This window comes from Typha angustifolia, chromosome 9, assembly GCF_048772165.1.
Source record: "Typha angustifolia cultivar Huaian chromosome 9, ASM4877216v1, whole genome shotgun sequence".
Lineage (NCBI taxonomy): Eukaryota > Viridiplantae > Streptophyta > Magnoliopsida > Poales > Typhaceae > Typha > Typha angustifolia.
The window spans coordinates 6,584,943-6,727,740 of record NC_133247.1 but is presented as its reverse complement, the minus strand read 5'-3'; the positions used below and the strand labels follow the sequence as shown (position 1 = coordinate 6,727,740).

At 36.0% G+C, this 142,798-nt stretch overlaps 4 protein-coding genes across 8 annotated transcripts; 2 read left to right on the top strand and 2 right to left on the bottom strand.

Annotated features, from left to right (window-relative positions):
• Positions 1 to 37,271: 37,271 nt before the first annotated feature.
• On the bottom strand, positions 37,272 to 40,757 carry LOC140767293 (uncharacterized). 2 transcript variants are annotated; one of them, XM_073107144.1, is made up of 3 exons: positions 40,436 to 40,757; positions 39,442 to 39,509; positions 37,272 to 39,347 (listed from the first exon to the last, which is right to left on the bottom strand). In XM_073107144.1, the coding sequence occupies exons 1-3, from the start codon at positions 40,542 to 40,544 to the stop codon at positions 37,755 to 37,757; spliced, it is 1,770 nt and encodes a 589-aa protein (XP_072963245.1). In that variant the 5' UTR covers positions 40,545 to 40,757; the 3' UTR covers positions 37,272 to 37,754. The 2 variants fall into 2 exon arrangements, with proteins under 2 accessions (XP_072963245.1, XP_072963247.1); XM_073107146.1 differs by having other exon boundaries at positions 37,272 to 39,274; positions 40,436 to 40,505.
• Positions 40,758 to 51,664: 10,907 nt separating this feature from the next.
• Positions 51,665 to 52,500, bottom strand: LOC140766861 (early nodulin-like protein 21). The gene is made up of 2 exons (XM_073106523.1): positions 52,296 to 52,500; positions 51,665 to 52,064 (listed from the first exon to the last, which is right to left on the bottom strand). Exons 1-2 carry the CDS (start codon positions 52,498 to 52,500, stop codon positions 51,670 to 51,672), a joined length of 600 nt encoding a protein of 199 aa, XP_072962624.1. The 3' UTR covers positions 51,665 to 51,669.
• A 9,143-nt stretch (positions 52,501 to 61,643) lies between these two features.
• Positions 61,644 to 95,028, top strand: LOC140767536 (acetyl-CoA acetyltransferase 2-like). 3 transcript variants are annotated; one of them, XM_073107486.1, is made up of 15 exons: positions 61,644 to 61,731; positions 62,214 to 62,284; positions 62,924 to 63,022; positions 63,157 to 63,330; positions 63,413 to 63,518; positions 71,034 to 71,172; positions 72,262 to 72,339; positions 72,423 to 72,488; positions 78,144 to 78,229; positions 83,489 to 83,588; positions 83,749 to 83,859; positions 83,961 to 84,002; positions 84,180 to 84,266; positions 92,219 to 92,304; positions 94,729 to 95,028. In XM_073107486.1, the coding sequence occupies exons 2-15, from the start codon at positions 62,245 to 62,247 to the stop codon at positions 94,760 to 94,762; spliced, it is 1,248 nt and encodes a 415-aa protein (XP_072963587.1). In that variant the 5' UTR covers positions 61,644 to 61,731; positions 62,214 to 62,244; the 3' UTR covers positions 94,763 to 95,028. The 3 variants fall into 3 exon arrangements, with proteins under 3 accessions (XP_072963587.1, XP_072963590.1, XP_072963588.1); XM_073107489.1 differs by having other exon boundaries at positions 92,219 to 92,322; XM_073107487.1 differs by having other exon boundaries at positions 61,717 to 61,807.
• Positions 95,029 to 111,462: 16,434 nt separating this feature from the next.
• LOC140767908 (E3 ubiquitin-protein ligase UPL1-like) lies at positions 111,463 to 135,454 on the top strand. Of its 2 annotated transcripts, none has more exons than XM_073107994.1 (16): positions 111,463 to 111,801; positions 118,886 to 118,981; positions 119,062 to 119,268; positions 119,443 to 127,425; positions 127,494 to 127,808; positions 128,940 to 129,138; positions 129,231 to 129,523; positions 129,605 to 129,891; positions 130,493 to 131,591; positions 131,690 to 131,836; positions 131,922 to 132,002; positions 132,246 to 132,471; positions 132,553 to 132,692; positions 134,146 to 134,252; positions 134,378 to 134,542; positions 135,073 to 135,454. In XM_073107994.1, exons 1-15 carry the CDS (start codon positions 111,769 to 111,771, stop codon positions 134,478 to 134,480), a joined length of 11,316 nt encoding a protein of 3,771 aa, XP_072964095.1. In that variant the 5' UTR covers positions 111,463 to 111,768; the 3' UTR covers positions 134,481 to 134,542; positions 135,073 to 135,454. The 2 variants fall into 2 exon arrangements, with proteins under 2 accessions (XP_072964095.1, XP_072964094.1); XM_073107993.1 differs by having other exon boundaries at positions 119,440 to 127,425.
• Positions 135,455 to 142,798: the final 7,344 nt, after the last annotated feature.

Here is a 142,798-nt window from a genome sequence, read left to right as displayed (position 1 = left end):
GTAATGTAATTTCGATGCGTTTAATTAAAAAATTATTAATTAAAAATTACTTCTAAAACTATTAAATATTAGTCTTATTTTAAAGATCTCGATGAGAGTTTTCTAACCTTATATTTTTTAATAAAAAATAATAGCACTAAGATGATTTATTAAGTAATTTAAAATAACTAATATAATAATATATATTATATTATTATTTTAATATATATGGAGCCCGGTGGATTGGAGTGTAACGGGCTCTTGCTCCATTTTTGACACCATATAGAGCAAGCATTGGAGATGCTAAAGGTTTCATTTAACTTTCGTCAATTGAAGTGCATTTTGGCAAGAACTTCTTCTGCTAGGGTTTTGGCTTCCAAGTAGGGGTGAAAAATGGGTCTGATATTTGCTGCAAGACTTTTGGCTTCAAAGTAGGGGGTGAAAACCGGATCAGATATTTATTGCTAGGCTTTTGACTTCAAAGTTATATGAATTTCATTTGTATAGTAGATATGTAAATTTCATTTGGATATATACAAGCATATAACTTGAATTCATTATTTAATTCATAGATTTTTAAACTTTCTAGCTCTCCTAACGAGTTTAGGTATAATGTAGGGTTTAAGATTTATTCAAATACCATAATGCAGTAATGTTAAATATGGATTATTAAAATATTTGATCATTACTATAATATATAATAAATAAAATTATTAATATATTGCATATCCTCCAACTTTCTAGCTCTGACAATCCTCAAAATGCGGATATATTTAAATTCATTTTATTTTCATATCTATCTAAATCCCTATAATATTAGTATTTTTATTATTTAAGGTCTCGTTGATATATATTCAACTTGTATTGAAATAGATGTTCACCTAGTGTCCTCTAGATTCCTCCCTCCCCCAGGTTTATTCCACCTCCTCCCTCTCCTAGCCTTCTCCCTCCTCTAGGCTTCTTCTGCCTAAACATTTCTCCTAGCTAGCTCTCTTCCCTCTTCTCTTTTTGTTATCAACAGTTGTTATGTTCCTTCTTTGGTCATCTCTTCGCTCGTGCTCTTGCCTCATCTGCTTGACCATGGTGGATGAAGATTTTAAACTAAGTTTTTATTTCCTCTTTGTCAAATAACGAGATGGAAGAAATAATCCTTCTTGCAGAAGACTACTCCATCCCTAAAATAAACCCTAACCTCTGCCTTACAAGGAAGATGCTCACCAATAAATCCTTCAATCAAGTTGGTCTAAAGAATGCCCTTTCAAAAGCCTAGTACCTGAAGGGATCTTTAGAATTGTTGGAGGTTGGGAAGAACAATTTTCTACTCTCCTTTGAGCTCGAGCACGACAAGTGGAATGTGTGGTTTGGAGCTCCTTGGTCCTTTAATAGAGACCTATTCATTCTCGCTCCAGTCTCTCCCAACAGCACTGTGAATTCATTGAAGTTTACTAACTCTGAACTTTGGATACAATTCTATGTCATCCCTCTAGAATACATGTCAATAAAAGCTGCTCTAGTTCTGGGAAGGTTGCTAAGGCTTTTGAATCGAGCGTAACTGACCTGTCCAAATGGTCAAAATTTATTAGAATGAGTATCCTTCTTAACATCGCTAAGCCCCTACCAAGTAATCTCTCTATCTCCCTCCCTAATGGAGGATGCTTTGATGTTAATGTGAAATATGAGAGGTTTCCTAAATACCATCACTTCTGGGCTCGAATCAGTCACGAGGTCACTGCTTGTATACAAAGACGTTCCCTGGAAGAGAAGTCGAACTCGGTCCAATCCAACATCGCGAGTCTATCGTAGGCATGCAAGACGGGGAGAGTGCGCCCATTAGCCGCCTGAAAGGGGTTCATGTCGGAGCTAGAGTGATGTGTCGTATTGTAAGACCACTAGGCCTATTTGGGGTGTAAACGAGCCGAGCCTGAGCGAGCTGGCTTTGGCTCAGGCTCGGCTCGAAATTAGTTTCGAGCCTCATAATGTTGCTCAGGCTCGGCTCAGCTCAACCCGAGCCGAGCTCGAGCTGAGCCTAACTGAGCTTGAGCCGAGCCCGAGCAAAGCTCGAGCTCGATTAGAGGCGGTGGCGACGTGGGCGGTGGCGACGTGGGCGGTGGCGACATGGACAGCGGCTTGCCGAAGGAGTCGGAGACGGATGGAGGAGGCCAACGACGGAGGAGGAGGAGACGGATGGAGGAGGCCGACGGTGAAGGAGGAGGAGGAGGAGGCCGACAGAGAGGAAGGCGTGGCGCCGTGGTGGTGGCTTGCCGTCGTTGCCGATGGAGGCCGACGGGGAGGGAAGAGTGAAGGTGATCAGGTGGATGAGGGTGAGAGTGAAGATAAGGGTGGGGTGGGGGAATTGAGGATGGGGAAGGTGGTGATGGGAAAGGTGAAGTAATTAATGAGGGTAGGGTAGGTAAGGGTAGGTGAGGGTGACGAATATTGTGTTACGGGTGAGAATGAGTTAGTGAGGGACACGTGGCAATATTTCTTTATGCCACGTGTCCTTAGTCATATGGAGTCAGGCTATCGAGCCTATCGAGCCGAGCCTGAGCGAGCCGGCTCCAGCTCAGGCTCGGCTCGATATTAATTTCTAGCCTATTATGATGGCTCGGGCTTGGGTTAGCTCTGATCGAGCCGAGCCGGACTCGAGCTTCACCCGAGCCAAGCCCGAGCCGAGCCCGAGCCGAGCCCGAGCTGCTCGTCAAGCCTGACAGCCCTAAGGCCTATGGGAGGAATTTGACCCAATCCCTTGGTCGGTCCACCACAAAGCAATGCAAATATTGCTCGAGTCCATGGTTCACCACCTCGATTTGGCCATCCGTCTCGGGGTGATAAGTTGAATTGAGGTTGACTCGAGTCCCTTGCAATATGGAAAACTCAGACCAAAACTCGCTGGTGAAGATGCGATCCTGGTCTGACACGATCATCCTAGGCATCCCATGTAAGCGCGTTATTTCTCAAACAAAAATTGTAGCAACTTTCTTTGTTGAAAACGGGTGCATTAATGCTATAAAATGAGCATATTTGCCTCGAACCTTCGACAACCCCTCCATGAAGTTCATGGAGATGTCCTCCCAAATATGCTCCGGTATAGGCAGCGGTTGCAACAGCTTGCTTGGTTTGAGCGTCTCTAATTTGACTCATTGGTAGATTTTGCATTCGTGGACATATTTCTTCACATCCGACTTCATCGTTGTCTACGTACAGCTTTGGGCCAGCCACCTGTAGGTGCGTAAGACACCTTCGTGGCCTACTGTAGGGATATCATGGAAGTGTGCCACCAATAGTCTCCGCAGCCTCTCGTCCATGAGTACCTTGATCCGCCTGTGCTCGAGCACCAACCCATCGCGCTCCTCATGCTCAAGGTGGCTTGATGGGTTCTCTCTCATCTCCTCCATGAGTTGGACTAGATCTCAATCATCTACACTGGCTCTCTACAGATCTGAAAAGAAAAGGAAGGTTGGTACTGAAAAAGAAGCGAGCTTGCTTGCATCCGGTTGGTGTAAAAGGGCATTGGCAGCTCGGTTCTTGATCCCCTTTTTGTAGACTAGCTCGTAATCATACCCAAGGAGCTTTGTGACCTATCGTTATTGTGCCAGGGTGTGCACATGTTGCTTTATGAAGAAGGGTAAGCTTTGTTGGTTCGTGTAGATAGTAAACCATCAGCCAATCAAATAGGGTCGCCATTTAGTGACGGCGTGTAGAATTGCAAGCATTTCATGCTCGTAGGTAGATAATTGTTGCAACTAGTCCGACAATGCCTTGCTCATATATGCCACGGGCCTGCCATCCTGTATTAAAACAGCTCCAATACCTGCACCCGAGGTGTCGCATTCCACCATGAAAGGTTTGCTGAAATCCGACAAAGCCAAAATCGGTGCGGTAGACATGGCTGCCTCAATGTTTCAAAAGTCTCCATCGCTTTGCTCGTCTATTGAAACCCTCCTTTTCTGAGTAAGGCGGTCAGCAGGGCCGTGATCTTGCCATAATGAGCAACGAATCGCCAATAGTACCTTGTCAACCCAAGGAATCCCCTCAATTCTCATGGGTTAGTAGGGAACATCCAGCCCACCATGTGTTTGATCTTGCTTGGATCGGCCTCCACTCCTCTCGCCGAGATGATGTGCCCCAAGTACTCCACCCGTGGCTCACCCCAAAGGCACTTGTTTATCTTGACTTTCTACTGGTTTAGTCGTAAGATATTCAATACCTCTCGCATATGCTACAAGTGTTTGCTCCAACTCCTACTGTACACAAGAATATCATCAAAGAAGACGAGCATATATCGAGGCAAGAGTGGACAAAAAGGTCATTCATTAGCCCTTGGAAGGTCGTCGGTGCGTTAATGAGCCCAAACGGCATGACTCAGAACTTGTAGTGACCATCGTGAGTCTAGAACACTATTTTTTATACATCTTCCAAGTCGACGCAGATTTGATGGTACCCCGCTCTTAAGTCAAGCTTGCTGAAGTAAGCTGACCCTATGAGTTCATCCAACAGCTCCTTGATCACTAGTATTGGGTATTGGTCTTTGACGGTAATCGCATTCAAGGCTCGGTAGTTGACGTAAAATCGCTAACTCCCGTCTTTCTTTTGAATCAGCAGCACTGGTGATGAGTAGGCGCTCCTACTTGGCTGGATGATCCATTGCTTTAGCATTCGACTACCAATTTGCTGATCTCCTCCTTCTAGACATATGGGTATCAATACGATAGAATATTTGCTGGTTCAACCCCTGGGATGACTTCCTGCAGCAACTCCTTCATGTCAGTGGGTATTCCATTGGGTGGTGGATATTTTGGTTCAGCAATAGCCATTTGCACGAGTAGAGCTCGGTCCCCTACACATGGAATCCAAACAGCAGCTGCAATGCTGGTCCTTGCCAAGGCTGGTTTCCATCCAGCAACACTCGCCAACCATTCTTCTGAAATATTAGCGTGAGATTTGTAAAATTGAATGTCACGGGCCCCAAGCTTTAAAGCCATTGAGTCCCCAAGACGATGTCGGCACCTCGCAAGGCCAACGGATAAAGATCCAAGGTGAAGGTTTGGCTTTGCACCTTCAATTCCACGCCTTCGCAAATAAAATTAGCCTATAATGTGGTGCCATATCTAATTGTCACATCGAACCCGTCCGTGGGTTTCGACTTGAGCCCAATCTTCCGAATGAGCCTCTCGTTGATGAAGTTGTGAGTGGACCCAGTGTCGATTAGGATTCTTACCGTGGTCTTCTTGACTACACCTTTCCCATAGGGTCTTTAGTGCGGTTATTCCGGAATAGGCATGGAGGAGATCTCAGCCATAATTTCTTCCATAGGCTGCTCCTCCACTACTTCCTCTTGCTGCTTAGCCACACCCTCATCTTCAGCTGCAATCTTATCCTTAGCTTCCTCCAATCCATCTATTAGCATCACCGATCCCATCGGTTTGGTGCAGCAATGTCCAAGTATGAACTTCTCATCACAATGAAAGCAAAGGCCTTTGGCTTTTTGCTCCTCCACTTGAGTAGGTGTAAATGCTCGACCCAGACCTCTAAGTGCATACTTCACATCATGGGAGGGCCTTAGGGGTGCTTGAGGAGGCACCATTACAACAGCAACCCTTGGTACGCCAGCTGCATTTCCTACCACTATGGTAGGCCGAGCCAGGTAGCGACTATCCTGGCTTGTCCAATTTTGATGTGCATCCTCATTGCTTGATGGTTGTCTTCCATTAGCACCGTATCCTCGAAGGCCTCCTTTAAGGTTCTAGGCCTTAAAGCCCTCATATTGGCTTGTATGTCTCCTCGTAGTCCTGAGATGAAAGTGCTGCGAAATTGTTGATCGGTTTAAGGAGGTTGGCATCAACTACTTATCCTATCAAATTCTTTTTGGTATACTCTAACTATGGTCTTTTGTATAGTCTTTGAGAGGAGAGAATCAAAATCTTCATACCCCGACACTCCAAATTGCTGAGTGATATCGGTGCAGAAACCAATGAAGTGTCATATCTTCAAGGTAGAAATTCGCAAGCGTCACCTTATGCACTTCTGCTGTACCTTGGTACATGAAAAGTTGTTCCGCTCTATACAGCCAATCGACCCGGTCGCCACCTTTGAACTTCGAAAAGTCGAGATGCACGGTTCACCCGCGAATACCGTTATCCCGGTCTGGATCATATATAAGCCCTTATCTAACTTGAGGAGGATGCATCATAAATGGTTGATGATCACTCCTTCAGTTTATGTCAACCCGACGTTGTTCTAGTTTGTCTTGCTCCACCCAAGGGTCTAGACCCCCAAGATGATCGCTGTTTAGGTTGCCTGACAAACGAGCCCACTCGCAAGTTGTCTTGGCGGAACCACCCTTGCTGGTCTCTGCCCAAAGGGTTGTGGCAATAGAGGTTCTTGCTGGTGAAGGTTCTGAACCGATGGCGGCAGGTTCATGGTAGTAGACTCGCGTCGGAGGGTCGTCGGTGCATTTCTGATCGCCATGGCTTATCTCATCGCCCGTATCTCCTACATCATCTTTATCATCATCTGATTATTGATGGCCATCTGATCTGAACATGGCTTGAATGCTAGGCTCTTACATGTTCAGATTCGGTCAGGCGATTCCGCGGGTGGAGATTCCTATAGCCGCTTCCCCCTCCTCCATTGTAGAAATCTCGTCCTCCTCATTTCACCGTGTAGCCATAACTCTGGTTGTCATCATAGGAAGCGCATGTCCGAGCAACGGTAGCTCTGATACCACTTTGATACGATTTACCCTGGATTAGGTTTGATCTATCTCATTATCAAATTTGTGCGGGACCTTGCATGGAATTTTTGAAGGAGATTCTTGAAGATATAACTATTAGATTAACGTGAAATTTTGATAGGTCGTAGCCCTAGAAAAGTGCTTTCTAACGAGTCTAATTTTGGACGATTCGGACTGCGGGATCCGAATATTTCTTTGGATAAGTGGGCGAATGTCGAGGAGTCCAATCTGTAAGATTCAGATCAGAATGTGATTTTGGATCCGTGGATGGCGATATGGAATCCTAGGTAGAATATGGAGGTGGTAGGCTGGCGGTAATGGGTGGCACCGGTAAAGAAGGTGGTGGGGGAAGATTATGGATGGTGAAAAGAGTTAGGGTGAAGGTAGAGAGATATTTGAAGAAGAGGGAGGAGTGGGCCGCCCCTAAGAGACTAGGGTAAGTGGCCAATAGAGGGAGGCTAGAGGTAGCGGTGTTGTGGTGGTGGTTGCTACTGTGGGAGGAGGGAACGAGAGGGAAGGAGAGGAAGAGATTAGGGCAAGAAACTTAATTCATTGATAACTGACCACGGTGCTCACCACAATGCTTTATAGGTAGCTACCGTCTAGCCGGTTCGGCTAACCCAACCGGATTAAACTCATAATTACTTAACCAAATAGTACTAATTTAGGGGCTAATTTACAATAAGCAAATATCAACAAATAAATAATTTACGAGAAGAAATAGGGATCCAACCCCTTATTGTTCGGCTCGAGGCGGTTTGGTCTAACCCAAGTCGTATTATAGATTATGTGACCACAGGGTGTGAAAAAATAAATCCCTGACACATGTATGTATCTAGAATGATATTTCTCGATGTAGATGCGAAGGGCCTTGTTTGTTGAAGAAGTTACCGATGTAGCCTCCAAAAGAACCCACGTCTCCTTGTGAAAGTAATCTTCTTTTCCCTAGATCACCCTAGACGAAAGATTTAGGGAAGGGCAACACCTATCTCCTTATATATGATCTCCAAGATAGAGCCAAATCCAAGTCATATTCGTACTCACGAAAATCCAATAACTTGCAAACTTCACATGTGCGTTCGAACGTGGCCCGAGTGCGTTCGAACAGCCTAACTTAATCTCAGGTGCGTTCGAACGGGCCCAAGTGCGTTCGAACGCGACAGCTTGAATTCTTTAGGTTGCGTTCGAACGCGTTTGTGAACGCTGCTCTCGGTCTGTGTGAACGCAGTACCCGCGTTCGAACGCGTTTGTGAACGCGGCTCTCTGTCTGTGTAAACGCAGTGCCCGCGTTCGAACGCGTTTGTGAACGCGGCTCTCTATCTGTGTGAACGCAGTGCCCGCGTTCGAACGCGCTTGTGAACGTGGCTCTCTGTCTGTGTGAACGCAGTGCCCGCGTTCGAACGCGCTTGTGAACGCGGCTCTCTGTCTGTGTGAACGCAGTGCCCGCGTTCGAACGCGTTTGTGAACGCGGTGAGAACGCGAGGCTTTTCTCCAATGATCTTGCAATTCTTCACACCAGAGATATTCTAGACTTGTGTAAAGCTCAAATACATGAAAGAATACACTTAGAATATTTTGTACAAAATTGCCAATAAATAAAAAACCTAACAATCTCCCCCTTTGGCAATATGTGACAAAACACTTAGGTTACAAGATATTACAATGACTTCAAACTGAGCAATCAACAAGTCTAGAATATTTTGCACATCAATCCCTGCAAGGAAACATATACCAATCCAAGATCAAGTGAAAATAACTTGAAATAAAAAAAATCAGAACACAAGTTATCACAAGAGCAAAAATTTAAACAGACAAAGATTAAACACACGTTATCACAATTACTTCAAGTTAAGTTAAGTTTCAAATACCAAGTTCAACCATCAAGTAAACTCCACTAAACTCCCCCTATGCCTATACTCCCCCTACACACCTAGACACTCTCCCCCTTTTTGGCACAAATGCCAAAGACTAGGAACTCGGAGGAAACTGACGATGAAGAATCGTCAACACGGAATCAAGTACAGTTCCCTGACGGACTTGCTCAGTACGTAGATCATTCACCGCGGAATAGAGATCCTGCACTTGAGTACTAAGTTGATCGAACCGGTTCGAGTACTGTGGTAACTCCCCCTCAGTGGGAGATGAGTCATCGGCAGAGCTATCATCAGAACTGTCGAGATGCGATGACCGACCAGCGGCGGAAGAGGACGGTTTGAGAGGAGACGTCTGGTCGTGAGCTTGACTCCGCTTTAGAGTAATCCGATCCAATGGTTTCTGCGAAGTAAGAGAAGGTTCCGAAGCATCTACTCGCACCCCACTCTGAGTGCACAAAGTGGTAAGAAAAATGCCAAACGGTAATCCCTCACGAGGTGCTTCTTTCTGTGCAGCTGAGAGAATGGAATCATAGATCACGGCAGCTAAGTCAATAGAGACTCCCGATAACATGGCATGAAGAAGGAACGCACGATCCAAACTAATGCTGGAATGGTGAGTCTTGGGGGTGACATTGTACAGATAAAAGAGGTGAAGCATGCGAGCCACAGATGTCAGCCTTGCATGCGGCATCATGTTACCTTTCCAACATTCCCCTTTGATCAGGACTGTACCGGCATAGTCATTTATATCAGGGAGTGGAGCAGACGTCGGATACTGAAACTCACCATCAGGCAAACTCAGTTCAGCACGAATAATATCGGAATCCAGGTATATAGATACACCACGAACAGTAGAACGTATACAGTGATCAGAAATCGTGGCATTACTAAAGAATTCTCGAACAACTTCCACATAAGCAGTCCCGCTCATCCGACACACTGATAACCATCCACGTTCAGTAAAGATCTGTTCAATCCCCAACTCAGAAAAATCAGATATAACTACGGGTCTTTCACAGATAACAGGACGGGTGCCAAAATTATGCTTGTAATGACCCTCAGCCGTTGATGAAGCAAACTTGGGAGCCGAGGATGGCGAGGAAGGCGGCCTTGGTTTCTTGGTCACCGTCGTTTTCTTAGGCATTCTTGAAAAGAAAACACGTTTCAATATTCAATACATCTCCGAAAGCAACCAAAAAAAAAATAGCAAGAAATCCAAAGAAAAATGGGAAAAACCATGAAGCCCCAAAAGGAAAAACATCTTGCACTTGAAAAATGCAAAGATATCACGTTCAATCTCACAAGAATCATCAAGAGTTGAACATTAACGTGATCAAAAGTTGAGAACGCACAAATCACTCAAAATCAAACAAGTTTATTGAAAAAGAATAATGGATGATCATACCTTGCAAATGTGGGGAGAAACTCAAAATTTTGGTTGAAAGACACTAGATCCGGAGGAGATCGACCCCCAAAAAGGATTTGAAGTGAAAAATTCGATGAAAAACACCAAGATCTTGAAGATTTGAGAAGGGGAAAATGAAGGGTTTTTAGGGTTTGGAGAATGGAAGATGAAACCCTTGGGTTCGGACGCAATATTTAAAGAACCCACGCGTGCGTTCGAACGCACCAGTCCGCGCGTTCGAACGCGCCGCGTTCGAACTCAACAATCCTCGTTCGAACGCCCTTTTTTTTTTTTTTTTAAACTAAAAACAAGGTAAAAATATTTTTGGAGATGCACTTCTAGAATTCCAAAATATAATCAAGACATAGAATATGACAATCAAATGAAATAAGTCATACAAGATCAATCAAATCATCAAAAGCATATTATAATCAATTCGAATGCATCACTCAAAATTACATTAATCTTGATTGATCATAACGATATACATATGCAAGATAAGCATAGATAACATGAACCAATCTTCTTAAACAAACTTTACTATATAAACAATGATGCAACACAGTAGTCAAACCGACTTAGTATAGAAAGTTTGCACTTTTCGACTTATTCTCCATGATGAGTAGGTAGCCCTTTTCTTGTAGTACAAATCAAATGATGTGCAAGAAGAAATTCACATATATCATTTTTTTTTAAATTTGCAAATAATATACGGAGTCAAACTAGACTCGAAACAAGACGGCTTTCACACTAACTCATTGTAGCCCTTTTCATTGATCTTTTATAAAAATATATTTAATAACTAAGCATGAGGTCAAACCGTGCAAATCAAAGTTAATAGAGAGCTATTTAAAAAAATATTCATGATATCATGCTCACTCAAGAATACACATACGTTATGAGGCATTAAAAATTTATTATTATAGAAGTTGAGGGAGTGACAAATTCAAAATTGAAACAATATACTACAAGATGACAAAATTGACTATAATAACTCATAATCAAGAGAAAAATCATATTTGTATGTCAAGAGGATATTATTGAATCTAGGAGTGCATCAATTTTTTTAGTTTTTTATTTTTTTTTATTTTTATTATTTATAACAAAAACTCTCGATAAATCTGAAACTAAAACCAAAGAAAATTTCAGAGTAAATGAAAACCAAAAAAAATGAAACAAAAGAAACTCGCAAACTAAAAAGAACACACATCCCAATAAAATCAGTCCAAAGCACAAATCCCTAAAGAAGTACGAAGATACTCAAATCTCTGTAAATCCAAAGGTTTTGTAAACAAGTCACCCAACTGTTTCTCCGTCTCAACATGTTCTAGTGCTATCGTTTTGTCTTCAACTATCTCGTGTATAAAATGATGTCGGATATCAATATGTTTTGTACGCGAGTGTTGAACAGGATTTTTCGATATATTAATAATACTCATGTTGTCACAATAAAGCACCATAGTATCTTGTTCAATGCCATAATCCTTGACCATCTGTTTCATCCATAGTAACTGAGAACAACAACTTCCTACTGCAATGTACTCGGCCTCTGCAGTAGATAAAGATATCGAGTTTTGTTTCTTACTGTGCCAAGCAACCAGATTGTTTCCAATATAAAAGCATCCACCTGAAGTACTTTTTCTATCATCACATGAACCTGCCCAGTCAGAATCCGTGTATGCCGATATGATAGCACCCGAGTCATAAGTAAACTAGATACCTAAATCAACTGTGCCACTGACATATTTTATGATACGTTTCACAGCAAACAAATGTGACTCCTTGGGTTCAGACTGAAACCTAGCACACACACCGACACTAAATGCAATGTCAAGTCTACTAGCCGTTAAGTACAAAAGGCTACCGATCATGCTCCTATACACTGTCTGATCAACACTTTTTCCTGACATGTCCTTACCTAGTTTGGTAGTTGTACTCATAGGAGTTCTAGCATGTTTTGCATTTTCTAAACCAAATTTAGTCACAAGATCCTTAGCATACTTGGTTTGAGCGATAAACATCCCTCTCTCCAATTGAGTAATTTGAAGCTCTAAAAAGAACTTCAACTCACCCATCATACTCATCTCAAAATGACTGTGCATGAGATCAGCAAACTCCTTAGCTAATAATTGACTCGTCGCCCCGAAGACAATGTCATCTACATATATTTGTGCCACGACTAAACTCTTGTTTTCACGTCTGATGAATAATGTCTTGTCTACTCCCCCTCGAGTGAACCCCGCATTCACTAAAAAGGTGGTCAACTTCTCATACCAAGCTCTTGGAGCTTGTTTTAGCCCGTAAAGAGCCTTTTTCAATTTAAAAACATGAGAAGGAAATTTTTGATCTTCGAAACCTTTAGGTTGTTCCACATAAACATCTTCATTCAGGATACCATTTAAGAAAGCACTTTTAACATCCATTTGAAACAATTTAAATTTTAAATGACAAGCAATGGCAAGCAGTATACGAATAGACTCTAATCTAGCAACATGAGCAAATGTCTCATCAAAATCTATACCCTCAACCTGAGTGTATCCCTGTGCTACTAGTCTGGCTTTATTTCGAACTATATTGCCATGTTCATCACTTTTATTTTTGTAGATCCATTTTGTTCCAATAACGTTCACATTCTTAGGTCTAGGAACTAAATACCAAACATCATTCCTAGAAAATTGCTCTAATTCCTCATGCATAGCATTTACCCAAGAATCGTCTAACAATGCTTCCTTCACATTTTTAGGTTCAAAAGAAGATGTATAACAAGTAAATGATACCTCACTTTGGATTTGTCGTCTTGTCTTAATTGGTCCATTCAAGTCTCCTATCACTTGTGACAGTGGATGATTTGATTTCACTCTAGCAGATGGTTCCGGTACGTTGCAGTCATTTTTGTTCATTTCAACTTTGTCCTCGTCCTGATTCTCCATTTCCAGATCAAGCTCCTTTCCTATTTCTTCGTAATATGTATCTGCAGAAACAGAAATAGAAGTAGCTTTAGTTAAGTCAGTCGAGGATTCATCTATCATAACATTAGCAGATTCCATAACAGTAGAAGTTTCAAGGTTAAATACTCTGTAGGCTCTACTATTATTCGAGTACCCCAAGAAGATGCCTTCGCTACTTCTAGTGTCAAATTTAGTCAAATATTCTCGATCACACAAGATATAACATTTACTACCAAAAACTCGAAAATACTTAACACTAGGTTTCTTACCTTTCCAGATTTCATAAGCAGTCATATTTGTACCTGGTCTTAGATAAACACGATTTATCACATGTACCGCTGTATTGACCGCCTCTGCCCAAAACCTTTGAGTAACCTTTTAACCTTTTTAGCGTGAAGCATAACCCTAGCCATTTCCTGCACAACTCGATTTTTTCTTTCAACAATCCCGTTCTGTTGTGGAGTTATAGGAGCTGAAAACTCATGTTGAATACCAAGAGAATCGCAAAATATAGAAAAATTTTCATTTTCAAATTCTCTACCATGATCAGAACGAATCCTAACTAGGGTTGTAGATTTTTCATTCTGCAATTTTAAGCATAGTGATTTAAAAACTTCAAAGATTTCAGACTTCTCACGTAGAAAGGCAACCCAGGTATATCTGGAGTAATCATCGACCATTAAGAATATATAGTGTTTACCTCCAAGACTTTCAGTTTTTGTTGGTCCCATCAAGTCCATGTGAACTAACTGTAGCACACGGTCAGTAGTAGCTGTATTTACCTTCTTGTGTGAGATACGAATTTGTTTTCCAATTTGACATGAACCGCACACTCTTTTTGAAATTTCTTTTATCTTAGGTATTCCTCTTACCACTTCATGTTTGGACAGAGTAAATAATTCCTTGTGATTCACATGTCCAAGACGTTGATGCCAAAGATCTGCAATGTCGAAAGACGCACTGTTACATTTCAGTTTATGTGAAGTTCCAACGACATAGCAATTATCAGATGTTCTAGATCCATAACATATAACATTACCATCATAATCTAGAACAGTACAATCATTTTTGGAGAATTTTACCTCATAATCTTCATCACAAAATTGACTGATGCTTAGTAGATTTGCTTTCAAGCCCTTAACATAAAGAACATTTTCGAGACGAGGAATCCCTAGAGTATTTACCTTTCCTTTACCTATTACCTTTGATGAATTACCATCTCCGAATGTCACAACTCCCCCTTCATGTTTTTCAAGATTAGAAAATAACGACTTGTCACCCGACATATGTCTTGAATAACCACTGTCTAAATACCATAAATCAGAATTTAAAGCTTTCAAGGCTGTATGCACAACATAACATTTCAAATCACTTTTCTTGACCCATATGGTTTTTGTTTTCATCCCATAAATGAAAGCAGTTCTAGGTTTTTGCAAAAATTTACAATGAGGTCGAATATGCCCTAGAATGCCGCAATGATAGCATGTCGGAACAAACCCTTTTCTACTCACCTTTTGTTGAGGAGTGTGACTAAAGTTTACCTTTGGTGCCATCAAAGATTCACCAGTTTGTATATTCAACTTCAATTTTGAAGGATTCATCTAGGATTGCTTTGAACATACGATTGATGGCTTCAGGTATTCTTCCTTTTGTTTACCTGCAGAAACAAAAACAGTTTTATTATTATTTGAATTACCAGTATATCCAACACCATACTGTCTTTTCCAGATATCTGAGCTTTTAGAATCTCGTCCAGTTTGTTCTTCCCTTTTAGAAAAGTAACTTCCTTATGCAATCGCTCTAGTTCAATTTCATCAGCCTTCATTTTATTTTTCGCATTGTCAAGTTGTTCAGAAAGGTCTTTGACACGTTCAAGCTCCAATTTGTACTTCTCCTCAAATTGAATTTTTTCTGGTTCAATTTCCTTGAGTCGTTGAAGTAGTCTAAGATTGCTTTTCTTGAGTTTAAACGACTCCAGGTACAAGTCATTATATGCCTTTTGAATTTCAGATTCATCTTCCTCAGTCGGTAGCATATCAAGATCATCTGTACTATCAGTATCATCAACAGAGTCAGTATTAAGCAGAGAAGAGGCAAAGGCTACAAAGTTTTCTTCGTCTTTATCAGAATCATCATTAGATTCATCTGAATCATCCCAAGTAACTTTCATAGCTTTGCCCTTTCTCTTAAGACGATTAGGGCATTCTTGTGCGATGTGTCCAAAACCAGAACATTCAAAACATTGAACTATATTTTAAGAATTCTTATTTTTCTGTTTGATATTATTGTTGCTACCACCTGTATTCGAAGTCACAGTATTCTTCTTTTTCACAAAAGTTTTGTTTTTTTCAAACTTTTCAGTATTCAACTTGTTTGGCTTCCGAAAGAATTTATTGAACTTTTTGACAAACATAGCCAACATCTCAACATCTAAATCACCTTCATCTTCAGACTCCTCTAAATTTTGTTCAACAGTGGATAGAGCTATCCCTTTGGACTTCCTCGGTTTTGAAAGACTAGACTCAAATGTTTGTAGATTTCCTACCAATTGTTCAACTTTCATAGAGTCAATGTCCTTACTTTCCTCAATAGCTGTAACTTTCGCCTGAAACCTTTCTGGAAGAGACCTAAGGATCTTACGGACAATTCTATCTTTAGGAATTTTCTCTCCTAGGTTGAAACTGGAGTTGACTATATCACTTAACTTTGCATAGAACTCATCAAATGTTTCATTCTCCTCCATACGTAGGGTTTCAAAATTAGTAGTCAACCTCTGAAGTTTCGAAAGTTTTACAGCCATAGTACCTTCATGAGTTGTTTCTAAGATCATCCAGGCTTGTTTTGCTATTTCACAAGTAGATATTCTTCTAAATTCTTCCGAGGAAACACAACTAAAAATTGCATTTATTGCTTTGCTATTCCAGCCAACTTTTTCATAATCTGTTTTATCCCATGACTCTATCGGTTTCTCAACTAACTCATCATTCACCATGTACATTGGTGGACTCCAACCGTTCATAATGGCCATCCAAACTCTCTCATCTATAGACTTCAAATAAGCTCTCATCCTAGCTTTCCAATATCCATAATTTGATCCATCTAGAATAGGAGGTCTAATAGATGAGGGTCCATCTCTATGAAAATCCATGCCTATTTGATCTCTCTCAAAGAGTGAGAGAACCTGCTCTGATACCAATTGAAAAAATAAATCCCTAGACACACGTATGTATCTAATCTCTAGGCAATGATATTTCTCGTTCGCTTAAGTAAAAGTCAGAAGAAATATTAAAAACGAAAGTAGAGATGAACGCCAAGATTTTAACGTGGAAAACCCAAACGGGAAAAAAACCACGGATCCAAACTCGGATCAAAACAATCACTATGACAGTAGCAGTTACAAGACTGACTCATAAAACAACCCGTCGATCCAAACGATTTTGTTCCTCTCAGTCTTGATCGCTAGAACCCACGATTCACTGCTTCTTGTGATTGAAGTCCAATCTCAGTAACCCTCGAGATTGATCTTTCGTCTAGATCACCCTTAAAACGAAAGATTAAGATTTGTAGATGTGAAGGGCAAGAACCGATGTAGCCTCCAAAAAGTCCCTTGAATATCTTCTTTTCCCCACCCTAGGTTAGGGCAACACTATCCTTATATATGATCTCCAAGATAGAGCCAAATCCAAGTCATATTCGTACTCACGAAAATCCAATAACTTGCAAACTTCACATGTGCGTTCGAACACGGCCCGAGTGCGTTCGAACGGCCTAACTTAATCTCAGGTGCGTTCGAACGGGCCCAAGTGCGTTCGAACGCGATAGCTTGAATTCTTCAGGTTGCGTTCGAACGCGTTTGTGAACGCTGCTCTCGGTCCGTGTGAACGCAGTACCCGCATTCGAACGCGTTTGTGAACGCGGCTCTCTGTCTGTGTGAACGCAGTGCCCGCGTTCGAATGCGTTTGTGAACGCGGCTCTCTGTCTTTGTGAACGCAGTGCCCGCGTTCGAACGCGCTTGTGAACGCGGCTCTCTGTCTGTGTGAACGCAGTGCCCGCGTTCGAACGCGCTTGTGAACGCGGCTCTCTGTTTGTGTGAACGCAGTGCCCGCGTTCGAACGCGTTTGTGAACGCGAGGCTTTTCTCCAATGATCTTGCAATTCTTCACACCAGAGATATTCTAGACTTGTGTAAAGCTCAAATACATGAAAGAATACACTTAGAATATTTTGTACAAAATTGCTAATAAATAAAAAACCTAACAGGGTGTATCTGTGCGTGATGAGCCTCGCCCTTCTTATCGCATGACCCGCGCGTATCGTGTGGACGCGTGGGCATGCATGTGCCTATGCTGGGCAGGGGCGTTAAACTTTAAACCTCTATCAATAAGTGGAGAAATCAACCCGACAAAGCTTACAAGAGGTCGCTGGTGCAAAACTAGCACGCGGCGGCAATCTCTGCTCACCACCCTCCTCTCCTCTTAGATCCACCCAACCCCAGGCAGAACAGCCTAGCTCTATCTGTCCCATCAGTAGTGACTAATGTGTTGATAGGCGAGACGTCTTTCAAGAAAGCAAGTAAAACCCTAGCCTAGCTGTCAATTAGGCATTGCACACTTCCTCTCCCACTCCTGCTACCAATCTTTCAGCCATCAGTATCAGCCCTGCGATACAAGATTAAACAACTTGGCAAATGGAATGGTAAACATTCTAATAACTATCGATCGGGCCCTCTCTAGCCTTTGCTTACTACATGGCTTCCCTAACAACTTTCTTGGAAAGCAGCCAAAAGCAAACCATACTGGACGCATCAGTCCCTTTTGATGGTAATATTACTTCCACTCTTCTCTCTAGTGTGCATATCTCCCTTCTTCCTTAAACCAAGGACGGGACTTGAGCTCATCTCTCCTTCCCCCATACTTCCCATGCAAACCCTACCCTTTACTCTCATGCCACAACCCCTACGTCCTCTACTCCTACTGAGAATGACAACACTCATTCCACCTCTCATAACAAAATCACCCCTAACAAAACCCACCCTCCTAGCAATAGAAAGACAGTTCCCTCCAAGCTTAAGCAACCCCCACCAAAATGCCCTCACATTACTAAAGACATTTCTCCTTCCACTTCACATATCCTTCCCCTCTCTAGCACTGGATACCCTCTTGATGATACCAATGCATCAACAACTCTTACCATGACTAACTTGAACTTGCCGCGGCACTCATTATGAAGATCATAGCTTGGAATTGTCGAGGGAGTGTAGGACCCTCAATAGTTTGAAACCTAAAAGCTATCCTCCTCAGCATTAAAGTAGCTATTGCCTTTCTCTCTGAAACAAATGGAAGAGGAGAAGGAAGAAAAGATAATCACCTCTCTTCAGCTTAGCAACCATCACGTGGTTGGATCTATTGGCCAGTCTGGTGGCCTTTGGCTTATTTGAGACTCTAATACTACCTTGGAGATTTTGGACTCTTCTACAAAATTTATCTTTGTGGTCATCAAAGACTCCATGAATAACCACAGGTAGATCCTTGGGTGCATCTACAGTAACTCCCACAACAAAAATGACCACATCCTTTGGTCAAAAGTTGATTTTTCGCTAGAGAAAACTTACCCTTTTATTGCATTGGTGACTTTAACTACATCGCTAGCCCTCAGGAAAAGGAAGGTGACAACTTAGTCCTCCACTCCGACTCAAGGAAATTTGATTCTTACATCAGCTCAACTGGGCTTCTAGACATCAGCTTCTCTGGGCTTACTTACACTTGGACGAATAAGAGACTGAGTCACCTTCTTATTTGTGAATGCTTGGATAGAGCATTAGCCTCCCCTTCTTGGTGCAGCCTCTACCATGACCTTTCACTTACTAGCAATCTCGTCCAACCACAACCTGATCCTTCTCAAAACTCCCCCTTAAGCCTGCCTCTAAATACTTCAAAATTGAAAATTGTTTGATTAAAATAGTGTCCTACTCCGCATTCGACAATAATTCTTGGGCTAAAGTATACGAATTCCAACAAAACACCATCTAGCAATCTTTCTACCTTGGCCAACCTGATCAAAGGTTGGGCAAAATATGATGCTACCTTTCAGAGCAGATCAAATGTCTAGATATCAAGCTAGCCAACATTCAAACATTAGACTCTACTAATATAGAGTGGAACAAGGGAAAAAAGCTTTAAGAAGTGTGCTGGAATATCTTGATCTTAAATAAGAAATTTTCTAAAAACAACGTTCAAGGATGGAGTTGTTGAACCATGGTGATCATAACACAAAATATTTTCATGCATCTGCTTCTGATTGAAAAAGGAGAAACTCAATTTTTGGTCTAAAATAGACTTGGGGGTTTGGTCCAATAACTAGGCTGAGATTTGTAAGGTTTCTGTCGCCCATTTTTAGCATATTTCTAAGACCTCCAATCCCCTTTCCTAACAAATTTAACTAATTTTCTTCCTAGTGCATTTCCTCATATTCCCAAAGAAAGTGATGACAGTATACTGGCTTGTCCAACGGATTTGGAGATAGAAGCAACTGTCAAAAGCATGGGCCTTGATATAGCTCCAAGAGCTAATGTTTTTTCTCAAAACATCAACCAGTATGGTTGGCTTATTTATTTTAAAAGCCTTTGATAAGATGGAATAGAATTTTATCAAAAAGTGATAGTTTAAAAGTTCATGGCTTCCTCGACTCTTTCATCAAATTAATCCACAACTGCATCTCCAAAGTCTCCTTTGAAGTTCTGGTCAATGGCAGTAAAAATGAGGCATTTCACCCATTAGGGCTCGCTGCCAAGGATGCCCACTCTCCTTTCTTCTTTATTATCAGATGAAATGTGCTCTCCTTAATGTTCGAAGAAGCTACAAGTCAAGCAATATGGTGGCATTTGTCCAGCCAAAAGCGTGCTAGCTCTATCTGACATTCTATTTGTAGATGATTTATTAATTTTTGGTAAGACTGTGGCCACCGAAGCTATCTACTTGCAAAAAATTCTAAGCTCTTATAGATGTGTTTTTGGCCAAAATATCAACATAGAAAAACTGGCACCGGAATTTAGCAACAAATCATCAATCTCAAATTGTAGAGAAGTCACTGAAACCCTCCAAGTGTAGCACCTGAATATCAGAGATAAATGTTTTGGCAACCCTTTATCGGCCTAGCAATAAAAAATCAAGCCTTTCTCAATTTGTGGTTGACAAGGTTAAAGCAAGCTTGCAGGTTGGAAATCAAAGACTCTCTCGCAAGCTGGCCCTCTTGAAATTTGTCTTAAGTTTGATTTTGTCCATTTTATGGCAATTATAACCTATCCTAATGTTCTTCTCAAGAGGTTATCTGCAGTTATGAGGGACTTATGCTGGTCTAGTAGATCTTGTTGTGCAAAACTACCAAATGGGTGAAGGAAGCAGAAGCAAGACCTTCACCCCTAAATAGCTCAAATGGGAATAGTGGAAGAAAACACAATGCAATGCTTGGAAAACTCCAAAGAGATGTTAATGGTGATAGAAAAGCCCTAAGCAAGTTCTAATCACGGATTAACACCCTAAAGTAAGCAAACACCAACAAAGACAACAATGGAGACAATAGAGAGAGCAATTTTCTTCACTATGCAAATCCCTCACTTACAAAGAGTTCAACAACTCTAATCACTCTTAATACAATGGTGGCTCAACCCTCATTAATGTTTTTTTAACAACCAAACCTAAAAAACCCACTTTAGTATTTATAGTCACGTTCAGATTTGGGGATTTTCAGTGTTGCATCCGAATGCCCTCGGCTGCGCGTTCGAATGCACCTAATGTCAATACAATGAAACCAAAGGGGCGTTCGAACGCATAAGAGGGGCCGTTCAAACGCCTATAGAAACAACTGCTCTCGAGTTGGTCTGCGTTCGAACTCGGTTAGGGCCATTCGAACGCCTGTAGAAAGTCTGCTCTCGAGTTGGCTCACGTTCGAACTCAGCTGGGGCTCGTTCAAACGCCTGCAGAAAGTCTGCTCTCGGGTTGGCTCGCGTTCGAACTCGGCTAGGGGCCGTTCGAACGCCTGCATCACAGACTGCTCTCTCTCTGGAGCTCGCGTTTGAACGCCCTTTAGGGCCCATTCGAACGCGCGGCACAGAAATGCTGATATATGCTGAATTTTTGCTGAAACTGAATTTGAGGCAATTTTTAACAATTTTCCACCTTGGCAAAGAACTCAAAACTTCAGCAAGTCACTCTCTACTATCCCAAAGTGACTTAATCATCCAAAAGGTGCTTCGCCTACAAATTTGCATCCTAAGATGCCAAACCAAACTTGGTCAACAGTGAGTGACATTAATCAAATCCAAACAATGTTGGAATTTGATTTTGGTCACTATTTTTGTCAACATATCAGCCAGATTATTAGCAGTTCCAATCTTGCAAAATGAAATATCATTTTCTTCCAAAATTTCTCTCACAAAATAGAAACGGACATCAATGTGCTTTGTCCTTGTGTGATAAACTTGATTCTTAGACAAACAAATTGCACTTTGGCTATCACAATGTACCTCCATCTTCTCCTGGTATACACCCAAGTCATCCGTCAAACCAAGCAACCAAATAGCCTCCTTTATAGCCTCTGTCACTGCCATATACTCAGCCTCTGTGGTAGATAAAGTAACAGTCAACTATAAGGTCGACATCTAACTCACCGGCCCTTGAGCAAGTGTAAAAACATATCTCGTAGTGGATCTATGCTTATCCAAATCACCTGCATAGTCCGAATCCACATATCCAATAAGATGTAGACCAAGTCTATCATCTTTTACAAATTTTAGTTCAACACCCATAGTACCATGAATATATCTCAGAATCCATTTCACAGCCTGCCAATGCCTTTTTCCTGGAGCATGCATATATCTACTAACAATGCTAATAGCTTGTGAAATATTTGGCCTAGTGCACACCATAGCATACATTAAGCTTCCAACTGCACTTGCATATGGTACCTTAGACATAGACTCTCTCTCAGCATCTGAAATGGGTGACATAGCCGCACTGAGCCTAAAATGAGGTGCCAATGGTGTACTCACTGATTTTGTTTTGCTATCAAATCCAAACCGCTACAATACATTTTTCAAATACTGCTCCTGAATTAAGCATATTATCCCCAATTTCCTGTCTCTCCTAATCTCGATGCCAAGTATTTTCCTTGCTTCTCCTAGATTCTTTCATCTCAAACTCCTTATTCAATTGGAGCTTCAATTTATCAATCTCCACATTGCTCTTAGATGCTATCAACATATCATCAACATATAAAAGCAAATAGATAAAGGATCCATCTTGAAGCTTCCTAAAGTATACGCAATGATCATAGTGGCTTCGCTTGTACTTGTGCCTCCATATAAACTGGTCAAATCATTTATACCACTGCTTAGGAGACTGCTTTAGGCCATATAAGGATTTCTTCAATTTACAAACCAAGTCTTCTTTTTCACTTATTTTGAACCTCCGGCTATGTCATATAGATATCTTCCTCCAAATCACCATGCAAGAAGACGGTTTTCACATCCATCTGGGCTAGCTCAAGATCAAACTGAGCTATTAAGGCTAGCAAAATTTGAATAGAGGAGTGTTTCACCACTGGAGAAAACACTTCATTATAATCAATCCCCTCATTTTGAACATACCATTTTGCCACCAATCTAGCCTTGAATCTAACCCCGCCTTTTGATTGAGGATCATCCTTCTTGGCATATATCCACTTGCACCTAATATCCTTCTTCCCCTTAGGGAGCACCAAATCCCAAGTTTTATTTTTCTCAAGAGCCATCATTTCATCATTCATCGCCTCTTTCCAATTTGCTCTTTCGGTGTTCTTCATAGCTTCTTTGAAGGAAGCGGGAAAGTCTTCATCAATCACTGGAAGAGCATAGGCCAACATATCAGAATAGCGTGCCATTCTTCTGATTTCTCTCCTTGACCTTCTAACTGCTATGGAGTCTTGATCATCAATTTTTGGCTCCACACTATCATCTTCTTGCAAATTCGAATCTTCCTCTTCATTTGCCCCTTCTGAAGATGTATCTTGTGGTGGACTTGAATCTGCCTCAAATTCTACCTGTCATGGAACATCTTCAGCACTGTCATTAACTGGGCTATCTGATGCTTGACTTTGCTTCAGCATGGATGATTCATCAAATGTAACATCCTTGCTGATTATCAATTGCCTCAATTCTGGCCTCCAAACCTGAAATCCCTTCACCCCAGTGCTAAAGCCCAAGAAGATCCCCTTCTTGGCTCTGGATCCAATTTGCTTTCCCTGGCATGATAATATGCAGGACAATCAAAGATGTGTAAGGAATTATAATCTGAAATGGGTTTGTTTGCCAGACCATACCTCCAATGGGCTCTTCCCATTGTTTACAGATGAAGGTAGCCGGTTGATGAGATGACATGCATAGTTGACTGTCTCAGTCTAAAACTTCTTACCAAATCCAGCATTGGACAACATACACTGAACCTTCTCCAATAAGGTCCGAATTAGACGTTCTGCCACGCCATTTTATTGAGGTGTCTCTCTAACGGTGAAATGTCTTTCAATCCCTTCTTCTTTGCATAACCTCATGAATGGATCTGAAGTGTACTCTCTACCGTTATCTGATCTGAGCTTCTTGATCTTCTTGCCAGTCTGATTCCCAATCATCTTCTTCCAATTCTGAAAAATTTCAAGCACTTAATTCTTATGGTGCATGGTGTACACCCAAGACCTTCTAGAATAGTCATCTACAAAGGTAACGAACTAGTGCTTTCCTCCCAATGAGGCCTTCTGGGTAGGCCCCCAAACATCTGTGTGAATGTAATCCAAGATCCCCTTGGTCCGGTGTACCGTAGTGGCAAATTTAAATCTAGTTTGTTTGCCCAAAACACAATGTTTGCAAAATTCCGGTTTGAGGCTCTTCACACCCTTTAGCAAACCTTGACTTGACAGACTTTGCAAAGCTTTCTGTCCTGGGTGCCCCAACCTCATGTGCCATAGTCTGGAAGAGTCAACCTCACTAATAGTGTTATTTGAGGTGGCCGCTACTCTTCCCTAATCCGTAGAGCCTTGTAAGAAGTACAAATTGTTTCTTCTTATGCCCTTCATCACCACCAATGCCCCCAAAGTCACCTTCAACGCTCCACCCTTTAAAGTAACGGTGAAGCCCTTTGATTCCAAAACCCCAAGAGAGATGAGGTTCTTCTTCAAATCTGGTATGTACCGGACTTCTGTTAGCTCTTTGACGGACCCATCTTGGAGCTTTAGGCGAATAGTGCCAATGCCTTCAGCTCTACAAGGGCTATCATTGCCCATATACACCACTCCACCGAAGATCTTCTCAAAAGTGGAGAACCAACTCCGGTTTGGACACATATGGTATGTGCAACCGGAGTCCAAGATCCATTCATCCATGCTACATGCAAGAGCTGAGCCTACAAAGGCACATTTGCCTTTCTGAGTCCTCATCATCCGAATATGCCACATTTGCCTTTTGGGGTTTCTTGTCCTTGCTCTTCAAAATAGGGCAATACTTCTTCCAATGCCCTTTATTGCGGCAATATGAATATTAGTCTTTGGCAATTGACTTCCTATATGAGGATGCACCCCTTGACTTTGAGAAGGATTTGCCTCTTTTTCTAAATTTTCTATTTTCAGATCTAACCCTCACCATCAATGCATCTGAAGATGACTCGTGAGTAGCTTGCTTGTCCAATTTTCGGTACTCATTGTTAATCAATGCTTTTGCAACATCTTTATAATGGATTGAATCCTTTCCATACAGTAGGGTAGTAGTGAGGTGGTCATAAGTGTTCGGCAAGAAATTCAACAATACTAATGCCTTGTCCTCATCCGAGATTTCAATTGCAAGTTTACAAGTGAAAAAACCCCTAGACACACGTATGTATCTAAACACTAGGCAATGATCTCGCTCGTTCGCTTAAGTAAAAATCGGAAGAAATATTAAAAACGAAAGCAGAGATGAACACCAAGATTTTAACGTGGAAAACCCAAACGGGAAAAAAACCACGGATCCAAACTCGGATCAAAACCAATCACTAGAATATTAGCAGTTACAAGACTGACTCACTAAATAACCCGTCGATCCAAACGACTTTGTTCCTCTCAGTCTTGCTCGCTAGAACCCACGATTCACTGCTTCTCGTGATTGAAGTCCAATCTCAGTAGCCCTCGAGATTGATCTTTCGTCTAGATAGCCCTTAAGACGAAAGATTAAATTCTTATAGATGAGTGGAACCTTGTTAGTTGAAGAACCAATGTAGCCTCAAGAAATCTCCTTCAATAATCTTCTTCCGCCACCCTAGAGTTAGGGCAACACAATACTTATATATGATCTCCAAGATAGAGCCAAATCCAAGTCTTATCCGTACTCATGATCTTCAAGATAGAGCCAAATCCAAGTCTTATCCGTACTCATGATCTTCAAGATAGAGCCAAATCCGAGTCTTATCCGTACTCATGATCTTTAAGATAGAGCCAAATCCGAGTCTTATCCTTACTCACGAAAGTCCAAGATTTTCAAACTTCGTTAGTATGACTTGATCTCAGGTGCGTTCGAACGGGCCCAAGTGCGTTCGAACGTGATAGCTTAAATTCTTCAGGTTGCGTTCGAATGTGTTTGTAAACGCTGCTCTCGGTCTGTGTGAACTCAGTACCCGTGTTCGAACTCGTTTGTGAACGCTGCTCTCGGTCTGTGTGAACGCAGATTTCGCGTTCGAACTCGTTTGTGAACGCACCGCGTTCGAACTCGTTTGTGAACGCACCACGTTTGAACGCGAAAACAGCTTTGTTAGGTTTTTTATTTATTGGCAATTTTGTACAAAATATTCTAAGTGTATTCTTTCATGTATTTGAGCTTTACACAAGTCTAGAATATCACTGGTGTGAAGAGCCATTGGAGAAAAGCGTTCACACAAATGCGTTCGTTCGTTCACACGACAGAGAGCACTATGTTCACACAGACAGAGAGCCGCGTTCACAAACGCGTTCGAACGCGGGCACTGCGTTCACACAGACAGAGAGCCGCGTTCACAAACGCGTTCGAACGCGGGCACTGCGTTCACACAGACAGAGAGAGCCGCGTTCACAAACGCGTTCGAACGCGGGCACTGCGTTCACACAGACAGAGAGCCGCGTTCACAAGCGCGTTCGAACGCGGGCACTACGTTCACACAGACAGAGAGCCGCGTTCACAAACGCGTTCAAACGCGGGTACTGCGTTCACACAGACCGAGAGCAGCGTTCACAAACGCGTTCGAACGCAACCTGAAGAATTCAAGCTGTCGCGTTCGAACGCACTTGGGCCCGTTCGAACGCACCTAAGATTAAGTTAGGCCGTTCGAATGCACTCGGGCCGCGTTCGAACGCACATATGAAGTTTGCAATTTATTGGATTTTCGTGAGTACGAATATGACTTGGATTTGGCTCTATCTTGGAGATCATATATAAGGATAGTATTGCCCTAACCTAGGGGGGTTGAAGAAGATTATTCAAGGAGACTTTTTGGAGGCTACATCGGTTCTTCAACAAACAAGGCCCTTCGCATCTACAAATCTTAATCTTTCGTCTTAAGGGCTATCTAGACGAAAGATCAATCTCGAGGGCTACTGAGATTGGACTTCAATCACAAGAAGCAGTGAATCGTGGGTTCTAGCGATCAAGACTGAGAGGAACAAAGTCGTTTGGATCGACGGATTATTTTGTAAGTCAGTCCTGTAACTGCTACTGTCATAGTGATTGGTTTTGATCCGAGTTTGGATCCGTGGTTTTTTCCCGTTTGGGTTTTCCACGTTAAAATCTTGGCGTTCATCTCTACTTTCGTTTTTTAATATTTCTTCCGACTTTTACTTAAGCGAACGAGAAATATCATTGCCTAGAGGTTAGATACATACGTGTGTCTAGGGGTTTTTCAAGCTTTTCTCCAATAATCTTGTAATTCTTCAAATGAGAGATATTCTAGACTTGTGTAAAGCTCATATACATGAAAAAATACACTTAGAATATTTTGTACACAATTGCCAACAAATAAAAACCTAACAGCAAGTAACTTGTTGAAGGCATTCAAATGCTCCGCCATCGACGTTCCCATCTTGTATTGAAATCTGAAAAACTTCTTCTTCAAATAGAGTCAGTTCTCAATGCTCTTGGCCATGTATTTGTCCTCCAGTTTCTTCCACAAGCTCTTTGCCGAATTATCCCTCATCACAAAGTACTTTTGGTCCTTTCCTAGACAAAGCCGAATGAAACTGCAAGCTTGCTGGTTCATTTTCTCCCAATCCTTCTTGGATATATCTTCGGATTTCTCCTCTAAGATGATGTCTAATTCTTGTTGGAACAACACATCTATAACTTCACATTGCCACATTCCAAAGTTGTTGGTGCCATCAAACTTCTCAACTTCAAATTTTGCATTTGAGATAAGTTTGCCCGATTTGGATGATTCCCCCATTTTGCTAAAATTTCTTCAAATTCTCACTATTCCCAAATTCAATAGCCTAGGTTTGAAACCAATGGCTCTGATACCAATTTGTTGTGCAAAACTACCAAATGGGTGAAGGAAAAGGAAGCAAGACCTTCACCCCCAAATAGCTTAAATGGGAATAGTGGAAGAAAACACAATGCAATGCTTGGAAAACTTCAAAGAGATGTTAATGGTGATAGAAAAGTCCTAAGCAAGTTCTAATCATGGATTAACACCATAATGTAAGCAAACACTAACAAAGACAACAATGGAGACAATAGAGAGAGAGAGAGACAAGATTTACGTGGCTCGGTGATGTGCTTACGTCCATGGGCGGAGCAATCTTCTTCACTATGCAAATCCCTCACTTACAAAGAGTTTAACTATCACTCTCAATTCAATGGTGGCTCAACCCTCATTAATGTTTTTCCAACAACCAACCCTAAAAAACCTACTTTATTATTTATAGTTAGGTTTAAATTTGGAGATTTTTAATGTCGCATTCGAACACCCTCGGGGGCGCGTTCGAACGTGCCCAATGTCAATACAGCAGAATCAAATGGGCGTTTGAACGCAGGAGGGGGGCCGTTCGAATGCCTGCAGAAACAGCTGCTCTCGGGTTGGTCCGCTTTCGAACTCGGCTAGGGGCCGTTCGAATGCTTGTAGAAAGTTTGCTCTCAGGTTGGCTCGCGTTTGAACTCTGCTGGGGCCATTCGAACGCCTGTAGAAAGTCTGCTCTCGGGTTGGCTCGCGTTTGAACTCGGCTAGGGGCCGTTCGAACGCCTACATCACAGATTGCTCTCTATCTGGAGCCCACATTCGAACGCCCTCCAAGGCCTGTTCGAACGCGCGGCATAGAAATGCTGATACATGCTGAATTTTTGTTGAAACTAAATTTGAGGCAATTTTTAACGGATCTAAGAAAAAAAACCTTTATACTTAAGGAAATTAGAGCTTCTATGTAGACCAACGGAAAACAGCAATGTGGGCATTAGACAAATGGGATTAGTAAACAAAAATTTAATACTAAAGCTTGCATGGTGCCTGCAAGCTGAGCCTCACAGTTCTTAGACCCAACTATTAAAGGCTAGATCCTACCATCACACTTCTTTCTGGGAAGCTAAGAAACCTCATCATTCCTCCTAGGCTTGGTCGACCATCCTTAGTGTCAGAAGCTTGCTTAGACAAAATATCATCTAAGAGATTGGCAATGGCAGTCATATTCACCCAAGATTTGATCCTTGGCTACCGTTACCCTCTCATCCCATCCTTACTTCTATTCCGCCAAGTAGCACTACACTCTTAAAGATCTCACACTACATAGCAAGAGTGGAATTGGGAGCTCATAACCTCCCTCTTCCCTCCTGAAGTTGTCGCTCTAATCAAAAGAGCTACTACTCCTCTCTCTCTCGCAGTGAGAAAATGGACCTGTTGATATGGAAACCTAAACCTAATGACTTTTTCTCTACAAACTCAGCATATTCTGCTCTCTCTAATGGTTGCAAGCTCAACCTCTTCTACATCTACTAAATACTTATGGAAGATCCTATGGAACTATACTGAACAACCTCCTAGAATAAAGCCTTTTATCTGGAAGTGTATTGTCGGAGCTCTACCAGCAATGACTATGCTCCACCAAAGAATCAGGCATATTGATCTCGTCTACATGTTCTACCACAATGAGGAAGAAACAGTTGATCATGTCTTCCTTCGTTATAGTTTCGCTAAAGCTGCTTCGTTCCAAAACAAGCTCAGTTTGAAGACAAAGACTGAATTCCTCAGATTAGATGAATGGTTATTACACCTCCACTCTAATCTCCCTGATATAGAGTTATTCTCCTACAGCTTCGTCATCCTTTGGTCAATCTAGAGGTGCAGAAATAAGTTTTTCTTTGAGGGTGAAACCTTGGCCTCTAGGTGTTCTTTGCATGGCAGACACAATCTTCGAGGGCTTCAAGATGCCCCCCTTAACTGAAGTCACCAATCCTCCAACCTCAGTCAGTTTTGCCTCACTCTTAGATATTCCCACCACGAGTGAAAGGGACATAGTTGGCTAGACTGATGTATCATGGGGCGGCTCTACTATTGGTGGAGTTGGTTTCGTTCTAGCCGTGCACCCTTCTCCCATTTGCATGAGAAAAGCCCTCTTCCTTGACTATTGCCGGAATGCTATCCACAGAGAAACCTTAGCTCTCCTCTCATTGATCAAAGAGGCCATCAAGTTGGCAAAAAGCAAGAGGATATGGGTCTTTTGTGACCGTTAAACTCTTGTCATAGCTATCAATAGCCCATCACTAGATAGATTGGACTGGACAATTGCCCCTTTAATTTCAGAATGTCACTAATGGATATTTAAATCTCCCTTTTTAAGGTCATGTTTCACTAGTAGAAACAACAACCAGCCAATAGTCTAGCAAAGTTTGCTTTCAAATATGACTATTTTTCACACAAAAAAAAAAAATACTTGTATCGAAAGCCATTTAATATTTAGTTTCTATTCGGATTCGTTTAAGATCAAGTTTGTATATGTATTCGTTTAAAATCTGATCCATATCCAACTAATATATGTATTTATTTTATCTGGATATGATTTTGTAATTTGTTATCTGTCTAATATTCATATCAACATAAAAAAAAAAGGATCTGAATATGGATTGACTAATATTCGGTCCGTATCTAATCTATTTTCACCTCTACTTCTAAGGTTTAGAATAGAATTTGAGTATTTAATGGTTTTTGATTGCTCCCTACACCATATCAATCCACATACCTCCACCCCGAGGAGGACGATTGCTAAATTCGAACAACAATAACTATTGTACTTTTTATAATTATTTTGACATATATCTTATGTTAAAACATAAAGTATAAAAACCTTCGTTCTCTAATAACTTAATTTTTTAGAATGATTTGCGCTACACAATTATTTAGATTTAATGTGTATTCAAGAGCCCAAGCAAGAGTTGATCGATGACAAATTGTTGATTAGTAAGGGAGGTGGTAGGCTAATGGAATGGTTAGTGCTTCCTGCTAGGATATGCCTGATAGGATGAGTGGGGTATAATGAATATTTATTCAGTCTCGTGGTAGATAAAATTGACTAATTCTCTCTCTCTGTAAGATAAAAAGGTAAACAAAATAGTATGATTTGGGTCTGTCTACAGTTTATGGTCTTATTGACTGAGCGGAGATATTCTATTGACCTCGAACCTGGTGAGATGTTAGCTAGCTTGTAAATGGAAATTTTAATTCTACTAAATTTTTGTCTAATCGAATAGGAAGGTCTAGTAATGACAAAGAAGGAGAAAGTTTAACAATTACATCAATAGTCTGGAAGTCTTGGAGCTGAGGATGTCTGACAGAAGATTTTCTTGGTCAAATCTAACCCATTTTGGAATACTTCTGTGGATTGAGAGCATGTATTCCTTTTAATAGTTGTAAAGGCTGTTAACAAGATATGGGTCTAATCATGTTCTTTTGTTATTATATGAGGGGAGGCAATGGTTTTGTCAAGCCAATCTTTAGATTGGAGAATGTCTGGTTTTGTACAAAAAAAAGGGTTTTGATAAGCAAGTTGGCAAGTGGATAAATAGGGCTGGGAGTTTGGGGAACAAACTAGGAGGGAGGAGCAGAAATAATAAGGAAGAGAGATGCCAAAACTCAGTTTGAAAATAATATTTTAAAAAATTAATTAGACTCGGATACATTCTTTTGACATCCACTTAAAACAACTAGATGTTAAAAGACTACATCTAGCCATTTCAACCTAAGAAATTGTTTGGTTGAGAACTTTTATAGATGTTGTATTAAAAGATATAGTATCTTATCCGAAATCTATTATTTGGTTTCATACACCAAATATAATAAATAGTATTTTAAAAAATTAATTAGACCGGAATGCAATCTTTTAGCATCCACTTGGAATAAATGGATGCTAAAAAACTATATTTAGCTATCCCAACCTAGCTCATCTTTCTCCTCTAATTTCGATCTCAATCCCAACCCTAACCCATCTCCCTCTTTTCATTTCGATCCCAACTCATCTCTCTCCTCTCTTCTTATTTTTATCCTCAACCCCAACTTATCTTTCATCACGTCTCTTCTATTCTCCTTTAATTAAATATTTATTTATTAAATATGTTATTATGAAATTTAATTGTATTTAACAAATATAATATTATAAAATGCAACCAATAAATAAGTCATTTATTTTTCTAGATACAATATCTACAAAAACATATATTTCTTAATATATATATATATATATATATATTAAACTACTTCTAAATAGCTTGATGTGATCTAAATACTGTATTCTTTTACAAGGTGATAAATTGTAGGAGGAAAAATAAAATTTCTACCTTGCTTATTGGCAATTAAAGGTGATTGAGGAGATAAGAGAGGATTATAAACTGGACGAGTTGGATGCCAATTGGTTGGTTGTTTTCTTTACCACTTTAGAGGTAAAAGATATTAGTTTTTAAACTTGCTAGTATATTTTGGTGTGATGTAGGCTGAAATGCCTTTGATGGTAGATAGACACTGGTTTAGCAGTATATCTTTTTTTTTCTTGTGTTGTAAATAATCCTTGTGGGGGAGATCTTTGGATGCTTTTGTTAAGTTTCTGTTTCATAGGGGGTCTGCCATTTCTGCTGGGATTTCAAGCTTGATGGGCTTAAACACATGCGATCTGTCAATCTCTAGTTTGGAGTTGTTAAATTTCAATAAAACTAGACTGAGACCTTTCCATAAAATAAAATTAAAAAAAAAAATAATAATAATAATAATAATAATAATAAAATCCAATCCCTGATGGGCTGAAATTGAATTTCTATTAACATTTTGGGAGATGATTGAAGATGATGGTACAGAGATATTTGAGAATTTTTTTTTTTTTGAGGATCTTGTTTGGAGGTTAAATTATGCTATGATTTATCTGATTCTTAAGAAAACAATGTGCTGAAATAGTGGAGGAGTTTTAAGCATATCAATCTCCTAAGCTGTAGCTATAAGTTGATGTGCTAGATGATTGTGAAACACTTAGTTAGGATTTTATCTAATTAGCTAAATCCAGCTCTGCGCAGTTTTGAAAAAATATTTGTAGAATATTCGATACATATCCAAATAATATAAAACATCTAGATCTACAACTTTGATATTCATGACTTCTCCAGATTCAGAATATATCTATGATAAAATGAAAGCTTAATCCAAAAGATATTCGAAGAAGATAAGGAATACTGGTTTAGTTGGTTTGTTAGGGTTTCATATTGTTTTAGAACTTGTTGGCTAGCCTCTATAAATATGTGGATAGCACCCAACTTTACATTGCTATTGGATTCTTGATTTCTTACCTCCTATCTTCTCTCTAGACTCCTCCCTCCTCTCTCTTCACTATCCTTCCACCTCTACCATTGGCAAGATTTCTCCTCGCTTCTAATCTCCCTCGACTGTCGAGCCACTCATCTTCTTTGGGATCTTGACCACTTCGTTATCTTCGTCTACTTTTCTTAATCACTTCCATAATCTAATACAGTTCGAATCTGCGAAGGATGTAAATACAAAAGTTGTAGATTAGGAAGATACGGATCCAACTTAATTGGATTTGTAATTTTCTAACTACCGGAAAATATCTGACGAATATTTTTCCATAGTTACGTGGACTACTTCCTGTAATAAATTCAGATCTTAAGGAATTGTTCCGTAGCCGATCTTTTGGTTCTAGATCCCATCAATTTGGTATCCGAGCTTTAACAAATTAATACCAGAGCCTATCAATTGGTATCAGAGCCTATCAGATTGGCAATTAAATTGAAGGATTCTAGATTTCATTTATTAAAAAAATGCATTGTGGACAATAGTTTGTATGCATAAAATGTTATGCAACATAAAAAAGAATGGTGAAGAAAGATTATTGTTGAAGTTAGATTATGGAAAAAGCTTATGACAAGTGAGATTGGATTGTTTGAAAAGATTTTTTTTTTTAGGGATTTTTATAAATCACACCCTACATTTTGCCTATTTTGTGATTCGCACCCCGTCTTTGGGGATTTTATAACGCGACCCTTCCTTTTTATAGTAATGTTCATTTAACACCCTGAGTTAACTTAACCTAACTATTATCAAACAGAACGATACCAGAAAGAGAATATTCTGTTATAATCTATTATATAATTTATAATATTCCTAAATTACCCTTGTACTCATCTCTAATTTTATTCATAACTTAAACCTTTATAATTTATTATCTCATAGCTCCCCAAACTATGAAGAACATCCCTAAATGCCAAGCTGCCCTCAAAGCTTCCAAACCCCAAGCAGTAGCTCCCCAAACACCAAGCCATTGGAGTTGAAGGAGCTTGTAGTCGGAAGGTTGCAGCTTGGAATTAGAGCTTCCCAAAGCCTACATCACCAAAACATCAAGCAGTTGAAGGTTGAAGGAGGTTGCCTTCCGAAGTTGCCCAAACGACAAGAGCTTCTCCAAGTCTACATCACTCCTCCTAAGTTGGGATTTTAGGGTTAGTTTCTGTAATCATTTTTGGTTGAATGCCATTTTGGGGTTTTAGGGTTTAAAGACAACTCAACCCTATTTTAGGATTTTAGGGTTTAAAGATGATTCCTTAAGGGTATTTTAGTAATTTTTGAACTAGAGTCACATAAACCATATAACATGGTTAATGTCAGTTAGCTAAAGTAACGTTAGGGTGTTAAATGAATATTATAGGAAAAATGAGGGGTCGCGTTATAAAATCCCCAAAGACGGGGTGCGAATCATAAAATAGGTAAAATGTAGGGTGTGATTTGTAAAAATCCCTTTTTTTTAAGTTAAAGAGCATTTCATCATAGATGTATAACCTGGGTAATAAGCATTCTTACTTATGGCTTCCATGTTGTTCTATTTCATGTTGAACTAGGGGAGCATTTTCAATGCAAGGGTTAAGATAGGGAGTCCCATTACCTCCTTTCTTTTTTATGTTGATAATAGATAGTTTACACAGGTTACTAAAGAATGTCAAACTGTTATTAAATTACAATATGTTGATGATACCCTAATCTTTATTAAGGCATTTGTGGAACAATTTGAGCTGCTCATATTTCTAGTGTACTATTTTGAAAATATATTTGGGTTAAAGATCAACTATAATAAGAGTTTCTTTGGAGCAAATTCCTTTTGAGAAGTGTGGGAATGGAAAAAAAAAAAAGGGTTATGCTATGATGAATTGGAGGAAAAATGAACCTAGAGGTATGTGAGTGATAGATCAAAAAGATATGGACTTGGCATTGCTTATAAAATGGCAATAGAGTTTGCTGAATGTTAATAGAAGGTTTCTGGCCAAAAGTTATATTGAAAAGTTCAATCAGGCTTTCCCCTTTTTGGAGAGATATTGTGAGCACTGCTGCTTGTTTTAAGTTGGGTTTCAGCTGGAATAGAAATGATGAGAGAGCACTGGAAGGATCTACAGATTAAAAATTTGGGAGAGATAAGATTTTTAACTTGACTAGATTTAGCTACATATGAAATAAAAGACCAAGTCAAACATCAAAGTCCAAATCCAAATTGATTTAAGAAAGCTAAATGTGTTTAGAAAATAATTAAGAACCAAAATTTAAAAAATAGAGTAAGAAATGAAATTCTGAATACTACTCTAACTATAAAAATCAAACTCAAGTCAGTAAGTAAAATCCTAATAAGAAAAAATTGAATATGAATAGAAAATATAAACATTGATAATGTTAACTCATCAAACTATTCTAAAAGCTTAAAGCTGTTAGAAAACGGTAATTTTTTTCTATTTTATATTCTAACACTCTCTCACACTTTTATGTTGAAATATTTTGAGATGTGCCCAGTAATTTAATTTAATTTAAATCGGTGAAATTTTATTTTTTTCAAGTAAAAATGGTATGATAGAATTTTAACTCTGTCCAAATAACATCTTGAATTCTGCATGCTAATTTTACTTTTCTTCTCATGATCCACAAATATTTAGTGTACATCAAAAATATTTAATATTTTGTGTCCACTTTATCATTACAAAATTTGCATTAACAATCTCTAATTTGGCAATTTTGTGACAAAATACTAAATCTAAACAATGATCTACCTATTACAATCTTTTTAAAAGATCAAGACAACACATTTACTTTAGAATAATAAAGCTATTACAAAGAAAAAACAAACACTAAAAACCCCGTAAAAAAATATGTGTAATATGAAAACAATTAGATACACAATTCTCAAATCAATTTTCATAATTAAATTTTAGCAAATCAACGCGCCAAAAATAAATTTTTATGGCTAAATCGAAAATATACAATAAGATCCTAGTGCACATAAGGCATATTAAATTCTGCAAAAAGAAGGAAATAAGATCCAATGTCAATGTCAAACATAAGATTCTCCTCTTCAAATAAATTCTTCTCATTTTTATTTCAGATGAAAACAAAAATTCTGCAAGATTGTTTGGGTGATATTTAAAAACTTGCAAGCTAATCCAAGAAAATCCACAAGTTGAATTGAAAAAACTATATTTTTCTAATAGTTTTCAATCAAATCCGAACATACTAAATCTGAACAAAATCACAAAATTTTTAGCATGATAATACCGTTTACCATTGTTATTTTAGTGCGAACTTATAATTCCGCAATGCCTCTTTATTTAGTGCATGATTATTTTATACAAAGAGTGCAAGATTATTTCTACAATGTGAACTTATAAACCTGTATTACCCCGCAGTGCATGCTTACTTATTCATAATGCAATATAGGATATTTTCGTCATTGGGTTTAAAACATCACAAATTCACAATACAATTACCTTATTTTAATACCAACTTTATATTACATCAAATATAATTATACACCTTATACTAGTATTGAACTAAACATTATAATAGCTTATACTAGTGTTAGTCCTCTTCTTCAGCTATTAAAAATTAGAATACTTATGCTTATTTCATCCTTATTTTACGAGTGAACTAAGAGAATAGTTATATTTATTTGGATAGAGAGAATAAGAGAGAAGAGGAGAAAAAGTTAGGAGAGAAAATCTTGTTTGGATTGAATTTTTAGAAGAGAAAGGGAAAGAAAAAAAATATAGCCCATAAAAGAAAGAAAAAAGAGAAAACATTCTTTTTGTATTTTAACATTCCAAATATACCCCTATTCTATTATACTATTTACTTAATTTTTTGAGATTCTATTTATAATTTTAAAGGAGACTAATTAAATATTAAATATTATAACTTGTTTGTTATTTTTATTTATTTTAAAGAGTAATTTATGTATATTATATTTTGTGCTAGTTTATACATAGAGTATAATAGTAAACATGTTCTCTTATGATCTTCTCTTTCAATAACTCCAACAAGAGTAAATTTATTTTTCTCTACTCTTCTCTTAGATACAACCAAACAAAATGTCACTCTACGATTGCCAGCCGAATCAATTCTCCATCTGATGCTCTGCTCATAAAATAAGGCACTTCCTTACAAGTTTCTCTAACAACCAAAGAGGCAAAGATATAGAAAATGCTTAATAAGAAATCATCTTGCATTAGAACCTTTAATAATTTAATCTCGCTATTGGAAGATTAAGACAGAATTGTAGGTTATGTTCAAATAGCAAGGAGATTGTCATTTTGACATCCATGGAGCTGCAAATCAAATTCAGCTCTATATCTGAACTCTCACTATATGGAACAGATATATCAGATCCAAAATGGTTCAAAAGAAAACATATAAGAAAACTACTATTTCATTTTAGCGGTACTACTCTTTGCTAATCAGAAAAGAGAAGGATAAGAAATGAAGAGCAAGAAAGAAGAAATTTAGTAACCTAAATAGATCCACATGCATATGTACAATAAACATATATATAGTATAAATGTTTGTAGACTTACTAACCAATGAGAACTAAGAAGACATATTCTTCACTGTTGCACCAACACAAATCCATTCTGTGATTCTACAAAATTATGCATTTACCTTACCTCCAGCTATCACGAGCAAAAAATAGGCTACCAGTAGTCCCAGAGGTACTATTTCAGGTAAGGCGCCTTTTATGTTACATTTCTATAAACAAACAGCCACTTCCTGTAGTCATGCATATGGTTGTTTATTCTACGTATGGAACCCCCAGGAGTATACTTACTCAATCTAGAAGTTATGCTCACAGATGCTTGGTTCATCATATATGTAGAATCCAGGACAACCATTTTACAAATTTTGTTGGGTGGTTGGGGTTAACTAAACCTTTTGTTTCCCAAAATATTCAAAAGAAACTTTTCCCATTAACCCCCTCCCTCCTTCCTTTCTCTCTCTCTCTCTCTCCTGTTCCTTTTCATTTCGAACATGTCTCAGAATCAATCTCAAATGAGAAGTTCTTCATAGGAATAGTTCCCTCAGGTTTTAACGGACATTGATTCCTAGATATGAACATTGATTTTGATGATTTTTTCCTGCTAGAAGAACACCAGATACTCTTTGCAGCTTGGAGGAGGCATTTCCCAACTTCAGTTTTGATGCACTTACTACTTGAAGCTTCCATATGCTTGTTTACAGATGATGGAGTGGATATCTTCCTTGACCTACAAGGTACTGTACCATACAGTACTTTTCTGCTCCTAGCTTCCATATGCTTGTTTACAGATGATGGAGTGGACAGCTTCCTTGATCTAGAAGATATTGTATCATACAGTAATTTTCTTCTGACTTTCCTTTTAGATCTACTAGCTCTTTCCCCATATAATGTCTCTGTGTCAACTTGGCAAATACTGTTCTCATCACTTACAAGAAAATTAGTAGATGTATCGGTCTTACTATCAGTGCCCAAGACATCATTGTCACAAGAAAAAGAAACGACTTCATTGTTGCCACTTTGTAGATTGTTCACATTTAAGAGATTATTATCTCCAGACAGCCTTTTCCCAGAAGATTTCACATTGAAGGAACAATCATTATGAGAACCTGTAACTGCTATCCTCTTTGAAGATCCCTGAAGAGCCGAGATGCCAATATCTCGGATTTCTTCACAGTTTAGTACATTGAAATGATTAGTAAACATCCCACACTCCTCGATATCTTTGGGAAAGATATAGGATGAATCTACCTCTTCATAGTCAGCAAAGTATCTTGTAATTAAACCTGTTACAGATACTTTACCAGATAAACTCATGCTTGAATTTGCATACCTGGACATGTGCTTCAGTTTCTTACTCTTTAATGTGTTTTCTGGCAAAAGATTATCATCGTGTTGATTCATGTTGGTGGGCACATCCATGACGGTACTTAAGTTTGTTTGTATTTTTATCTCCAGAATTGAAGTTGAAGTCACTTCAGCTACATGTTTATTTTTTGAACTAGCAGGATTATCCTCCATGAGATCATTTAGAGATCCAGAACTAGTATTCTTTGTACGAACTTGTTTTCCTATCGTCTTTTTGCTGTTCTCTTTTCTGCTGAAACTAGGCAAGGAAAGGACATTCAGTTTCTCTGCATTGCATGTAAAATGATTTCTTCTACTGCTAGCAGCTTTGCACTTAGCATTCAGATCTCCAGATCTGATGTTACTCGCTGATTTTGAACAATTTGTAATATCACTAATATCTGAGACAGAGTCTTCAGTCTCCTGATTTAGATTACATTGCATAGTAGTATCATGTTCATGTCTATCAATGAACCATTTTGGTCTCCTTGATGATTTTAACTTCTGCGATGCAACTGAAGTACTGGGGTTTGATGTGCCAGTTCTATGATTGCTAGATATTTGCATTGATGAAAGTTTTTCCATTGAATGTACAGTTGTTTCTTCCCTGTGCATGTTCATCAATGGAAAAGCATCCATATGAAGAAACCAAGTATCTGCTGACCCCACAAAGACAACCTTTAGAGGCATTACGTCTGAAAGATGATAAAATAAAGATCTTCGTTTTACCTACAGTAGCCAACAGAAAGAAAAAATTATGAAAGTTTAAATTAGCAGATGAGGATGGAGAATGCATTACTTAGCAGAAGAAAAAATGGCGTACCATTAAAGACGTGACCTTGATTTCACCAAGTTCTGGAAAACAAGAGAAATGATCTCTCGCAAGTATAGCTGCAGAAAACAGAAATTACTCAACCTTGATGTATCAAAGCTACGGCAGAGACATAGTCGATGATGTTTACAGTTAGAAACATCATGTATGAAAATGCTCTTAGATACCAAAATGAATGCTTCCATCACTTTCTAAGAACCGCATAGATGTATTCCAATCGAGTAACATTAGATTGACAGCATGAGAAGAAGAACTATATTTCTAAGAGAGTCGTAGCTATATAGCCTGAATGACAGAATGAAAAAAAAGGGCAGGGTGTTTATATACTCTTTTATTAACTTATAAAGCAATGAATCTTCTCTAGGACCTACAATTGCCTAGCACTCTTTGGAAAAAAATGAGGTGTCATAAAGTAAGAAAAAGGAAGAAAAATACCTAAAATTTGAAGGATACAAATCATTTTATACTAAAAAAAGGTTATTTTGTAAATCAAATCCCTAGAATCAACGTTACGACCACAAACAACGGCCTCTCTAATCAAATACTTCAGAAAATCGAGCTGGTAACTTCAAAGATGAAGAACGCTTTTCGTACCCCCCAGTTAGGTAAAACTTAAAATTTGTCATGTTTATGAAGACTTGAAGGAAATACTATACCAAATTGGCTATAAGAACTGTACGTGCTTCTTGGTGTAGATTCTTTTCTTTCCTAATGGCAGTTTTTGGAAGATGGTTCTCTCTACATTGGAGCTATGGTTAGCTATCATCTTGATCTTGCAAAATTTCAAAATTCCTATTGCGTTGTCTTTTTCCCCTACTCTCTTCCTCTTTTGCTATTTCCATTAAGTTGATTCCTATTGGTGAAGTGGAAAAAAGTAAATAGGATACGCCCAACATGCCCAACTCCAGTATTGGGATAATTTACTCATTTGAGCATTTCAACAAACAGAAGAACGACACTAAGCTTTAGTTTGAGCAATGCTTACACTTGAGCTCGCCGACCGTGATGTTAGGAGGAACGGGCACGGCGAGATGGGTGGCAAGGTTGGTGTCGACGAAGACCGGGATCGAAGCGGGCGAAGTGGGCGAACCCATGGAGTGGAAAGCTACAGGAGATCAACCTATTTTTCATGAGCTTATGCACATGGCACTATGGTTAAGCTCCAACATGAGCATGCCTACGAGACACATGAGTTTTGTTTACTGAACTAGGTTTCCCTGCAAAATAAATAATATTTTTAGTGCTTTTACCGTAAATATTACAAAAAATTTGAAAAGAATATTCATTTTCAGCCCATCTCATCTCTCTTGCCCAAACAGTCTTTATTGTTACTCTTAACTCTTTTCCATTTTATTTCTTGCATTAACTGCCTCCATTTTTTTTTCTTGTTGTTAAACCCTAGTGAAATGAAACTCTCTCTCCAATCTTTCCTCCACTTGGTGAACCCATATTGTTAGAGAACTAGGGGTGTAAACGAGCCGAGCTTGATCGAGCTTGGCTCTAATTAAGCTTAGATTGAAATTAATTTTGAGCCGGTCTTTGTAATCAAACTTGAATTAAAATAATTTCAATACGAGCCAATTTTAAAATCGAGTCAATTTCGAGCTTAAACGAACTGCTCAATTAGTAATTTCAAGCCTTATCAATTTTAAACCATTTTCGAGCCTGGGCAAGCTTGAATTAATTTAGACTTGAATCAAGCTTGAAATAAAACATAATTCAACTATAAAGATATAAATATTATCAAAATATAAATTACAAGCAATAAAGATAAATGGATTAGAAAACTACAAGGAACCAAAATATAAATTATAAGTAACAAAGATAATTGTGTCAAAAAACTATAAGTAACCAAAATATAAATTACAAACAATAAAGATAATTGTGTCAGAAAATAATTACTGAAATTCTGAATGGGTAAAAGGGTTTTGATCTGATGGTTTATATTAGTTTGATATTACTCATATTATATATATATATATATATATATATATATATATATATATATATATATATATATATATATATATATATATATATATATATTCGAGCCTTATCGAGTCGATTCGATCGAGCCGGCTTGGGATCAAGCTTAGCTCAAATTTAATTTCAAGCCTAACTTTAATGATCAAGCTCGGCTCAGCCTATTTTTGAGCCGAGCTTGATTGAGCATTATCGAGCCGAACTTGAGCCAAGCTCTCGAGTCGGCTCGATTATTTTGCAGCCCTATAGAGAACTAATTAAATCCTAGGTTGAATCATTCGTGTCTCTCATCCTTAGACAAATCATTCACCACTACTAAGAGTAATAAGGTAATTTATGTAACTTATTATTAATTTTTGTTAGTTTATTTACGAATCATGTAATCAATTAATCTATTTAACTAGAATATATATTTTTGTAGGTTTTTTATAATCTATCTTTGCATTCTATTACTACTTACACATATATGACCTATTGACTTATGTAAGTTTTGCCCGTTTATATATAGATTCAATTGTTAGTTCCTTGTAATTATGATTTATAATTATGTAGATTTTAATCAGTTGTTATGTACAATCTTGATTATTCCTAAAATTTGGTATTAGTAAGTATGGATTCCTCAGATTTAGTATTGATAAAATCCAGAGTTACTATCAGTAGAATCCGTAGACACTTTCTGAAATTAATATTCAATTTAATATTCATTAAATCAAATTTTAGTTACTCTTATTCACAATATATATTTCGACGTACAATATTATGTATATTGACATTTAGACGTATAATTTAATAGCCAAATTCTTTTATATAATATTCTTATTGACAATGTGTTCACAATTTGTGCGTTGACACCTTACTCTAATTTGTCTACACAATAGGTTTTTTACATAAACAATAAATATATTTACGAAATCTATAGATGTATTTTGGGACTCCATGTATCTAGAGAATCCAAAAATAATATTCTTGTAAGTATATCTAGTGGAATGCTAGTTTGATCATTAACGGATTACATAATTATATCTATGCAATATATATTTATTTTTGTAAAATTCATAGATGTTATTTGAATTATTTGGAGGTATCATGCAAGATCTTACATTGTGCCATATATATTTATATTTTAAGCATCTCATCATTCTTATCTCTCCAATCTGTCTTTGGACATTTTTTTTCCATTTTCATCTAGATCTAACACTCACTAGTGTAGTTAACAGCTTAATACGTGGGGAAAAAATATCAATAAAATCTAAAAGTATATCAATAAAATCTAAAAGTACATCAACAAAATATTACCTCGGTCTATCTCCATGGTTGTATATTCTAATGTCAAATAAATAAATAACTTTTTGATATAATGTGTAAATTTCAAACATTAAGAAGATAAATCCATCCTTAATAATGCCAACTTTGAATCTATTATGATAGAGTTCTTTCTAATGCACATCTAATATTATAGCATCTTCTATATGAAAAATGATTGAAGCATACTAGTATAGAGGTTTGAAAATATTATTGATGTAGAATAACGTCTTGATTGTAGAGTTGAGAAGAAAAATAGGGAGAAATAATCAAACCCGTGGAATCCACTAATCGGCGTGTCGGAATCCACCAACAAACACTCAATAAAAAAAAGCTCTCAAAATATTTATTTACCTATAAAAAATGATTACAAGCCTTTATATAGGCCAAATAAAGTAAAAGACAAAAGACGAAAAATAGCCCTAGAAGGTAACTAAAAGATAAAAGATGAAAAATAGCCCTAGAAAGTGACTAGTCACAACCCTCGTTAAGCCAAAGGGCCACGGGTGCAGCCCTTTTGTGCTTACGAGAATAAACGTGATAAAAAGTGGTGTCCCCACCAACTCTTCCGAGGTGAAAGAAACTCGACCCAGTCAAGTAGCTCTGATAGTACTCCAAAATGTCAGGGTCAAGTTGCTGTAACTCCTTGCGAGTGATCCATGTACAATCAAACTTTGGTCGCTCGTGACATCGAACGAGAAAATGGTGAACCCCTCCTTCTGTAGTAGATGTTATTTGATCATCTAAAATAGCGTCTATCTTTTCTTGTAATGTGGATGGGAAAGGAGAAGCGGTAGGTGGCATAGTAGGGATGTCTTGAAGGGTAGTAGATGTAGCATAGGGTTTGATGGGGATGTGCATAGGTAGATGGTAGGTTGCTAGATCCTCAATATTAAAAGTACAACTAATGCCATAATCAAGGGGAATATCAATGACATAAGCATTAGCACCGACACGTTTCAGAACTTGGAAAGGTCCTGCACTACGAGCATGAAACTTCCGAAAAGCTCCCGAAGGGAATTATTCGGGTTTGAGACGAATCATAACATGATCTCCAACATCGAACTCCTTGGCACGTTTGTGCAAGTCGGCATGTATTTTATATTGGTGATTACTCGCCTCAATTCGCTTAGTGATCTCTTGATGCAAAGAATAACATGATGTGCAAATGCTTCGGTAGACTCAGACTCTAGAATGAGATGACATAGGCAACAGATCTAGAGGTTTGCGTGCTTTAAAACCATGAACAACTTCATATGGGCTCATGCCAATAGACCTATTAATGGAGTTATTATATGTAAATTGGGTTATAGGAAGAATGGCATCCCAATTTTTGTTATGATTACCAACGAGACAGTGCAAAAGATTTCTAAGACTACGATTAACAACCTCAGTTTGACCATCGGTTTGAGGATAATAGGCAGTGGAAAATTTTAATTTTGTGCCAACTATGTGCCATAAGGTTTTTCAAAAATAGCTCATAAAGCGAACATCCCAGTCGGAAACAATAGTTTTTGGAAGACCATATAACTTGACGATATGGACAAAGTACAATTTGGCCACTTGTGACGCATTAGAGGCCTTAGCACAAGGAATAAAATGCGCCATCTTAGAGAAGCGATCCACAACCACGAGAATTGAATCATGTTTTCTAAATGTGCGAGACAATCCCAGGACAAAATCCATACTAACGTCCTGCCACGGGTGATCAGGCACAGGTAACAAAGTGTAAAGTCTAGTGTTTTGTTTTCTGTGCTTTGCTAACTGACAAGTCCTATATTGACCAACTAATTTTGCGACGTCACATTTGAGACTTGGCCAGTAGAATTGGCGCTCCACTTCCTCAATGGTCTTATCACGTCTAAAATGACCCGATAGGCCACCGACATGGATCTCCCAAACAAAGTCGTGGAATGGAAAAACGATATTTGACCGTTATTCTATTGATGGCTCGACTATCAACACACATACGCGAAGACCCATCCTTCTTTGGCGTGAGCAAGACAGGCACAACACAAGGACTTAGGCTCTCACGAATGAAACCCTACATAAGAAGTTCATTTACCTGATGTTGCAATTCAGCATGTTCTTTGGGGCTCATTCGATAGTGTGGCAAGTTTGGGAGAGACGCTCCAGGGACAAAGTCAATTGTATGTTGGATATCACGTAAAGGAGGCAATTGGTCCGGCAGATCATCTGGAAACACATCTTGAAACTTATTTAGTATAGGAGCAGATTCGTCGGATGATAGAGTGAGGGTAGTGCTCCCAACTTCACAAGTCACCAAGGCAAACACAATAGAGCCTTGGTTTGCTTCCTTTTCAAATTCTTTAGAATTTATTATGTCCAAACCCTTTTTACTTGGAGTATTTTTCTTGTTATCTTTATTAATTATTTTAGAGCGCATAGGATTTATCTTAATCTTTTTGCCTTCAAAATTGAAAGAGCACGAGTTAGAACGCCCAAAAATAGTTACATTATGATCAAATAACCAAGGGCGGCCGAAAATGATATGCCCTACATCCATCGGCACAATGTCACACCACACATCTTCCTTATAAGAAAGGAAAGTGATAGGAACAAGGCATCTCTCATTTATAGCAATGGAAGAATCATTTACCCAAGATACCTTATAAGGATTCGGATGAGGTGTAGACTTTAAGTCCAGATAAGATATAACATTAGAAGAGACGGCGTTAATATAACTCCCACTATCGATGATGACTTTACAATCTTTAGTCCCATATTTAATGTAAGTGTGGAATATTGCATTCCTTCGCCAATCATTGATCTCCCGAGGTTGCGTTAAAGCGTAACGAACGACACCAACAGTATGGTCTCCATAATCACGATCTTCGTCACTATCTTGGACATTATCGGGGTTAGGTTCATAAACTTATTCATCGAGCTCATTTTCCCTGATAATGTCATCCTGTTCCTCAAGATAAAGGGCCTTTCGAGGACAGTTTGAGGCTACATGACCAACTTGTCTGTATTTGTAATTGGGAGGGGTGAGTCTAATTGGTCGCCTAGGCAATTGTTGCCTATTAACCATCTCGTAGTTCAACGCAAGAGTGTAAGCTTGGTCCAAGGAGGTAACCTCTCAGAAAACTCTCTTTGAATGTCATCGTTAAGGCCACACCTAAAATGACTCAATGTTATCCTTTCATCCTCCACAACATTACACCTCAGCATATTTGAGGTCAAATGATCACACGATAAGTCCTATACAAGATCAGAAGATGTGAGACCATTGTAATTATGACCCTATACAACAACCTCTCCTAAGAAGGCAACTAGGCAGGCCTAAAAAAGTGAGAAGGAAAGGTATAGATGAGCAAAAAAAACTCATTCAGAGTCAAGAAATATTTTACAACATTAAGGTGTAAGAAATGCAATCAACATAGACATAATGTAAGGACTTGTGAACAGTTAGACAATCACCAATGAGATAGGTAATCACTTTTACTTTTTCTCTATACTATAATTACTTTTTTCTGTACTATCATATTTTTTTACTTATGTACATGCTATAATTGGATTATGCTCAGGAATTTAGTAGTCCACTAGTTGGTGCATCATCCAATAGTGGACTAGCTAGAGTTCCAACAACCAGTGGTGGATCAGCTAATGTTCCAGCAGCCAGTGGTGGACCCGGTAGTGTTCCAGTAGCTAGTGGTCCACCAAGTAGTGTTTCAGCAGTTAGTGGTTCACCAGATAGTGTTCCTATATCTACAAATGTGCCGAAGTAAAGAGAAAGATGGTTCTTCATCTAGTAAGATTTGCTACTCTTTAATTTTTAGTAAAACTATTACTAGTGCAACTTTTTTAGTAAATTATTACTGGTTCAACTTTTTTAGGAGGGCAGAAAAATTAGAAGAATTAGATATGGAGTATTATCACAGCCAGATAGAACTTTTTCAGCTTCTATTGCTTCAAGAGTTCCTCCCACACAAAGTAGTATAGTTCCCCCCACACAAAGCAGCCAAACAGGAGTTCCTCCCACACAAAGCATCCAGATAGGAGTTTAGGAATTTTCTATGCAATTTTGTCTAAGTTTGAGACTGGACTTATATCTACTATATTAACTATGTGAGACTATATACTTGTTTGTATTAAGTTAACTTAGCAAATTGTTTGTACTAAGTTAACTCAGCAACTTGTTTGTACTAAATTAATTCATGAGGTATTTTGGTCAATCATGAACATTTTTTATTGCAACATGTGTTTAGAGCCTTATTATATGAATTTGTTTGGTGGTTTAATTGGATTATGCACTTGTTTATCAATGACTGTATTGGTTGTTCATGGATTGGTTGTGGTCTATTGGTTGTGCAATGCTTTAGACTATACTGATGTATTGGTTATATGAAGCTTGTTTATGATAGCTATGCTTTAGACATTTGCTTATTGGTAGCAATGCTTTAGACATTTGCTTATTAGTTGTAATGCTAGTGTATTGGTAGTTATAGTAATACTTCTGGCAACTATATAATTATAATACTTCAGAGGAAATTCATCAAGAAAGTTATACAGCAAGTTATATACAATGTAACTACTATTTTTACTTCAAGAAAGTTACACAACAAGCTTCACATAAAATTCATTCATTAAGATTTTAATAATAGAGTTATCAAGAAAGCTTTACAATGTAACTACTATTCTTACTTAACAAACATTATTAATACTAATGTAACCAAAATAGCACGCAAATATTTTAATTTTATCTCTCTTCTTTCCACCCTCTATTTTCTTTAACAAAATATTATTTTTCTTGCAGATCTTCTCATATCCCTCTTCTGCGTGCACAAGCATTCTCTCTAGATCCACTTTGTAGATCTGTCTGTATTAACTCAGCATTCTCAATGTCTTTGCCCCTAGAAGAAGTAGGAGGATCAATTCAACAAAAAAAAAGACACGTAGAAGAGCTTTGCAAAAAGAAACAAAAGAAAAAAAAACAACAAATCAAAAACAGAAAAAAAAAATGGACTGTAGCAATTGGTAATGGTTTGGCTAACAAAATGTAAAAGAAAATGTATAAGAGAAGAGAAAAGTTAGCTTGAAATTAACACAACCCATAAATCTTCGTCTAGGATTATGCTCTGTAAATGAGATCATAATCGCTAACCTTAAGCCACAATAGCATGTAATCGACCCATTGTTTATGGTATGGTGGTTGCTGCTATTGCTACTACTGAAGGATGTCATAATTGCAGAGGAGGGAGAAAACAAAATGGAGGCAAGGAGGGAGGGAGAGAATGGGAAGGGGGAAGGTTTAGCTTAGATTGACAATAATGGTAGGAAGAAGGGTTTAGGGGAATATATTGGAGGAAAGTGGACTGGTAAAATGGTCCATTACTATTGGACCAAGATGAAATTTAGTTCTTTTTCCTCCAATGAGGGCATCTAGGTCATTTCATAGCTGATATATTCTAACATAACTACCACGTAAGCCGATTCACCCAATTTTTTTGAAAGCAAACTAACGGAATGGTGACATTATAATTCTTGAAAAATTTAGGGGTGACATTGTAACCTAAAAAGGTTTATGGGGTCTCCGTGAAAACCAATTATAATTTAGGGGGTGTCCGTGTAATTGACCCTTTTAATAATTATAAAGTTACTCATATTTTTAGGCAAGCTAATCATACTGCAAATTGGCTTGCTTGTAAGGGTAGGAGCTTAGGCTTTCGGTGTACTTGGGATGGGGATTATCTTTTTGCACTAATGCAGATTTTGGTCTCTGATGCCAGAGGAGACTTTTGTACTCGCCAAAATTAGTTCTTAATTTAGTTTTCCTTTTAAAAAAAAACTTATCTATTGAGGTTTCCATTTGAGAGGTAAAGCAGAAATTAGAGAACAATGTAAAAGGAGAAGTTAGTTTAGAGTTTTATTGCTAGAAAGAAGAAAAAAATTAGGGGTTGTTATGTTGCTGAATGGAGAAGAATGCAGAGTAGATGTCATTTTGTAAATTTATATACTTGCACTATCTTACCTCCAGAAAGAAGATGTCTTATTTACCAGAAAAATATACATTAGAAAGGACAGAACCAAAATAAGAGGTGCAATTAGGTGTACATTTGTGTTCTTATGAGTATATTTAAGGGTACTTTGGTTATTTTGTATCTAGAATGGGTGAAACCCTAAAAAATAGCTAAAATGTTTAGGAGTGCAAAGAGAAATGATATTGGTTTTTAGTGCAAATCGCCCAAATAAAGTAACTAAGTCGACTTTTTTCGTTGTAAAACGCAAATATTATCTCAAAACTAGGTATAGTTAATGCTCAAAATTAGGTACAGACAATTATATCCTTATGTATACTTTGAGTGTCCATATACGAAAAGGGTGGAAGCCCAACTAGGGAAGCGCCTTGTAAGTGCAAATTCATATAATGGCATATTTTTAGTATTAGATTAAGGCATGACTTGTGGAAAGTACTTTTGCGAAAGAACAACAATAAATAAAGTCATAGAGCTTACTTTTAATTTTTGACACAAGTTTTACATGTTGTCTATGTGTAATTCAGAATTGGACGCGCACAAGATAGGCTAATAGCAAATAGAAAGTTCTAAATATGTTTCAAACTTAATGTTTCTTTTGGGTTTCTCTAGTATGAATTGTAGAGGTTCCTCCACAATTATTTAAACAATCTAGAGACGGAGAAAACATCCATCCCCTTCCAAGGACCTCTCAATTGAAGCTTTCATCTCCTTATCATTGTGTGAGAAATAATTTGAGTTGGAGCGCTAGTCAAGCATCATATGCAACTTGTAGCACATCGGTGGAGCTAAATCAAAGGTTAGAAGGAGGATCTGTGCAAAGAGAACTCAAGGGTTTTAAGTTTAGTATCTACGAATTCTTAGTTCTCTTGTAGAGCATACTTTCTACCAAAGTGTGAGTGGAACTATTACATATGTCTGGGTGCTAAACTACATAGAAATTGATCATTATGCATTGGAGGATCTGAACCAAAGTTGTCTACATTGACACCTACACTAATATAAGAAATTTGAAAGTTATTACGAACCAGATCTAGACCAATATAGACGTAAGAAAATTATAAAAATTTATTTGGTGGTAGCCTCATAAGTTAGGGTTCTAATATTTCACGTGAATCCAGTATCAAGATGAAAAATTATAAATAAAAGAGTGGAGGAAGATCAAAACGGGTTAAAATAAATATCCGACGTTGCGGCGATCGTTAAAGGGTAGCAAACGACCAAAGGTGATAGTGGTAAGCCGTAAGGTAGGGTGGCTACTAAAGGAAGGTGGTAGCTAGGGTTTAATGCTTGAAGGTGGATCTAGGGTTATGATATACTCCTATGAAAATAAAGTCAATCTAACGACTATAATAAAAGATAAAGACTAAAGAATAATATTAGCTAAAGTTAGATTCATTTCTTGATTCTAATCAACACATGTCTACTCCTATTTATAGGAGTAAAAACTCCTATTGAATCGGATCCACATGTGGATTATCCAATTTATTTAAAATTTAAAGTAATAAGATAAATCTAACTAACTAACTTGACTCGACTCAATTGACTGGATTTAACCCACGTAGTCAAATTATAATAATCCACCACATTTCCAATACCTTGTCTTTAAGGTGACTAGTTCCTCGTATCTTTGCCTTTCTTTGTTAAACAGCTCATATATCCAATACATAAGCATAAGCATTTTTACTATCATATACATAAAATTGACCACATAAAAAAAAGAGAAATTTGTATATAGCACTCTATCTTTTAATAAAATTATGATTTACACCTTACATTTTTACTATTTACAAATCAAGCCATGCCGTTAGATCAGTTAGTTAATTTTAACCAAATCTTTGAGTTAAGTTAACTATACTAAAAAAAATTATAAAAATATTCACAACCAAGTCATACTAAGAGCATTTTAGTTATTTTATAAATAATATATATCTATTTAACGAAATATTCTTACGGTGTTAGTTGCACATATTTCTTAAATCATATGTCTCGATTTGCAAATAGTAAAAATTACCATATATAAGCTAGATATTAGTTTTTAATAATTACTACACGAATAATGGTTTTCATTTGTTACTAAACCAAATAATTACCGTATATAAGCTAGATATTGCATCTATAGATGCCGTGTTTTCAGATACAATTAACTAAATGACCCCTTAATTAAGTGTTTTCAAGGGTTAGTGGTTTAAGAGTTAATTAGTAAGCATGCATGCTCAAGATAGCTAGGGAATGTATGGTTAATCCTCAGAATGAGTAATTTAAGATATCTCTGTACAAACTATGCAATCAGTTGTTTATAAAGCTCGATTTATAAACAGTAAAAATATTGGGTATAAATTATAATTATATTATAAAAGCAGAGTATTATATACACATTTTCTTAAAAAAATCTAAAGTTATAATCTCGGTAGAGTAGCTATGAATCCTATGACATTGGTCCAATTTCTCCTTACAATAAATGTGTTGAGAAATTAATATAGAAACTACATAATGGTGCAAAATGTGTAGCGACGTGATGCAAACAATGGAGCTCATTTAGGCTTTGTATAATCAAAGTATGCTGACTTCATATTATTAAGCCTGTACAGATTACCTTTTCTTTTCTTTTTTTCTTTTTGAGAAAAAGATTCGGAATTAGACCCTAATTAAACTTAGAGCTGTAGAAATCATATATGGTTCCATGTTGCTACTGGCAGCTGACATGCTCCTCACTTAAAATGTATCGCAATTAGGTCAACTAGTTACCAGTTGGCTAAGAACAATGATTAACATAACCAATTAACAAACACAACATCTCTATCTGATATTCATAAATGACAAACTACTTAGGCTAACCAAATATATAAATAAATCGAGAGGAAAGGAAAGGAAAAGAGAATAACAAATCTAAGCCCCTGAGAGAAACAAACACAAACACAAACCCTAAACCTAGCTAATAAAAGAACACAACGCTCAGCACACCCCCTAACACTGCCATGATAGCGGTGGAGTATCCAGCTACAGCCAAAGAGGCACCAGAGCTCTCCTGGTGACCAGATGGCCCTTCCCATGAGCCTTGCCCGGACCCTCCGCTGCCACCCGGCTGCAACCCCGGCGCTGGTCCGGGGCTGCCGACGGCGACCTCGGGATGCACCATTACGCGTATGATGATCCTCTGGCCGGCCTCGCAGTGCCCGGCCGTCCCGCTGATGAAGTAGAAGAAGCCGTACCGGTCGAAGCGGAACGTCGTGTTCCCATCGGCGAATTCGAGGAGAGGAGCCGTCGTGTTGCATTCGCTGTAAGCTTTGCGGTCCACGAGGAGCACCGAGTCGTTCACGTACTTGAAATCTGCATGCATGATTGATTGTTGATTGGTTTACCCGTGATGCAGGTATCATTTGTTATATATGCAGGTCAAAATGTTCTGATTAATGCTTCGTGATCACAAGTATTCTGCTAGCTAACTCTCTCCTCAAATAAAAAGAGAAGCGTAGTCAAGGAATCAGATTCTTTTTAATTCTTGTTTCGTTGTTGTGTTTCAAAAGTATAGAAGAAACAAATTAAGAGCTAGTAACTTACAAACGTAGTCGCCGACATGAAATCGGCTCCTCATGGCCCAATGGTTGTAACTCTCGGTGTCGTCAGCAGCCGGAACTTTCCAACCCTTCGATCCGCCCACGTGGAACTCCAAAGCCGATTGCACCGGCGACATCAGAAGAGAAACAAAGATGAAGAAGAAGAAGAAGAAGCGGTTAAGACCATTAGATGGTGCAAAAGAAGCCATTGTTGTGTGTCGAGAGAGAGAGAGAGAGAGAGAGAGAGAGAGAGAGAGAGAGCGATTGTTAGAGCTTCTCCTTTCTGTGGATGAGTACTATGAAAGATTTTGATTGTTTGAGAGAGAGAAGAAAGGGAAAGAGAGTAGTTATATGGACTGTGATCTCTCTGCCTCCGCAGTATTAGGTTGGAGAGGGGAAGAGAGTGGATGGGTGTGTGAAGACTGGGGTAGTTACCACGTCCACGTTTCAGCATATCATAAGGTACATGGAGGGAGTATGGTCTACGTGTGGAAGTTATGGATTTGAAAAGGTCAACTTCGTTGGAACGTGGCTCTCATCATCGATATATTTTGGATCTTTACGAGATTAATATGTAATCCAACTATGGACAGGGTAGTCAAAAGTAATCGAGCTTGGTTTGATACTAGAGTCGATCAAACTTGGCTCCAAAGCCTTCCAAGGCTCAGAAAGTAGGGTTGAATAGAGTTCGGCTTGAGAAGGTTAATTAATACATTCATCCATACATATTTAACCACGCTGAGACGCACGTATTCACATATCTAAACGAAGTTCATGTGTATAGATACGTACATGCGTAGATACATACATACATACATACACATGTACATACATACATACATACATGTACCGTGCATAAATTACATGCATGCATACCGGGTGACAAGTTAATTCGACTCAATAATATAACATGGTAACATAATTTTTAAATAAATTTGAATTTAGCTTAATCTGGTCAGGAATAATACTCGTTTAGTCTAATTATTAAACGATCGTATTCATTTATTATCTCAACTTATTTAACTCTGACACGCCACCATTTAAAGCTCCGGAGACGGGATTTCTGTCATAACCAATTTGATAGCATGCAATTTTCTTTTGGTCAAGCTTACGATTTTGGTGGACTTTTGGTGGATTAAAGGGATTGAACTCTCCCCAAAAGGGAAAGTGGGACGGATAGTCATTATTGCTGCCTAACGGTACCGATTACTTTTCTGAATTATAAAGATAAATTAGGCATATTTCATTCTTTCTCATAGCTATATATTTTTTATAAAATATAAAAAATAATAATAAATTAACAAAAATTTGCATATAACATCTTATCTTTTAATAAAATTATAGTTTATACTCTATATTTTTATTATTTATAAATTGAGCTATATGATTTAATAAATATGTGCAAAAAATACCTTACCGTTAGATCAGCTAGTTAAACTTAACCAAATTTTTTAATTAAGTTAATTATACTAAAATATTATAAAAATACTCTCAACCAAGTCATACTAAGGACACTTTAGTCATTCTAAAAATAATCTTATTTTAATTATTTTAGAAATAATAGTTCTCTACTTAACTAAATATTCTCACAGCATTAGTTTAAATCTAACATAGAGTATTGTTTGCACATATTCGATAAATTATATGGCTCGTTTTGTAAATAGTAAAAATATAGAATGTAAACCATAATTAGGTTATAAAGCCGGGTGTTATATACAAATTTCCTAAAACAAAACGTAAAGAAACATGGAGCTATTCTATGTCAACAATATAGTTAACTCTACTACTTAACCAAAGACTAAATACATTTGTAAGTAGGTAATATTACTCCCATAATTGAAAAGGTAGTAGGTAATATTACTTCAAGACTTTATGAAAGGCTTACTGCTTTACTGCTAAGGAACAGATACTAAAAATAGTTTATCAAAACTTAGCTTTATGTTCAAAATCCATAAAATATTATTCCCAATATTTGTAGATGAATTCAAATTAAACCCATACTTTTTTCATGAACTAATAGAAGGATACACTGTTACAATGGCCAGACTAATAACTAGTCAATGTGGAACTATAGCCTTCTGATAATCTAGAATTTTTTCTCACACCTAAAGAAATATAATTGTCTACCTAATTTTATTCATAAATCTATTGCCATCTGCTTACCCTCTATTAGTGAGAACCATTTATTAGGGAACAAGCTCTTAGCCGTACATATAAAAAATTTATTCAATCACTTATCATAATACTTATTTATTTCTTTTCTCTTTTTCCATCTAATATTTTTATATTTATTATTACTATTTTATCCTAGAAAAGATATTAATGATAAAATAACTAAAATGACCTTGTTTTAATTAAATATATGCATACGGAGAGAAAATTTAGAATGACTTAACAATACAAAATAAAATTGAGAGAGATAAAGTGATTTTCACAACATAATAGTAAAATATATTTAACTGAAACTTTTATTGGTGTCCTATTTATTCATATGGGATCTCCAAAAAGCCAACAAATGATAGCGAATTTGCTAAAATGTCTGAAAAAAAATTGTATTTTAAAAGAAAAGGGAAAATGCATTAACTACCACGCTGACAAAAGAGCTCACTAGCATCAGCAAAACAAAAAAACATACAAGCGGGAGAAAAAGAGCATTCTCTAGTACAACCATAGCCCAGAGTAATTAGCTTCGTGGAAAACATTAGAGATATGAAAAAAAAAAGAAAAGGAGCACAAAAAAAAAATCCTCAATAATATTGATTATAGACCATGGTGGAGCATGGACCTCCTTCAAAACATTCACTAGTAGGAGCAAGTTTGATTTCACAACCATGTGAGTATAGCGACGCGCGATGACGATGGATAGAGTCCAGAGCTTCTCGAACAGCAATGATTTTAGTAATAAGAGTGGAGAGGTATTAGCCATAGCAACTATTAGCCATAATTGGGGAACCTAATGGAGTGTGTAAGGCAAAACCCATTGGATCGCGTGTCGTCATTATTTAACTTGAGGAACCAAGAGAGGGAGGTTCTCATTTAATAAGATGAGTGGGGATAAGAAGGGCTGTGGGCAAAAAAGCCATATAATATTCATAAGCAGGTGCTATGCAACAGTTTCAAACTACTTGCACCAACTTCTGAATATGATTAAATAAAATATTGTTACAATTTTTTTAGATATGACATAATAAAACGCTAATGACAGCATGGATCAAAGGCCTGTCAAGTTGGGAGAGATCGACCCCATCCAAAAGCCAAGCTCCTTTAAACCAAATATGATCAAGCTAGCACATGGGCCAAGTCAAAGTAAATATGGCCCACATTTTATAAGCAAAATTATAGGCAAAGAATAAGTGATTAATAGTTTCCTCAGAAAGCTCACAAGACAGGACAAATAATGTTAGAACGCAAATCCAACCTAGCCAAGATAGGTTGGGTTAGAACTGAGAGGTAAAGTCCACAAATCCTACCTAGGTTGGAGTGGGAGGTGAATATCAAAGATTCTCTCACTCAAATCTAAGTCAAATAAATCAAGGATATGATCTTCTTTCCAAGCCCTACAAATGATTAGCTCAAAAATCAGGCAGACCTTATTAAATGTGCCCATATTAATATACGCCAAGTTCCTTAAACTATCCAAAAGCCAAGCTCCCTTAGACCAAGCATGATCATGGTGAAATATGGGCCAAATCAAAGTAAATATGGTCGACATGTCATAAGCAAAATTATAGGCAAAAAATAAGTGATTAGTAGTTCCTTCACAAAGCTCACAAATAGAACAAATTATCTTGGAACCCAAATCTAGCCTAGCTAAGATAGGTCGTGTTAGGAGCTTATACCAACAAATTTCCAAATAAACAATCTTATTTTTAGAGGAACATTAAGGCTTTATTTGATTTGTGCATTAAGTTTTTTAAGGATAACTTTATACACATCTCTTGAACACAAATTAGATACATGTATAACTTTACTCACATTTTTTGTTGTTTGATTATAAAAATTTAATTATTACTTTGAATAAGTTTATACACGAATTTATATTTGGTTACTAACTATGAATAAGTATGTTAATTGTACTAAATATATTGTTTAGAGATTGTGGATAACTTTATCACACCTTCTACCTCTAATAAAATTTTATGGATAACTTATCACGTGAGTTATTTTATATAAGGTTTGACTAAAATATGGGTAAGTGAGTACTTGGTTGTAAAACATATTTAGGAGAGATCTAATTTATGAATAAGTATCTCTTATGCACGAATTAAATGCCATCTAATTTTCCACAGTTCTTTCCCACCGAGTCATTATAAAACCCAAGAGGTTCCATATGATACAGATAAACACGAACCAATTTAGAAGTGGCCAGGCCCGTGCGATAAGGTTTCCACATCCAAAAATTAATTGTGCCTAGGTTAGAGTGAGAAGTGAAGATCAAAGATCCTCTGTTTTAAATCTGGGTCAAATAGATTGAGGATATAGTCCTCATTCCAATCCCTATTAATGATTAGACTAGAAACTAGGCAGGCCTCATATTAATATCTGTCAACCATTTCAAATAGGGATGGTATCAATCTAGGAGTCATCCCAAATTGATGTGGAATTATCATCTTTGATTACTTTATAATAGCCTTCCTTGGTATTTTTAAAAGCTTACTATAGAAGGTACCAACTCTAAGTATGTTTCTTACATTCTTCTTTATTCATAGGTGCAAAGGCCCATGCTTGACCTAATATAGCCTGACCTAGATATTATCAATGGCATTAAAAGCATGAAACACTATTTTAACCACAATAAATATATGAACTTTGCGAAGTTTCCTAATGGCTAAACCCCAATGAGCCTTAGCCTGAGTCAAGCAATCCCACCCAACCAGATAGATGTCGTGCTTGCTATTCCCTTTCTCCTATATGAACTGGTGAACCACATTAGATATCCTATCAAGCACCACGAAAGAAGTTCACATAGAGGATAGTAAGCGAGGATTAAATTAAGGATAAAATTAAGCAAAGTACTCGAGCACAAATAAGCAGGTAGAAAATGAAAATTTTGGCATCTAAGTACTTAAATAGGAAAAAATCCACATTCATATGAAGAATATTAGCAATATTACTAGAAAGGCCAATAACACGATTAGGGGGTAAACAAATCTTGGATTTAGTCAGAATAATCCTAAGATTAGTTAATCATAAACCCTAAATACTTTCATAAAATTATTACGGAAATGATCACTTATTTCTAATGATTATAATAACATCAACATACATTAAGTGGCTAATGCAAAATAACCCAGTAATATTAAAATGGTAATTCTATTACAGCATGCAATATCACTCAATAAGCAAGTAAGGATTTGAAAATTAATAATAAAAAGATAAGGGGAGATAGAATTCTCTTATCTAGTACCACGAGGACTAACAAACTAGCTAGAAAGTGTACCATTGATTAAAGCTAAAAAGAAAACATAAGAAATGCAAGTATTAATCCAATCCATAAATTTTGCAGAACAATTCATTCTTTTTAAAACATTCGAGATAGAAGACCAAGAAACCCTTTCATAAGCTTTTCTTAAATCAATTTTAATGATAAGAAAAAATATATTCCAATTTTTTAGTATAGATGGAATGAGTAATATCCTGAGCAAGAATAATTTTATTGTAAATGTGCCTCCACATTACATAGATGGATTGCTCAAAACTAATGATGCTTGCCAAAAGGGCCTAAGTCGATCAGCTAGGAGCTTGGCAATGACTCTATAGGCAACATTGTAAAGTGAAATTGAGTAGTAGTCCACAACCATGAGCAGATCAGACTTTTTACATATAAGGGTGAGAGAAGTTTGAGCCCAACTAACAGGCAAGAAAGTAAAGGAACATAAACAATCCAAAGTAGTGCAAAGACTTTTACTAACTATATCCCAATTTATAAAAAAATATTAATATAAAGATCATTAGGCCCAAGAATTTACCCACTGGCATGGACCAAACCACCAATTTCACCTCAGCCTCAAAGAAAGGCCTTAGAAGATCATCATAATAAAAAGCACAAATAGAAGGAATGAAAGACCAGTCATCCGTTGGGCCAGGCCTAGTGACATCTTGGCTCCAAAAGCTAGAATAAATGTTCATATGTCTTGGGCAGACGAGTAGAGGAAGTGGTAAAAACCATATTATTAAGAAAAAATAATTTGATAAAATTATTTTAGTTATGAATTTTTGTAGAGATCTGAAATTTTTTTGTATTAGAATCACCACAATGAATCCAGTTAATCTAGGATTTACAATGCCATTTGAGGCTAATTTAGTAAAGTGCATACATCGCCTGTTTAAAACGGTCAAAGTGTGACTATCCATTTCTGAGAGCAAGGTGGTAGCTTGCTAATATTTTAACTTGGCGATATCAACCATAGCATTCTCCACATTCACCTCAAGGTCGTCCAGCTGTGCCAATTCTAATGAGTTAAGAGATACGAACACCTAGATTGGAAAGTATCTAAAAGAGAATTTGTCTATTAGTAGATATTACTTGGGCTTTTGGCCACAATCTCTAAATATTTGTGTAATCGAAGCAAAACTATTTAAACTGAAAATGGCTCTACTAGGCCTAGCATTTTGACCAAAAGTCATTAAAAATGGAGCATAATGCGAAGCAATCCAAGATAAATGTAAAACTGAATAAATAGAGTACATGCTAATAAGAGCCATATTATTAAAAACACAATTAAGTCTAACAAGAATAAGATTGGGGCCATTAATGAGACTAGCAAAAGTTACTAAAATTGTGGAAAGCAAAAATAGAATAAGTTAAAAAGAATGAATAGCCATTGCAACATTGAGAAGGTCAATAAATAAAACCAAGTATATGTGAGAGCTAGTTTTTATGAAAGGGGATATTACTAGGGTAAATAGCTGAGAGTGAAAAGGGGAACTTACTTTCATAAATCATGATAACATATAGTGCTTGAGAAGAAGTGGATGTGAGTGACAAAGATCAAGTTTGTCTTTCTTGCCACTATCATTCCAATCAAAGCTCTTATTTCTAGCGCAAAGACATTATTCCAATTCAAGCTAAGTCTGCTTAAGAAGTTATAAGACTTAACAGAGGTAAGATGAGTCTCTAATATGACAAATAAGTCAAGTTTAAACATATGCAATAAGTTGATAAAAAAGGACCGCCCTTCTTTCTTTACAATCATGCAACAACTCCAAAAGAGAAAACATATTATGAAATCATGACATTAGTGTCCTCCTTATAAGTTTATCCCACTTCCTAGTGCCTCCTTGTTTAGAACCTTTGGATTTATCAACTTTATTATTTGATTTGGTAAGAGCTGCCATCCTATTTGGGGATGAGGCTGAGTTGCCATCCTCTGTTTGAGAGTAGCACCTTATAGTGGTCATTAATTCAAAATCTAATTCCTCCATAGGGATATCCACTACCCCCACTTGAACCCGAGCCTTGACATTTTTGAAAGTAACAGTGGCTATTTGAACATCATTTTGGATATCATGGTATGAGCAAGACCTAGCCTTGAGGAGATCAGGGGGTTCTGAAGGATAGGGATGGGAGTAGGTTGAGGTGAGGTAGGGTTGTAAAAAGATGGAGTTTGAAAAGCCATAGGGGCATGGCAAAATTAGATGGAAATGTGAGTCGCAAAGGTGTAGAAAGATGGAGTTCCCTAATTAGAACACAACCTAACTAGACTGCTTTAGAGGTGCAAATAAGTCAATTTCTACATATAGTCTTGCAAACTGGCTGCGGGTTTGTGCTAAAGTATAAGAATCAATTTTGCGAGGCCTATCAATGTCGAAGGCAACATTGAATAGGAGATCTTGGGGCTAGTATTTAGCTAACAAATCTACGAACTACATTCATACTAGAGCCGATTGGATTTCCTCTATAAGAGGTTGAAAGTTAGGTCTTCAGTGAATAAGATTGAGAACCATACCTTAAAATGTCCATGGGCCACCAATAAGAACCTTCATTATGTCTTCTTCCTCATTGAATTTAAAATGAAAAATTCAGTAGTCATACCGATAACCTGTAGAGTTCCCATTAGCTTCCATCGTCAGTTTGTTTTTTTAATGGGTGGAGGAGGTTGGATTTTTAGAGACACTGATACAAATATTCTAGAGTTGAGAATTAACAACCTGCAAATTTAGGTGGACTCTAAAATTCTTATCCAGATAATCATCGGAGATGTTAAGCAAATAATGAGACAATTCATCAAAATCAAGATAAATCACATCTATAGAGAAGCTAGTTTTGCTGCTAACTAACTGGTTGGCCAACTACTCCGGTGCCAATGTTTGAGAAGCAGTTTGATGTAGCTTTTGAGGTTCATAGCTTTTTTGTTCTAAAGAAAGTAAATTTGCAAAAGTAGAAAAAGAAAAAAGAAAAATAAGAAGCAAAATAATAGATTCGGGGTGGATGGAATATTCTTATGCGTCCAAAGAAATTAGCTCGGAGTAATTTGATAAAACATAAGGTTTGATTTGTAAACATTATAACAAATATGTGAAATTAATAGGTGTTAAGTGCAAATTTTCCAATGTTCAAAAAGTGGTAGGTAGTGTGTACTAGAAAATCAATCACTTTTCTACCACTACTTTTTTTTTTAAAAATTTAAATACCACTATTTCCAATCTTTCTTCACAAATGAAACAAAACTAAACTGGCGTAGTCTCGTGAGTCAAGACAGGCTTCCACGTGCTTCATCAACCAGTCTACTCACCAGTCCACCACCTACTTGTGGACAAGTAAATATAAATTGGTTTCTTTTACACATAAGCCCCTATAAATTTAAATTAGAGTTAATCTTATTTTAACCTCTCAACAGCCCCCTTTGACAATAAAATTTGACAGATCTAGGTCAAGAAGATATTTTTAAAAATTTGTCTAACTGAATAGATGAACGAAATTGTCCTCTATATTAGTTTCTCTAAATAAATTTTAAATTAATCTTTTCTAGTTATTTCAAAATTCACTCCTGGGTAATTTACTTTTTAACCCCTACCCATTTTAAATTACCTTTTAATTTTATTTATTTTGGCTATAAAATAATTGTAACTCCCTTGTGCCAAATATTAGACGTTGATTTTGTCTTTTCTAATGTTGTACTTGTTTAAAGAGAATTACGTTACAACTTTTTGTGGAAAGATAAGGGCAAGTATGGAAAGATGAACCAATCATAAGCTAATAATATTTATTTCTTTTGCAATGATCCTATATTCTATAAGTGAGTTCAGGGGTTTGAGTGTAATTATATTTATAAATAATTTTATCAAAGTAAATCTATATTGGCTTGGTTTGTGTCAGTCACGTATATCTCGCTTTGCAATATTTAAGTCTTAGAAGGGGTGAAGTGTAATCAAGTACGTCTCCATCTACCTCTTCTTCTTCCTCTTCTCTCCTTCCGTCCAGAGATCCGAAGCCAAAGGTGGGAGCTTTTATTCTTTATCTCCTCCCATAAACCCTACCAAATCTCCCACATCTCTCTTTCGATCTACTCAACCGTATTTTTCCCAACCCATTCTCGATCTCTTCGCTGTAGATTTGGATCAATTTCGTTGTAAATTTGGATCGTCTTCAATATTATTGGATTGTCGTATAATATCTCTTTTTTATTTTCTTTCCGGCTGTGTTACATTTCCCGTATCGTCTTTTTTGCTCGTTTTCTTTTGATCCTTGTAAATCGTAAGTTTTGCAATTTGATCTCAACGATAATTTTCCTTTTTTTATTTGAATAAAAATAACTCTCTTTTCTTTTTCTGCTTAATAGGATTTTTTTGGCGGGTTATTAAATGATACATTACATGAGAGAGCAAATCTCTTTGCTTTGTTGTTTGATTTTTTGTCCATAACTCCATCTGATTTCTTTTTCTGCTTAATATGCTCATCTCTTGTTATATTCTTGTTTAGCTCCTGAAGTTATTTGTATCTGGATATACTGATGGCTTCAGAAGCAGCTTTGGACCAGATAAAGCCCAGAGGTGTACAATACATCCCTGTTGATTTTTTATTTGTTATACTCTTTTTACTAATATGTAGAGTCGTTTATATCAAGTAACATACCTAATTTGCATTTGATAGCGTCCTTTGTTAAATTAATCATCATATCTAATAATTGAAATAGTGCTTGTTAGTTCTTGGAGTATGCAGGGTCCTTCGTTAGACCCATATTTGCTGCCAAAGAGCTACTCTATTGGCCCTGCATTAGAATGCTCCTTTTAGTCAACCTAGTTCGTTCAGAAAATCCACTCATTAGAATGCATGTTAAGGTACTAGATTTTTGGCTTCTCTTTCCCTCCCCTAGTTTCTGTCAAATCTGTCACAGTTTTACATTCTAATTTTCCATATTATCTGAATATATGATAATCTCATAGTCCACTTTGATTCATATTGCTTATACTCCCACCAACAACATATACACCAAGCTGTAAGATTTACTCTAGGGAAGGAGATAATTGCATAACTAATGGAAAGCTGAATGATGGATAGTTAAGTAATTTAACAAGGAGCGCAGATTTTGAAATACAATGGTTCTTGGAATGATATACACGCATAAATGTTATGCTACGAATACATGTTCTATGTAGTTTATCCAGCTAATATGTTTTTTTTCCCTACAGATGTATGTGTTGTTGGTGTTGCACGAACTCCTATGGGTGGCTTTCTTGGTGCCCTCTCATCCTTGCCTGCTACAAAGCTCGGATCCATAGCGATTGAATGTATCTACCCCCCAATCCCCCCCTTCAGCCCCCCACCCCACACACACACACATACACACACGTGCACGCGTGCATACACACACAGTTATGTTGGTTTAATATAAGGAACCTTACTCATTTTCTGACATTCTTAGGTGCTCTTAGAAGGGCAAATGTAGATCCAGCACTTGTACAAGAAGTCTTTTTTGGGAATGTTTTAAGTGCTAATTTAGGCCAAGCTCCTGCTAGGCAGGCTGCATTAGGTGCTGGAATACCAAATTCAGTGGTCTGCACCACAATTAACAAAGTTTGTGCATCTGGAATGAAAGGTGGAGTGGGTCTATTTTTGGTGAATCATTACTATACAACAATTGCTAATATATACTATAACAATAATATCCTTGTTCACAGCTACGATGCTTGCTGCACAAAGTATCCAATTAGGCATCAACGACGTTGTTGTGGCTGGTGGCATGGAAAGCATGTCAAATGCTCCTAAATATATTGCTGAAGCAAGGTTAGTTTACCTTTCTAATGAGAAACTTTTCCTTTATAATAGGTTTCCTTGGGTAAAAAAAGATCACATAGTATACAGTACAGCCAACGTAGTTAGATGGAACATCGTGCAATGCAATATGCAAATGGATGACAGTGCCTTTAATGAGATATTTTTTCCTTACCCATCTATTAACATGATATGTAAAGGCAGTATCTTTTGCTAGACTGGTTTTCTGGAAGTTTATTCATGGCAATAAGATTCTTTTTCTTAAATGGCATATGTGGTCATCTCTCTCTCTCTCTCTCTCTCCCCCTCCCTGTTTGCTTACCTTCTCACCATCCTTCTCTTTCCTTGTTATACATGATCATACATATGCCTTCTCTCTAGAAGTATATTTGAGGAGAAAAATATGATTCGCACAAGAGAAAATCATAAAGACTGATATAAAAGCTTGCTGCAGCTAAAATCATCCTTTGCATGCATGTGTGCTGAATAAATGATTTGTTGGTTATCCTCAATCTCACTTCTTTGGATCTTGGTTAAACAAAATCTAAAACTAGGCTATTTTTAAGCCGGGCCTATCGAGCCTGTCTTTGGATCAAAGATCTAATGATTATAGATATACTTATATATAATATATATTAATATATATTATATTAATAAATAATTTTTTGAGCTAAGCCTAGGCGACCCGGCTTTGGTTGAGGCTCGGTTCTGAATTCAATTCGAGCCCATAAAGTTGTTTAGGCTTGGCTTGACTTAGCTCAAGCTGAGTTGAGTCGAGTCTGAGTGGCTTGTTTATTTTGACACCCCTAAAGCAATGCCTACACGTCAAAGGCCCTTGATCCTAAGAATGAACATAATGAAATATAAATAAGAAGATTGAATGCCCTAAAATAAAAAAGTTAGGTGAAATCATAAAAACAAACCTCGCCCCTCCATATCACCTTGGACCTATGACATCTCTGCAACTTTAACACTAATGTATTGACAGGGTTGACTCCTTGTGTGCAGTCATGGCAAGTCTAAATAATACAAATGAATAATAAATTAAGTAAAACACATATGAGAATAAATTTACTTATTTCAAACAATTAATTATGTGAAAGGCATTATATTGTTAAGCTTGTGTTTTCTAAACTAGAAAGAAATATAATCTAACACTTTACCTAGAACTAGGGTAACCTAGAGCTAGGATAAACTAGCAGTTGATTCTTACTCTTATAGCTGCGTCTATTACACCCTTCTTATCTGTAGATGTCACATAAGTTTTTTTTTTTTTTTGGGAAGCTCCTACTCGTTCATCTCATTACAAAACTTTGATGTCTTTAGTCTCCGTTTGGCCACTTGCTGTGTTGCTTGATTAGGTAAAATTATTGGACTATCATAATTTGATCGATAATATTTGTCATGAATAGAATGAAACTCAGGCTCCTATTTACTCAAGCATGTCTCCATGATATATATATGATCAACAAAGGACCTCCAATTTAAGGTTACAATTTTGCATGCAATAGGTACATAGGTGTATGCATAGTTCCTCATCTTAGTTGATACCTGATCTGTTTCAGACCGGATCAGCCGTATCGATCGATGCCGCTCGAAACTGGCGGGAATGGGTGGGATTCGATCCTGACCCCACCCCTCCACCTGCCTCCCTTTCTCTCTTTTCTTTCTCTTTTCTTTCTCTCTCTTCTTTTCTTTTTCTCACTTCTATCGGCAACCTCGGATGAGTTTTTTTAATTATCATTTTTACCTTTTAATTTCTCTCATTTATTCCCTCTCTCTTTCTCTTCTTGCACCAAGTAGATCTGACAACCTCTACTGTTGCTGCTGTGGTGATGCAGCAGTACCAGTTGCTCAGAGCCTGAGAGAGAGGGGGGAAGGGAGAGAGAGGAGGGAAAAAGTAAAGAAAAAATGGGAACCTTGTCTATGTAAGTAATTTTTGAGTAAGTTTTGAATTTTGAGAGGAGGGAGGGGAGAGAGAGAGCTCGATATTCATCAAAATTTTGAATTTTAAGTAAGTTAATATATTTTTTACGTTTTTAGGCTTCATGTGTGAGTAATTTCTATTTTCTTATTTTCCTCTCATTTTTTCTAAATTTTAAAATTTTTTAGCATTTTTAAATAATATTTAAAATTTTGCATAATTAAAAATAGTCCGATCCGATACGAGTAGCCGATTTGGCTGATATGTATCATTTTTTCGGACGGCCGATACTGATCCCGATATTAAGAACCTTAGGTGTATGAATATTTATATTGTTGCATTTGTCAAACATGCAACTCTAGTCATTTAGGCCAACAAAGTTTGAGATCATTTATCTCTCAAGCTGCTCAAATTGGAGCATATAATGGTAATCCCAAAAACACCAAGACAATGATTAAATGAATTGTATGTAATCGAGCATTCTCGTTAGAACTAGTTATAATAGAAGTGATAGAAAGAGTAAAATCTTGGTGATTGGTCATTATTTCATTTCATAATTTCCATCTAGTATATAAGAAATCTACTGCACAATAAAATGACATTTCTATCAACATCTTTATAGGCAATCCCCGCACACTTTTCATTACTTCAATAAATATCTCCAAATGATTGGTAGTTAGTGATCTCATACTGATGACTCTCTTCATGTGCTTGAGACCATTTCTCTAGTAAAATATCATCAAATTATTTTTTCGGCATTCGAAATATATTGAGCTATTTGACCTATGTAAAAGTTAAACTTTTGAATCTTATTTCGAAAAGAAGTTATGTGAACTTAGTTCTTCAAGCTTCTATCCTAGAATTTTTTATTGGAGAAGCTAACATATGTTGGAGACAAAAACCATGGCAGACTAATAGCTCAATCCATCCATTTTTTCTTATCATTGATTGCTGTTATAATTTTGACGTGATGATCTAATAATATATGCCTTGCCTTTGAAGTACAATCCTGAAACGCAAGCATGTAAGAAACTAATCTCAACTATTAGGATTCTCACTCCACAACAACAAATGCAATAGGAAACACATTATCATTCGCGTCGGTGGCAATAATAATAAGTAAAGTTCCTTTATATTTTCTATAAAAGTTTGCTTATCAATATTAAACACTAGCCTACAATGTGCAAAGTCTTCAATGGAAGATAACAAAAAAAAAAGAAGTTTTAAAGAAGTTTATATTGGTTCATCTGAATTGACTTTGTTCCACACAATAATGTACATTGGTTCTTATATTGCAATGACAATTTTATATGAATTAACTAACCACCAAATACATCTGCAATGACCTTTTATTATTTTCTTTTAAGCCTTTCGATAGGAAATTTGATAGTGGTACTTTTTAAGAATGTGTCTCTACAATTGAGTAATATTAATTGTAGTGTCATTATTGATAAACCTTTTAATCTCATACGCAATGGATTTTATATCCATTGATGATGGTCCTTATTCAAAGATAGATTAAGACAAGTATATGGACCATTATATTTAGTAATTTTTATATTTTATCGCTGTTATGTAACAATATACGTAACCTTCATTGATGTATGTTATCTTGTTTGCATTTAACATATAAAGTATTAGATTTAGAAGCTTTAATAGCATGCAAATCATTGCTTGTATACCTTGAAGGAGTAGACAAGTTGACAAATTGATTAATAACATTGACACTTCATGTCAAATATATATTGTACAATTGAAACATAGGCTGAAAATCACTGACCAGTCTACAATTCCATCAGATTCATCATTAGTTAAATGCATGCAAATCATTGCTTGTATACCTTGAAGGAGTAGACAAGTCGACAAATTGATTAATAACATTGACACTTCATGTCAAATATATATTGTACAATTGAAACATAGGCTGATAATCACTGAGCAAATTGTCTACAATTCCATCAGACTCATCATTAGTTAAATGGCCATCTAATAACGCATCATTATCCTCTTTGTCGGAGGTTTCATATAGTTCGCTATCTCTTTTGTATAATGTATATTGCATTTCTATTAATATTCAATAATATATGCAATAGTTGTATCAGTAGATTGATCATCAAAACCTCTATATGCTAGTTGACTAGGGCAGTCAAGAGGTTGACTAGGGCCATCAAGAGGTTGGCTAGGGTCTTCATGACTTGGTTGACTAGAGCCTTCATAAATTTTGTTGACTAGGGGGCCTTCATTAAATATCCATGTAACATTATGCTGTAAAAAATTAACATTGTCCAGTGGTGCTTCAATTAGTGACTTAGTAAGGTTAATTTCTTGGTTATCAATTGTTGTAGCTGCAATATGGACTTGATCAACCCACTGATAAGAATATCTTGATGAAATACTTACCCACAATGTATGAGAGAGGCTTAAAGTTCTCTCATCTCCACATTTGGTTGTAGTTTGTCTTCATATAAGTACCATTGCTGTAAAATGTGGCCACAATGTGGGTTTTGCCTTCTCACCACCATGCTTTTATTGTGGCAGCAAAAAATGATGGATTGGCACATGTTTTTGATTACCATTGTGGGTTATGGTGGCTATCATGGTGGATTATGGCCTATTATAGTGTATTTGAAGATCCTCTTTCTTTTGTTCAGTTCTGATACTCCAATTGTGGCGGTCGAATTATCGATTATAATATTAAAGTTTCGTTTTTCAATTTAGGTATTTTATATCCGATGCCCAATTTAATGACTAATCTAAAGGATCAATAATTTGTCACTCTTAATTCCTCATCAACCAAACAATTGAAGCAAGCAAGGTTCATAAACATTGAAAAAGTAGATTTGAAAAGGTAGATTTTAAATTATGAAAGGGATGACAAGGATGAACTAGATGATGCAAAGTGTTGAATGGCTATGATGATAAAGGAGAATGAGAGAATATAGCAGATGGTGATAAATTAGAATGGGGGAATCTAGCAGACGACAAACACATTTAATGAATGATATGTTGAATTTGATTACTGTTTGAAGTGTTAGGCACCATAACTCAGAAGAAATTACTTTTCTTCTTGATGATGTTATGTCAAATTATCAACTATTTTTAATACTATTTTTGATACATATAAACATCTCTTTTATCTTTTGTATTTTCTTTTTCTTTAATTCTTGTGTTTTTATGGACTTGATATGACATATCACTGATTTCATAGTTGTGGTTCAGCACTTTAGTTTTATATGTCAACAATTTACAGAAATTAAATTAGAAAAAATGAAAAATTGCTTGAGACATGCTTCGGTTTCACGGTGTCTGCCATTTGCCAAGTTCCACAAAACTACTTGGCCATTGTGTACACACTGAGTGCTTTTTGAGACATTGATAAGTACAAATATTCTAAGGTGTTTGTAACTACATGGTTTCTGTTCTGTGTTGGAGAAAATGAGATAGTGTGATTCAGACTTTAATAGCACTGAAAGAGGAAATGCCTTTTGAGGTTATAGACATCACTCACCAGTACTTTGTATCCCTGCACCTCTAGATTTGGAAATCATGTAATGATTGATGAAATTTTATTCATATTGATAGAACATATGTACACTTAACATCTCCAGTTACATATAATTTTACTACTATATTACATTTATAATAAGCTGCATAGAGATACGGCCACTACAGAAATAATAAAGGGAGGGAGGGAGGACGGATTTGAGGAAATGGAGGAAATAAGTGATAAAAAGACGAGTCCTGGAAAACCTTTCCTGTAGCAATATTAATCCTTTTGATGATGAACAAAGTCATAAACTTCCATAGACCAACTCTATTTCAAGATCACATCTTAAAATTTATAAGTCAAATTATTGAGGCATTAATTTCCAGGTTCCAACCTAGCCATCTAGCCTGCTGTATAAACCTTTACATGGCTTACTTCTGTATAGGCAATTATAAAAATTCCTGACATCTTTGACCTCCATTCTGTATTTGGTGATTTTGTATAAATAGGGCCATGTCCCTCTCGACCATTTCATGCAACACATTTTTCACCAAATCTTCTCTCTTTCAATCTTCTCTTAAAACCCAATCTAGGCTTAGTCTTTGTATTGTTTCATGGTATTGGAACATCCTTTGCCATCGGTAGTTCCAAGTGGAAGAAGAGGAGAAACTAAAGGAAGGAGAGCACGAGAAGGTCACGTCATCTACCTCTACAGTGGAGGAGCTCACGGTGGAGGAGCCCAACCTCCTCTCTGTTGCTTACAAGAACGTCATCGGCCGTTGCGCCTCATGGCGCATCGTCTCCTCTATCGAGCAGAATGAGGAATCTCGCGGCAATGACGACCACGTGGCACAGTAAGAAGAAGAATGTGGTGTCTCTCTTTAGTATTGAGTTATAGTACTGTGGTATGTGTATGGTGGCTAAGGAGATTGTTTGGCTCTATCGCCTCCTTAGTGATTTGTGTGTTCCATTGCCTCTCCCAACTTCTCTTCATATCAATAATGATAGTGCTAAAAAGCTCGCTGAAAATTCTATTTTTAATAAGAGGACAAAGCACATTGAAATCGATATGTATTATACTCGTTAGGAGTACCGAGCTAGCATTATTTCTCTCCATTGCCTCAGCACTGAGGAGCAAATTGTTGACTTCTTCACGAAGTCTCTTTCTCTTCCATGTTTTGAGGTTCTAGTTAGCAAACCTTCGGTTTATAATCCATCTTGAGTTTGATTGAGAGTTATTATGTTATATATATTTTTTATTTATTTAGATATATGGTGACTTTGTACAAATTGGGCCATGTCCCTCTCTATGCATGCAATATATTTTTCACCAAATCTTCATCTCTCTTTCAACTTCTCTCCAAACCCAATCTTGGGTTAGGCTTTGTATTGTTTCAATTCACTTCTCTTCTCAATAAGGCTAACATTAGTACCTAGAATATTTGCAGTTTGTTTCTCAACAGCTGCAGTTTACGACTGAGACCTTGATATCCTGCTAAACATAAATATAACAAGGAAGCTGGATTAAAAGATCTACACACTGAAAGATGAAGCTCAAGATCCATCTCATGTAGTTGGATGAATGAAAATAATACAAGAAAAGGTGATGGTGAAGGTGATGGATTGCAATGATATTGTGGGGGTAGGTCATAACTGGAAAAAAAGGACCTAGGTTAAAAAGAAAGGAAGATGATTAGGAGTAACTGTGGTAGAGGATGTTTCTCAACTTGTTAAGATTCCTGTCATGACTAGATTTCCAATGAATATTCCTAATTTGTTCGATGCCAATTAAGTAAATGATATAAAGTCATGGATCACGAACCAGCACTGCTCTCACGCTTATTTATTATTTCAATGCCTTCTGAGACAAAATTTGGAGGGACACATAGGATCTATTTATCTAGATGCTTACTCTGGTGGGATACTTAGTTCTTCTAAAGTTACTTTGGACATTCAATATTTGTTTGCTCTAGAAAAATGTATTTTTTGTCAGATTTGAAATTATGGCCACTCTATGTAAGCAGTCCTGTTACTTTGTTAGAATTTGATACTTCATTAATATTTGGTACTACCATATCTTTTGATAAACTATCTTTTTACATAATTCTTGGTGCAGGAAAGGATCTCGATTTGGACATGACACTCTTGTTGATGGGATGCTTAAGGATGGTCTTTGGGATGCATATAATGACTTTGCAATGGGAATGTGTGCTGAATTATGTGCTGATAATCATTCCATAACAAAAGAAGAGCAGGTAATAAGAGAATAATCCACACTTTTTTTAATTTCTAGTATAGACCTTCTTAATGTTACATTTTCATATTAGACTGTTACTTATTGAACACTAGAAATCACCAAAATTTATTGTTGTCAGGTATAAGTTTATGGTTTATATGTAAGTAAAACCAGGAAACTCAATTGTTCATTCTACTTGGATCAAATTTAAACAAATAACAGAGTTGTATTTTTTAATTAGCATCAATTAGACATAGATTACACACTATTTCTTTACTGGTTGTACACTACCCCATAAAGTTTAATATAGTGTATCTTTTAGCATACTTATATTCACTTTGCTCAGTGATGCAACTACCATTATTGTACTAAGATGCAAAGTTAGATGCAAATATTCACTGACGAGTTTCACTTTCTTTGATTGTGCTGTTGATGAGAAATAATTGGCAACATCTTATTGACCCTTCGTATTAGTCCTCAATTAAATATGGGTATAAATAACCTAAACAGAAAAAGAAACTTGAATGTGCAGTAAAGTCCATAATCCCCATGGTGGCAGCCTTAAATCCGCCATGACGGTGTGGCAGTCTGCTATTTTTCATGGCCATAACAATAGTGGCACTGAAAAGGCAAAACTGACCTGGCACTTACTTTATACAACAATGGATACATGCCTCTTATTTAGAGAGTATGACTTTACTATAATTCCTGTAGGATTGGCGCTTGCTTTTCAGAAGAATGAATATAGGCTATTATTAGATAATTAGTTTACCCAAAAACTTAAGTTATTTGGTACTTGACCAATAAGGTATATCGTGCTTATATAATGTCCCATTCACGTGTGGTCCCTATGCACCATATGTAAATAGATGAAAGATAATATGATATGCTGCAAGTCCATATTGCACTTCAATAGATCATAAAAAGTAGAGATAAATAGGGCTAGACTTGAACTGATGACCTCTAAACAGTAAGCTCTAATATTGTATTGAATAATTAGTTGACCGAAAAACTTAAGATGTTAGGTAATAGACCAACAATACATATATATCATACCATTAAGAGCCTCTCTTACTTTGATAGTGTTACTCTGTTTCAATTTCTGCAGGACTCTTTTGCAATTCAAAGCAATGAGCGTGGAATAGCTGCTCGGGATAGTGGTGCCTTTACTTGGGAAATAACTCCGGTAAGATTCATTTTAGCAACTAGGAAAATGAAGTTACCTATTTTGGATGTCTCATTTATTTCCTTTGACCTGCTGCCATGCAGGTTGAAGTTTCTGCAGGTAGAGGAAAACCATCAACAATTATTGATAAGGACGAAGGTCTACAAAAAGTAAGTCCTTTGCAATACTAGAATACTAGACTTCATATCTTTTAATTGTAATATTTATAATCGAGCACCATTTTGATAAGATTTTTTATCTACCTATATATATGTATATCGTATTATTTGTTTAAATATCTATTATCTAATAATAATTTAGTTAGTTTTAATTTTTATTCCTGGAAATCCTTGGTAGGTCTAGTAAAGCATGTTCGGAAGTAAGAGAATTATGGCTATAACGCTTAAGGAAATTTATCTGGATTTTCTTAGTTCTTTGCTAATTCTAGCAGGTTTCTCAGAAGAGAGCATGTATGGGAAAGCAGGATAGGTTTGGATGAATAATTGGCAATGTTCTGAAGATAATTGGGTAGGGAACATGGCTCAAGAGTAGCTACAGTATCCTGAAGTTAACTGATAGTAATACTCTAGGGCCTCATTTGGATCATTTAGGTTTGTTTTTAGACCAGTTTAGTGAACACTTAATTGGTTTTTTTATCCAAATACCAGTTTAAGGTAAAATTGGTTTTCGACAACCTACTTAAAAACCATTTTGCTCTCCTCTTTCATCCAATTTTTTGTATTTACCAACAAAATTCAATAATCATTTTGCTTTTCAAAAGATATCACTTCAATAATCAATTATTACTTCATTCTATCTCTTCTCTTTCTTCTCTCCTCTCATCCATCCATTATAAAAGGTATTTTGGTCATTTGACATAAAAATCACTATTTTTTCATGTCACATAAAGTATAACCATGACATCACTAGATCGATTTACAACCAAACACCCATTTTTCTCAATTTTACCTTTCTTAGGACTAAGAAATGAGAGTAACTTACCAGATTTTGGAGTAGCTTAAATTTTTATTAGCTTTTAGAGTAATTGGTGAGTTAATATAGTATCAGAGAGCATAAATCCCGTAAGACTATATGTGTTTAAAATATACAACATCCACTCATTTTAGTCAAGTCCATGCATTGTTGTTTATTAGCTTAAACTTTTATAGTAGTTGGTAAGTCAATAGTATTAGGCTAAGCTTAAACTTTGAATCAATTGGTCATCTAATATGGTACCGTTACTATTTTTTCTCAATGTATTGAAAGGTGGCCATGGGTCGTAGGGTTACCCCACCGCCTAGGGCCTAGGCGGAAGGTGGTGCCAAGGCAGCCTAGCATATTTAATATATAAAAATAAAAAGTATCATATATAATAAATAAGATAACTAAATTACTAATAGAGTATATATAAAAATTTATAGTATATTACACCAAAATACTAAATAACATGATCCCAATTTACAAGTCACAACCATAATTAAAAGTTCACACCATAACATATAACATGATCAAAATTATCATAATCATATGACAAGCACAACTATAACAAATAACATTATCAAAGATTCAAAATTATTACAACCATAACAAGAAGTTCACGACCATGATAAATGATCAAAAGTATCGAGTTCACAACCATAAGAACATAAATGCCTTATCATTGGAATTATCATCAAGCTCTAGCTTAACAACATTCTCATTAGCAATTCCCTCATCCAACTAGATTAGTTGCTCATCTAGAGAAATAAAAGGAATGCTACTAGTAGTAGCTTCAGTAGATCTAGTTCCATCCTTGAAGCCAAATACTCGTCAGCTCCTGATGCTTCTGTCACCACCTGTGGAATTAGCCCTTTACCTAGACCTCTTGATCTAGAGACTCATTATCTAACCAATCTCTTGCATTATTTATTTCTTTTGATGCGACATAATCCTTCTCTTTTGCAATCTTTCAATCCTTTGTTCTTGCATTAAATTATACAAAAACGAAATCATTCAGCCTTTTCACTTCCAATCTATTTCTCTTTGAATAAATTTGAAATCAAAGACCAAATAAATATGATAATAGAATTCATCAATTATAATTGATAGCTTCATCAATACAATGATACTTTACCCATCTAATGAGCATTAAGTTCTTTTACATACTGAAAAGCCACATGTTAAATTAAGGATCTTATCGCCATATCTTTTAGGTAGGGGGCACCGACTCTATATACACTCCTCCAATAAGTCAAATAAGTAAATAACCATAAAAATTAGAAAGTAACTTACTAACTTGGTAACATACATAAGAGTAAAGAAATGTGGATATGAATGGGTTGATTATTTACCTTGATTGAATTCATCATTTATTAATTTCTTTTGTTAGCTTTGTTAGTGGTCTCCCAAAATTCTCATTTGCTTCCTTATATGCCTTTATCTCAACATTTGAAATGTGGATTTGAATGGATAAATTTGAGAAAAAATTCTCAACACAACTAATAGTACCATCCATTACCTTTAGTTTACTCTCCATTTAATGACAATCTCTATAGAAGTAGTGTGAATTTAAGAAATATACAACAATGTGGAGGTGCGTGTCAAGCTTTTCATTTGTGTAGTAGTAAATAGCATCTAGGAAAGACTTGGAAGAAGTCTCATTGTTATTGAAAATATTATTTATTTCCTTTTTAGCTTTTTGACATCTTTCAACCCACCTTTATGAATTCCATCGATGGATTATTTTAGCTGTCAACAACTCAAAGCAAGTTCACTAAGGGAGTGAATGCTTTAACTGCAAATGACATTTGCTTTTAAAATTGGTAAATTGAGGATAGTAGAATAAATCTTCTTCCTTTTAGCAATTTTTGATCACTTATATGTTATAAATTTATCAAAAGTAAATATTAGCCTTAATTTTTCTTTCTTCTACAAAAGATTCTTTAATATAAGAAAAGAAGTAGCAAATCTTGTAATTTTGGATCTCACGATCTTTCTTTTTTATATAAACTGAAGCATCAAACTTAATATATTCTAATGTCCATAAGTGAAGGCCATGAATTTCTTCTCACATTTAGTTGAATCTTTAATTCTTTATTCCTTTAACATCCTTTCCCATTTCCCAACATTAGATTTATACGGTGGGCGACACAAGATGTCTAGTATATAGGCGAAGGAGGGCGGGGTTATTCAATATTATTAGTCACACACAACTTGGAGAACATTCTCATCTCCCACTTCCTTGATACCATATCAACAAAAATATTATGAATATATTCACCTATATGTGCATCTTTAGAGCAATTAATAGAATAAAGAAAATTAACTCTCAACTGACACATAAATTTATAATGTTCTTCCTTTTTTTAATCTATCCAACCATCAATCAACTTGAACATTCTCCTCTCCTACTTCCTTGATATCATCAACAAGAATATTACGAATATAGTCACTTATATGTGTATCTTTGGAGCAATCAATAGAACATAGAAAACTGATTCTCAACTGACAACTGACACATAAATTTATAATGTTCTTCCTTATTTAATCTATCCAAGCATTAGTCAAAATTGAGCAGCTAGTTTTCTTCCATGCAACCTTATGATTTTTCAAATTATCATTTGTTTAGCCATTTACTACTTCAAAAATGGCTCATGTAACTCATGCATAGATACTGGCTTGTATCTTAGATCATAATAACCAATTGTTTCCATCAATATATGAAATGCTTTATTTGTTAACGACATTAAAGGGGATGCTACACTTGTAAATCCAATGAGCTAGATAGTTGTTCACTCTTTCTCTTCTTTTGCAAAATTATCCTTTATGTTTGTCTGTACCATCTTTCTTCGCTTTCTAATTGCAAATTCAACATTTATATAAGTGAATTTATTTACAAGACCCTCTTCTCGGTCCTTTACTTCCAACATCTAAAATTTCTAAATCTTTCTTCTCTCCAAATATGTTTACTTATGCCTTGAGTGTTTGTGCCTCGCTTGATTTCTCCTCTTTTTTCTTTTGATTCCTTTCTAGATATTTTTTTGATAATATTTTTTGGCCTCATCAATAGCTTTTGGATAAGGGGCAACATCATCTCTAACATGAGCAATATGTTAATATGTTTTTTAAATAAGGTTCAAAAAATCGGGATCAAAATTAGGATCTGCCTTCCGAAAAAACGGTACATATCGGCTGGATCGGCCGTACCGGTCGCCTCGACCGGATTCGACTTTTTAATTACATAAAATTCTAAATATTATTTAAAAATGCAGGAAAGCTTTTAAAAATTTAAAATTTTTTTACCAAAAATAAGAAAATAAAGAAAGAAAAGCTATGGTGCAATAAAAATTGAAAAGAAAAAGAGATTAGAAAGAGAGTGACTGAAAGAAAATCAAACAAATGAAAGAAAAACCACGATGTAGTGAAGAAGAAGAAGAAGAAGAAGAAGAAGAAGAAGAAGAAAATAAAGAAAAAGGTAGAGAGTAGAAGAAATGAAAAAAATTGAGAGAGATATAAAGAAATAAATTAAAAAAGTTATATAAGGAGTTTGTCGGAGCTAGATCTCTCTGTCTGAGAAACAATGATTATATATAAGGAGAAAGAAAGAGTGAAAGAAATAAAAAGACTAAGCGAGAGAGTGAAAAGAAAGAGTGAAAGAGAGAGAGAGTTTGGATGAGGCCTAGATCAGGATCGGGTTCGGCCGATCCTGATCCAGTGAACCATGTTTTTAAATATAATAATTCCTTCATTGGTGACCTTCCCACAAAATCTACATTTTACTCTATTGACATCATTCTTATTTGGAAGATAACCATATTTCCACCTTGAATAATTGAGCCAGTAGGCACAAAATATTCAAATGCCATTTACCCAGCCATAAATAGTGTTTGAGAGGACTTAGTGGCCATATCTAATTAGTAGTATATAAAATTGGGGCCAATGAGCAATTCACAAACTAACTAGCAATTAATTCACAAAATAAGTAACAATTAAATCCTCAAAGTGAAGGAAAACAAGATTGGGTCCATTGGGCAATTGACAAAATAAACTACATTTCATTGGTTCCAAAATCTAATTAGCAATTAAGTCCGTTGACCTCTAGCATAAGCGCATAACAGATTAACATTAATTAACAAATAAATTAGCAAAATTTTAGGGACAGTGAAAAAAATTAGCATTAATAAATAACAGATTAACATGAATAGATTAATTTTATAGACAGTGATCTCTTTCTTCTTTTGCATAACAGATTAACTTTAATATTATGAGTACACTATATATTTTTTATGGATTAGGAGTACACTATAGATGACCTAATAGGGAGTTGACAGAACAATATCAAAATAATATTATGATTTTAAGGAAAAGATAGGAAACACAAATTCATTCTTAATAAACTAACCTAATATGTGTACAACTATATTACAACTCATCCAGATTCCATAGAATTTTGATTGCTAGTTTAGATTAAACTTTAAGGCACCTTATATAAGCCCAGTTCTTCATGCTAGAATATTAGATAGTCTCTGTAAGCACAAAATATCTAGGTACTTGACTTAAATCATTCCTACTCTTCTACCCTACTTTGACCCATGTTATGATGAGTGAAAGTGGAGATGATAGTAAACTTTTCTAGGGTAAGAATGAATATTGAAATTTCATCAGAAGGTGATCCTTTGTGTATTTCGCTCTTCTTTAATCTTGATCCAGGTATAGCATGAAATTTGATACCTATAACTCTAAAGCATCTCATTAGTAGTATCATATATAAAATTTTCCTTGGTTTGTTATCTTGTATTCTATAGGTCATGCTTTCTGTTTGTCTAATAATCCTTTTGTCTGGATAGTTTGATCCTGCAAAGCTTAGGAAGCTCCGACCAAGCTTTAAGGATAATGGTGGTACTGTTACAGCTGGAAATGCCTCTAGTATAAGGTACCTGTAACCATGTTCGATTATATTTTCTGTACACTTAGTAGGAAGGCCTTATTTCTGTGCATTGTCTAAATTGTACCACAGTAGTGCTAGAAGTTCTAACATGCTAATTGGTAATTATACTTTTAACTGTCTGTAATAAGTGTCATATGTTATATCTTGTTGCATATTACTCAATTCCTCTTCGCTCAAATTTGTTATTCAGTTAATACATCTTTGCCTTCATCTGTGGTCTTATAAATCTTCTATTATTTGTCTACAATACTTCTCATTAGCAAAGTAACAAGGAACAACTTAAAATTGATATTGTTATACTGAAAAGAGTAGACTATAACATGCGTAAGATTCTTATGTGATATCTTTTCCAATTATATTTAGAACTCCTTCATTCTCTGAGAAGGACCCATGGCTTACTAATCTTTCACGAATCATGGATATCTAAACTATTTTGCAGGCCTTGTTTGGGCCCATTACCTACTGTTTGCCCTTTTCTTATTTAATTGGCCTCATAACATGAAGGTGTTGGCTATGCAAGTGGGAACTTACTGTCATGCACTCATGCTTTCTTAAGGATAATGTGTTGTTCCTTGTGTATTCATAATATGGCTTATATGAAACTTAAATCTGAGAGACTATTGGTATTTCAAACTTAGCATATTAGGTCTACTCTATCCAGTTCTTGTTACTTAGATACCCAACTGTCCTTTGACCTATTGTGCAATATTTAAAAGCTTTGGTTATATTATGTTTTAAATCTCCTTTTATGATCCCAAAAACTGGTTATTTGGAGTTGGAAGCATGTGCAATCTCTTCATCACTTGTTAATATTCTTTTGTGCATGGCTGCCTTTAAATCATCACACAACATCAATTAGTTTTTATCAAGGTTTCAAGTATCGGAATTATGATCTAAATCGGCCATCTGAAAAAAAAAAGATATGTATCGGCGGTATCGGCCATCCCTATATTTTAAAATAATTTTTAAAATACAGTAATATTCTAAAAGTTTTAGAAAAAATAATAATAAGATATAAGTATAATTATTCATATATGAAGTCTAAAAAATAAAAAGAAAAATACAATTGTCTTAATCTCAATCTCTCTCTCCGTTTCACACAAATAACAAACTTTTTCTAACTCTCTCCCATCTAATCTCTAATCTCAATCTCACTCATTTAATAAAAAAATCTGATTTCCCTCTCCCTCTCCCTCTCCGACTCTTCCTCTCTCTCCTAACCTGATTCTTCCCCAACATAGTTTCGGCCTCTTTAATGTTCGGCAAACTCCTCTGACATAGATCCGGCTCCGTTGACCTTAGATATATAATTTTTTCTTTTATTCTCTCTCTCTCTCTCTCCGATGAGCTCCCTATCCTCTCTTTCTTTCTCTCACTCTCTTCTCTCTCTTTATCCATTTCTCCATTTCTCTCTCCCTATTTTGGTTCGTCTTGGGGTGGGATCGGCAGATCCGGATTGGCTGGGAACCATGGTTTCACAATATCTTGTGATTTTATGTTGTTTTCTCTTTCTTCGCTGTTATATCATCTAATACTGATTGAATAAATGTATAACCTTTGTCTTCTCATCATTTATTCTTCCTCATAGGAGTCTTTAAAAAAATCAGCAAACTTTTAGTGGATCTTTTGGTATGAGCAACTGGTTCTTTCAGCTTCTGCTTCATCTCTATTTAATTCTTTTCTTTTTATATGTTTAATGTGTGTGTTTCATTTGCATTCTTTCATAATGAAGTATAGCTAATTCTATATGAAATTATGTGAAATTCCCTTGTTCGTGTCACAAAGAGAGATGTATAGCAAGACCATATTGTGTAAGCCATAAGAATTAATTTTTGTCTCTATAAAAATAAGGATAAGGCACATTTGCCCTCCCTAGACGTTCATTTGTGCTAGCCTTATGCTACAGTGAGCATAATAAGATTTAGGGTTAATTACAACCACACCCCCTGAATTATATATGGTTTTTACGAGAACCCCATAAACTTTTTTAGGTTACAACGTTCTCCCTAAATTTTGAATCTAAGTGAAAAGGCAAACGATAGTGACAGAATACACCTAATGACTATTATACCACTAATTAATATATCACAATATTATTAATGAAAAATAAATAAATGAAATTAGCAAATTACATAGTTACCCTTAAATAACTTATCCTCTCTTCTCTCTCCACTCGTCTTCTACCTTGTGTTCATTGACTTTTGGAGGTGCTGAGGTTTCAAGATTCTCTACTATACTCTCCCCTCATCTTCATTCTTCCCTCCCTTCTAATCTCTCCTCATTCCTCCTTCCTCCTTCCATCCTTTCTATTATCTGCCTCCCCGACAACGTTACCGCCTAGGGCTTGCCCTTTCCCATTGCCCCCGCGGGCGAGGGTGCTGGTATTTAGGCTCGCATCATCCATGGGTTTGATTTTATTGGCTGCTTGAACTTTTGAATCTCAAGAGCCATTAGATGCCATTAACCTAGCTTTTATCTCGATTTGTGATCTCTAAATTGTGTTTTTGGCTTTTGATCTAAACTTGGTTGTGCCAACAATTTTTATAGATCCTTTGAATGGTTTGGTTGTCGATTTGGTTTTTGCTGTACTGTTGATATCTGGAAAAAAAGGTACATAGGTGATCCATTTTGCCATTATTTGATTGATTTAGTTTTCATAAGGTGAGGAATATAGAGATTGATTTAGTTTTCATAAGGTGAGGAATCTCGACCAACTGGCAATTTGGCAATCCGTTGATCGGTTTGGTGCCAATTGATCCTTCAACTTCCATCTGCCAAGGAAGCTAGATGGCTTCCTTTCCTAATGGCCTCTTGAACCCAAGTCCATCCCACTACCCAGTTAATTCTTCCTTCATCGAGCATGCTGCAAGGATTCTTGCTTCAATAGTAGCTAGTTTGGTGGCATGGCAAATGCTTCGAAGGACTTCTCGTGTCAGAAAAGTGAAAAGAGTTCGACTAAAATTTGTGAAGACGGTTGCTTGCCTAATGATATTGGATTAGGCAGCAAGAGCCTTGGCGTGGTTCCCTCGGGGGCTGCGGGCCTCGTTGTGTAGCTCGCTAACGGGCAAGGGCAAGCCATGGACAGTAGCATTGTCGGGGAGGGAGAGAATAGAAGGCAAGATGGAGAAGGGAAAGAATAAAAGAGAAAGAAGAATGAAAATGAGGGTATATTCATCTATTATTGTTGGAGCAAAATAAAATTAAGTTCTCTTCCCTCCAATAAGGGCATCTAGGTCATTTGTAGCTGATGTACTCTGATATGATTGCCACGTATATTTAATTTGCTTAATTTTTTTGACAGTACATTAACAAAAGAGTGACATTGAAATTTTTTAAAGTTTATGGGGGATATTGTAAGCTAAATGTGTTTAGAGGTTCCCCGTGAAAATCAAGTATAGTTCAGGGGGGTTCAGGGGGGTGTAGACGTATTTAACCCTGATTTATTTGAACTGCTATATGGTTTCTCTACAGAAAGTTACCACTAAAATTGGCACTTCTAATAGGTGAGTATTTTCTACTTTCTAGCATGGTTCCCAAAATTGGTTGATTTTGATTTGGACCAAAACTAGTCTAGTATTTGGGATCGATTGAAACGGGACCTGAAACCAGTCTAATATCAGCTAGTGTTAGCTGTATTGGTTGGATCGGCTAATCACTCTCGATTGATCGGTCGAAACTCTACCAAAACTAAATTGTTTTAAGATTCAATTCAAATTTAAAATATATCTAACCTATAATTTAAAATTGTCGTCTTCAGTTGCATTCTTTTCAAAATTTTAGTTTTTACCCTCCATCTATAATATGCTCTTCTCCCACCTCTTACATCGAGCTGATCCGGCAGCCGATTCGGTGATTTCCTCCAACTACTCTACACTCTGTGAACTTTGATGAGTTTTTTTTTCTTATTTCTTGCTCACTCTTTAACTTTTATTTTTTTATTGCTATAAAGTAACAGTGAAAAGAAATCTCTCTCTCCACTGTATTCTGTAGTATAAATTATTAATATAAAAATTTATCAAATTCAAGTCGAAATTCGTCATAGTTTTCGAGTGAGTTTTTTCTTTAGTTTTTAGGCTTCATATGTGGCTAATTTTTATTTTCTTAATTATTATGGACCAGATCTGGACTGATCGAAGTAAAAAAATTATAAAAATTTAGGTGGTGGTAGTCTCATGAGATAGGGTTCTAATCATTTTAATTTTATATCAATCAGATGTCTGAATGAAAAGAAATAATTAAAATAGTGGAGCAAGGTCAAAATGGGGCAAAACAGTAAATATTTAATGTTGCGATGTTCATCGGAAGGTGACGGACGACCAAGGGTGATGGTGGCTAGGGTTTGGATGCTTGAAAGGATTTTACGATTACGATGTATTCCTATGAAGATAAAAGCGATCTAATGGCTATGATAAAAATAGTAAATGTGATTTAAGAAAATAACTAAACTCAATTAATTTTCAATGCTTGGATACTTGGATTCTTAAAGCTCAGCCTCTCTATATATAGAGGTTGGGTACAACGAGTCTTACTCGGACTTAGTCCTAAAAAACTTATATGACTCGAACTACGACTTGCCTTAGAGATTTACATAACTTAATTGAATTTGCCTTAGTGGCTTACATAATTTAATTGAACTTACCTTAATAGTTTATATGACTTAATAAGACTTGCCTTAAGAACTTACATAAGCATGAATCAATTAAAAAATAAATAGGCTCAATCAATTAAGCTCAATGTTTTTATGATGCAATTCAATCTTACTCAGTTTGCATCATTAATTTTCTATTATTTTTCTCAAATTTTAAATTATTTTACATTTTCAAATTTTTTTTGATTTTTTACATAATTAAAAATTATCCAATCTGATACAGATGGCCAATACGACCAATATAGCTGATACATATCGTTTTTTTTAACGGTCGATCCCAATCCCAATATTGAGTTTTAGAACCTTGCTTTCTAGGATTGATTTTTTGGCCATCAATATTAATATATAATTATGCATTGTTAGGTTAGTTTAAGAGTTTCCAATGTAAAGACTTTTGAATTTCGAGGAGTTGTATCGTCTTCTTTGAACGAGCAGTCTCTTTGTCTGTATGAGGATTGTTCCATAAACAGTTGAGATGTCTGATAAGTTACCTGATTATTTTTGTTGTTTCTTGATAAAATATAGTACCTTCTATAAGATGTCTCTTTAAGCTGTGAATATATGTCAATAAACTACTCTTTGTTCTCTTGGTGAAGTGATGGTGCTGCTGCATTGGTATTAGTGAGTGGAGAGAAGGCTTTGAATCTTGGATTGCAAGTGATTGCGAAGATAACAGGATATGCTGATGCGGCTCAGGTATGGGAACAAAGAGAGAAACCCTCGTCACACTTAAAATAAATATGCTGGATAATATCAAGAAAAATTGAAGACAAGTAGGCTAGTGCTAGACTGGCCAGTTGAATACAATCAAGTCGGTCTTTTTTCGTAATTTCTGCTGAAGTGAATTCTCATGCAGGCCCCTGAGCTATTTACAACAGCTCCAGCTCTTGCCATACCAAAGGCAATTTCAAATGCTGGCTTGGTTGCTTCTCAAGTTGATTATTATGAAATCAATGAAGCTTTCTCTGTATGACTAAATCCTTCCTATCAACCGTATTAAGTAAACTGATTCATCATAACATTTGTCTTCTTAGTTATTTGTAACTTAACTCAAATTATTATTGCCAGGTTGTGGCCCTTGCAAATCAAAAGCTTCTTGGGCTTTCTTCTGTAAGTTATCTTACTTATTTATATGATTCTAGAATTATGTTCACTACAGTAACTTTTTGAAGAACTAGATTTATATGCTAGTCATTACTTGGGTTTCATTTGGTAGATATGTTTGCCATCATTTTGATATCTTGAACTCTTTCTTTATCTTGTCACTGTTGCTGTTTGCACTTGCAGGAAAAGGTTAATGTGCATGGTGGAGCTGTCTCTCTAGGACACCCTCTAGGTTGCAGTGGAGCTCGCATTTTGGTCACCCTGATAGGGGTAAGCATCATACTCAAGCACATAACTATTTTATACTTCTATTTTCTTCTCATTTATCATTGATTTGGGTAGCTTTGCTTATTAGCCACCATAATTCCCAGTGTTTGTTCCTTTTCTGGCATCTTATCTGCATAAGTAGTTCTACTAATCATTTACATTGATTTCAGTCACCAGAGCAGAACAACTGACCTTGCATTTCTATATATTGGATGTAATAAATCTTTGTGCTCATGTTTCAGACATGCCTTTTTCTTTCTTCTTGATGTGGCAGATTGACTAGGTTGCATTTTATGTGTTCCTGTATGCCATGATGCTAGGTCTTTACTTTTAATGCTTGGTACCATGAACAAAAAGCAAACAAACAGAGTGAGAAGAAAATATTGATCAGTTTGAGAAGATCAATCCTACAAACCGAGATACTATGACTTAGAAAATGATGGTGCGTGAGGCAACTACATATAAATAGACTCAATTAACTTTCTGGACAATAATAGGAAAATGCAAATTAGGAAATATCAATAATTTGTTCTAAGCTGACTAGTCATAACTAAAGAAGCTTATATTGATATGCAAAAAACTCTAAAATGAGTATATGCTAATAATGAAAATGGAGGTGCAGTATCATATCTCATCATTCAAATATCTTTCTCCTTAGCATTGATCCTTTTAGCTATCCAATAATATCAAAAAGCCAGTTGCACTTTGCATCTAATTTCCATTTATAGAACCAATCTGTGTTCATTTTTAGTGTTGATGACTAATCTATTCAACTAATAACGAGTAATTATAATCGCCACAGATATTTCATTGACAATTTTGAATTAATGGTTGTACCTTTCCATGTCCAAAGTCCAAACAATATTTTGAGATTCCTACAATTTCGCTTGTAGTATTCTATTGAGTCAATTTCTTTGATAAAAGATATCATGGGAGAGCTCGGTGATGCTTTATCTATAAATTCCTTATTGCAGAGCCATTAATTTTGCAAATGCTATTTTCTCAGTAATGACCAACTCATTTAACAATAGCGGTTACTTCTTTCGAATCTTGTTTTCACCCTTTCTACTTGGATCATCTTGAAATGGATAGTGAAACTATTTGGTCATCAGCATGGTACTGCCTAACCACACGTTCAACACAGTACTGCCGATTGACCTGATTAGCATGGGGCAGCATGATGTGAAATAATCTTGTTGACTTGACTAGGCAACCAATGAGAGGGGATGAATTGAGTTTAAAAGTTAAATAAGAAGATAAAAATCAAGTATGCAAATATATGCACAAATTGTAATGGTAATGAGAAATTCAATGCTTTATCAAATTAAGATAATGCAAATAGATATCTTTATTTTTATACATATGATTATGTTATGAAATTTTAAATGAGATAAGTAAAGAAAAGAGAAAGTAAATATGATACGAAGATTTAGTGGTTTGGCCAATGTCTATGTCCACTCCACAAGGTTTTCTTCCTTAAAAATTCACTATGCATTAAAAGACATATACCACTAGGTGTTAATAATTTTTACGCAAGAGATTTATCCTTCAAAATCTCTTCTCTCAAAACAACTTTTACTTTTGAGTCAAGAAGCCCACTGATTTCTTTCAAAAGATATACTCAATCTCTCACCTACAAATCACGAAGACTTTTTCACATTCTTCACAAATTAAATCAAAAACACACACACCTAAGGTGTGTGATAACTCTCAAAGAGTTTAATTTACAGATAAATCTCACTAAATAAAAGAAAAAAATATAAAGAAAACTTGTTAAGTGGGAACTTCTCTTCTCCAATATGGGCTGAAATACATTACTTTCTTTTGTATCCTTTGATTTGCCTTTTAAACTTTTGCTTCAACATAAGGTATGGGCCTTCTTTTATAGGCTTGAGAAGACTATTTGCTATTTGAAATAATTAAGTGGGAACTTCTCTTCTCCAATATGGGCTGAAATACATTACTTTCTTTTGTATCCTTTGATTTGCCTTTTAAACTTTTGCTTCAACATAAGGTATGGGCCTTCTTTTATAGGCTTGAGAAGACTATTTGCTATTTGAAATAATTTGAAACAATGAAAACCATTTTACAAAGTATTTAATATATGAGGATTTTGGATAATTTTTTTTGTCTTGCATCACCTTATTAACAACTAAAATGATGGAATTTACTTTTCCAACCTGATAAGAATTATATCAAAAGACATTTAGCTAAAAGTTATGGCCAAAAGAGTAAACGTGTATGAAGATGTAAGCTTGAAATATAGCAACGAATAGTCAATTTGTAGGCCCTATTGCACATAGGTAAACTTCGAATTTTAAATATATTTATATATGAAAGTTGTAAAATATCAAGTGTACTTTTCACATATAAAATATCATATTTATCAGATCACTATAAAGAAATTTATAAATAAGAAAATTGGACAGGTGTTAAGAATCTATTTGGCAGAATACAGTTTTGTAATATCTAAATTATGACATAAGTTTGAAAATTAAAACCTAAGAATTAAAAATTACATATTATAACAAAGATGTAGATAATTGAGTTTTCTTTTCAAATATAAAAGAATTAAATTGATATCATATAACAATTAACAGTTATGCCCGAAATACTACCACATAGTTAGAGTTAATTCAACTTTTACATCAAAGATAAAAAACTTTCAATTGATAATTACTATTTTAACATGTTTGGTATCATTAAAATAATATAGTTTATTCATTTTTTTTGTTATCATTAAAATTAAATAATAAACCATTGAAATCATAGGGCTGACAAATCTGTCGATTAAGATGATTAACATGGGGCAACACAATGTGAAATAATTTGTCAGTTTGACATGGAGTAGTATTGGTCCATGCATTGACATGGGGGACGTATTGAATTATGGCTCAGTACCATGTCGATTTCCTATTATCATAGTACACATCGAATGACAAATATGTGCCACTTGAAACAGGTCCTTACATTTAAAGCCTTTCTGGTTTACCTGTTAAGAGTGACTTTGGCTTTAAATAAGATTAGAAAGTTATTCTTTCTAAGTACTTAATTGATTCGTTGAGAGAAGCTTATTTAGCAAGCTTTTGATTCTCTTATAATCATGTCACATAGATAACATTGCCACCATTAGGTGAACATTTGTAGTAAAGTCAAGGTGGCTAGCATGGCATGTGCTACGACACTTGTTGACCATGCCACAAGAGTAGAATCTCTACCGTTGACCCCATGTAAGAGGAGGAGAGAAAAATAGAAGGATAGGTCATCACTGATATGCCCTCCTCTCCGCCATCACCCTCTCTTTGTAGTCGTCGTTGCATTCCTCAATGGATCATTTTATCAACCCATTACCCTATCATCTTCTCCGATTATGGAACAATTTGATGACACTTTTTGTCACAAATTGATGAGGGAATGCAATCATGCAATTTCCAATTATTCTAGAACAAAGGAGAGAAGAAAACCAATGAACTCTCAAAGAGTATCTATCTCAGCTTAGCAACCCATCCACATGAGCCAGATCTCGTTTGGATGCTGTGTACATTCCAAAAATCCAAAAAAGTGTTGTATTGTGCCAAAATTTAGAATTTCTAAAAATCAATTTTGCAAATATAATCAAAGATACTGTAAGTCAAATAGAAACATATTATAGGATTAGAGATGTCAAAATCAATCAAAGCATCTGAAGATCAAGCATTTTCCTATTTTGCATGATATTAAGTACTAAATTCAAAAAAGATCTTATCATGATGCACTAATATGTAAAGATAGATAAATAAGTGATTAATCTAGAAGTCCAATCAGCCTAAAATTTGCAATGGCAGCTTACACACTTAAAATGTAAGATAACCCTTTCCTTGAACCTATTCAAAAGCATGCTTCATGAAAAAATTTCTCAGTAAGATTTTCCTTTTCTTTTTCACCTTTTATCAATAAAGTCTTCAATTTTGTGAAGCCACATTGAATCTAAGATTTTTCTTAAATGCTCATTTTAAGGTGACTTTTGCTCTTACCCTTAAGGTAACCCTTTCCAATGCAATTTTAAAAGTTCACTGATATACAATTGCAACAAGCCTAATGGTCAATCTAGTATGATCAAATATGGGCATTATGCAACCTATTAGATATTAGGGATAACTTAAGTGAATTTTAGAGTTACCAGATATGTACTCTAGGTCATTTGCTTTCTATTCAACATGGAATATCAAACATGACAATCTCTACCACAAGAATAATATATAACTTATTTAAGAAATATATAATGATCAAATAGATCGGTAAGTTGCTATCAAAATCTTTTTGGTATTTAAATTTCTTATATTTTTTTATTTTTTTTCTGAAAATGAGAAATAATAAAGAAACAAACCAAAAATGAAACTAACCTAAAGAAAAAGATAACTTAAATAAACTCAAACAATATCCATAAAAATCCATCAAATAAAAAAAATTCAAATCAGATACAATGAAAGCTCTGACTTAAGATCTACAATTTGGTTCTCGAGGTACATTTATTCATCATTGGCCACTTTAAGCTTTTTTGCCATCTTCATGTTTGATTTCATCAATTTATGACTCACAGAGCATATCGTAGGCCGTTTGTATATTGGTGCCAATGTCATCATCCTTGTCATTCCTATGCTCCTTTGAAATAATTTCACAATGATTCGAAGTGACTTGGGATCAATTCAAATTGTAGACAATTCTGCACAGTCAGTGGAGAATATTCGTCAAATATTCTTCTAATATTAAAAAATTATAAAACCAATTGGAATAGCTTCTTAACTTCCAAATCTAGGTTTTTTATATTTAGACCTTTTATAGATTAGGACTATATCAGGGTCTAATCTGGATAACAAGCCGATGGTTGTGTTGGTGGCAGGAGTGGTTCGACTTGTAGATGGTGAAGGAGATGGAGTGTTTGGTTGATGATGGTGGTGATGATTTGGTAGATTGATACTGTAGGGGAGAAGTAGGCCTATCTTACGAGACTAGGGGGATTGACGAACGAGGGAGATAATAAGCAAGACAATATTGTTCCAATAAAAGAGGCAGCGTTGGTTGGTGAAAAAGGAGGAGGGAGATGTTGAGACCGGTGACTAAGTTGAGAGGAAAAATATTCTAGGGATGCAAGAGCAAAAGTTAATTAATCTTTTATTCCAAGCATACATAAGATATAAGCCATAAGGCTCTATTTATAGAATTTGTTTAGTCAAAGTCCTCTCCTTATGAGTCCTCTGCCATGTTATTAGTTTTCCGGATAAAATTTTTAAATTTCTTAATAAAGAAAGCCAGAAAATTTAGGATCTACATTGTCGTCAGAATCATAATTATCCTTTTTTAGAGATGATAAAGCAATACCTTTTATCCTTTTAGGACGATGAGGTAAAGATTCATAAGTTTGTAAATTCCTATTAAATCTTCGACTTTGATAGCATTAATATCTTTACTTTTCTTAATTTGTAGTTACCTTTGCTTCAAATCTTGTAGGTAGTGACTAAAGTATTTTTTTGTTGAATTTACTCAAGGGTTCTTTTTGCTAGGGCTGAAACTAGTATTCACCATGTCTAGCATAGAACTCATCAAAGGTCTCTAATCCTTCCATCTTGAGCGTCTTAAAAGAAGTGGTCAAGTTTTTATGTTTAAAATTTTAACTGCATGCGTATCTTTATGTGTAAATTTCAATATGTCCCATGCTTCCTTTACGATTTCACAAGTGCTGATGCATCTGAACTTATCCTGAGTGACACCTCTGAATATGTACATTGATTGGTTTGTTGTTCCATCCCATGCCTTCAAAATTGTTTTTATATCACTTCTCAATAGGTTTTGGTACCACTGACTCTCCTAATTTTTCAGTAGGAGGTGAATAACCATATACAATAGAAATCCAAACATGCTTATCAATCGATTTTGAAAAACTCTCATCCTAGGTTTCCAATGAGAATAGTTAGACCCATGAAGAAATGGAAGGCCTAATTGTTGATAGACCTCCTCTAGACAAATTCATATAAGAGAAACCCACTCTAATACCTATTGAAAATTCGAAATAAGATTCCTAGTTTAACTAGGTTTTAGAGATATGGAATCTCAAAGCCTAAGTCAAAGTCAAAAGTCAAAAGTCAAAAATCAAATCTAAATTGTTTTAAGAAAACCGAGTCCTACTAGGTCTAGAAAACTAATTAAGAATCAAACATCGAAGCTGAAACCAATTAGAAAATCTGAATTCTATATCAAAGAAAATCAAACTCAAGTTGGTGTGCAAAAAAACTAATTAGGACTAGAACACGGAAAAGCCGAATACAAATAAAAAAGATAAATGCAACTAACAGAAGACAACACATTTCTTTTTAATGTGAAAAATCTCTTGCATAGAGGGGAAAAAAATAACAGACCCACTCAAAGGTGATCGATCATATTTCACTAAGTAATAGAAGAAATATTTACTTACAACCCCTTTCAACACTCTTATGCTGTAGTATTTGAGTAACCTTTTGAACAAGAACCCCTTGATTAACTACTCTCGTGAAAAATATTGCTTTCTTTTGGTAAGCACTCAAGTGATAGATCAATCCTCAAAAGCATGTGTCGATGTGTTTGATGTCAACGTTTTTGATGTCGACAAATGATTAGCTCCTTCTGATGCTACTGATTATCCTCAACTATAGTTTAAGCAATTAGACAAGTATAAAGATATCCTCACTCAAATACGAAGCATAAACTCTAAGAAAAAAACTTCAGAATTCCTTTAAGATGGGAGTAAGAATCCTAGAGTTCTCTTTCCAATCAGTGATCCAATCTCCAACTATCAGTCTTTTAATTAGGGGTTAGAAATATCCTTGATTCATGATGGATAAGCCACTAAAAGAATTCTCAAATCCATTTCCGATTCAAAGCTTTCTTTTGCTGTCCTGTGTATGCCGTCCAGATGCCATTTATCCTGTACAGAGGCTATTTAAGTTTCATTAGGTAAACTGTTCCGGCAGTCCAGACGCCATTAACCCCTTGTGGACGAAGTTCTAAAACATGAAGCTCTAATCTTCTTATGATTTTTTTATTGTACGATCTGATCTTCCATACGCTATGTGACTTGACCATACATGTAAATCTAATTAATATTGTTAAAATTATCAAACACATATGAATGACTAAAATAACCTTTCTTCAAGTTGAGAACTTAAAATATTTATTTAACGATTCTTGTGTTGCATAAAAGAAGATATTTTCCTTGTACTGTGATTTTGGGTAAAATATTAGATATCTCTTGAGTCTGGAACCATTTTAAATAATTTATACAAGGAGAAAATGTTTTTTTTTAATCTAAGTTTGGTTTTATTCATAATTAGTTATGTTTAAATAACTGAATGGCATTTTTGAAAGAATACAAAGATTTTGGCCACAATTAGAAATTCCTAAAAATTAAAATTTGCATGCTGGATTTCTCAATTAAGCTGTTGCTAGTTTGGAGTACTTCTAGTGCTAATTAATTGTCCTAATTTAATTTCAATTATCAATTGATCTTAATGTTTGCCCTGTCATAGGTCACCCGACACTTAATTCACTAATAACCTATATTATTAGTTCTAAATAACCCATACATCCATTTGCAATTTTTTGAATGTTTGAAGTGAGGATGCATTTTGTTTAGGTTATGGACCAGTGCACACATCATTCATGATTATTGTCTTGAAGTTTCATATATTGAATTCAGCTTTTGCTTTGATGTAAAGGCCATTTAGCTGGTTTCACTTTGACATCAAGATCAGGAAATATATTATCTGTTGGTGGTATTAGCACTCTCAAGGTACAGAGAGGGAGGAGGGAGGGAGGGAGGGAGACCCATCCTAATATACTTAACTCCTAAACTATATGTTTTCAAATTATGACAATACTCAGTACCTCTGTGTGAAGTAGAGTTATTGATTGCTTGTGACAATATGTTTCTTGTATCTTCACAGGTTCTCAGACAGAGGAGTGGAAAAGTTGGAGTTGCTGGCGTCTGCAATGGCGGTGGGGGAGCTTCTGCACTTGTTCTACAGCTTGTGTAAGCATTTTCAATTTGGTGAGTCTCAAATGCTCTATCATTTTGCCTTCTTATATGCTTATATCATCGTTGGCTTCGCGTAAGAGTCCTCTCTAGGAACTTGGAATAACTTGTCACACTAGAGCATCTCAAGTTTAGTGATCTCTGATTTCTGATCCAAATCATTTCGCATTTACATCTTCCTCCTCACGCAATGTAAAACCTAGTCATCAGCCTCTTCACCTCCCTCTGCTCTCTTCTCTCCCTCCCACCTCCCATCCCTCTGCCGCTGCTCCATCCATCTCTCCTTTCTGATAGTTAAATCATCATTGACACCATGATTTTGCCAGGGGGATGAAATGTGCCTCCTAGCATATCTCGTTTCAACAAACTGCCGACACCCAATGCCAGCGGCTCATATCTTTAACGCACCTAATGATCATAGCAAATTCCACATAGTAGCGTTGTTCTAAAACTCCAAAACCATAACAGGTGCTATAGTAAAAGGCAACTACTATAATGCTTAGACTTGATTAGTCATCAGACTTGGCAACAATTTTATTGGTGGGTCTTCTTTCATCTGATCATTTTGCTTCCTTAGTAACCTTTGTATGATGTATTTTTTATATGTAATATTACTTTATTGACATCTTTGGCAGCTTAGCTAAGACTTTATGTTCCAAGACTTGTATTGCTTCATGTTATTGTATTTCTGTAATTCTAGTCATATTCTGCTTGAAGTAGGTACTTCACCCACTGAGTAGTAGGTGATGGGACTTAACAAGATATGTGTTCTAGACGTAAAAGATAACATATTTTAGGAAACTGCTTTAGGTATAAGGCACCCACTGTAGTTTGCATTCTCTGGTGAGCACCATAAACCAATTCACCCTTATGTATTCGCAGAGAACTTTTTGTTACGCTATGTAATAGAGGTGAGAGAATAGTCTGTGATTGGTTACATATAATCTATGAAGAAGCATTGCTGATTTTTTGGTATGTCTTAATAAACTTCTATGTTGGCACTATATAAAAGCTTGCTTTTGGACTTGCGGAACCTTTCATTTTCAGTCAAACTTCTGCATCTAGCCAGAATAGGATGAATAATGACTTATTGATCATATTCTACTACTGGCTTGGATGCCAAATTATACTGGTGCTGTCATGGATCCATAATTATAGTGCATGTCAATATGGGATGTATTTGGCCTATGAATGATGATAATTATACTGAGAACTAGTAGTAATGACCATTTGTCTGTTGGATATGACAATTCAAATATTTGAATTATCCTAATGCTCAATGTCTTTTCTGATGTTCACTAGAACACATTTTTAGAGAATTCTCCTTTAGCATCAGGTTTGATGCTCTTAAGCATTGTCTTCTTCTTTTATTTCGAGGTGCAATGTGCATGGGAGAGGTAGCATGAACAACTATGATCTGCCTGATAGTAACTTTTTGTTACTTCTCTGTACATTCATGCACTCTATAGTTTGCCTGGTGCACAAATCATTGCTGTTCTTATGTCATAAATAACTAAGAGAATATGTTTGAGGCTGAAGACCTTTGTTGCAAGCTTGGAATGTAATTACTAGATTAATACTCAAGGACCTCCAGTGCTGCATGTAGAAAAGGTACTTGTTTGGAAACTGTCTGGTGAGTAGTAGTTTGAAGCATGTCAGACATGCCCCTCACTGAGTTATACTAATATTTCATTCAGGAATTGCTTTTACAGAGGTTTTCAAGCAAGTTTATGAATTACCTGTTTTGTATTAGGAAGATATCAGGCATTCTTCTTCCTGAAGAACTAAATAAGATTGGAGTGGTTATATCTTCTTTTTCTGATTTTATTATAGTGGTGCTGTAGCTGTCAGTGTTCATGAAACAGTAACCTAGATGAGATAAAGAGTCCTTGTTTAAAGTTTTTAAAAGTTGTTTAGAGTCTTTGCATTACTTTTATCTTCAAGATTTCCATCAAGAGTCAAATTAGTTTTTCTTGTGAGCAAGTTAGTGTCTTTATAAAAGGTCTTTAGAGAGCTGAAAACTGTATTATCGATAGATTGATCAATGAAAAGAAGCTTGTTTGGCCAGGTGTGGCTTGTTTATCACTATTCTCTTTGGTTCTCTCCATTTTCGTCCTCCTCTAATCTCTCAATTCTCTTCTACTGGACGGTCTATCGTCGCATGGTGTACATTTCTATTCTGTCCTACATCAGAAAGAGAAGCAAATCTTCTTCCCTTCTTGGACATGCAGAGTGGCCATGTTCTTGTTCCTTTATCCAGTTACATGACATCCAAGTCAATTTTTGAAGCTTAGCTTTGAGTAGTTCCAGTGACTTACTAATAAATATAAACTGTTAGTATAAATTAGTTCTTTGAGTGTGTAAATTTGCAAGCTTGTCTGTAGTTTGCTCTATTCTGATGAAGGTTTTTCTAATATGCAGGTCTCATGCAGGAGTCAAGCGATCGTTCTTATGAGAGATTTTCTATTTTGATAATAACCTGTGTTGTATCTGACTTCATTTTGTGCAAATTCTTTAGTATTATTTCAATTAGGTTTAGCTCAAGAATGTGGAAGCCTAATTAGTTTAGGGCAAGGCCTTATTTATGAGACACCAATTACCATTGCCATTATGGTTGCAATATCATACTTACATTGTTTTAAGCTGAAGAAATTTCAGAAACTGGTTAATTGCACAGGAAGATAGTGGAAGCAAAGTTTAATAAATCCAGACATTTTGGCAGAGATTTGTCCTTCCTTTCTGATTCATTTACTAAAATTATTCCAGCATTGAGAAGATATATGGACTTGCACAGGAAGGAAGTGATTTATGTAGAACAAAATAACCTAACAAACTCATAATTTATAAAATAAGGGAAAAAAGATCACATTAATAATATATATTAAGCAATTGACAAATGTGGCGATTAGCTTATCAGATATGGATTTGATAGTGTTTAACCCATATTAAGATTTATATTTTTGGTTCAGATAGAGATAAGATGATAAAAAATTTACAATTATATTATAATTAAATAGATATAGATAATTTTTTGGATATGGATTGACTCTTAGATAGATATGGATACAGATCAGATTTGAAACAGATCTTGATAAATAACTAGAGATATATATATATATCGCATCTTAAAAAAGACTTTACTCGCAAACTAAGAAAATAACAAGGTATGCCGAGCAAAAAATAAGGGACAACATTGTTAAAGAAAAAAACATAAGAGAAGCTACAATAGTCCTGTCTCTATTTGTTTGGCGACTAGATTCCGAAGATCTCCAACATTCAAGCATCCAAATTATGTTTATAAGCCTTCAGAAAAATAAATTCGAGCATCTATTGGGCATTTCTTTTAGCATGTTGGCCTGAGTCAAGAGGAGCCAAAAGAATGCCAAATAGTCTTCACAAGTCTATGCTGTGACACAGGATGAACCCTTAACAAACATCAAACCCGTTTCGCCCCTAGGACTAACTGTCGAACACCTTAATGACAACAAGTCACTCACCTCAACGGCTAGTAGTCGAACAACTAAATAACCACTTAAGATTATATTGATATAATAATTCCTATTTTTAACTCCTCGCATTTCATATACCCAAATTATTTTAGTTTACTACTAATAATAATAATAAATTACTATTTTACCCCACGAGAGGATAATACTCAATCACATCTCTCTCTCCTCTTCAAAGCTAGCAATTAGTGACCTGCGTTGTAAGGAAATAAAGCATACAGTCGCAAAGCAAGGATCTTACTTGCATTGCGATGTTATTTCTCCTCTGTATTGAGGTAATGTGAGGATATTGTGGTAATGGGGGTATATTATATATATAGCCTACACTTTTATTTAAAAAAATGACCCCAGATTTATTAGATATTAGTACTTTAAGTCAGATCAAGGATATTTTGGTTGTTCAGGTATAAATTATCACTAATCCTCAATACAATGCCACTGTTTCTATTACTTTAATATCAACTCTATATCATATCAAATATAATTATTACTCCTTATACTAGTATACAACTAAATATTATAATAGCTTATATATATATATATATATATATATTAGCTTTCTTCTTCTAGTATAATAAATTAGAATATTTATTCTAAATTTAGTTTTATTACAAGTGAAGGAAACCTAAGGGCATTACTTTCCTATGTAGTCTTAATATAGTATCCTCTAACCTAATAAATATTACAATACCACCACATATCTTCTCAGGTCCAAATCCATACAAATATCTCTAAGACACAAAAAGTTATTTTAAAAGAAATGCAAGCAAATCGAAAGGGGGAGAAAAAGACAAATAGGAACAAAAATCTTGAACAAGTTTATATACATCAATTTGTACAGTCTAAACAACTTTATATACAAAGTCATAGATCTCTTCCCAATTTGCTAAACAACTTAATGTTGCTTATATAATCTTGAACAAGTTTGGTGTGTCGTAGCCAAACGAGGGTTCGTCTATCAACAATGAGTGTGATACAAGGGAGAATAGTGATCGAAAGGAAGGTGGTGTGAGCATGGAGCTATGAGAAGGAGATGGAGCCGAGATGGAGAGTGATTTTAAGGAAAATGAGGGGAGGCTGGAAGCGAGGGAGTAAGGCTGAAAGAGTGCGTTTGGTTGTAGGATTAGATAATGACTTATCCCGAGGGATGACATATCCCTTACAATTACTAATCTCATATTTTCTCATATATAGTCTTGCATATTATCATATAGAAACAAAAAATTAGAAACATCAATTACTTTTTTAAACTATTATTGATTATCTCAAACTTAAATTATATCATTAAATATCACTAAATTATATTCTATTATTATAAAAATTAAGCACGTTCAAATTTAAAATAATCAAAATTAAAACTAAAATGAATACAAAAAATAGATAAGTTATATAAAAATTTAATAAAAAATGTAAATTTTTTTAATATATCATACTTTAAATAAATATAAAATATAAAATACTACTAATAAAAAAAATAACATTTAAGTAATTAAGATTGTTAATTTTATTATTTATATATTCAAATTTATTATTTTTTATATAAAGGTAATACAGTAATAAAACTCTTATCCATCCACTAGGGAATATCTTAGGTAGGATGTTATATCCCCTCTTTTGGCAGATAGGGTATCTGGTCTGGATTCCTAATCCTATCTATTAATTTCGTACCAAGATTATGTGAGGCCATGGGATAACTAATCAAATCTCATCTTTATATTGTTGTGACAAAGGTAGGAACACTCATAAGTCTATGAATTTATAGAGTAGATCAGCAAGCAAGTTATCGATCCTATGAGGACTTGTTTGTAAACTTAAAGTATTTGAAAGTCTTAAAAATTATTTTATTTTAACTTAGTTAGGAAATGGGTTTAGGAAATCTATGGAAAAAGAAAAGTTTTTTGTAGATTTTTTTTTAATTAAGTGTGAGAGAAATAAGGTCTTGAAATCCACTTGTAGATAACAGTTTTTTATTAGATAATATAAATCTCTTCTTTTTCTACGATTCACCAAGAAATCAATCACCGGTGGATCAAAAGATTATCTTTGTATGAATAATTTAATTTTCATAAAAATTAAGTTCTTCTTTCAGTTTTAAGAAAAACAACTAATATTTAAATTCTAAATAACAAATTTAAAGTAGAAGAAAGAAGAACTTATTTAGCAATCAAGAACATATAAGAGATTTAGAATAAAGGAAATATGTTATCAACCAGCTTCATCCTTAACCCAAAAATAGTTGCTGACTTCAAAAACTATTAAAGTCCAATTCCAAAAACAAGTGAGTACGCTAAAAAAGAAAAATCAAAATATGAACTTTGTTGACTTTCAGAAATTAATTTTTTTTTTCTAATGAGCTCTATTATTGCCAATTGAATTGAAACAGTTGTAAGTTTAAATACTAGAATTTAAACTACAATTTCTCTAAAAAAATTGATCAGAAATGCACAAGAAAAAGACATCCCTCTCTAGCTATGAACCCTTCTATTTATAGACTTCTTGGACAAAATCTAGTAGCAAGGATCTTGGTCAATAAGTGGGTGCTCTATTAGGTGAGTAATTTGCTTGGCTGAAAAAATCTACTCAAAATAGAAATTTAAAATCTATTTACTATTGAAATTTGTTAGTGAATTGAAGCTAAAAATCTGTTGCATTAGGTAAAAATTCTTATTGAAATTTGTTGTATTAGGTGAAGATTCTTTGCTGAAATTATGTAGTTTAATAGAGATTTAATTGCTAAAATCTATTTCTCAATTAAAAAGGAAGGATTTTTGACTCATTCTAATTTAGATAAGGAAGAACGTGATTAATGGATATTAGTATGACTTAAGCATGACTTGAGAGATGAGAGCTTGTTTGAGTTTGTTAGTACTAACTAATTAATTTAAGTAGTTAAGCCCAAATCTAGTTTGAGGCCAAATTTGACCATTTTTAATGACTAAATGTAATAAAATTTATCAAAGGTCTACATATAACTAAACCACATTGACTAGTTAAAATAAAATATTAACACGTAATAATTTGGGCTTAATAAATATGATAATTATGAATTTAACATATACCCCTCAAACAAATGCACCCTAAGGGTTATGGGTTTACAGGTTAGGTTAAGTGGTAGGATTTATTGTTTATAGATTTACATGAGTAAATGGATATCCGATATCTGTATCCCCACTTGAAAAAATGTAGTTGACCTGTATCTATATCCAAATCTACATTTGAATTTGAGTTATTTTGGCTAGAAACCAATCAATATCTAAATCTAATTTGAATTTGGTCCATTAGCGGGTCAGATAAGAGTTAAACCGATTGTTTCACCTTGTCATGTAACCCTATTATGCAACGGTCATAGTCATCCTCGTCAAAATCAGTGGATCTAGATGTTGAGTTCTTGCAGATCCATAGAGAAATTTCTAGTTAGACATCCCCCCTTGGCCTACCTCACCAAAGATTTAACTATAGATGGAAGTCGATTGGGATCATATGAGGGAGAGTAGTGATTGAAAGGAAGGTGATGTGCACATTGGGCTATGAAAGGGAGATGGTCGAGATGAAGATGGATTAAGGAAAGTGAGGGGAGGCTTGGAGGGATTCAGGCTATAATGTTATAGGTTAACAAGTTGGGTTAAGTGGTAGGATTTATTATGTATAAATTTATGTGGGTAAATGGATATTCGATATTTGTATCCCTACCTGAAAAATCTAGCCGAGCCATATCCATATTCGTATTTGTATTCGAATTTGAGTTATTTTGGCAAGAAACTGATCTGTATCCAGTCAGTCAAAGTTAAATCGACTATTTTTCACCTCGTCATGTATCAAAATTAGTGGATTCTGGATGTTGAGCGCTTGTAGATCCGTAGTTAGGTGTGACCATCGAGCGGGCCAAGCTTTTTGGGCCAACCAAGCTTAAATATTTATTCATGGCCCGACCTACCAATCACTCGGGCTAGGCCAGGCTAGGCCGGGCTAGGATATTCTAACCCATTATCGCCCACTAGCTCATGGGCTTATATAAAACATTTTAGTTATCTTTCATGAAAACATACTTATATATTGATATATAGTTTACTAAATATTCAATGTGGGACTAAAAAAATTATAGGAATATGTATGCATTATTGGTCGGTGTTATGATCCGACCACATGGGTTAAGTTAAGTCAAGTCAAGTCTAGTTGAGTCAAATTAGTTACTTAGCTTTATCTTTCTGTTTTGAATTTCAAATAAATCGAATAATCCGCATGTGGATCCGATCCGCTAGAGATTTTACTCCTATAAATAGGGGTGGACATGAGTTGATAATAATCATTGAGAGAAATCTGAGTTTAGCCAGTTATTATTTTCGTCCTTATCATTTTACATTAGCTGTTAGATTGTTTTTATCTTCATAGGAGTATATCATAACTGTAGATCTCTTACAAGCATCCAAACCTTAGCCACCTCCTACCTCCAGCAGCCACCCTACTACACGGCCGACCACCACCACCCTCCGAGAACTGCCACAATGTTGAAAATTACCATTCTACCCTCCCTAACATATCTCCACTATTTTATTTTTATCTTTTAATCTCGACCTCCGATTTAGGTGAAACTAAGGTCATTAAAACCCTAACTCGTGAGGCTACCTCCTCCTAAATTTTCATAATCATCCTACCGACAGATCATTTTAGATATAATCTGTAATAGTCGAGCCATATATGAGAGTAGTAGATCGGGCTTTCAGGCCGAGCAAAGGCTTAGCCTATGCCATCCAATACCATCTCGGGCTTAGGTAGGGCTAGGCCTAAATTAGGCCCGGGCCGAGCTTAACTTAATTAAAATTGAGCAAGTTCAAGCTGGATTTGGGCGGGTTGGATTTATTATTTATAAATTTCTGTAGGTAAACAACTATTCGATATATGCACCCCTACTAAAAAATCTAGCCAATCTGTATCCATATCTATATCTGTATCTAAGTTTTTTTTGGCAAGAAACCAATATGTATCCTAATCGAGTAGAGAATTTTTCTTTTGCCCCAAATTCAGTTCAAATTTGGTCCATTAGCAAGTCGGGTTGGAGTTAAACTAACCGTTTTGATAGGTTACAGAATGATCCTTTCAAGATTTGGATTGATTATAGAAAGTAATCCGTGCAACTGAATAAAACTATTCACCAAATATTCTCCTGTAATCAGAAAATTATGAAATCAAGTTTGATCGATCCTTAACTTTTTAATTTACGTTTTTTGTATTTATGCCCCTCACAGATTTAAACTAAAACTAGGACGAAAACACGATAGAGTGGAGATGATGGTGGTGGTGATGAGTGGAGTGGATGTTAGGGTTATGGATGATAATGGAGATGAGGGTGGATGATTGATATAGATTAAAAGATAAAGACGAAGGGGAAGAAGTGATCGAGATCCCAAGGAGGAGAATGGACTCGATAGACAAGGGAGATTAGAAGATAGATGAGACCTTGACAATAATAGAGATGGCTGGTTGGTGAAGAGGGAGGAGAGAGATTAGGGTAGAGAGATTAGAGAGAGGATAGATGAGGAGAAAAACCAATATTTATTCATCATTCATCATTTTGATTTTTGTTGCCATCCACACCTTTATAAAGGTTAGCCAACAACCCAAAATAATAATTATTAACTCTAATTCTAGTGGACTCCTACCGATCGCGTTCGAATGGGGTCGACCGCGTTCGAACACACAAAAGACATTCTCTATGGATGTAAACTGATGCAGGCATTCACACGCGAGCATTCGAACGCGCCTGATCACAGTCGAACGCATATTTTGCGTTCTTTGTTTTTGCGAACTAATGCAAGCGTTCGCAAAGGCATTCGAACACGCCGCACCCCCTTCCGCATTCGAATGCACCGCACCCCCTTCCGCATTCAAATGTGACCTATAGAAAATTTATTTTAATAAAAGTAAATAACTAATGTAATAAGAAAAGACTCTAGCAAGGTGTATCAGCCCACCATGCTTCCTCCACCTTGTCCTCAAGATGTAAAGTCAGGGAAATGTTCCAAAATATCTGTCTCCAACTCCCATGTTGCCTTATCGGATGGCTTGCCAAGCACTCAACTAGAACCTCCATCTCCAATCTATTACCACGATCTCCGTCTTCTCTAGTGGCTCCGATAGTATTGATCCAACGATAAGAACTCCAACCATCATCTCAGCATCTCTCCAACAAAGCACCGCAAGTACTACTCAATGCTTCAATTGACCACTTTAGTTTGGCCGTTTGTTTGTGGATGGTAAGCTGAACTGAAGTTTAATTAAGTCTCCTGCAATTTAAAATACTCAATCCAAAAGTCGCTCACAAATACACGATCACAATCCGAGAAAATCGTGCTTGGCATGCTATGCAACCGAGCAACATCTCTAACAAAAATTTTAGCCACTGACTTAACTGAAAATGGATGTGACAATGTAGAAAAGTGAGCATACTTGTTCAATCTGTCAACCACCACAAAAATAAAGAAATAACCATATACTAGCGAAAGACCTTTTATGAAATTTATAGAAATGTTTTCCCAAACATAGTCTAGTATTAGTAGAGGCTGAAATAATCCAGCCAGTTTCAATGTGGTTGTCTTAGCCCTTTGACAAACTTCATAAGTACGGACAAAACTCCTCTTATTTCGCCTCAATCCTAGCCACATGCAACTCTGTGATATCCTTCTGTAAGTCCTCAAGACACCCTCATGACCAGCCTCTAGAGTTTGGTGAAAATGCTCCAACAATTTTTACCGTAATCCATCATTTGTGGGCACCCAAATGCACTCGCGGTCTAGCAGCAAACCGCTTCAATTCTTCGACTTCGGATGGCGCTTCGGATCATCCAATACCTCTTGTAACAAACTCATAACATTTGGGTTAGATGTACATGCATACCTTAGCTCGTCAAGAAAAGGAAAAGTGGGAGAAGAATAGGCTACAAGCTCGGCGATATTAGGTTGGCATGATAGTGTATCTGTCGCTCTTTTTTTTATTCCCTTATTGTATTAAATTTTATAATCATACCTCAGCAATTTTGTGACCTATCTTTGCTGTGCCGGAGTGTGAATACGCTGTCACATAAAGTATGAAAGGCTCCTTTGATCGATTCGAATAATGAATCGCCTACCGATTAAATAAGGCCTCCACTTTGTCACCACATGCAGAATTACCAACATCTCTCTCTCATATGTTAATAAGTGCTGGGATTTTTATGATAAAGTCTTGCTAAGAAATGCTATGAGTCATCCTCCTTGCATTAGTATAGCTCATATACCAATTTTCGACGCATCACATTCCACAACAAACTCTTCGGTAAAGTCCGATAGAGTTAGAACAGGCGCCGTTGTTATTGTTGTTTTCAATTTTTCAAAGGTTGTAGTGGCTTCATCTGTCCATTTAAAAGAGTCCTTCCTTAATAAATAAGTGAGAAGAGCATTGATCTTGCCATACACGGCGATAATACCTAGTTAGCCCCAAGAATTTAAGAGTTTTAAATTCTTTAAGGAGTTTGTTTTTTATATCAAAGTTGAGAGTGTAACATCCTGTAAAAAAACAAATAAAATTAAAAAAATTAAAGCAAGCGCATGTGCTAAGCACATGCACTGCCATATAAACCCCTCCCTATTTCTTCTTCTTACTCTATTTAATTTCTCCCTCACCCTGCAGTAGTCGTCTAACCACTTTTGGTTCTCACTGTGCTGGAGTGCCACCATAGCTTGTCATCGCTATAGAAATGTTCATTGGTGAGTCTTCCAGCTTACAAAAATTAATTTTGGTTAGTTGGCCCTTTAGTATCTTTTCCCTTTTCTCTTCTTATTTCGGTCTTGTCGGGCAATCAATCGACCGGCAACCTTGTGTCAACACCACATTGATCCAGGGAGTCTCCCCTTGTTATCCTCTCTTGCTAGGTACCCTTCATTGGTACTCGTCTCTCGGTGAAGGCGCGCTACACCTCGTATCCTCTCGTCGCCGACTTCTTGATGTTTTTTCGGCCGCCGTGGTTGATGTGTTCCATCTCGTTTGGGTTAGTCACTAATGAGGCTCTCATGGCCTAGTGGGTTGCAGTGGAAACCTCCATGGCCGCCGACCATGGAGACGATTTTTCCTTGCCGTCAACTAGCCAACCCTTAGGTTGTGCATATTCCCAACGATCTCCCCATTGTTTTGGCTTCATTCTTCCATCGTTGTTCCCTCGGAATTTCGTCGACCTGCTCCTCTTCAATTTTAGGCTTTTCCTATTGAGGTGAACACCCTATCTCTTCACCTTCGAGAGAGGACCCACCTTAACCTTCATTTCTAGTCCCGATGGGATCTAGATTGCTAGCCCTAGCTATCGGTGGTCACTATCGACAACCACCTCACTCCTTTGGTTTTATTGTGTTGGGAGAGAGGAGAGAAGGAGGTGAGGCTGGGTTGGGCTACCATTCTAACCCAACTTGAGGTGGCCGGGTTGAGTGCGGCCCAACCCAGGTTGTTGGTAGATTAGATTGTGTGGCCTAGGCCATGTTAGTTAGGTTGTGTTGCGGCCCAACCCAAGTGACATTTAGTCTTGGTTGCCTTAGGGCTTTGGGCCTAGTCTTGGAGGGTTTGTGTTGTGGTCTTTGGGATTTAAGTAGGTCTAAGTACATTAGTTGCTCTTTAAATTATTTAATTTAGTTTAGTCATTTTATTTACTTATCATTGTCAAATTTGAGCCTTAATTATTAATCATATTTAGAGCGTAGTTTAGTTAGCTATAATAATTGCTATAAATCAGTATTAATAAATAAGGTAATGGTATGAGAGTATTTCTACCAATTTGTTCCTAATGAGGAATTAGCTCTAATTGGGATTGATAATCTTAATAAATGTGTTTTAATATCCAATAAAATAAGTTAATTAAATGTGGTCTATTTTATTTACTTTGAATAGATAGTAATAACTGAGACAGTAAATATAATGATAATTGTAATAACCCTTAATAATGCGTCAAATCGTCGTAATTAACGTACCAACTCTACTTGATTTAATAAACGTAAGAATTCTAAGGTGGACCTACTAAAACTTGTAACAATTGTCTATAGAATTATTTAATTAATTAGGGGTATGTGTGCTTATGTGTTTATTACTTTTATTATCAAAATAGATTTAGTATTATAACAACCCAATCCCAAAAATAATATAATAAAACAAAAATAAATAAAATAAAATTTTGCATGGAACAATGTGGCCGGCTACAGTGTGGTCGGTCTCGTGCCATATTGCGATGGTGTTTGTTGGGGGGTGCCACGCAAGCCTAGCTGCTGATCCAACCAATTGGACTGAGCCAATTGGTCGTAGTGGGGCCACCGTTGTCACAGGGCTGATGCCCCCACCGCCTCTCTCCTCTCTCCCTCTAAATCTCTCTTGGTCTCTCTCTTCCCCTAAGCCTCTCTCTTCTTTCCCTCAAACTCACTTTCTATTTCTCCCTTTGGATTATCACTGCCATCCCTAGAATTGCTGCCACCACCCCCACCACTAAGCAACGACGGTGAGCTTCCTCCCTCCTCCTATCCCTTCTTCTCTTTTCTCTTCTCTATCCCTTTCTCTCTATCATTCTTTCCTTTGGGCTCAAGCACGTTAGAATTGAGCGGCTGGCGAGAAGTCGACTGCTGGATGGCTAATAGCAATTGATACCCTCGTGCGAGCTCAAATCGACCTCCTCCTTCCCTCCCTCCCCTTTCTCTTTCTCTTCTATTATTCTTCTTCTTCTTTCCCTTCTTCTCCTTTTCATCTTCTACCTCGGTCCTTCCTCCTCCTCTCTACAATAGTGCATAGTACTATAGCAGAGTTTCCAGCTTATTTCATTTGTTTTCTTTTAATTATTCATTTTATGTTAATTAGTTAATTAAAATTAAACTATTTGAGCATCTAATTATTTTAAGATTATACACTTACTAATATAATTATTAGCAATATAATTAGTACAATTAGTAATTAACTATACTTACAAACTTTTACATGTATACAACATATATATTAGTGACTTATATATTATTAATAGATTAACATTTATAGTTTTATTAATTATAATCAAATTCTTTCATATTTGTACTCATGTTCATAGTTATGTAATTTAACGTCTAACATATATCTTTATGTATAAATGAAATAATATAATTACCTATCTATTATACATGATTGAATATGCAACGACTATTTTACATACAATTAATAATTAATTAAGCAAGAGTATGAATCACAAAATTAACCATAAATAGATCTTGTTTATATATATATATATCTATCTTTGTTTGTTTATTTTATAAAATACTAACTTTTTTTTTTATAAAAAGAGCAAACCTTTTATTTTTATTTCACAACTAGCATTTTATAATAATAATAAATTTATAACATTAGAATTATATTTATAATGTAAATCTAGTTATTTAATAAAATAAAAAGAGTAATTCTAAACCTAACAAACTATCATATATTTACTCGAATGGATTCTAATTAGATAAACGACTAATTTAATACTAGCTAAATATTTTCAGATCATGAATCCCTTATTTCAAACCCCATGGACATTGCTAGATATGAGTTGATGCTTGGTTAACAAGCATGAAGGATATGTAATTTATGTCTTTTGATCCGACTATGAGTAGTTTTACCTCATAGAAATTTTTCTCATATTAAGATATATTATATATTATATATTATATATATGCATTCTATTTTGGCCTCCAGCATGATTATATGATCTTATATAAAGATAATTACAGTTAAGTATATTTTATCATTCACTCAAGTAGATTGATCTTGGATATATTTGAATATGTTGATGATATTTAAAGATAATTAGAGATGATTATATTATTATGTCTTTAGATCGAGATGATATCTAGTTATAGTATGCATCTATTAGATATATGGTTGAAGACTGTTTTGCATCATGTTCTTTTAAACTTTCTTACCACCTAAATTCCTCTACATTATCTATTATAGTACTGGATAAATGTATGTGATTTACCATATAGAAGGAAATGCATGAATATTATTGATAGAAAAGTTGATAGTAAAAGCATGAGGGTACCCGAGTAGGCGCTAGAGTTAGGGTTATCTAATGTGATGATTATGGTTGCTAATAGACGATATCTCATAGCCTATATCCGAGGTCATTTGAGTCTGATGCGCACAGACAATTAGACATCTGCTGTTCACTACGACATGCATGTGGCGAGTTACCTTCGTGTGATTTTTATTAGCTGATGAGGTACCCGATCTAGATGGATACTAATATACTCTTAACATATGACAGATATGATTATGACTAAAATACTCTTAGTAGATAACAGAGTTTACTTTAAGCCTACGAACAGGATGATGAGATCGAGTACTAGGTATTGATCATAAATGGTGGTCTAGTATGATGATATTATTCGGAGATAATATTTGATGATTGAGATACTAAGAAATGCATATAATTATATTATTCCAATATACATAATTATCGAGTGGTCATCATACATCATTGTGGTTACATCTAATATCATAGCAAAGTCATAGTTGGTATATATCATATATGTTATATTTGAAAGAGTTATGTTATGGCCCGATCTCGGTTTTCCAATAAAGTTCAAATGCAAGGAAGCAGTCTGCACAGTCAAAAAAAGTAATTCATTAAATATTCTCCCATAGCCAAAAAAAACTATTAAACTAAATGGATTTGTTCTGTATATTCATGATCTACATTTTTGATATTTATGTTGTTTACAGATTCAGATTGTAGCTAAGGAAAAAATAGGCAGAGTTACGGAGGTGGTGAAGATGAGGGGTGATGGTGATGACAGTGGTGATGGAATGGTTGCATGAGGTGCTATTGGGTGAAGGAAGAGGAGGGAGAAGGTGGTCGGGTCCAACAGTCGATGGAGGTTAGGGTAATCGGCGTCGAATCACAACAAGTTATAATAATAATATGATTGAAGATTTATTTAGACATTATCAAGAAATATGTACTTAATCTATCGTGACATAATATCTATTATATATTTATATATCATTGAGGACATTTACATGCTCATACATGGCATCATACTCCTTTGTGATTCACATTATATAATACATGATTTATTTTTTATTTGGCTTTACTAATTCGAGGTAAGGTTTATTTACTTAGTATTTAGCTCACGACTCTTTTTATATCTTTTCTAATCTCCTAGATATAAGATACCTTATAACGACTTGAGATATCACGAAGTGACATTTTAGGCGAAAATAAGGTGAACTAGACTTGAGATGAAATAGACGTAGCTTATATAGAGTTGTACTAATATTAAATATATTTATACTCTATTATATTAGACGATGATTTATATTATACATGTTGGATTATATTTTACTCAGGTATTAATTTTATTAGTTGTATCTTGTCAGATTATGTAGTAATCTAGTATGGTTATTGTGGATTTAGATTTTTCAATATTAATATGTTTATTTGGATGATAGTATGATTATCATTAGATGGATTATATGAGTACAAGTGTATATTTGTGTGAGGTATAGGGTATGTATTTTGGCGGCTTGTTGTGGCTTGTGATCTTTTAAGCTTCTCTTTACTTGTATTATTTGTGGAAATTGAGTTTTTAGTTTCTTTTCTTGTATATCTATAAACATGGTATTAGAGCCCTAGTTTCATCAAATAATCTATTAAGCTTTCAAAAAATACTATCCATATGAGTGGCATAATATGAAAACTAGAGACTACGTATAGATGAATGTGTTTGACATTTGCGACATTTAGATTTTTATATGAAAAAAGTCGTAAATTGAATATGAATTTGGAAATTGATGTTTGGTAAATAAATAATGTGTTGTTACTCATTTAAATCAGGTAATTTGCTTGCTAATTATCTTTAGCATTAGAGGAGAAGATATGTAACTGGATTGGAAAATAAAAGTTGAATAATTTGCATTTTCATTCTTGTGGGGTGATTCATGTAGAAAATTATATGAAGCTATATGCTGAGATATTGTCAATAGTAAAAAAAAAATGAGATAATAATAATTACTTTCGCAAATCTTCATATGAGTTAATTACTTTTATATGTTTCCTTGGTAAGGTGTATACCCTATTTTATTTTGAGTTTATTTGTTGGTGGATAACTAGATGAAATCAAGTTATAAAAGTGGGCTCAAGGTCTGCAAATTGTTTGGATCACTTTGAACTAGGAAGGAAGCACATAATGGTTTTATTCGGATGAACTTAATGATATCGGTTGATTGTGATTTTTTGTCGTGTCTAGTTAGTTTGATAATCTTAATTCTTAGATTTGTCATACTTGGTGAAGAATTAGTTTGTTTTGTTGGCAAAGCCCGAGTTGGATGTTATACTTAAAGTTTTGTAAAATGACTTGTTGTATAGTATTCCGAACTAGGCGCCTATTAGGATGAGCATTTGTGAGAAAAAAAAATCAATTTTGGGTTCTAGTTCAAAGATTCTATAATTTTTTATGTACCCATAATCTTCTATCGTGTAAGAGTTAAGCTAGTGGTATACTTATTTTTGCTATAAATGGGTTCTTCTAATCATTGATTTTAATATTGATAAGCTAGTCAAATCTTAACTCAGGATGTTGGCTATTAATATTCTGATTTTAGTTTTTTGTCAATTAATCTTATATCAGTCGAGGGTTACCATTTAATTTTGAGGATGAATATTTTTTAGTGGGGAGTACAGTAACATCCTATAAAATAAATAAATAAAACTAAAGTGAGCACATGTGCCGGGCACATGAGCTACTATACAAACCCTTCCCCACTTCTTTTTCTCTCTCTTTCCTTTCTCCCTCCCCCTACAGCCGCTATCTTCTCCCTTTTGGTTCTTGCCGTGCTAGAGCGCCACCAGGGCTTGTCGTCACCAAGAAAATATTCTTTAGTAAGTGTTCTTTCAGCTTATAAAATACAAGTGAACATAAAAATAGTTATTCCCGAAATAAAGATTTTATTTAAAAATAATAAATAAGAATATTTATTCTAGAATTGACTTTATTCCTAAAGTAAACTAGTGCCAGAGCTTTAAATTAGCTTTATATAGAATATAGTAAAAGTTGCTTGTGAAAAAAAATTAATTAGGAATAAGTGGATCTAGGATGAAATTTTTCTAAGTCAATCTAATTAATTCTGAGAAGAATCACACGATGATGCATAAAGATTTTTTTACATGAAAAAACACTATCAATCAATAGTAAAAAGCCATTGATCAAATGTAGATATAAGATGTACTTGTAATTCATCTTGTCATTAGAAACTATAGTTAATTATTCGAGTCTTTCTTACTCACTAGGTCTTGTAATGAACTACTCATGGTGTATTAGATCACCAACTCCATTAATACCCGTTGAGTCAAAAATTCATGCTTCCGTGTTCCCTTGAGAAGTTGATATAGATAAATAATTGTGGAATATTTAAGATCTTTGCATTGTATCACTGCCGACAATGAAGTAGACCTTGGACAAAAGTAATAACTAATATTTGTCCATAGATCTCCTAAAATTTTGATGTGAAAAAAAGTCTCCATGAGACTTATCAATGGCTTTCCAAGCATGTCCAACACAATATAGATGATGAACTCTTCTTTTGTTAGGACTAGATCTTAGCAAAAGCCGTTTCAAAGCTAAAACACTTTTCCAATATCATAGGTCTTACTAAAATCTTTTTTCAAAGCATTCCAAAGATGGTCATTAAATAGCAACTCCAAGCCTTTATTACTACATCCATTCTAATATTTCCAAAATTGGCTCTAAGAGCTTATTTCAAATTAGAATTATTTGTTCTCTTGTTATATTTTGCCAAGTATTTGAACAAGCGTGTGAGGAGGGAAAAGAACGGAGGGAAAAAAGAGAAGAAAGAGCAATGGCTAGGCTATGGGAAAGAAGTCCGAGTGTTGATAGCCAATTAGCAGCTCCTAACCCAATCAAAAATAAGAAATTGAAAAAGAGAGAAAAGAGAAAAAAAAAGATTAGAGAGATGAGAGAGAGAATGTTGGTGGTGATGCTTCCTAGCATGGTTCATTGAGACAATGTCTTCGGGGAGAGGTTAGAGAGAGAAATCAAAAGAAAGAGATAAGAGAGAAAATAATAATGAGAGAGAGAGAGAGGCGAGGCGCGATGATGTAGAGAAGGTGTATTGCTAGTTAAAGAGGTGTAAGTAAAATTTAGCAAATACAACAATTTCTACTAAAACCACTAGATAAAATAAGTGATTTCTATATTATCGGTACAAAAAATGCTCATCCATTAGCAATTTATATGAATTAAAGTTGTCTACTCGGACAACAATTTTTACTTAAGAGAGCATACGTAGTCAAAAACTCTTATAAAAAATTAATGGGAAAAAGTGTCACACAATAATAATAAATTTAAATCCATGGAAACTAATTTAAAATAGATAATTTTTCTCAATTAGAAACTGATAGGAAGTGCATCAAAATAGCTGTCTGGTTGAGAAATGTGAGAATTGGAAGGCGAGATATAGACCAAATGAGACATAATTAATCTCATGCTGCAATTTAATCCGCCGTGAGAAAATCTTATGCAATTATTTTACCCCCCTCATTTTCTTCGTATATCATAAAAGAAGAATATAAAGAAATATAAATACAAGTATATACTCTCCCCCCTTCTCCTTAGCTTTCTCACCTTCACTTGGAATTTCCCTTCCGTTCTCTTTCTCTTTCTCTTTCTCTCTCGCCCCTTTCCTACCGATCGCAACGGGGGCGAGCCAAAAACCCTAACCCTAACCAATTATTTTGTGCTGTTAGTCTCCTCCTCCAATCGGATCGCGATCGGGGCGTGTAAATATCTCCCGCGATCGATCCGGTTGCAAAGTAACCCTACTCGGCTGCCGGTTCTACTGCGATCGCGCGGCGGATTCCGGCGGAGACGCGGTCCCCCGAGGCGATCATAGCGGGGGATTTGGTCCTGGCGATGCGAATTTCGAGATGAAGATCAAGAGGAAGAGAGCTTTGGAAGTGGTACGTGTTGTGAAATCCGTTGTTACTTTGATATGTTTCTTCGCCTTCTCTTGCTGCTTTAGTTTGGTTTAATTCTTGAAGAGGTTGAATTCTGCTTGAAAGATGTGACTTTGGAAATCGCTGCTTTGTATCCGTTTTCTATATGATCATCTAAGTTGATTGATTGTTTGGGTTACGTTTCTTGCCTCGTAATTAGAAGTAAGTTCTGTGATTTCTTCGAGTAGACATCATGCCAAAAACAACAAGGCTAACTGTTATATGGAACGTTTTGTTTATTGGGTGTTTTCAATATCTTTTGAGCAATGGATAGGTTACGCTCTATAGGAGTTTGATGCATTGAGCCCCAATTTTTGTGGGTATCTGTGGTGTTTGCCTTTTTCCTGATAATTGGACATTTAGTCTTAAAGAATAATGTGCTAGCTATTTGTCAGAGATTTTGTTCTTTCGTTCAACAAAATATGATTAAAGAATGTATTTGTACTTTAAGCACCATTGTTAAAACTCTTCACATTTTTTCTTCCATACCTATAATACTGTATGTGAGCTTATTATCTATAGAAATGTCATGCACTTGTTTGTGTCATAAAATGCTAACCCTCCTGTCATGTTTCATACAAATTCTATTTGTATTTTTGTAGTACTTTTATCACCATCACTTTATTGTACAGTTACAGTTCTCCTTCTATTTCTTTTGTTATGTTAACTCTTCTGTTTTTCTCAAATGTGCCAACTACACTTGTGTTCCACTACTTGTGTGGTCTGTTTTAGTTCTTATACTCTACACACAGGTGTTTTTCAGTTTCATTATTCATGTTGTAGCTCATGTTGTAGCCTCTTGATCCCATGCCAGAAGCTCTGTTCTATAGATATACCTAGTTAGATCCTAGTTTTCTTTATAGGCACTTTGCAGGTTAATTGTCTGATGAAATTTGAGACCTAAGTGGAGTTCTACTTGAGTCCTAATTTTCTTAAAAGTTTACCTGAGTTTTGAAGATAAAGCCCAAAGTACGATCTATTTGGGGTCTCTGAACTAGCTAATTGGTAATCACATGCATTTTCTAATGCTCGATTAAAATGGAATTATGGAACAGAATACATATGTGGCATGCTCTTAAAGAACCAAAATACTAAAGGTGCATTTCCTGATCTCAATAGTTTCAACTATAATCAATTAAGATCAGATATACCATCTCCTCGAGCATGACAAGAGTGCCAAAGTTTGAAGAGAAGCCAAATGAAGATTCTCACCATAAATAGTGTTTGCTTCATCAACAATGAAGCTGAACCTAAGGTGTGGAAAAAGATAAACAAAAAAAGACTAAGAGACATCATTTCCTTTAGAAAGACAAGAGTGCGAAAAGTTAGCAGTTTGTAGAAGATAAAAAAAGTCAAGGAACATATCACCATATATAATGTTGGAATCATCAAAGATCACTCTGAATCAAAGGTGTGGAAAAGGAGCTAGAAGATAGCCAAGAGATGAAAGTAAAGGACCACTTATCACGTGAGTGATAGTGGACCCTGATGCTTTGCTAGTGACTTCTGGTTATGAAGCATGAAATGACAATTGATGGTCTTGTTGATGCAGCAGGATGGCAATTTGCAGGATTTTGCAGAGAAGTCGAACTAGGAAAGCAGCTGATGATAGGATTGTAGAATTGGAGAGGCTCAAGGATGTAGTTACTAGTTAGATTATCTTATTAAGTGTGACCACTATCAACCATTTATTTGAATTGTTGAATACTACTCATGACATATTAGTATTATATATGTACCGAGTTACTGATATTGTAATGAATGTAGTCACTGCGCCTTCTTATAGAAGGAAACCATTTGTTACATTTGAGTGACTGAAGTATTGCGTGAACATGGCATGGCTTTAGTTTGTTTCAACCTCCAAATGAGCTGCATGCAAATATAAAGGCAATTTGACATATTCAAGTTGAACTGTGATTGGAGTTTGCAGATTATAGGATAGTTGACTTCAGTCGATTAATGGGACCTGATAAATTTTTTAAAAAGGATTGGCAATGTTCAAGCTATTGCAAGATGTAGAATCAGCCTGCTGAATAGTTATTTAAGTTTCCATATAAAATTTTCAATTAAAATCTTCTTCTATTAAACTATTTTCAGTATACTGTCATGAATGATCTTCCAATATTCTTTATAGTTGAAGTCAATATGCATTTATTATTTTAGTTCTAAGTTCTAACAATTTCATAAAGTTAACTGGTTAGTCATCTGTGACTAAGAAAATATATGTGCTTGCATATGCACCACCCACTACGATGTGGTTCCCCTATTGCCCACATTCTGCAATTGCATTTTAAACTTGTTCGAGATCACTAATTATTGTGACAATCAAGCTGTCTATAAATAATTCATTGTCTAGCAAATACTTTCCATTATCATGGCATTATGTTAACTCCATCTGTATGTGCAGTTAGTATTATATCTGTCAACAGTTAGTCCTAAGCCTGAATAAAGTGTTGGTTGCTTTATGTAATTTGAAAATCAGCATATTATTTTGAACTATGAAAAAGAACTTTGATAGAATCAATGCTTGTAATATGTGAGATTATCCTCTTTACCAAGGTTCCAAAAATCGGTATCGGGATCGGGATCGGCCGTCCGAAAAAACGATACGTATCGGCTGTATCGGCCGTATCGGCCGTATCAGCCGCCTGTATCGGATCGGACTATTTTAATTAAATAAAATTCTAAATATTATTAAAAATGTTAGAGAAATTTCTAAAAATTTAGAAAAAATTATAAGAAAATAAGAAATAATAATTACTCACATATAAAGCCTAAAAAGTAAAAATATCTTTTTCTCCTTCTCTTCTTTTCTATTCATTCTCTCCCACATTCTTTTTTTTATCTTTTTCTCTCTTTCTTTCTCACCTTTTTTTTTAATCTTTCCCTCTCCCACACTCTCTCTTCCATTTTCTCTCTCTCTCATGCCCCATTTTTTTTAATCTTTTCTCTCTCTCTCACTCTCTCTCTTGCTCTTTCCCTCTCTCTCTCCTTTTCTCTCCCTTCCTCTCTCTCCCACACTCTCTCTCTCCCTCTCTCTCTACTGTTGCTGACAGCAGCAGTTGTCAGCTGTCTGTTGCCTGCTGCAGCCACCTGCAGCAGGCCAGTGGTTTCGGCCTGGATCGGGATCGGCTATAGCCGATCCCGATCCGTTTCGGTCGATCCCACTCGGGATCGGCCGAAACTCAAATCCTTGCTCTTTACTACCCTGATGTTATAAGGAGCAAGATTTCCCAAGGGGGAAGCCAAGCAAGGGATAATGCTCTGCTTAAAGGCAGGAGCTATCCATAGTTGAAAGGTTGGGTTTTGGCTACATTAAAATGCAAAATGTTTTTTGTTTGTTTTGGCTGGTTTCGGTTCTAGTTTCATTGTGTTGGTTCTGAACTTCTTTTGATAAATAACCTTTTCTATCTTATTTTAATGCTTTACACAAGATTTAATAACATGTAAGTAATGGGGTTGATATTGGGTTAGGTACAAGTTGGATTTAAGTCAAATCCAACTTGAAATCTAAAACATACTTTAAAAAAAAAATGTTATTAGAGACTGTTTCAGTTGGATACTAGTTTCAGGGGATTTTTGGGTTAGATAGGACCAAAATGCTAAATATTTCAGCAAAATGTCTTGGTTTTGGATGAAACTTCAAACCCTAGAGCTATCAGCCCTTGCACATGGCAGATGGATAACCATTCTCTTAGTATTCTGGATAAGTGGAAGTAGAAGAGCAGAGGAACTACATGAGAGGAACTTTTGTTAATGCCTGGAGTATAAGAATTATTTGTGGAATAGTTTGATTGATAGACATGATGTTAGGAGGAAATAAGATACGTTACTTTAATTAGATAACTGAGAAAAGAATAACGCTTAATATCTAGTTTTGTACACGAGAGAAATGAAACACAAAAGTCTCTTGGGTACAATTACAGATAAGAGAAGATAGAATGTTAGCGATAATAAACTAGTATTTGTGGAAGAGATGCTTAATATAAATGGTGCTTATGCACCTCACATAGCATTATCCAATTATATCAAACATGAATTTTGGGACTATATGATTAAATAAGTTGAAGGAATCTTTATGGCAATGGATTTCAGTTATTATATAGGAAAGTTTAGTTTAAGAGAGTTGAGATTATTGGAGGCCTTGGATATGGATAAATAATAAAATAATGGATTAATGCTTTAGGATTTTGCTCTATCATATGTTCTCTGATGAGTGGGTTACCATGCTGATTGGCATGCTCTGTGTCGGTCGTCACTTGATGTGCCGACGCAGTATCCGCACATGGCACAAGGGTGCTGCATGTCACCTGATGGAAGCACTGATACGAGATGAGAAAGACGATCTGCAAGATTACTTATTGTGTGCGGAGCATTTACCGCTAGCGATGCTCTCCTTTTCGCTGAGCCATCGTCCTCTTTCTCCTCTCTGTGCCTTAGATCTGGGATGATTGGACAAAACAGTAGATAAATACATCAAGAGAGCACGGATTGAGAGATAATTGATAGGATCCACAATGTAGTGGATATTGCAAAGAAGATTCATTTATTTTTGACCCATTGAGCTCTTAAAGTCGTCGTCTTCAATCTTGGTTAGTGCACGCGAGATGGTGAGAGAGAAAGAGAGGAGGTCAGTGATGGCTACGGTGAGATAATCATTAGTAGGGCGACGAGGGTGATGACAGCCTCTCTCTTTCTCCTTTTTTTCTCTCCCTCTTGCATGGGACAACGATAGAGCTCTATTCTTTCGACACGGTTGACAAGTGCCACAGCATGTCCGATGTTGTGTTATGCTATGTCATAGGCATGAAAATTCTTGGATTGATGAATGCTTGAAGAAATGGTAGAGAGAAAGTAAGACATGTGTTGCCCTTTATTAGAATTCAAATTTAGAAGATAATATCTAAGTGAATTTACTTATGGATTAATAAAACAAGAGAAACATGAAAAAAGTGGCACTTATACAGCATGGACTAAGGTTACTATTCGTATCAACTAGTAAAGTAAATGGTTCTTGGTGTATCCATAGGTAGAAAAAGCACAGGAAGGAACACTGGGGTCCAAATAGTGAAATATAGAGTTACCTTATCTTAGTTATGTTTAAACGCATGCCTTCTTGTTCATTTACTTTCATGAACTCACGTGCATTGTGCATTTGTGATATACTTCTGTACATACATTTTTCCTCGACAACTTGCTTTGCAACATCCAAACATTGTACAGTTTGTAGAATAGATGATGGAGGCATCTGATTCTTGTAGAACTTCTGATAAAACAGTATGTAGGATCGTTAGTGCCTGTAAATGTTGTAGTTCGTTGTTATATCTTGTAAACAAGATAATTCCGTTGAAATTACACTTTTACTTTAGAGGAGGCACAACACACATGTGGAGACTTTAGAGTTTGGACAACATATCATAATGTAGAGGTAAACTATAGCGGACAATATTGAATGAGAATGTTTATTGCTTAGCAGGAAATCTGCGTTAATTCATCTTTGATGAATTCTGCTTTAGGAAAAGACCACTTTCAGTACAAAATTAGAGGCATTCACATACTGTTATGTCATTGAGTTTTATGGGTACTATGGAGCAAATTTTTATGTGAGGCAAAAGATCTTGTAAGAATTCAATTCTTTATGGCTTCCAATTAAATATATTTTGTATCGAGCTCCTTAGCTGATTGATTCCAAAGATAAAGACTACTTCATGCATCAAAAGCAATCATCTCTCTATTTTGACTCTTCCACGTCTATAGGAATCTTTTATAGCTTCTTCTTATTAAATGAATATAAATTACGACTATTAAGATAGACATCTCTGCCCACAAGAAGGCATTAATAGGGTTTTGAATATTGGTATCAGTATTGATATCGATATCAATCTTTGAGAAAAACAATACATATTGACAATATCAGTGGTATCAGCTGATTTAGCCATCATATTGACCATTTTGGTTTCAAACTTTTTTTTTAATTACTTATATTCTAAAAAATAATATAAAATGTCGAAAAATTTCAAAAGTTTATAAAAAATGATAAAGATAAGAAAATTTGATTGCTCAAATAAGATAATAACAACATAATATAAAGAGTGAAAATATTAAGAACAATATCGAATTTCGAATGGGTTCAATAACATGTACTCATTGTTGTCATCATCTCATATCAGAGGTGATTGGAAGCCATTTATATAGATTAGGCGAACAAAATTTAGATTACTCAAATAAGATTATAGCAACATTATATAAAGAGTGAAAATATTAAGAGTAATATTGAATTCTGAATGGATTTAGTAAATACATGTGGTCTTTGTTTTCAGCACCTCAGAACAGAGGTGTTTGGTAGCAATTTGTAGGTTAGGCCAACAACCACCTTTGCAACAAAGGTTATTGTAGAAGGTGTTAAACGAACTTTAAACAAAAAAGAATGGTGATATGGTGCTCAAGAAAGAAGAAAGAGAAAGAAGAGTGGGAATAAAACATAAAATATGGTGCTCAAGACATTAGGATATCAATTATGATTCGATCTACATATAGTCCCCATAAAAGGAAAAACATAATTGTGTTACAGTTGATATGGTGATATGGCTGCACTTACCGGTCAATATGGGACCTATACGATCAATACATTGGCCTAAACTAAGGGAAAACCACTTTTGATGCCAGTTTTGGATCGATACTTCAAACCATGGGCACTACAAATTTCATGGTATCAAGTAGCAAATCAACAGGACAGAAGGCCCAATTGGGAGATGAAAAAGGTGAAGGAGACGAACCAATTGTGTAGAATTACTAGGACTACTAGACTCCCCTTTTGCATTTTTTAATCTGTTCTCTTTTATTCCAACATCTAACACCACTTGGCATATATCAGTTTGATAGTATAAAAATCTGCCTACAAGTGACTGCCTTTTAGAGTAGCATGTTCAGTTCCGCTTGCTCTAATGCCTCTTGATATTTATCGAAATGCCTAAAATCTAGTTGGTAAATTATTTTTTTCCAGTAAGCTATTTTGTATGCACATTATATAATATACTCTTCTTCACAGCCTCCAAATATAAGATGCTTCATCAATACTGTCATTTCTGCTGCTCTCGAGAATATAGAGGAGCCTCTAAAAACTTTTGTCTGGGAGTTTGACAAGGTTTGCCTTTCTTAACTTATTTCCTGTAACTTTATTCTTGATGTATGAAATGCCAAACATTTCTCCTGAACTCTGTGCAGGGAGATTTCCATCATTGGATTGACCTTTTCAATCACTTTGATTCTTTTTTTGAGAAGTTCATTAAACCGAGGAAAGATTTGCAACTCGAAGACAATTTTCCTGATGTGGATCCTCCATTTCCTAGGGAAGCAGTTCTTCAAATTCTTCGAGTGACAAGAATAATCTTGGAAAACTGTACAAATAGACACTTCTACAGTTCTTTTGAGGTATGTTCTTCTAAATGAATGCATACTTCTTTTTTCTTGTCCCTGTTTTATTCTAAATTGTACTTGTCAAATTGTAGGAGAGAGAATAGATTATAATTTCTTAATCTACTGATTATACCCTCACGATTTATATGCTTGATTTATTCTCCTGCTGGTCTTTCATGAATGCAGCAGCATCTATCATCCCTTCTAGCCTCAACTGATGCAGATGTCATTGAGGCGACCCTTCAGACGCTGATGGCATTTGTGAAGAAAACAGTTGGAAAAAGTTGCATACGAGATGCTTCTCTGACTTCAAAGTTATTTGCATTTTCGCAAGGTTGGGGTGGCAAGGAAGAAGGCCTTGGATTAATTGCATGCTGTTTACTTAATGGATGTGATACAACTGCAGTTGAAATTGGCTCTACTCTCCATTTCGAGTTTTATGCAGTTGGTGATAGAGCAAATCACTCTAATGATACAGAATATGTTAACCAGGGATTGCAAGTCATTCATATACCGAATATTGGTTGTTACACTGAGAATGATCTTGAACTTCTATATAAATTGGTGAAGGAGCACAATGTACCTCAAAATTTACGGTTCTCACTACTGACAAGATTGAGGTTTGCAAGGGCCTTTGGGTCTTTGAAAGACCGACATCAATTTATGTGTATCCGTTTGTATTCCTTTATTGTTCTTGTTCAGGCAAGCCATGATGCTGATGATATGACAGCTTTTTTCAACAATGAACCTGAATTTATTAATGAGCTCTTATCATTACTTAGTTATGAAGATGACATTCCAGAAAGGATTAGAATTTTGGGTGTTTTGTCACTGGTTGCTGTTTGCCAAGATCGATCTCGCCAACCTACGGTTCTTTCTTCTGTGACAGCTGGGGGCCATCGCGGAATTCTTCCCAGTCTTATGCAGAAGGCAGTGGATTCAATTACTAGTGGTTCCACAAAATGGTCCATTGTTTTTGCTGAGGCACTGTTATCTCTTGTCTCCATCTTGGTTTCATCTACTCCTGGTTCTTTAGCTCTTCAAGAAGCAGGATTTATACCTACTATTTTGCCCCTTCTTAAAGATACTAATCCGCAGCACCTACACCTTGTTAGTACTGCAGTTCATGTCATCGAGGGCTTCTTAGATTATCATAATCCCTCTTCAGCCTTATTCAGAGATTTAGGTGGTCTAGATGACACTATTGCACGTCTGAAGGTTGAAGTGTTACAAGTTGAAAAAGGTTCCAAGAATTCTGGAGAAGAAGCTCAGCATGATAGCAAGGGCAAACAAGTTTTGGGCAGTTTGTCTGCACTAGATATACAAACTCTTTATTCAGAAGCCATGATTTCATATCATCGAAAGTTATTGATGAAAGCTTTGCTGCGCACAATATCTCTTGCAAATTATGTCCCTGGAAGCTCCGCCCGCGTTGATGGTTCAGAAGAGAGTGTATTGCCACCATGTTTATGCATTATTTTCAGGAGAGCAAAGGACTTTGGTGGTGGAGTATTTTCACTTGCCGCTAATGTTATGAGTGATCTTATACACAAAGATCCCACATGTTTCCCTGTCCTTGATGCGGCTGATTTGCCTCGTGCATTTCTTGATGCCATCATGAGTGGTGTGCTATGCAATTCTGATGCAGTTACATGCATACCTCAGTGTTTAGATGCTTTATGCGTGAACAGTTCTGGTCTCCAGTTAGTGAGGGATTCTAATGCTCTCAGGTGCTTTGTGAAAATTTTCACTTCCAGATCATATTTGAGAGCCCTTGGTGGAGAAACTACTGGAGCATTGTCTAATGGATTGGATGAATTAATGCGCCATGCTTCTTCCTTGCGTGCTTCTGGAGTTGACATGCTTATTGAGATCTTGACTACAATTTCAAAAATTGGATCTGGTTCTGAGTGTTCCACAAAAGACTCACAGAGCTCGTGTCCAGTTCCCATGGAGATGGATGGAGAAGAGAGGTCCATTCCACATGGAGAATTGTCCAAGGTTGGCAGTTCGGTACAGATGATTGAGGCACCTTTAGATGGTACAACTGTGACAATTGAGTCATTTCTTCCTGAGTGCATTAGTAATGCTGCTCGTCTTCTTGAAACTATTCTTCAGAATTCTGATACATGCCGTATATTCGTTGAGAAAAAGGGTATAGAAGAAGTTCTCAAGTTATTGACATTGCAATCAATGCCTATTTCCGTCTCAATTGGGCAGAGCATATCTATTGCTTTTAAAAATTTTTCACCTCAGCATTCTGTATCTTTGGCTAGGGCTGTCTGCTCATTTATAAGAGAACATCTTCGGCTGACAAATGAATTAATGGGCTCAGTTTCCGGAACTAAGCTTTCTGATACTGGACCTGCTAAGCAACTAGATATCTTGAAATGCCTTTCTGGCCTGGAAGGGCTGCTGTCTCTTGCTAATTTTCTTTTGAAGGGAACAAGTACTATAGTCTCAGAGTTGGCTGCTGGTGAAGCTGATATTTTGAAGGAACTGGGCAAGGTTTATAAAGAAATGACATGGCAAATCTCTTTATCTAGTGATTCCAAGGTAGATGAGAAGCAAGATACTTATCAAGAAACTGGAACAGGAGATACTTCTGCATCTTCTGTTATCGGAAGGGAGAGTGACGATGATGGAAATGTTGTTCCTGTTGTGAGATATATGAATCCTGTCTCAATAAGGAATACTTCTGTCTCTCCTTGGAATCTAGAACCAGATTTTGTATCTGTGGCACGTTCTGCTGGAAGTATGCACCGCCATGGACGCCATGCATTTTCTAGGATTCGCGGTGGCAGGCTTAGTCGGCAGCTAGATGCATCACTTACAGATACAGAGGGCTCTATTTACACTGTGGAGAACTCTCAGATTCAAGATACAGGTAAGAGGAGTCCAGATGCTCTTGTTTCAGATGTGCTGACCAAACTCGGTTTTGCCATGCGCTCGTTCCTTGCTTCTCTTGTCAAAGGATTACCAGCTCGTCGCAGAGCTGATTCTAACCTGAGTCCTGCTTCTAGGAGCCTTGTGACTGCATTGGCACAGCTTTTCCTCTATGCTCTTAGTTACTCTGGAAACTGTACTGCTGGATTTGAAATGTCATTATCTGTGAAATGTCGGTACCTTGGAAAGGTCGTTGAAGACATGGCTGCACTTATCTTTGATAGCAGACGCCGTGCATGCAATACAGCCTTGGTCAATAGCTTCTATGTAAATGGGACATTTAAGGAGCTTCTGACTACATTTGAAGCCACCAGCCAGCTATTGTGGACCTTGCCTTTCTCTTTCTCAACAGCTGGACCTGATCAAGGAACCTCTGTTGATGAGAAGAAGGTTTGCCACAGTCCGTGGCTGCTGGATACATTGCAAAGTTACTGTAGGCTGCTGGAATATCATGTGAATTCATCATTGCTGTTATCTCCATCACCATCTCAAGGTCAACTGCTTGTTCAGCCTGTTACAACTGAACTGTCAATCAATCTTTTCCCTGTACCAAGGGATCCTGAAGTGTTTGTTCGTATTCTTCAATCACAAGTCCTAGAAGCAGTACTTCCAGTATGGAACCATTCTATGTTTCCTAATTGCAGTCCAGGCCTCATTACTTCTTTGGTTTCCATCATCAATCATATATACTCCGGCGTTGGAGATCTGCGGCGTGGACGAAGTGGCTTGGTAAATACAAACCAAAGACTTACTACCCCTCCTCTTGATGAATCCACTATTTCTACCATAGTTGAGATGGGCTTTACTAGAGCTCGGGCTGAGGAAGCTTTAAGAAGTGTGGGGACAAACAGTGTTGAGATGGCTACTGATTGGTTGTTTAGCCACCCTGAGGAATATGTGCAGGAAGATGTACAGCTTGCTCAGGCGCTTGCTTTGTCACTTGGAAATTCAATGGAGACATCGAAGGAGGATGCTACTTGTAAGACAGAAAATGCTTTTTCAGAGGAGAGGGTGGTCGATGCACCCCCTTTGGATGATATTCTTGCGGCATCAATGAAATTATTCCGAAGTAGTGATTCAGTGGCTTTTCCATTAACTGATCTACTAGTAACACTATGCAATCGAAACAAAGGGGAAGATCGCCCAAGGGTGGCGCTGTATCTTGTTCAGCAGCTAAAGCTATGTCCATCAGATTCCTCCAATGATACTGGTGCTCTATATTATATTTCACACATATTGGCCTTGCTTCTTACTGAAGATAGCAGCACACGTGAAATTGCTGCTGAGAATGGTGTCATTCCAGTTGTTCTTGATATACTAACTAACTTTAGATTGAGAAACGAATCAACAAATGAGGGTTCATCAACAAAGGCTTTGAGTGCTTTATTGCTAATAATTGATAATATGTTACAGCCCAAACCCAAATTTAATTCTGAAAACTCTGAGGGGTCTTCTAGGTCGTTATCTGACTCATCTGGACTAGATCTCTCCTTGGCAAATCCATCACCCATAATTGAGAAGAAACCTGCAACTGTTGACCTTGAGAAAGAATCTAGCAATGTGTTTGAGAAGATATTGGGGAAGTCTACTGGTTATCTGACTCTCGATGAAAGCCAAAGGATGCTGAAAATTTCCTGTGAACTGATCAAGCAGCATGTACCAGCAGTAGTTATGCAGGCTGTTTTACAACTATGTGCACGCCTAACAAAAACACATGCTATAGCTACACAGTTCCTGGAAAGTGGAGGTCTACCTGCTCTTTTTAGTCTTCCAAGGACTTGTATTTTTCCCGGATTTGACAGCTTGGCATCTGCCATTATTCGGCACCTTATTGAAGATCCTCATACTCTGCAGACTGCCATGGAGTTTGAGATAAGGCAGACCCTTATGGGCAGTCTTAGTCGTCATGCTGGCCGTCTTTCTCCTAGGTTATTTCTGACGTCAATGGCATCTGTAATATCCAGAGATCCCTCTGTGTTTATGAGAGCTGCAGATGCAGTTTGCCAGATAGATTTATCTGGGGGGAGGACTAATGTAGTCTTGTTAAAGGATAAAGAGAGAGATAAGGATAAAGTTAGAACCTCTTGCACTGAAAGTGGAATGCCATCTAATGAGCCTCTTCAGATGCCTGAAAGTAAGACAAATGATACACCAAGCAAATGTTCACGAGGCCATAAAAGGGTTCCAGCTAGTCTCTCTCAAGTGATCGACCAGCTTCTGGAAATTGTTATGAGCTTTCCATCATCAAAGAAACATGAGGATTACAGTAATTCATCAACTGTTATGGAAATTGACGAACCAAACACAAAACAAAAGGGTAAATCAAAAGTTGATGAGATACAGAAGATGGACACTGATATCTCTGAAAGATCTGCATGGCTTGCAAAGCTGACTTTTGTCCTTAAGTTAATGAGTGAAATTCTTCTCATGTATGTGCACTCCGTCGGGATATTATTGAGACGGGATATGGAAATTTGTCAGCTACGGGGATGCGGTCAATCAGGTGGCTCTGGACAAGGTGGGATAGTGCATCATATATTGCATCAGCTACTTCCACTATCTCCTGGAAAATCTGCTGAAGCCTCAGATGAGTGGAAGGAGAAGCTATCTGAAAAAGCATCTTGGTTCTTGGTAGTGTTATGTGGCAGATCCACTGAAGGGCGCAGGCGAGTTATTTTGGAAATCGTCAAATCATTTTCTTCCTTATTAGATTCAGCAGGCAATTCTTCCAAAGGGTCCTTGATACCTGAAAAGAAGGTTATGGCTTTTGCGAACTTGGTAAATTCAATTTTGTCGAGAAATTCTTCTTCCAATAGTTTGCCTGGTGTTGGGTGCTCACCAGATATTGCTAAAGCAATGCTAGATGGAGGAATGGTGCAATCTCTTTCTGGTCTACTTCAAGTGATTGATCTGGATCACCCAGATGCTCCAAAGGTTGTAAACCTGATACTCAAGGCCCTAGAGAGTCTCACACGGGCTGCCAATGCTGGTGATCAAGTGCTTAAATTGGATGGCTTTAGTAAGAGAAGATCCACGGGCTCCCTTGGAAGAACTGAAGATCACACTAACGCTGGCGATGAAACTGCAAATCATGACCAAATCACAAATCATCAACAGCAGAATGATAATATCATCCAAGGTGCTACGGAGCATGTTCAGGAATTGTCTCATAATGCTAGGGATCAGGATGTAAGTCATGACCAGTCTACAGAGCATGATATGCGAGTAGAGGGGGCAGCAAACGTTGATGCAGATGTGCCAGTGGAACAAGGGGTAGAGTTTATGCGTGAGGAAATTGATGAAGGTAATGTCATTCCGAATGCAAATGAGGTTGGATTGGCTTTTCGAGTTGAACACCGGGCTGATGATGATATGGTTGAGGAGGATGATGAAGATGTGGGAGATGAAGGTGAGGATGATGAAGAAGATGATGACGAGGATGATGATGAAGATATAGCAGAAGAAGCAGCTGGCATGATGTCATTAGCTGATACAGATGTGGAGGACCATGATGACAATGGGATCGCTGATGAATACAATGATGACATGCTGGACGAAGAGGATGAGGATTTTCCTGAGAACCGTTTTATAGAAGTGAGATGGAGGGAAGGCTTAGGCGGTTTGGATCACTTGCGAGTTTCAAGGGGGCATGGAGATGGAAGTGGTTTTATTGATATTGCTGCAGAATCTTTTCAGGGTGTGGATGCAGAGGATATATACCATCTGCACCGTCCATTTGGTATAGAGCGGCGTCGCCAAAGTGGTAGCAGGTCTTTCCTTGACCGGTCAAGATTTGATGGGAATGCTTTTCCTCATCCACTACTTGTTAGACCTTCTCAATCAGGGGAACTGGTTTCTTCATTGTGGTCCTCAAATGTAACCTCCTCTAGGGACTTGGATGCATTATCGTTTGGGAATCTAGATGTTGCTCATTTCTACATGTTAGATGCTGGGCTTCCATCCGATGTTGCTGCTTCTATGTTTGGTGATCGTTTGGTTGGTGCTGCACCCCCACCACTAATTGATTTCTCTCTTGGTATGGACTCTTTACATATTGGTGGAAGAAGGGGATCTGGAGATAATCGGTGGACAGATGATGGTCAGCCTCAGGCAGGCAGCCATGCTGCTGCTATTGCACAGGCAGTTGAGGAGCAATTCGTGTCTCAGTTGCGTGGCTTGACTTCTGATGATAACCATCTACTGCAGCGACTGTCTGAGAAGCCTGGAGAAGCAACGAACCAGCAATTAACATCATTAAATGCAGACAATCAAGCACCAATAGTTGCTGATATTCCTAGTCAACCAAGTGGAAGTTTGCATCAAGAACCAGAAACCTGTGTAGTTCTTCAGCAACAAAGTATACCTCTTAATGGTGCTTCATGTATTCCTGAATTACCCAATGAAATAATTGATGCACAGTCGGTTGCTGTACCAGCAGAGAACCAAGACAGACCTGATATTAGGCAAGTATTACCTGATGATTTGAACATTGTGCATAATGGTAGTGAGACGGTGTACAATGATAGACAAGGGGATGAAATTGGCCCCAGTGAACAAGCAGGTTCTCTCTCTGAGATAGCTATATCAACAGATCATCCCATGGAAGATAGTTCTGAACCTGCTCATGTGCAAAATACTGAATTTGGAAATGATATTGGAGATCCACCATCAGGCCTAGATAGCTATTCTAGCTGTCATGCCCTTATTTCTTCAGGCAATGCACTACCAGAGCTGAGTGATGCTCATGCTGGTTCAGCTTTTGCAAGTGCTGATGTTGATATGGATGGTGTTGATGTTGGAATTGAAAACTCTGTGCCTGCTTCAAATATGAACGATTCATCTGCTGAACAAACTGAAGGAATTCCCCAAGAGACTAATCTGGCTGATCAAGCCAATGTCAACAACGAGGCTTCTAGTGCGAATGAAATTGATCCGACTTTTCTTGAGGCACTTCCAGAGGATCTTCGTGCAGAAGTGCTGGCTTCCCAGCAAGCTTCTCAGCAAACTTCCCAGCAAAATAACACTGCTCAAACTGCATATGCTCCTCCAACTGTAGAAGAGATAGACCCTGAATTTTTGGCTGCTCTTCCACCAGACATCCAAGCTGAAGTTTTGGCTCAACAGCGAGCACAAAGAACTATTCGTTCTCAGCAAGCTGAAGGGCAACCAGTTGACATGGATAATGCTTCAATTATAGCTACTTTCCCTCCTGATCTCCGTGAAGAGGTACTAATAATGATTTATTATATTTTGTTATCAATATCGTGATCTCTTTGCGTTATCTCCAATTTCAGGTTCTTTTAACCTCTTCAGAAGCAGTTTTATCAGCATTACCTTCAGCTTTACTCGCTGAAGCACAGATGCTTAGGGACAGGGAATTTAGTCGCTATCATGCTCGAGGAAGCCTTTTTGGAGGTAGCCACAGACTTGGTAACAGGAGGCTGGCGGTTGACAGGCAGACAGTCATGGATAGAGGTGTTGGAGTGACAATAGGTAGAAGGATAGTTTCTGCTGCAGCTGGCAGTTCAAAGGGTAAGGAAGTTGAGGGAATACCTCTTTTGGATTCAAATTCTTTGAAAGCTCTTATTCGTCTCTTACGGTTAGCTCAGGTAATTATTCCTTTCTTTTCTTATCTTTTTTCACCTTTTCTATGTGGTTTAAGTTGCTGGCCTTATTTGTATTAAGTAATCATCATTTTCATTTGAAGTGAACAGAGAAAGACAACAGTAATGGACCCTTATTCTAAGGGGATCATCATTTAATTAGTTGGACGTAATTTTGAGATCATATTGTTATCCAAAACTTAAGGTCGATCAAGCTTTTTTTTCTAGTACAAATTAAGTTAGGTACAATAACGCAGCTGCATTATGCATCCCTAACAAATTGGAGTATATTTTAGAGTTTGGATTATGCAAAGTACAATTACTTCACCTCATAACATCTATTGAGGAGCTTTTCTTGGAAGTGATCAGATAATCTCAGATTGTTGTTCTAGAATGTAACTGCCCATTCATATAAGGACTCATTTCCTAATACATATATTGGAATCTCAATTATGGCTGTGCTAGTGTCACGTGCTATGCCGTGCCACCATTGGCATGGCATGTGTTGGTCGGTACGGCTTGGCATGCTAGTGGCGTCCCTCTTTGGCATGCATTTAACATATTTTTAGTAAAATTTTTAGAATATTGAAAAATATTTTTAGGTCTTTGGTATGTCAATCTTTGGTTTTTAGTTTAAATATATGTATTAAAACCTACATTACAGAGTTTTAATTTTAAATTATTTTTATAAATAACTTTTTTTTATTAAAGATAAAGCAATAGTCAAATTTAAATATTATTCAACACATAATATGATTACTCCATAATATAATTGAATACACATTAACATTCAATACATAATATTAATTGATAATAGTTCAATATTTAAAACTAATATCTAATTGAACATAGAATAACAGTGAGAATCAAAGACTTTATATAATAATGATTGATGGAAATAGAAAAAATCTAAAAAGGAAAGGCTCTGCATTAGCATGGAGATCATTATGCAGCCATACTGGTTTAGCATAGCTAGACACAGGGTGTACCACTGCCAAATGCCGTGCCACCACCGGCATGACCATCCTTGTATTGTTTAACATTCAAATCATTATTAGTGTCATTAATTTCACATAGTTGCTTTTGTTGCATTAATGCCCATCATTTATATTTTTCTTTCTATGTTGTTTTTGGCAGCCTCTCAACAAAGGGCTTCTTCAAAGATTGTTGCTGAATCTATGTGCCCATAGTCTGACGCGAAGTATTCTTGTTGGCCTTCTAATTGATATGATTAGGTCTGAAGTTGATGGATCCGGTGGCTCAAGTACCATGATATTACAGCGACTTTATGGATGTCAGTGGAATGTTGTCTATGCCCGACCACAATCCTCTGATGGTACTTCTTCTCCAATGCTATGAATAATCAGTATATTTGGATCCTTTGTTAAAATAATTTTCTGATTATGTTACTTCTGCTTTTTCTGGAAGGTCTTCCTCCTCTTGTTTCAAGGCGACTTCTTGAGATTCTGACATATCTGGCATCAAATCATTCATCTGTTGCGGACATTTTGTTTTATTTTGATCCACCATCAACATCAAATTCCCCATCTACTATTGATACTGAAATCACAAGGGTTGATAAGGGAAAAGAGAATATATTTGAAACAAAGTCCTCATTAGGTGTATTGGAAGCATCGTCGAAGTATCGTACACCTCTGTTATTGTTTCTTAAGCTCCTTAGTACACCCTTGTTTTTGCGCAGCAGTGCACATCTTGAGCAGGTAATCTCAAGCTTGCGTTTATAGGTGGGACATTTTTATTAAAGCTTACTTTTTTATGTAATTAATTAATTTTTTCGGCAGGTCATGTGTTTGCTCCAAGTAGTGGTTAACAATGCCGTCTCAAAATTTGATTCCCTTAATCACTCTGGACCTGTCAACTCTGAGACACAATTAGAAAATGAAGCACCATCTCACATCCCCAGTGATTCTTCTACTCATGAACAAATCCCTAATCAGGAAGTTAGTCAAAGTTCTAACTCAGAGTTGCCATCATCGGGTGCCAAACGATCTTTAAATTTATCTGATATTTTGTTGGAGCTTCCTGAGTCATATCTGTGCAACCTGTGCAGTATTCTTGCACTTGAAGGGTAACTATTTCTATCCATTCTTATATATTTTATTCTTAGAGTAATATCTCTTTTTGTTGTTGAGAAGAACTTAATAAATAGCTATCAGTTTGGATTGGATGGATCATGTCCCTTGTGAGTCAGCTTTTAGTCTGACATATTTGTGCTATCCAATGTGAATCTTCTGTTGCTAAATTTGCGAGGGTGCATTTCATTAATACTGCTTAAAAGAATAAGTAACATTTTCTTTACACTTAAAGGAATTTGAATATCATGCAATCAACCTGTTTACAAAGGTGCATTTCATTAATGCTGCTTGAAAAGAATAATGTATTCGTTAAACTTACATGAATTTGAGTATCACAACCTGTTTGAATTGTAGGAGTTGTCTTAATTTTGTAGAATTTAACTATGCTTTTATAGCCTAATTTGCTAGGACGCATTTTTTTCTTTTTTTCCTTCTTGTACCACGAAGGACAAATTCTAAGGGTCACAACAGGAAGTTTATCTAGAAACAAGAATACAACTCTATAATGTTGCAGAATAAATCATGTTGAGAACATTTTCCTGATTTCTGCATGTGAATGTAACAGACTGACCATTTGGTTTGTCCTATAAACAGACTTTCAGATAAAGTATATTCACTTGCTGCTGAAGTAGTGAAGAAATTGGCATCTGTTGCTGCTTTCCACCGAAAATTCTTTTCACTTGAGCTAGCAAGTTTAGCTCGGAGCTTAAGTTCTTCTGCAGTTAAAGAGCTTGTGACTTTGAGGAACACCCAGATGCTAGGACTTAGTTCTTGTTCTATGGCTGGCGCTGCAATATTGCGTGTGTTACAAGCCCTTAGTACCCTCACTTCTGTTGACGGGGAAAACAATAAGGAGGTTCATGGGGAGCAGGAGCAGTCTGTATTGTGGGATTTAAATTTAGGTCTTGAGCCACTGTGGCAGGAGCTAAGCGACTGCATAAGCACAACCGAGGCAAAGCTAGGGCAGAGTTCAACTTTCTCTTCTCCTACACCAATGTCAGATGCTGGAGAATTTGGCAATTCTGCTCCTTCCCCCCCTCTTCCTCCTGGCACACAGCGACTGCTGCCATTTATAGAATCTTTTTTTGTTCTCTGCGAGAAGCTTCAGACAAACCAAACTATTGCACTTCCAGATATTGATGTAACTGCAAGAGAAGTCAAAGAGTTTGCTGGGAGCTCATTGTCACCTTCTTTGAAGAGCAGTGGAACAGGAAATTTAACTTTTGCAAGGGTGGCGGAGAAGCATCGTCGCCTTCTTAATGTTTTTATAAGACAAAACCCAAGCTTGCTGGAGAAATCTCTTTCAATGATGTTGAAAGTACCAAGGCTGATTGATTTTGATAACAAGAGAGCTTATTTCCGCTCACGCATCAGGCAAGAACATGATCAGCATCCTTCTGCACCTTTGCGTATTAGTGTTCGTCGTGCGTATGTCTTGGAGGATTCATACAATCAGTTGCGGTTGCGCCGCACTCAGGACCTTAAGGGACGATTAACTGTTCAATTTCAAGGAGAAGAGGGAATTGACGCTGGTGGTTTAACAAGGGAATGGTACCAGCTACTCTCAAGAGTTATCTTTGATAAAGGAGCTTTGCTTTTCACTACTGTTGGAAATAATGCGAGTTTCCAGCCTAACCCAAATTCTGTCTACCAAACAGAGCATCTTTCATATTTCAAATTTGTGGGCCGTGTGGTAATACTTTCTGGATACTTCTCATTTCTATTGAATTTTCAGTTCTGGATGACTCTTTCAGTTATCTTTACTAAATTAAATTTTAATGATTTATGCAGGTTGCCAAAGCACTGTTTGATGGCCAGCTTTTGGATGTTCATTTCACTCGCTCTTTCTACAAGCACATCCTTGGTGTGAAAGTGACTTATCATGATATAGAAGCTGTAGATCCTGACTACTACAAGAACTTGAAATGGATGCTTGAGGTTTGTGTTCAGAAATATAAACGTTAACATGTGTGATCTATGTGATTGTTGTTGAAACAATTTTTTTAATCGTTGTTTCTAACAGAATGATGTAAGCGAGATCCCTGATTTGACATTTAGTATGGATGCGGATGAGGAGAAACACATCCTATATGAGAAAAATGAGGTAAGAATAAGATGAAAATTTTGGGCAGTGTTATGAATCTGGAGAACTATAATTTGCATCTGTTATTTGTACTCAGTTTTATCAATTTAGTAAGCAGTTCTTGGGGCTTTCTGTTTTCCCTTTTCTATCAGAATGATTGCAACATTTTATTTTTACTTTTATTTTTATTTATTATTAATTTTTTACTTCTATGCATGTTCAACTGACAATCCTTGATCTACCCTTGAACATCTTATAACAAAGGTTATGGACTATGAGCTGATACCTGGAGGAAGAAATATCAGGGTTACTGAAGAAACAAAACATGAGTATGTGGACCTTGTAGCTGAACATATTTTGACAACAGCCATTCGTCCTCAAATTAATGCCTTCCTGGAGGGTTTCAGTGAATTAGTTCCGATGGAACTTATTTCGATATTTAATGACAAGGAGCTAGAGCTTCTGATAAGCGGACTTCCAGAGATTGATCGTGAGTGTCATTGCCAACTTAAATTTTGTTGATTCTGTCTGTATTCTTTTTCTTTCTGATGACTCTTATTACTGCTTGCAGTTGATGATCTGAAAGCAAATACAGAATATACTGGCTATACTGCTGCATCTACTGTTATTCAGTGGTTCTGGGAAGTTGTTAAAGCATTCAACAAGGAGGATATGGCTAGGTTGCTGCAATTCGTAACAGGAACATCAAAGGTAATATTACATGTGAAACTGGTACTTTATTTGTCTAATTAGGAATTTAATCTGTCATTAATGTAGATATTTCAATCATATTAAGAACACTATTCTAGGCTTCCCTCATTATGAAAATCAATATATTTGCAGGTATCAAGCTATTTAAACATTTGAATGTGAATTATAACAGTGTACTTCTACACTCTAGAGGTATAATGGTCTAAATATCTATTAATTGATTCCCTTTGTCTCTGCTATGATGATGACTAGCATGTAAACTACAGTAACTTTTAATCTTTTTTTGGTTAAAAAGAGAGGATGTTTATTAGAGAAATTGATCGGAAATACCTTTCATTTTGTTTTTATTATCATTCACACCCTATTCCACCCTTCCATTTTGGATTTAATCATAAAAAACAATATTAGTTTTTTTAAATTGAAGGTAATTATATACATTAGTTAACTTATATGTGTAAAATGGCCAGCTACCAACCAAGTCAAAATAAATAAATAAAAAATAAAAAATGGGGCATGACTTAGTGTTTTTTATTAGGGGTAATTTAAGTATTTAAGTTTTGTAATTTTAGAATTAACAAAATATTCTTCATTCTGCTAGGTGCTATTAGGTTAAATTTACCTCAAGAGTGTTTTTTAGGATTAAATCCATACTGTAGGAGTAATGAGAAATTTCAATAAGGTAGGTTATAAATGATAATAAAAGCAAAACATAGGGTTTTTTTTTATTAATTTCCCTTTTTGCTATATCAAAATTTATTGATATTGTTCTTGATCTTTGAAAATTTTGCCAAAAAATGCATGAGAATATTATGATTGCTTAAAGCATACATCTATACAACAGGAAACATATGGTGGTGAAAGTGAAATGATTTATGAACATGCTTGAATGGTACGGGAAAATCCGGGGGAGATAAATCCTTAAACGAAAGAATATGATCACCTTTTCCTTTAATCCTTTTCTGTTCAGTAGGTTATGTAGTCCTCCATTTTTTTGCACATTAATTAGTTATATGCATTATAGGGCAAAATCTTCCATGAGATTAATTTTCCATGAGTATCACTATAATTTCATCCCATGTATTATGGTTAGCATGGTTTTTCCTTGGAAAATGCTAGATAGTAGACATGACAGACAGAACAATGGAGACTAACATGCATTCGAGTTAATCACTACATCTTCATATCAATGCCATTTCATTTGCTACTGTTATTAAAATATTAGAATTGCCCCAGAGCTATTTGAAGTTTTGAAGCTTATGGCATATGGCATTGCCTACATTGAGCTTGATAAGATAATAGGTATATCTTCCAGTATAGGAGGCCCAATTAAGTGGCTAAGTGTTCATTTTCCTACAAATTGTAAAGATTGAACAACTTTACCTGAAGAAAATATAATGAGGCCTGCGGCCTTGGTTGCAGTAGTCCCTAAAATACCTTTTGGTGGATATTTCAGATTCCTTTGGAAGGCTTCAGAGCATTGCAGGGCATTTCGGGCCCTCAACGGTTTCAGATTCACAAGGCATATGGTGCTCCTGAGAGGCTTCCATCTGCTCACACGTGGTAAGGCTTATTAAATGGAGCAAAATTTTCTGTCAGTTGAGTGTTAGATTTTTCTTTATATAGGTCCTTAAGTTCCAGTTTCTATGGAAGACATTAGTACTAATGATTTTGATTCAAAATTGCAGTTTCAATCAGTTAGACCTTCCAGAGTACTCCTCCAAGGAACAATTAGAGGAACGCCTACTACTTGCAATCCATGAAGCTAGTGAAGGTTTTGGCTTTGGCTGAGAATCTATGCTCCTCTGGTGCTAGCTGGGAAGCTTATGTCGCGTTCTGTTTGCCATGTACAGGTTAGCAAAATTTGTGTTACTATTAGTTAGTGTATTTCTTTTTCTTTTGATTTCTTATTCCCCCTGATTTGGCATTTGGATTCGTTTTAGAATAATTCTAGATTCCTGGTTCTAAATTTACTTAGGGCTGTGAAACTAGCTTAATGGCTGAACCTCTTATAAATTTGTCAGATTTTGCATTCATTTTGACAGTTTTCTGGCATGAACAGTTGAGCATTACTGAGATCGCATGCTTTTTCATAAAGAATCTAGTATATTCTTTTCTATTTTTATTCTATTATCTCTGAAAATCTTGGCTACTTGTGCGACCCAAAATTGTTCATTTTATTTGTGCTTTTCACCCAAATGATTCAGAGACTTTGCATCGAATCTGAGAGGAGCACTGAATTTAATAAATTGCCAAGAAATATGTTTTCTTTTTCATTCCATTATCTTTCTATAACTGATATGTTCGAATCAACCGATGAAAGATCAAGTTATATTTGTATCGCTGCACTTTCACTCTATCTGACTTTGGATCACTTTTTCAGATTTCCTAGGCAATCAGATCAAGTCGATAACGAAAGCCTATACTTCAGAAATGATCGTGCAAAGGAATTTTAGTAAACTAAAATTTTCAACTCTACGATCGAGAAACTCCCAGCAGAGTGGATTACAATGTCAGGGCATATATTCTGAACTCTGACGGCAATCGATTCTCGGAGGTGTTACCTACTTTTTTGGCTAGCTTCATAGTTGCTTTTTTGTGGGAATGAGAAATGTAAATGAATAGAAACTCCACCTTAATTTTCATCTGTATTTTGTTTACCCTTTTTTACTGCACCTCAGATTGTGGGGTGCAGTAGTTGTCTACATAAATAAGTAGCTGGTTTCATATAATTAATTTTCAATTTTTTTTCAAACCAATTTTGTTCTCTTTCGCTCTATATTCACAATCACGTCACTGAGCTGAGCATGATGCTTCGATCTTGTCATCTGATGGGAGAATTAGTATTCTAATTCTTAATACCATAGAAAGCTAATACTAATATATAGCTATTCTAATATTTAGTCAATATTAGAACAAGGAATGATAATTTGAATTGGTGTAACATAAAGTAGCTATCAAGGTATTAAAGAATAATGAATTAGTATTAGGAATTGTTGATGATTTAAAACTAATGACAGAAATATTTTTGAGTACATGTTAAAAGTAGCAGTAGTAATTAGGTCTTTTTTTTGAAATTATATATTATATACTATGAAGAATTTTTGACCAAACTACTCTTTTCTTCTTTTTTTTTTATCTAAATAGATTGTCCCTCAAATTTATTACCACATGAGGTCTAATTTATTATAATCTTAATAAAAATATTAAATTAATTAATATTTTTACTCACGGTGTACAGCTATCCATGAGTACTTGTTAAAAGGAGTTGCATAACTGACTAGAGGATTTGGAGATATAGCAAAAATGTCGTATCTATTAGTCAAATAGAGCATTTGTTCTTCTCTTCGTACCATTAAGAGGAAACTGATCTTGAGCCACTCTCCTCTCTTGTTTCGTTGTACAAATGTTCCTATCAAAGGGGAGATACATTTTGACCTACCATCCACCACATTATGTTATTTAATTTCTATTTTAACTTACGGTTTCTATATTTTAGGCTATTTACTACGTAGCTTGGCATACGGCACAAGATCATTGGCGTATTGGATCGCCCAGCTACAGAAGTAAATTGTTGGTACAAGTCAAAAGCTAAGCATTCAAGAAAAGCCTCCTATGCAAAAAGAGGAGGATGCGGTATTATTTTGTTTTTGTTTTCTGTCAGAATTTTTTATAATGTCTGTGTATCGGTGGTATTAAATATAATTATATCTACAGTTATTAGGATTCCTTCGCATTGCAAAGGAATATGCCCACACTTATTATCCATTTATACGTAGTGTAGCTAATTCACTCTCTATACATTTTTATATTTGTTTACTATATTTTTCAAAACAAAATAAAGATTATTGCTACTGAATTCAAGAAATTAAGGAGATATGTTGCGCTTGAATTAAATAATATGGATAAAAATAGATAGACTCGGAGGTTTTGTTGAAAGAAGTCTATCATATTGTCAAATTGTTGGTTAGAGAGGACAACTAATGAGGGTAAAGGAAGTTGTAACTTGTAAGCCTTCTTATTCACTCATATTCAAAAGTAAGTGGAAAAGCTTAACCCATGCATAAGAGTGATAAATTGAAAGATGACATTGAAGAGAAAAATAAGATTGGAGAGAAAGATTTCCCTAACCAACAAGAAAATGAAAAAAAAACTTGGTTCGTCGTGTCATTGACAAGGTCTATGAACAAATAGAAAATCAAACATCTAGTCAAAAAGAAAATAAACCAATTTCTTTGTAAGCTCGCAAGACATCTCACCTATGAAGCCTGTAATAAAGCAAATGTTTCTATCAACGAGAAAGAAAGTAGTAATCCAGCATGAGAGAGACGTTATTTTGAAGCGTTGTTTCTGTATACTAAATGTTCCTCCCATGACATTATTTTGTTAAGCATGACGATTGAATATATCTCTAGGCTCGTAATGTGCACTTTGTGTATTACCATACTCACTCTAATGATATCCGATTTCTCTATATGGTGCCAAAAATTAGTTGTGTTTGCATAACCGACATCAACCAGATAATATTTCCCTACATATGGTTTATTCAATACTATATATATATATATATATACATCCATGCAATTTATAAATAACATACTAGGATGAAACACTAAAGTTATTTCTTAACTGTGCTTCCAATGATACTTGCTAATCAGTTTTACTCAATATTAAAAAATATATATACTTCTATGCAATTTATAAATAACGAACCAGATGGGATGCTAAAGTTATTTCTTAACTAAGCTTCCAACAATACGTGCTAACTATTTTTTAACTATGCTTCCATATTGAATTTAACAACAACCGTGACATTTTGGGCAACATAGCCCTATCGACAGCATGTACTTGTCAAAAACTCCTTAAGGACAACTGAAGGAATATAGATCACATCTATTACTCCTATAGCATTCTATATATTTGCAATAAAATAGAAATTATTATTTCATAATATTTATATGAAGATATAATAAAATAATAAATTCAAAATATAATAAAACTAACTGTGAAGTATGAGAAAAAATCACTGCTACTAATCATCTCGGGTACTTCAATGTCATTGCGTGATTCATGAATATAATTACTTGAAAGGAAACAAATAACATTGGAAAAGTTATTGACGTAACAACAAATGGTAGTAGTAGAATACTAGTATTTCTTTGTAAGAATATTTACTAAGGCTCCATGTACAACCAAATACAAGAAAAATAGCTAATTTCTTATTTGATGAGATACATATATTGTTGATTGCTCCACTTAGTTTCAATTCTTGACATAAAAGTGTAATAATCTACAATTCACTAGAAAGTCATTAATGGGCCAATTGTTATGGTCATTTAGGATATTAAAAATAAGATCACAACCCCCAAATAGTCTAGTTTTATATGGTGTAGGTACGTGGCATTGAGTATACGATAATGAAATTTCTTACCATGTGTCATCATGAAAATGATATTCATCGAAGGTACCCGAATTAGATGTGTCTAGGCTAGAAGGTGACAATAGTGAAACGGTAGAGGGTGTTCCAATTAAATGGGTTCCTTCTATGCTATAATTGTCATGACTTTATAATCATTCATGTCAAAAAAAATACCTATATTGCCAATTTAAAATAAGAATGACCAAATAAACAAATATTGTAAAAATGATAAAGCAAAATAAAAACAAACCTATTTGTATAACACTTTGAGGTCATACTAATAATTTTAGTAATACAAGAAAAGAAAGAAGTCAGTAATAGATGGTTGACCAAAGTAAGAACAATAATTTGATTCTTAGTGCGATTTTATTCGAAGTCCGTTGGACATATATGCGTCAATGTGAGTTTATGTATGCTAGTGCGTACTAGTGTGTACAAGTGCATGCCAGTTTTTTGATAGTACATGTCATTATGGGCATATAAATGTTACATAAAATACACAAACACACTAAATATTCTATCTTAGAATAACACATTTCCATTTACTCAAGTCTACAACATAAAAATAAACAAAAAAGGAAAGAGGTTTAATGTTATATCAGTCATATTATAATCCATATACTCTATATAAAATACAACTTTTGTAAAACTGACATATTATAAAAATAAATTATTAATAAAATTGTTTTCGGTCATTCATGTCCTAAACTACGACTACTAGTATAAACTTAATCAAAGTAGTCATCAAATTTTCTCTCTAGATTTCTCATGGTTATAAGCTCTACATTGAAAGGATTTTGTGGCATAATTAGTGGTTCTCGTCCTATTTTGTTATGCACCCATTTGTTGCATGCATGAGCAGTATGAAGTTCCTTCTAAATTGATCTACAACCCGCGTCATTAAAAGCATTGGCAAAAAAATATTGTTTGTCATCATTCAACTTTGGGAGTTCATAAGCTAGTTGAAAAGCATTTTTCCACTTGCCCTTATTTACTTACCTTACGTTTATGTTGGATCTTCTCCAATTTATACTTAAACAGCTTACCTATTAATTTAAAGCTATTTGGAAGGCCATGTCTAGCAGAAGAGGATGAGAGAAATTTCTCTCTTATTACACTTTACTTACTTGAGCTAGTACTTATTCTCTTTAGTAGTAGAGGAAATATGAAGATTATCATCACCCTCCAAATTTATAATTTTCAATGTAAGTGTATTTGAAGACCTGGGCCTTTCATTCAATGCAGCATTAAACGCGAAAACATATGAAGTACCATATATATAGTGTATATATAGTGTTAAAATATATGGTACATTGTATACCTTTATCATCATATCCTAATCTTCATCAGACGGTGCGAAAGATATGATTAATGTGATCCTAATTCTATCCCCTTCTCTCCAAATGAGCATTGTGATTTCGATGAGTTTCACAGACAATTTTTCATCTATTTTTTAGATGCTCGATATTTAATTCCCTACCGGTTCTTACGACGTACTTTTTTGTTATTTTCTTTCGACCATTTTTGCTATAGCTTTTACTAGACCTTCTCCCTCCATCATGTTATTGATAAAGTAGGTCTAATAAAATTGAATTTTGCTCATTAGTCCAATTGTCAATCCTTTTGCTAAAAGACCTAGACTCATGTTTCCTAGACATGTTCTCCCTATTTTTAATATAATTAAGAACAACAAGTGTGTAACAAAATGACGTACTACATATGTTAAAGTAATAATAAATATTCGTGCTGTATACTCTAAGCCAATATTAACCACTAAAAAATTTATGTCTACATACTTACAAATTCATACTACAGAAAATAAGTCTACGTTGCATACTATGGGACCGCATTAACTACCCAAAAATTCATGCAAGCATAGTTATAAATTCTCATTCACAAAAAAGAACAAGCATCGAGGCATATCACTTAACGAATAGAAAAGTATCTCAAAAAAAAAAAAGAATATTCTCATACATGAAAATAGAAGGGAAATAAACATAAAACAATGGAAGTGGTAATCGCAAAATGAAATTACTTACGCTGGTGGGAGGTTGCGGTAGTAGATTTTCTACTGGAACAGATGAATAAGAGTGGATGGTGCAAACGACGGGTTTGCCGACCTTTGGTGCTTCGCTCCTCACTGGTTGCTCATTGATTGGAAAGGATCATTTTAGTTATCTTTTGTTGCTTGATCGGAGAGATGAGAGAAGTGTGATCTTGTAAGGAGAGTGTGTGTGAAATGCTTTGTCGGAGGAGAGGTGTGCGGAGGATAGGAGAGCCCGACGCTGGGCTAGATGATGGAAGTCACGATTATTTTTGGAAAGAAAAGAGAAGAGAGGGAAAGAAAGTCACAACTGTAGCTAGTATAACTAGTAATTATGTGCTATCATCTCAAAGGGTAAATTAGATTTTAGGTTACTAATAAATTGGTTTCTAAAAGTTGTATAGAATATGATGAGAGAAAATATTGAATTAGTATACTAGAATCTAGAATAAGATAAGTTATTATTTAGTTACTATACTATAATAATGATGCTTATTTTAAAATAAGGCTTAATTAAAGAGTTTCTTTATCTTTTACTTTTGATAATATTTACATCATAACACCACACTACCCAACAAACAAGAAAACACCACTAAAACGAATAGTAATCCAAAGTAAATTCTCACATCCAGTTATGCCACATTAAAACAAATAACAAAAAAAGACATAACAAGTGTCATTGCTCACATTCGATCTTATTAATCTCCTTGCGTCGGCCATAAATTTGCAGCCGAGCTTTCTTCTGGATCTCATCACTCCCTGCCCAACAAATAAATATAAATATGTTATTAATATGATGTATTAGCTCAGCAGGTTGCATGTTTTGGCTTAGCATTTCATGAAAGTTCTACTATTTGTTTCCATCCACATGGACCAAATATAAGCTGTCATCCAAACTCTCCATTCCTTTTATCATCATTCCCCACACCTCTACACATACTTTTGGTCCAAATATCATGCTTTAGGATGAAACCTGCCCCAAATATGTCAAATATCCACAATCTGTAAAAGATCTTTGCATATCTATACTTCAAATATAACAATTAGTCCCAAGCCTCTTCCTCCTAATCAAATTATCTCGGATCAAAATCTATCTATTTTTCTCCCCTCTTGTGGGCTTATAGCACTGCTCAATAGCTTAAGTTCATATTTTTCTAGTTCAGCATCCAGAAACCTCTTATGGTGAAAACTTTGGCAAGCCAGAATACTATGATAGTCATCTAAAACCTCCCTCAGGTATTAAAGGCAATCTAAAGTGATCCCATAGGTTTCTTGTTACTTGAAGATGGAAGCCTTGATATAATTGGAGCCATATTTGATATACTAGAATCATATTCTTTGGTATTTGAGTAATCATTCACATATATAGAGTAAAGGTAGCACATATATAGAGTAAAGGTAAGTACTTTGAATTAAACGAATAACATCAAAAATCTTATTCATGCAATAAATTTTGGGAAAAGAACTCAACAAACTTTCTTTTTAATCTTGGATCCATAATTGATGTTATTGTCATCAATGTATTGCAAAACTTTATTTCTCACTGTTGTCCTATTGTCTTTATACCCATTGTGAGAATTTGACTCCTCCTCAATATATGACTAACAATATCTATTGAATTTTTTCAAAATTGCACCATGATTCCTTAGTAAGAAGCCACCAGTCATTGACATGTCTATCTACATAGATATAAACACCATTTTATAAGTGAAAGAAGGTTCAAGCATATCATATGTAGAGTTTTACTAAGTAAGAAAATCAGTATATAATCCTCTTTTTATAGTCAAGCTAAATTGTCCAGTAATTTTATCAAATATAATGAAGCAAAGGGATAGCGTTCATATAAAGTAAGTGCTGTCAATAGAAGCATCCTCTATAGAGATGATGCTTCTTAATATATTTTATTGAATTATCCCAGAGGAGGGAGATAAAAACATAGTTTCTATGATGATACTTTAATCAACCAAAACCTACAACAGAGTACTGTCTTTTTACCACTTACAAGTTGAGAGATCTTCCATTAAAGCTATTAGGAGATTTCTTTAAGTCTTTCACTGTCTCTCTAATGTTATTCATCACTCCATCAATTTCCTTCAATCTATTTTTGTATCATCAAATTAAAAATATGCGCACAACATTTCACATGAATAAATTTTATTTTAAATTATAATTTTTCTCTTGAATTGAAATTAACTCTAGATTTATTTCATTCTAAAATTTTCAATCCAAGTTGCAATCAAGTGTGTGTAGTTGTAATTCAGTAGAACTAATAATGCATGCTTGTAATTGCGATCAAAGTGATGCGCAGTCAAGCACATATGGTTGTTTGATTAGAAGTTCAATGATCACATATCAATGATATTTTATCAACTTTTTGGAGACTTTTCTTTATCTTCTTATTCATAAAATTTGATATTGTATTTCTAAAAATTCTCTCACAATAAGAATTTAAAATAGTCTCATTAGCATAATAAACTGAAAAAAATCAATCATTCTGAAAAAATATTCATGCACAATTATCATCTTCGCTATAATTTCTCTTATTTCGAAGTGAAGCAAAGCTAAAAATATCAGAAATCTCTAAACTTAGAAGTGAAGGGAAATTCAGCATCTGTTATTTTTTTTCCTTTGTTTTGGATATAACTG

Coding starts and splice junctions, on each gene's coding strand:
- LOC140767293 (XM_073107144.1), bottom strand. CDS start 40,544: ATGGGTTCGCCCACTTCGCCCGCTTCGATCCCGGTCTTCGTCGACACC. Junction 39,510..40,435: donor CACGGTCGGCGAGCTCAAGT/GTAAGCATTGCT, acceptor TGTTTTCTGCAG/CTATACTTGCGAGAGATCAT. Junction 39,348..39,441: donor TCAAGGTCACGTCTTTAATG/GTACGCCATTTT, acceptor TGGCTACTGTAG/GTAAAACGAAGATCTTTATT.
- LOC140766861 (XM_073106523.1), bottom strand. CDS start 52,500: ATGGCTTCTTTTGCACCATCTAATGGTCTTAACCGCTTCTTCTTCTTC. Junction 52,065..52,295: donor TCATGTCGGCGACTACGTTT/GTAAGTTACTAG, acceptor TCATGCATGCAG/ATTTCAAGTACGTGAACGAC.
- LOC140767536 (XM_073107486.1), top strand. CDS start 62,245: ATGGCTTCAGAAGCAGCTTTGGACCAGATAAAGCCCAGAG. Junction 78,230..83,488: donor GGAAATGCCTCTAGTATAAG/GTACCTGTAACC, acceptor CTCTTGGTGAAG/TGATGGTGCTGCTGCATTGG. Junction 83,589..83,748: donor GATATGCTGATGCGGCTCAG/GTATGGGAACAA, acceptor ATTCTCATGCAG/GCCCCTGAGCTATTTACAAC.
- LOC140767908 (XM_073107993.1), top strand. CDS start 111,769: ATGAAGATCAAGAGGAAGAGAGCTTTGGAAGTG. Junction 129,139..129,230: donor CCGACCACAATCCTCTGATG/GTACTTCTTCTC, acceptor TTTTTCTGGAAG/GTCTTCCTCCTCTTGTTTCA. Junction 131,592..131,689: donor TCAAATTTGTGGGCCGTGTG/GTAATACTTTCT, acceptor TGATTTATGCAG/GTTGCCAAAGCACTGTTTGA.